Below are 121,896 nucleotides of genomic sequence, written 5' to 3'. Positions count from 1 at the left end.
TAAAAAGTGAAACTACCTCAAGAATATATAAAAAATCTGAATACAAGCTGTAACAAAGAATCTTAATTAGTAATATAAAAATTTCCCTAAAGAAAAGCCCAGTTCCAAAGGTATTTGTGTCAATCTCTACCTAGAACATTCCCACCTCCCCAAATATACCATGTATGTACATGAACGTGAACATAAACATGTACATGAACATAAACACAGAGCATCAATCACTCAGAAGACCAGCAAGGCATCTTACCTTGACTACTCTTTAATTAGAAACAACTATTTTATTCAGAAATGTATAAAGAGCAATTAAGATCTTATATACAGATATAACAACCTGTAAGAAGTTACATTTAAAGAGACCTTTCTAGATAATTTTTGTGGTCCTTTTCAGCTTCATGAGTCCATGACACTGCATAATGGGCAAATGAAAATCAATTATGCACCTGAATGTCTTAAAAGGGAGGTAAAACCTAGTATGAAGGTAACAAAGCGTACAACAAATTATCTGCCATAAGAAATATTTTTTAAAAAACCCTTTTGAAATTTTAATTCCAACTGCAGTGAAATAAATAATTAATTTTAAAAATTCTTTGTTCCCTGCTAGAAAATAAAAAGGAGGCAATTCCTGTGGGACTTAATCTGCTGCAAGCACAAAGATTTTTAAGCTAGTCACACTTTCAAGTCCAATAAGTGGAGCCAGATCATAGACTCATGTTGAAATTCCCTCAGGCAAAGCTGGGAGCCATATTCTGAGATCTTCCACAACATAACCTTCTATTATTTGGCATTTTTAAGATGGCGCCATGCTAAGTTTAGAAGTTCTTTTAAGGAAACAGTAGAAAAGACACCACATTTCAGTTCTAAGTCAATGTTAAAATTAGCTTCTCTCTTTTTTTCCTCTTCCTTTTCTTTTCTTCCAATTGGGTAGTAGCCTCAGCAAAAAACATAACTTCACTTTTTGCCTCACATTCCCTTTTGAGATAATCAAGACCTGCCATATTGAAGCCGATAACATCCTAGAGAGGAACAAAAGAAAGATTAAACAAGCTTTCTGACACTTCAGCAGCATAAGTAAGCTAGGGGAACCACAGCTTTAGATATGGTTACATATCCTTCCTTCCCTGAGGAGTTTTTAGGGATTTTCATTTGTTTCCAATACCAACAAAAACTTTATCTCAAACAGATTTTATATGTGGTTGGTATTGCTAAAGATAAGGCACAACATACTCCACATCTCTAAGTCACATATATGTTGAGATTTGCCTGATTCTTATAATTCTATACAAAAAAACTTACCTGTACTTGTCTGACTTTTGAAATAGTTGTTTCCTTTAATTTCTCTATCACTGGCACAAGCATTTGGTTGCTAGTGATCTGTCCAAAGTGAATTCTAATAGGAAAACAAAAAAGAGTCATGTTGCAAAGAAAAGTTCTGGTCCAATCTTTCTAGAAATAGCAAAAAGATAATATATTAAAGCAACAACAAAATACAGATTCACTTCACCAAATGGGAGTACAGAAATGCTTCTAGCAAAAAAAGCTAAACCAGTTTATTGCTCAGACAGTTTAACTCAATTTGATAACAATTTAAAAAATACTGTACTAAACCTTACCACACTTATTTGCAAGCTATTTCTTTTCCCAGCAATCTACCCAGTGGCCACAGATTATGTTAGTGGTATATTATGAAAAGTTCAGAGACAGAATGTTCCTTCTAAAAAATGTTAACATTACTAATAAAGGCAGAGCAAAAAAGGAGGAGAGTCACTCATCAGACAGTCAAATTCTGATCTAGAGTACCAAGATGCCCTAAATGGTCAGTGCTGCTCTGACAACCCGCCAGGTAGTGCTCACCTACAACTTTCTGAACAGTTATAAGTATTCAGTGTTTCTCATAGAACCAGTTAACTCTGATTTCACTCTGATTCAATAGTATACATGCCATAGCTATAAAAGATTATTAAATATGAGTTTCTCTCTTCAAAACATATCCCAAATCATAACAATCACAAAAGAATAATATAAACAGTAACAGTAACTTCTACGTATGTGTTCTTGGACTGTTTTCTCTTGTTACTATCCTGAATATAATGAATAGAGAGTTAAACATGCCAATTCACCAAATTTGAATCTAGTCAATTACTATCTTTGTTTAACTGTTTGGTATTGCCCGACCAGTTTTTTTTTTTTTTCCTTAGCAGTTATTTTAAGGAATATTCAATTTTTGTCCCTATTCTTGACCTCTGCTAACTGCCTAAGAGTGAGGTTCAGAGAACAGAGGAGCAGAATAACTTAAGAGTGTTAAGTCTTTCAAAATATATTCTTCTCAACTACATATTTGCAGAGAATTCTTCACATTTAAGAATATAGCCTAATGAACATATGCTCTGTATGTTCAAAGTGTCTCTCCATATATGCTCCCACATTTCCATTTTCACATGTATAGATGAGAGATATAAACTATTTAAAACATTATGCGGAAAAAAAAAACCAGCCTAAACTTTAAAAGAAACAACAAATAAATATACTGGCTATTTAGTAACTGACACCAAAGCCACTAAGACTGCACTTTGAAGATCTATCACTGGTTAAGCTTTCCTCAGCACTGCCTTAACACTACAAAAGGCAAAATGATTCCAAAGGGTCAGAAATATGCTATGTCAGAAGACAATTTCTGTAACAGTTTCTGAAACAAAAACATAAGATTTTTAATCCCAAAGTATCAAAGATGTCAGTTAACAGCTGTTCTGCTGAGAGGACATGGTATTTTTTGGAAAAAGATATTACCTGAGGAGAAAGAAGAGGCACCTACATAAAAGTTCAACATCAGAGCCCAGCTGGATGAATTCATTAAAGAGCTTAAGAATGTCTGGAACATAAGAAAAAGGCAGCACAAGTAGGGACTCTTCCAGTTCACTGAAGAAGAAAAAATATTGAAGATATCACATTTTTTAACATGGTCAATTTTTAATTCTCTTCCTTAACTATTTTTCTACTGCTTTTATACCAGAATGGATCGTGCCCATTCTGTGTTTAATTAAATATTCATTTATATTCTGGATGATTCTCTCTTCATTGTTTTGATTTTTATATTTTTTATTCTAGTTGGAATGCATATATGAAGGTGGCATGGTAGGTAGGAAAATCTGAAAGTTTTTTCTAGATGAATGTCCCCAAAGACTTTTGTTGAATATTCTATTTTTATATTTATTTTACCATATATCGAGTTCTTCTATGTGTGTGTTCTAGGACTTTTCAATCTACAATAATGATTAATTCTGACATTATTTTAGTTTTGCTTTTTCAGAGGCTTGCTCCCTCTAATACTAGCTCTAGTATTATATCATCAATTCTAACTAAAAATCTCAAGAATATTTCAATGGGATAAAAAACCTACTAATTAAAGAAAACCAAATCTTCTCATCTTGGTTTGTCTTTTACCTCCATTAATCAATTTTCTTTTACGTTTCTTCAGTAAAGTTTCATCATTATCTTTAGATAGTCCTATTAATGTTTAGTAAGGCTCATATGTAGATATTGTGATTTGTTATGAAAATAACCTTCAGTGGGTCAAACTTAAAACCAAAAGAGAAATCCTGGAAAATATTATTCCAAAAATGTATGACAAAGGAAACTTTATAAAAAGTCTGAAAAACAGTACAAGAACCAACAACAAAAACAAAAAGCAATTAAAAAATTCACAGGAAAAAAATAATGGTCAAGAAACATGATGAAATATTACTTTTGTTAATAATCAAAAGAAATGAATATGTCAGCTTTTGCTTCTCAAACTTGTAAAAAAAAAAAAAACTTTAAAAGCTTGGTAAAAACCAACTCAAAGACTCAGGAAAGTAATTCAACAACAGAAACCTGAAAAAATCTCATGCCGACTGATCAGTTATTAGGCTTATAGAACTCTTTAAGAAAAAATGTTCATAGTTGGCACTTCTGATTGAATTCTAACTACTACCCTTCACTTGTTCTCAAAAGCATCTCCCTTCATACTTTAGGAGAAACCTCCTAGCTCTCACATTTCAAAAAGATTGTAATGAATTATTTTCCATGAAAATTTTTGACATAATCTTATAAGGAAAATAACCAGCAAGTGTAATCTCTATTTCATTTTCAGATAAGCATTCAATAAATTTTGTTACCTGACAATCATTAGTAACTGTACCCTAGGACTCACCTTGATTTGATCCCTTTAAAAATCTCTAATACATATGCTGAAGGCTATAAAAGAAAGATAATACCATTAGTGATATTCTTTATTGGTTCCTACTAAAGCCCAATAATTTCAATTTCCTGAAAACAACAACAATAATAAAACATAGAATCTTCTCTCACTTGATAGTGTTCTATAATGGCAACATGGAATGGGTTTACACTTAGTTGGATTTGGGTTCACAATTAAGCTCTGTTCCTTACCAACCATAAACAAAGTACTCTGACTCACAAGATTTTTGCGATGAATGAAGAATGAAGGTAATATACATAGTAATTCATGATTGCTGGATAAGCATGTTTTCTCATTACCCTCCCTTTCTCTTTCTCTCTGATTTATGTCAATTTCTCTAAAGATTTATTTCAAAATTCATTTAAATAAACACAATCTTTTGAGGATTTCCAACACTGAGATACATAGGACTAGAAAACAGAAGAATGTCAGTCCAGTACAACTGAAGAGGTTGACTTCAGAAGTCACAATAAAATGGTCCTTTTGAAATACAAAATACCCAAGAGGATGCCAACATTCAAAAAAAGATTTTTAAACACGAAACATCTTTGATATAAAGAGAGCAACTAAGAACAAAGCAGGGAGGAAGAGTGTGAGAAGAAGATCACCATTAAACAGGGACGAGAGGAGGGAGGGAAAGGGAGAGAGAAGGAAAATTGCATGGTAAAGGAAGGAGACCCTCATTGTTATACAAAATTACACATAAGAGGAAGTGAGGGGAAAGGGGAAAAAAAACAAGAGAGAGAAATGAATTACAGTAGATGGGGTACAGAGAGAAGATGGGAGGGGAGGGGGGATAGTAGAGGATAGGAAAGGCAGCAGAATACTACTTGGCAGTATGTAAAAAAGTGGATGTGTAACTGATGTGATTCTGCAATATGTATATGGGGTAAAAATGGGAGTTCATAATCCACTTGAATCAAACGTATGAAATATGATACGTCAAGAGCTTTGTAATGTTTTGAACAACTAATAAAAAAAATTAAAAAAAAAAGTTTCTGCACAGCAAAGGAATGAAGAGCATGAAAAGAGGGTCTACAGAATGTACGAAATCTTTTCTAGCAGCTCTTTTAATAAGGGAAATCCAGAATATATAAACAACTAAAAACCTTAACAACAACAAAAAAAAACCCAAATAACCCCCAAATAAACCTGCAAGTGATCTAAGTAGACATTTTCCAAAAGAAGAAATATATATGGCCAAAATATATGAAAAATGGTCAACATGCTTAGCAATAAAGGAAACAGAAATCAGAAAAAAAAAAAAGATTTCCTGTCACATCCATTCTCAAATTATGATGCCTTCTCATTTCCTCTGAAAGCAATGTTTGAATAACCAATGGGAAACTCTTAGACATTCTACTCACTGAAATATTGCCATAAGCCATCAAGATGGGGTTGATGGGAAGAGGAACCTATGAAGAAATTATTAAATCGAGTCATTAATTAAGACTTTGATGGTACTTGCCATATTACAGAGTAATAATAGTATTTTACATTTTCAAGCAGAGAAAAGAGACCCTAAAAATTGAAATTGATGGATAAGCATAAAAGAATTGTCAGGCTTTTTAGTTTCTAAGTACTTTTAAATGAGTTTAGCAAATACATTTCATCTAAAAATGTGAAATGGTTACCCTGCTTTCCAAACAAATGTAGGAACTCAATATGTTTCTGCTCAGTATGTTAATCACCTCAGTCTATAATTTCCTAGCCTCCCCTTCTTATTAAGATTAAGCTTCCTTCCTCCATCAGTTACTCCATTTCTTCTAATTTTTGAATTCAAAAATATCTTATTGCATTTATTTTATATCCTAATGAGTTAATAAATCCCAAAATGATGTTTTTTTTTCAGTAATAGTATTTATAATATTTCTCAGTGCTTAATTTAATGGACTATCTCACCTCTTTGCCTGCAGCTTTACAAATGGCTTGGTGTTCTTTCATTTTTGCAGTTTCTTCTCGGTATAGCTCAATGGCCTCCATGATCCTTTCAGCCTACACAGATGATGACAAAGGAGAGAAACTATCACAACAACTCCACCATCACAGGACAGTGAAACTAGAAAGCCTGACTAATAAAGATGTGCCAATACAGTGCCAAATAGCACTTTTAAGATGTCTTTGATTTTCTTTTTTCTTTAATGTATTAAAGAAGAGGAGAAGTGCCAGGAACTCAGGTAAGATCATGTCTGGACACCATGAGTAGGGCAGTTCCCAGGAGCACCTAAAAGGTGCCACATTCAGAAGATTTCCTTGCTAGAATCCAGGTCCTGACACAGGACTACTCCTGTCCTTGGTTACAAGGAAGAAAACAGAGGTTATGCTCCCCATCTTCAATTTCCTCTTTGCCACAAAAGGGCTACAATGTGGTTGATACAAAAGACTTTTGCTAAGCAGTTGGGATCCTATTAAAAAATAAGATACTACATTCTAGATCAACTTACTGCTTTGACTGTTTCAATAGTTTTCCTTCCAGTAAAATAACTGTTACCTTGAGTCTCTCCTGGAACCTGCCAAAAACAAAAATATATCACTGACAGAAGTTAAAGGGTCAATAAAAACAATAAGGACATTATTTTATAAAAATGTTAACATAGTTATCAGATACTATAGTTGTTTAGTAAGTGCCAGTCACTATGCTCAGTATTATATATGCATTAAAAATAGTTAGTGTTCGATTTCTCAAAGTTCTTTTATTTTTATTTTTGTTCTAAATAATTCTCACCTTCACTTAAAAAAAAGTGACAATTATTCAATACCAAATTTGGTCAATGACTTGTCTCACAAAATTAGGACATAAAATTGAATAAAAAGCACTACACAGATACTTAAATCAGCTAGTGATGACTGTGGCATCTATCCCTAATTCTAATTCCATTTAGGAATTCTTAAAATTATCGAAAATTTCAGGGTTTTGAAAGATTTACTTACTGCTGGTTGGTCTTCCTTAGCCACACTCTCCTCATATTCTGCTTCCCTTTGCTGTCATGAGACAGATATGTTAATTTGAGAGAAAAAACATGGTCTCTACATAAAGAGAAATAAAAACAGGCTGACATTGCTTCTTTCAAAACATAATTCCCCTATGACATCTTTGACTGTCCCTGGTTTCTGAAATGGACGACAACCATCTTGGAAACAAGGTTCTTGAAAGACATATGACTACACTAAAGAGAAAACTTAAGCTGTGTCAGACTGTCAGTTACCCACAAGCATATCTGAATCAAGCCTAAAGTTCTTACCATCTCCCTTTCTTCTTCAAGGATAAGAGGTTCCCTTGTTCTCTCCCAAAGTCTCAGAGATTTGTCATGGGATGATGATACAATATAATCTCCACTGGGGCTCACTGCTAAGCACCATATTTCCTGGTGGTGCCCCTGGAGAAAGAAAACCAGAAGAACTCAAATAAGAATAACTCATCATAGAACACTACATGTTTATACTAGTGGGTGATATAAATATTTGAAAAATAATTCTTAAGTACTGATCAAACAGTATAGGTAAGATTACCTCCAGAGTTTGTATGTGTTCAAATTTGTCTGCATCCCACTGCTTAATCTTATGATCTTTCCCAGCGGTAAAAAAGAGGTGAGACTTAGGTACAAACTGTAGGTACATCACACTGAAAAGGGAGAAAAGTATTCAAGTGTCATAAGAAGAGATTATATATGAGTCCTATATACAAGAATGGCTTCTGACCAGTTAGCTTTAGAGTGTCTGACGACATTAAACTTCCAACTTATCACTATTGGAGAACACTGAATAACAGACACAGATGCTCTAGGGAAAGGACACTTACAGGTGACTCCAAGGGAAGCCTTTGAGAAGATTATACCTACCTGTCATCATGTGCAAAGAGAGACTTGTGGCAGTCCCCAAAATCCAAACCCCAAATCTTCACATTCCTATCAGCAGAGCCAGTTGCTATTAGTGCTCCATCCTATATGAAAGAGAAATATAACATTACTTAGTATTTTAAGTTTGCAAGTTAGATAAAAGCTAACCAGAACATTTAACTCATTTCTTTCAAAACCAAAAAATTAAGGAGAAAGCATGAACTCTGTAGCTTCAATATTTTTGTACTGCCACAGTGGAGTGCTGTGCTTTGATATAGGATTACCTATTTGCTTTGTTAAATAGGAAAAAGAATCTCTTAATTTCTGCAATGGGATTTGGACGAACAGTAGAAGAGGACAGAGGAGAAAAGAGACTGGAAAAGAATCCACTAAAATGTTTATGACCTAGCCTTGAATCCTATAATCCTCTGTCATTTTATCTGTCCTTTCTTGCATATGTAGCATCCTCTTATCTTTCCTTTCTCAGTGCACAAATGTTTCTGTTAATGTACAAATCAGAAAGCTATGAGGTCAATTCCTTCCCCTTTCACACAGAATAGACACTGTTTTTTAAACATATATTCTCACTATTAATCATAACAAGGTACTGGAAAATATGAGATTCTGGCTGAGAGACTAAAATACACATAATGGAAAATTAACTATAATATCCAAATATTAAGCCAAGTTCCTTCTTCACAAAACAAAGGAGAATGGCTTTTTAGTGTTTCATTTTCAGAGTACTCTACCAATTACAGAAATTTAGACAATAATAAGTTAATTTGTTACTGAGACACAAATTAAGCTTTACTTACATAAGAGATGTCCATGCATATAACAGGTAGTTTATGTCCATATAATGAAAGAAAAAACTAAATACAGGAGAAAAAGAACATAAATAATTTATATCTGTCTAAAAACATAGGTATAATTTATTACATATGCATCTGAAATACAAATTTCAAATAACTAAAGGCATTTCTGGATCGTTTACATATATTCTGACACAAGGCACTGAAGACAGCTAGTTATGATTACTTGAGTCTATCAGAGCTTACATGCACTTGCCAGGAGTACTACAACACAGTGAAAGCAAGGAGCCCCCTGAAGCCTACTGCCTCAGATAGAATGTAGCACAGAGATGTTCTTTGGATCTCTTAGCTGAAAAGACTGGAACATTTGTTTCACAAAAATATTTCCCTATTCTGGCCTAACAGCACTCTTGGCATGGGGTCCAGTAATAAATTAATGATGGTAATGTATAGCCAAGTGTGCAGTTACTGACTAGGACACCTAGAAATGCTCTTAAAATTCTACTGGTTATAGTAGAATTTTCTATCTGAAAGATTTCCTGAACATGTGCACCATACATTACTCGATTTACATGAAGTTTATGAATAATAGAACTCTTTAAAAAAAACTCTTCCCTTTGCACTTATAATATTTTGATTCACACACAAGTTTTTAGAAATATACTACTGCTGGGTGTAGTCAAAATTACCTCTTTAGAATCTCAAGCCAAATTGTGAATATCAGAATTAGAAAATATTTCCAGGCATAACCAATGTACCTTTAATGTGTCAACATAGAAAATTTTCACAGTGCAGTCCAGCAAAGACACAGCCAACAGCTTTTGATTGGGAGAGTAACGGACACAGAGAACATCTTCATCTAGTTGTAACATTCGGGTCTGCTTCACAGAAAGTCTAGCACCATAGAAAGCGTCAAGAAAAAAATATACATATATAAGTACTCCACAATCAGAAAATTCCCAGTTTTAGAGTACAACACAGCTACATATGTCAAAAGGTTATTCAATGGCTCCCCGTTTTTCACTCCAAAAAAAATGGACACAAAAAATTTCCACTTACCTCTTTTGGGTGTTTTTCTCATCTTTCACCAACTCAAAATCCCAGAACTTGACAGATTTATCTGCACCACCTGTCACAAAGCCCCGCTGGAAATTAAATGACATTTCAGTTACAGACTATTTTAGCATAGAAACTCTGCAAAGAAGACACAGCAAAATAATGAAAAAGCTTTTTATTTAAAAACACAAGATAAGAATTTAGAAAAATGTGTTTCTCCCAAACCTTTTCTATTGTCTCTTTTGGGACTGCTGCTATATACCTTATTTGAGAAACTCCTAGCACAGACCCACAAAAGACAGAGTTAATAACTAAGGAAAAGTCCTAGTTATATTTTTGTTTGCATTGGGAAGAAAAATCCTTAATGAACATTGTGGGAATTTTTGCTCACACAAGAATGAAATAATCAAAAGAATTTGCTATAAAGAAGTAATTAAAACTAGTTTGACAAATGTAAATAGAATGGCAATCTAACTAATTAAAAGTATTTCACCTGAGAAGGTATAAATTTATCCTTGTAATACATCTGTTTAAAACATGTTTGAAATGTTTTTCCAAGAAACCAGACCCATTATAGCATAAAGTTGGTGTAAAGCACACAAAATAAGGAGTCAGATCACTGAATCTCAGTTGTCTATTGTGCTCTCACAGATTTATAACCCAAGAAACAACATTTCCATGAACCTTCACTTTGTTGTACCAAAAAAATCACATAATTTAAAGGAAAAGAGAATGCTACATACGCAAGTTGCTGTTAATACTTTATCTCAAATGACATTTGTCACTCTAAACTCTAGATTATTTTTTTGAATATTTAAATGACTAGGCCAAAATCTCTTTTTAAGGTATTGTCAAAAAACATGATGCCAAAATCTTTAGGGCAACCAGCACCATCACTAGAATGAATATATAGGTCTCCAGGGTAACTCCAACTTTTATTGACTCATAAAGGCTTAGGATTATAGATTTTCTGAAAACGCTAGACTTATATAGCCAAAGTATTTCTACTAAAAAAGAAACAGAAATCTACCCTCTGCATTGTGCTGTTCAAGAGAACATTTCTTCTCAAGGATTAAAAACTATGGTTTGAAAAATTGTAAGGATAAGTAATTTGATGCCATGTTGCTGATAGTCAAGAGCAACTGAACCAGAATTCATTTCATAATGACAGCTAATCACATTATCAGATATATGAGATGGTATCATACAAGAATTATGAAGATTAGGCACACTTTTCCTTTAAAGTTTTATTCTTTAAAGAAAACTCAAGAGAACAGATATTAAACTTGACATAAAAATTGGGAAATGCAACCATAGAGCTGAAGTCCACAGCTTTAAAATCTAGTTCAATTACCTGATCTGGTGAGAGACACATGGACCACAAAGCTCCATCATGGGCATCTATTGTCTCTAACACATTTCCTGAGGCCAGGTCATAAAGCTGCAGTTTCCCTGTCTGGAAAGACACAAAATGCACACAGTTCTAATGAGCACTTCTACAACCCATGATTCATGCTTTTACAATTTAGAAAAGATTTCACAACCAACCAGGAACAATGTGAAACGCCTAAGGAAATGTATCCCATGCTCTGTATTCCCCATCTGAATAAATGCTTTCAAATACCCTACTGACATGTTGAATTAACCTTGGCACCATACTGCACAACCTTGTGGTAATCCTGTCACTGTCATTGTTGCCACAACTTTCTGTAACTCCATCACAGAGCCAGTATGTAACATACTCACAAAGGCAAAGCCTGGCTATGTGACGAGCTTCTGCACAATGTGGTGGTAAAGGTAAGCTGAAAGACTTGAGTCCCTTATCTGCCTCTTCCTTATTCTGTGACCACCAGAGAATTCATCACCATGAACCTGTTTTTATCATCTGTAAAATGGAGATTATATCCACAATATCTCTCAAATGTCGTGACAGATACCTACCAACCACAGGCACTAGGTCTGGGACTGCATGCTACTTATATACGCAGTGCTCCAACCAATTTACAAAATGCTTTCCCAATAGCAAATATTAGGTGGCCATTTGTTGAAAGAAAGAATAAAAAAATAAGAAACTTTTAATTCAAATGTTAATGCTGTTTCTCTGATATTCAATCTAAAATCTTTCTAATGTATCATATTTTTCACATGGTAAAAATATCCATTTAATAATACACAGATTTTCTTCTAATAAAATTCACACAAATAAGGCACAGGTTTAAGAGAATAATGATGACAAATATTTACAAAGCAGCTTCAAAACACCCCACATACATTATTCAATTTTATTCTCACCACTACTATCACCACCATTACTGCTACTTCTGCTACCAGCTCTATTATCTACTAGTTATTTACTGTGGACCAGTCTCTATGCTAAGTAATACTGCATCCCTGTGAAGTGTGTTGTTAATATCACTGCACCTGTGAAAAATCAAGGCTAATAAAGTTAAGGTTACTTGCTCAAATATCTAGTAGATGACAGAGCCAGGATTTAAATGCAAATGTCACCCTCCTGTTATATAGATGAAGGAATATTCCAAGTTGTGAGACTTGCTTCAAATTACCCATTTTGTATACAGAGAATCTGAAGTCGAATCCACGTCTGCTTAGGCTCAAATTGATTAGCATCTAAGAATGAGTACTTGAGAAGTTTGTTTATATTTTATTGCCTTTATCTGTCAAACATGATACCAGATATTTAATTTAATTTATCATTAATCTTAATACATTTTGTCACCAATTAAAACAATTACATATATGTTCATAAAAAGATGTATGAAAGAATGATTAACAAATATAAATGGCAGCCATCTCAGGATCATGATTTCAATTTTTTTCTTCATAATTTGACATATTTTTATGATAAATCAAGAAAAGATTTTTTATTTTTAAAAATGCCCCCCCAAAAGGACAATAAACATACTTCCATATTATCTAGCTCTAATATATTTACCATTTGCTTAAAAAAAACCACATTTTTCAAACAATTTTAAGATATTGAATAAAAAAGTCCCCAGAAATTCAAAGCAAAGTCCCAGTTTACCTTTGTTCCTATGACCACCTGCCTATCACCAGGTACAAAGAATGAGCAAAGTGCATATTCACAGTTCATTGTGCGAATACACTGCAGTGTAGACCTATGAGAAAGGAAAAAAGAACTCTTAGTAAGGCAACCTGTTCACACTTCTTAACTGTTGGTATACACAATTTGATATACATTTAGCCACACAGAGATCAACATGAGAAAAGACAAGTCTTAATAATCCTGGCTCAAACCCAGTTATACTCAAGAAAAAATATATTACATTATACCATATTTTTATTTTCTTTGCAGAAACCTTATAATCTTAAGGAACAGAGATAATAGAAAAAGCAGGGTAGGGAAAGTATCTGTTGGGCTTCACAGGACCTATTCTATCATTACCAGGAAATAGGTAAGCATAAGTAATATAAGTTGAATTAGCATCCAGACTGTTCACTACAAGAAAAGTTTATTTTATAGGATCATGTTCATCTACCAGTCATATGCCACATTTTGATCAATAAGAGACTGCATATGAGATGATCCTATAAGATTAATGGAAAAAAAATTCCTATTGCTTAGTGATATTGATACTGTTGCAATATTAAGTGTAATGCATTATTCATGTTGTGTTGGTGCTGAGGTATAAAAACCTACTGTGTGCTTTTCTCAGAATGTGTCCCTTTTGTTAAGTGATGCATAGATGTAGAAATCAAATGTGTCACTACATTCAATAGCCATTTACTAAATGATCAAAATGAACCAAACATAAAAAGGCAACTTTTTAGGGGAGGGGAGGGGGGATAGTAGGGGATAGGAAAGGTAGCAGAATACAACAATTACTAATTGGGCATTATGTAAAACTGTGGATGTATAACCGACGTAATTCTGCAATCTGCATTTGGGGTAAAATTGGGAGTTCATAACCCACTTCAATCTAATGTATGAAATATGTCAAGAGCTTTGTAATGTTGTGAACAACCAATAAAAAAAATAAAAAATTAAAAAAATAAAAAAAAAAAACACAAACATTTGCACATAAATCCTTATAACTTTATAATTGTTAAAAACTGGATCCAAAAAAGATGTTGTTGTATAAGTGAAAGGAAAATCATATGATTGTACACATATACAAAGACACATCTGCAGTAACAAAACTAAATTAACTATCATGTCATGAGAGAAACTCTTGTTTTATTATTGTTGGAACCTTAAATGCATATTGCTAATAAATAATGTCAGTCTGGAAAAAAAAAAAAGGCAACTTTTTCTTGTGTAAGCCCCACAGTCCTATGGTCAAGATGCACTGAACATATATTTTAAAAGAAATGTACACAGTGCCTTAAGAAACAAATAATCACTGTCAAGAATACCAAAAAAAAAAAAAAAAAAAAAAAAAAAGAAATTCTACTGAATAAAGATATATGAAAGCTATTTCACAAACCTGTTCCATATCTTAATGGAATCAGCTGCTGCTGAAAGTACAGCAATATTGTCTGAGCTGAATGACAAAGTCCGCACATCACTTCGATGACCCCCGATGGTGATTCTGCTTGTCCTGATGGGCTGAGGAGTAGGCAAAGATGCATTCAGTGAATATAATTCCACCAGATTGTTTTGTAGCAGGAACACAGCCTTTAACTCCCCTTGGGGTGAATGAATCATGTCAAAAGATCTGCATGGGAAAACAATCATAAAAGTTTTAGCTACTTCTTCAGTTCACAAACTTAACTTTGTATAGGGGGAAATCTCTGCAATGTCTTCAGTTTATATGAAGAAATATAAAGAATTTTACAAATAAGATTGCTCAGAGTCTTGAATAGTAGTCAAGTACAGTGTTTTAAATAAAAAATCCTGGGCTCAGGTTGTGGTTCTGAAGTGTATCTTATTTTTGTGTATATATTTTTCACAAGTCATTTAAAATCCTTTCTGAACATGAGACATAATACTTTTTTAAAATTGGAAACACGAAAAGAAAGTTAACAAACAGCTATAATAATGCAAATATGACATGAGTAGGTGGGCCCAAGATGCGGGCAATAGTAACAGAGTTTGACATTTGACAGAGTGATTGATCACGGTCTCAAAAAATATAATTTATATAGACAGCATGCAAACACACACAAAAAACAATAATACTTTGTGGCTTACCGTTCTATAATAACTTCAGATACCATATTTTTACTCACTTGATTTTGGCAGAAGTTTTGATATTAGTCACTCGTTGGATTTCATCTTGCAGAGTCATTTCAACACTGATTTCAAGGTCCTCTTCCTCCCCCTTGCAAGAATTTAACCTAGAGGGGTGAGGAAAAAAAAGAGTATCAACTATCACGTTTCTAGAAGCAGCCCTACTCTACCAGTCCAAAATCCTGCCCACTGGAAAACAAGCTATATAGATTCTGAGCAAGTTACTTAACTACACATGATTACCATGAGTATTAATCAATGTAAACTATTATTCCACTTAATGGGTAACCTCAAAAATACATTCTGGATGCAAGAGCTCATAAAATTTCCTGGGATGATAAAAATTTCCACTGAAGTCTTTCTAATACACTTTTCTAACTTTAAGACTTTAAAAAAAACCAACTCATTGTCCTGTACTCAACAGTCTAATCATGTCATATAAACCAGAAAAGGTCTTAAAAGATGTGCTAAATTTTAACTATCAGAGAATGGATTTCTATGACTATAATGACCTATTTCAAAGTTATATTTCCCTCAAAATTCAATTCTATAAAAGTCCAGTCTTTCTTCTCAGCACATTACACAATCCACCTTCCTTCCTTATAGGCTACTGCCATTAAAAGCAAACTGCTAGCCTTTGAGCTTAAATAGTTTAAAAATTGTTTTAAAAACTCTGTTATCTCTTTCTAGTTCTCTCTCAGTCCAAGACTCAGAAATATGTTCAAGATGCACCCCCCCCAAAAAAAATTCAACATGGACTCAGACTCACAAATTCTTCTCTAGCTTTTAACAGTAATTAGTAATAAAGTTGTTCCTTAAAGAAGCCATGATTTTTCTCAGTAATATGTGGCTTACCCAGGATACTTAAAGGAAGATGGTGGGGAATGAGACTGATCAAATAATGCTATGTGCATGTACAAATATAACATAATAAATCCTACTATTATGTATAATTATAATGCACCAATAAAAATTTAAAAAGTAGAAGAGTGAGTTCTGTTGTTTATAAATGATTTCTCACAAAGCTGTTGAAAAAAACTTAAGAAAACATACTTTGCTTTCTTTCTAGCTTTTTTCATCTTCTTCTCCATTTTCTTCTGAACTTCCTCTTTAGACAGGATACAAAACACTTCTAGCACAGAGTCAGTTCCCTAGAAAGGAAAAAAGGTTGTTGTGAGTCCAGGAGAGGCAGTCTGTAATTTAACTTATTCACAGTAAAATCTAAACAGTAATATTTTTCCCCCTACTAATTATGTTGAACAAAAATCTCTGTGTTGTCTCATCTCTAAAGTGAGAATACCATTTCCTACTTACAGCACTGCTTTGAAGACTAGAAAAAAGGTATGTATTTTAATATTGCTTAGAAAATTCAACATTTAATAAATGATTGCTAACAAAAATAATTATAGTATTGTTATGCAAGTAGAAAATAAGGATTATAGATCCACAAAGTACCACACAATGATTATTAACATTACAAAAAGAAAAAAACCCATCTTTACACCGAACGTGAAAGAACAGAAGTACCTGAAAGGAACAGTATAGCCCTTGTTATTTCTCCTTTAAGCCTGGTACTCACATGGCAAGCAAGAATCCTGCCTGTCTTGTCCACTGCAAGATTCACAACTCTGTCCCTTCCTTCCCGCATTATGGACCCAGCTTTTCTGCATGAAAGGATGCGCTACAGAAGAAACAAGAAATGAAGGTTAAATGTAAGTTCTACTGAACCTCTGAAAAGATATGATTATGACAAATGCAGATGATAAAAATATTCCTTAAAAGATGACAAAAGTTATAGACTTAAAACTCTGCAGTTCTTATTTGTCTCACACTCAATGAAAGAAACAAAAATGAATTACATCTTCAGGAGTTTCATCCAGCTCAAGGGCATCATCCTCTGCTACAAGTGAGTCCTGCATTCTAGGAGAAGACTCTTTGACTTTCTTGGGCTTAGGTTCTTCCAGGTCTTCAACCTGTTTTATAAAATTGGGAGAATAAAAGCTGAAATGTCTTTCAGGTGTGACACTTAGCCTTAATATTGTAGAAGTCTTTCCTATGGTCACTAATAGCTTGACTAATGAACTCTGATCAAACTTCAACAGCAGGACATACACCAGAATTTACTTTAAAGACTGATTACATCATATATAGCAAAATGTTATTCACTGTACCATAGTCAATAACTTCCTATAGTGTAAGGACAACCAGTTAGCAAATAATAGTGCAAAATCACAACACTCCTCATCTACTTCAAAACATTCTCTGTTCTTAGGAGACCATAAACCTTGTATGCTAATGTATGTAGAACCCTAAATGGGTTCTATGGTGGCTATACCACCATATTTCTAACTTCATCTAAACCTAACGTCTATAACCTTTCCCCTTCAAACAAATTCTTTGAGTATTTAAAAAACAGTTATAAACTAGAATATATATATTTATAAACATACATAAAGTTTATAGATTTTTGTTTGAGGGAAAAGGTTCCGATATCCTGAAATACATCCATGGACAACCAAAGGTCCAGGAATATCAGGCTAAGGATGCCATAATCTAAAACTAGCATTATCACAAGCTATAAGTTTAAAGATATTTTTCTTCAGAGCTCAAATAAACAAGGCAAGAACATATATATAATGAAGAAACATCTTTGTTTAGAGGTTGTAGCTTATCAATGTGATAGAATTTCTTAATTACCTGATTCAATGAGCCTATGAAATTGCCCATAATCCCTCCCCCCAAAAAAGAGTAATTAACCTCTTGCAGATAAACGATGTCCCAAGCTCTCAATTCACTGTCTGAAGCGCCAGTGATAAGTCGTTTTTCTTCTGAAACCAGAACCAACCCCCATACCTGTAGGGTATAAGAAGATGCATATGATTTTAAAAAGATTCTAGGTTGTAAAATATGACATTCCAAAATCTAAGAATACTAGAAGTAAAATCTCTTTGGCTTGGCCTTTTGAAAAGGCATACTAAGGCAACTTCTACAGAGAAAAAAAAAAAAAAACAGAGGCCCACTGTAGAACTGTTGCTTACACAATACTAGGTAGTTTCTCTCCAACTTCGTATTTCCAAATTTAAATAATGCTGTTCAACACAAATCTTAACTGTAATCTACTCAAATGATGATTCTAGTCTTAAACGTCTTTGATTTCAGCAGTATCTAGCAAGTAAAAAGTGCCCTATTAATCTTTATTGCAAAATTTTTGACTTCTAAGTCCAAGAATCAAACAGTGAAAATAATAATAGTGTTGCAAAATCTGCTTTTCCTCAGTAATTCAAGGTATTATCGTTTTGAAAGCCTGATATAAACACAGCACTGAAAAGGATGTGAAGATACGTAATTACTGCCTGTACTTGATTGAACAGATCAAGCCACAATAGTTACAATATCTACATGTTGCTGCAGCAGGCACCATACACAGACTATCATTAGAACTCTGTAGAATCAAAAGTGGACTGTTAGTCAGAAATAATGAAACTCAAGATTAAAAACCATTCAAGGTCAATTTTTATTAAATGCCAGAGTTGCTATATCTGCTCCAATGGCTGGCACCGCATATGATTACTACCATCACCACTACCACCGCCACAAAAAAAAAGAAAAAAGAAAAAAAAAGATACCATTCAGCATATGATGATTAGAAAGAATGAGCAGTAAAAAGAAATAAATAGATCCAGAGACAAAACACCTTCTTCCCATTCTTTCTCTGGGTCCATGACCCAACATGTACCTCAGTTCGGTGGCCAACCAATGTTTTGAAACAGTGCTGAGTATCAAGGTCCCACCATTTCACCATGGTATCTTTCCCACTAAAAGAAGAAACAGGAAAAAAAAAATTATTTAGAAAGAATCATTAAACTAACATGGAAATAAAGGACTCACTTACTGCTATAAAAAGAAAATGTATAGCAACTGTGCCTAAAGTTTCTATTCTATCTGACCCTTCTTCTGAAAAGCAAAAAATCCTAACTGTCCCTGTGGTTATTCTTAGAGATTAAGATGTTTCACCTACTGTAAGCACAAAAAATGAATTGAATTCAGAGTATTTAGTACTCTTCTATGTTCTTTAAGAACATAAAAATCAAATCCATCATGACTTCCTCCCACCATTTCCATCACCATAACATTCACATTCTCAGACCGTCTAACACGGAAACAGATATCTTAGACCATCCCTATGTTTTTCTCCTGTTTTTAGTTAGCTACTATGTCCTTAAAACATCTCCTCTGTGAAGTCTCTAGACACCTTCCCATCCATTTTGATATTAAAAAATCTGAATTTCAGTCCTGCTACCTGAATTATTTTTAACAGCCACTCATCTGATGTCTACATCCATTGCTGGTCTCTCATCCCGCCCACTATACCACTGTCAGATAATCTCATTTTTTAAAATTTATACCTACTCAATGATCTCTGCAGAATCAAAATCAGGCTCATTAGCATCACTTTCAAAACCTGTATAACTGGCTCTTAACCTCCTAAAACAATTCTTTCCTACCAAAGAAGTAATACCCAATGGTTCTATTCTTTTGCTTAGATGCCTCTTTCCAATTTCCTCATCAATATAAACCAAATAAAATCCTCCTTCATGAGGAGTGGAAGAACTCCACAAAAAATTCGACTTACATACACAGCATATAATCCTACTTGCTAGTGTCACTCTCTCACAGAACCTCTTATATGAACAAGACATCCTAATACACCTGGATCCTGTCCTATAGCAACAACTTCACCACTGGGGCAGCATTTAGTGCTTTTTTTTTTTTTACTCTTCCTGAGTCATTACTAAAGTTTTTATAGTTACTGCCAGGCAACCTAAGACCTCAGTCTTTCCTGATTGGTCATTTCTTAGGAGTAATAATCATTAGAATATTATTAAATGAGATTGAACCACATATGAAATTGCTATTTGAAAATTTTGACGTACAAAAATGGAAATTTCAAATGGTTCAACCTTGTAGATGTTCAGAAGGCTTATGAAACATTTCTCTCAAAAGGTAGGCTAAATTAAACACCTGGCATTCATATCTGCCCAATGCTTCATATTTTGCTTTTCAGACTTTCTAGAGTTCTAGAAAGTGAACAAAGCTCCCTCCATAAAAGTTGTATCAAAAGATTAAGGAACATAGAAAAATTAATATCAAAGAAATTAATGACAAATCAGAAAAAAGAATTTTAAAGTGCTATAATTTTACATGGCTCCATGATACTATTTGGGAAGGGTGAAGAGAGAGAAAAGCAGAGCATAAAAGAGCCTAGTGAATAAGCATGACCATGGTGCTGAGAAAGTAAGAAAACAAATAAGAAATAAAAACCATTATTTCTTTACCTAGTAACTAGCAGATTCTTTTCTCGTAGGAACAATGCTTGTGTGACAGCATCCTTGTGGCCCTTTAGGCGGTAGAGGCCGCTTTCATTGATCACATCCCACACAATCACATCTGTATCCTAAAGGGATGGAATAGTACAGAAGAAAAATAACTTCTTTTACTCCAACAAAACAATGGTATTTAAGTATTACTAAGCAAAATATAGTCTTTCTAGAAAATTGGAAAAAAACATAGAAAGTACAGAGGAATGAACATCATCCTTAATCCTATCACCCAGGGATAATCAGCAGACACTTCGTTTTATATTGTTCTACTTATTCATTCCTACATGTACATAATATGTATATTTACATTTATGTTTCTGCTATTTTCCTATTATAAAACAGAGACCAGTTTATAACCATTTTTCATTTCCATTTTTCCATATCATTCCAAAGTGTTCTCATTATTTTTATCACATAATAATTACTCCTAAGGATATATACCATATTTAACATTTTTTCTAATTTAGATATTTAGATAGTTTTAAATTTTCTATCACTATACAGATGCAGAAAGAATACTTTTGTACACATCTTTATACATATACCTATTAGGATAAACATTAAATGGGAAATTCTTGGATTAAAACTTACGCTTATTTTTGAAGTTTTTGATTCACACTACTGAAATAATCTCCAGAATGCACTGACCTATAGGACCAATAGTGATACATATGACAAGGCCAGTTCTCATCTGATTAACTCTTGAGTATTATTAATTTTCTCAAAAACCACTGCCAATTTCATAAATAAAAAATGCTCAGTCAAAACATTTATCTTAATTTGCATTTCTGAATACTGAGAATTTTTCTATATGCACCATGGTAGGTAACAAGTCACCATTACATCTCTTTAGAATTGCCAATTCATGTCTTTCATCTAATTTGCTTCGGGTATAATCTTTTACTTGACCATTTGTAAATTATTAATAGATATACATTAATCTTTTAAAAATATTATTTCTCTTTGTCCCTTGTCTTTAAATTTATCAAACTTATCAATCTTCTCCTTTAATTTTTTCTTTACTAATACATTTGAAGCCTTTGCCACCTTGATATCAGATAAATATTTACTTTCTGGTTTACTTAAAATACTACTTTCTCACGTTTAAGTCTTCAATGTACTCATTTTTGTATATGTCATGAGGTAAAGACTTAATTGAAAATCCTCAGTTAATTATCTGAATACAATTTTATAAGTAATCCATTGTCTTTACACTTATCAGAAAATTATCTTGAAAATATACTAATTAGAAATATAAAAGTGATTTGGTCATAGGATTTCCATTTGATGGCAATAACCTATTTTGCATTGGTAACAAATCGATATGACACTTTTGAAATTATGGTTTTTATAAAATATTTTAAAATGTCCCTTTTATTATTCTCCTTTCCACAAATTTTGTTTGTTAACAATTCATTCATTTTTCCACACAAGCTTTTAAACTTTGGTCAAGTTCTAAACAAAAACCTTTGAGATATTTAAATTACTTTATGGAAATTAATTAAAAAAAAACACTAGCATTTTCTCAATATATTCTTTTCCTATTCAAAAATATGAATTGTTTCCCAAAAAAGGATTCTATTATATTCTTCAGTAAAGTTTCATGGTATTTTTATGTTATTCAACATTTTATTGGGAATGAAATCTAAGCTACCAATTTTGCAGAACTCATTGGCAAATAATCATCATAGTCTCTTCTTTTCCAGGCTTTGTTTTCTTTTTCTTGTTTTATGGTTTTGGGTGGTACTCTACCATGATGTTCTGTTATGGTTGCCATGGGTATCTGTCTTATTCCTGAATTTCAGTCTTTTATTAGAAAGTATAACAGGAAAAAAAAAATGAATCTCCCAATTCACATTCATTCTTCTCATTGTATTTCTACCATCTGTATAGGATTTTGAACATTGAAAGTCTATAATTTCAACCAACAATTTTTGTGAAAAACCTGCTTTAGCATAAATTATAAGGCCTTTAATGTATCAAAGTCTGAGCACCTGCTTCAAAGTCTCACCTTGGATCCAGAAACCAGTCTGCCACCTAGCTGATCATACTTCAAGATAGTGATGGCTGCTTTGTGTCCATTAAAGGTCACATTTCCTTCCCCACTCAGGAGACTGAAGATTCTAACAGACCCATCCTCATAGCCAACAGCTAAGTGCAGCCCATCTGGGGAAGGGCACAAGCAAGTGACTTCTTGCTTAAGCCCTTGAAGGATGAGGATCTGAAATCATATAAATGATAAAACTCTGTAATTCATTTAAAGTTATTTAATGTAGAAATTATTATTTGTACTAGGCAATAAAATATTTAAGAAAAAGTAAAATTATTTTGTCTAAAGCTGTGCACTGGTATAACATACAAAAATTACGTGGGCAATGTAATAAATTCATAAGTTTCATCCAAATGATATTTAATAAAGGGTTATAAACTCCTCTTTGCTTTAACTGAGCCCCATTTTATGAGAAATAAATCTGCATGGCCATGTAGTATAACAAACTGTTTATCATGTGGTTTTATCCCAAGAAACCCTGGGTGGCAAGAGTTTCAAAATAATAACCTCTTGGGAGTCAGATAGTGAATGGACAAAATTAAAATACCTATATTTGATTTGGAAGAAGTGGTAAGCTTAGGGAATTTAGTGTTACACAAAGTCAAAGCCTGGTTTAAAATCCCTTGGGCCTCTTCTGTATAACTAACAAAAAGATGGTTATCAACATAACAAAGTAACACACCATTTAAATGTCTAATATTTTATAACTGACTGTAAGAACAAGTAGAACTTGGAAAACAGAGAAACTGGTAGAGAAATGAAAAGAATGCTAGGAATAAATAATGACCACAAATAATGACCTACAAATATCACTACTAGACATCTAAGAAGTAAGATCCTATTTGGTTATGATTTTCAGAATTTGGTGAAGAACACAACAAAATTTGATGGCCAGTTTATCTAGATCCAAAGGTAAAAGATATTTTTACTAAAGACACATAACACACACAAAAAAATCAACAGATGATAAATAAATCAGAGCTCTCCCACTTTTACGTATCCATCTTCAAATATCCACAAATTAGCATCAACCTAGTTGATTTTTGACTCACCTTCTCTCCTTTTCTTAAGTCCCAGATGAAAACATGTTCACAGGCTGGTACTGCCACATAGCGTCCTTTCTCACCACGAAGTGTCACAAAGACAATATTACCTTTTTGGCTTCCGATCAGGCCAAAGACCGCACTAGCAACATAACGTAGGTATTGCTTGGTAAGCCCCATGTTATGATGTCTGATACTGCAGGGGAGGTAATCTGTACATATAAACAAAGAAAACTCAGTTCTTTAGGTTGCTTGGTTCTGTTTACCATGTAGTTAAAAGCATATAACTTGTGGTTTATTAACCTTTATTTAGACTAAATAAATCATTATTTTTAAATCCACTAAGGATATTCGATCTTTCATGCTTTAAGCTTTAAATTGTTTAGACTGTCAGATATATCTGACAAATATCTGACACAATGCCTCAGTGCATCTAAACAATTCACTTCTGCCCCTTGAATTACAAAGTTTTGACACCATGACTGGCAGCTTGAGATTGAATGAGTATTTACTGTAAACCTACTAATTAGACAGGCACTATTCTAGGCACCAGAACTATGGTGCTGAATAAGACAAAAGCCCTGACCCCATGGTACTTACCTTCTAGCATGGCAGTTCTCAAACTAGTATTCACCCAAGTCATCTGGAGGTTTTATAGAAAAACTGCTGAGAACTACTTCACCCCAACTCCTGGCACCTGTTTCTTACTCATTATGTGTGGAGTGGGGTCTAAGATTTCATTTCTAAGAAGTTTCCAAGTACTTCTGCTACTGTGGTCCTGGATCACATTTTTAGAATTACTGTCCTAGTAAATGCAGGTTTGTCCTTGATTTCAAAAATCAGAACAGGCACCTCCCTTGACACAAAAATAGTGGAGCAACTTGGCACACAATTTTTGAAAGATTCCTGCAAATGCATAAAAATGCTGGTTGTGAATAAAAGGTACAAAAAGAAAAGTGGGCAAGTCAATCATGTCTGTTCTCCAATGGAAGATTCAAAAGTGTTCCCCAAACACCCACACAATTTAAAAAAAAAAAAAAAAACAGAGGTTATACTCTTTTTCAGGAGCTGTTTCTTGTTTTTGTTTTTTGTTTGGTTTAACTCTACAAGTATCTCTTTCTGATTAGAATCAATGTATTAGTCTAGTTGAAAAGAAAAATACCCAATTCCAAACTCTACTAATATTTGTTAGTATTCATCTACTGGCCTCAAGGCTCTACTCACAGACACTAAAACAAAGCCAATTAAAAGTCTAGAAAAAGCTGGGTGTGGTGGCCCACTCCAGCAACTTGGGAAGCTGAGGCAGGAGGATCATGAGTTCAAAGCCAGCCTCAACAACTTAGCAAGGCTCTAAGCAACTTAGCAAGAACCTGATTCAAAATAAGAAATATAATAAAAATGGCTGGGAATGAGGCTGGGTTCAATCCCCAGTATCCGTAACCAAAAAAAAAAAAAGTCAAGAAAATATTGATATGGTGATAATGATTTTGGCCTAGCCATTTGATTAATTATTTCCCAATTCCTCTTACTCCTAAAGCCTCTTAACTATAGCTCCTCGGGTTAATCCATCTACCACCTCCTTCTATCATATGGAGAATTCATATAGCATGCCTAGGCCAAGAGATTATTTTTATTTCCAGTCCTGTCTACCTACATGAATACTAATTACAGAGTTCATATTCCAATTCAGCAAGTCTTAACTCCAAAATTTTTGCCTTAAACCACTACACTAAAACACTTTTCTCCTCTCATATCTGTCAACTCAACCAGATAGTTTTCCTGAAGTAAAAATTCTTTTTTCTCTTTCTGGCACTTTCAGTTCCAGTTTTTTATCACTGCACAGTTTTTCAACTAGCACCTCCACTTCCATGTTTTTCATTATTTTCTTTCAAAAGCAATATTACCAGACTAATCTTTTTCAAATGCACTGTCCCTACTTCAAAGCCCTTGAAAGGGCCCCTAAGCCGTTTTCCAGTTTCCAATAACATCCTATTCATCCTCCTTTCTCTCTCAACCTTCTCTCTTGCCCGACTGGTTTCCTTTTGTGACATTGCTTTTTTTCCTATTATCTTCTCACCTACAACAACATGCATTCTCCTGTCTATCCATTTTACCTAGATTATCCCCCAATACCCACTTCTTTCCCGGCAAGTCCTATTCTTGCAGCCTCTTTTATGGAGTCTATATTTAAACAACATTCCATGCAACTTGGCACTGGTCACTTTTGTTTCGCGTACTCAGATCTCGCCTCCTTCTGGAGAGACTTCATGACCTTATCTTCCTCCAAAACTACACCATCACCACTTCCTATCTTACAGCTCTCCCAAACACGCTGTTTCTGTAATGCATTTAAGTCGTGGACTGTGGGAACGGACTCGTCACGTCCCGAAAACCAGGTTTAACGTGTGGGGGTTCCGCACACCGAACCAACAAGGCTCAGCATCTTCGGGCAAGACAGTGCACACGCGTGGCCGGGCAGGTCTACTCTGCTCGCGCCAGCCGCGAATGTAGCTGAGAGGCCTCCAGATACAGCTGTGCGGACCCCGGCAGTAACCCGTTTGCTCCGATCTTTGCGATCCGCCGTCAATTCCCCCGCACAACTCCGCACGAAGGCCTCCTCCAAGTTCCACCCAACAACAGCGCCTAAGAGACGTAAACTGCAGTCCCGGTGCATCTCTAGGACTCACCTCAGCCTCCACGAGGCTCCGGCCACCAGCACCCGCCCACGGGATCCGCCTCTTCCGGGCCGGTCGGGAACCTCTTCCGCCCAACCTTCCCCTCACCTTCTAGGCGGAAGTGACGGGAGAGCGGCACTTGATTGGGCGGCGGTGCTGGGAGCGGAAGCCGGTGTTTCGCAGCCCTGAGCATTTGCAGCTGGTCATTCCAGCTTCGGGAGACTTTGGTGTTAACCACCGCGTTCCTGCCAAGGGTTGTCAGGAGATGGCACTTGGCAGCCTTCTACGAGGAGTTTAACCCGTCCCGCCGCCGCCCGGATGGGACCGCCGGAGTTCTGTGAGAGGCGGGACGGAGGCCGGGAGTGAAGGCGGGGTGGGGAGGGCGGGGGTGCGGCCGGCGGCTCACGGGACCTGGTCCCTGAGGCGAGTGCCGTGCGGAGGGGTTACCTCCTCCGGCTTTGACAAGAATGAGCGTGGTACTTCTTTCCCGACTATTGGTTAGGTTCTCAGCCGAGGCGCTGTCAGGGTCGTTGTGGTGATTAGAAGAGGGTACACAGACCCGGACCGTGCTGCAGTAGCCAAGGAGGTGTGCGTCCTGGGATGCAGACAGAATTGGGCGTCCGGGAGCTCTGCGGGTTGTAGGTCCAAAGTCTAGTCGGTCTCGTCGTCCCTGTGTGCTGGGCGTTCCACCACGTGAGAGCTGCTCAGGTTAAGAGTGGATAGACGCTGAGCCCAGGATGTTGAGTTGTCTAGGTCCACGCAATCCCTAAGTGACATTGGTCTGGCTTTGTGTTTCCGCTCTCTGGCCATTTGAGAGGGAAGTGACCAGGGCTGGCTCCTCCTTGTTTGCTGACTGAGGCTTTGGTGCTCTGTTGCCAGGTGAACATTAGTTTTTCTCTTGGTCAGTTCTGCCCATTTTTATTCCTGTGCTGCATAGAAGTTTTAGAAATCAACTCTGACATCTATAGCTGTGCAAGATGAAACCCAACATATAATATACTAAAGTAAGCCCCTGCCATCGCTTATTGAACAAGAAGACATCTATAATCAACCTGGAAATTGAACTTTTATATGATTGTCTTCGTGTTTTTAAGAAAATTAAAGCAGTAAGAATACATGAGATGTCATTGGATACTGGATCGCCATAGAAATGGGTGTTTTGAAACAAGATTTATGTGAATTATATGAATGAGAAGGCAGGAAATGGTGGCATTAGACTTATTTCAAGAAGTCTGTAAGGAGAGATCAGATGGATGTATATTGTTAATATCTCCTATAGATGCTACACATTCTTATAGGGGCAAAATATGTACTTCAGTAACAAACTACATAGTTTAAATTCTACCTAAAGATACCCCTTGGATTATCTGACTCTGAGGAAGCTATTTTACAACTGTGTAAACTGCAGATAATATTAATGATAAATAATTTATTTTTCTGTAGACATGCAAGTTCTCTCTTGTCTCTTAGAGGTTCATTGGAAATTTTGCCTCCTTTTGCATATTCATTTCAGTATTACTAATTTGTTAATGGATCTAATTCTGATATTCACTTTATCTGCCATCAGTCTAGCTGCCTTTTGAAGCAAATAAAATCTTGAATATGTGTCCATTTTGATATTTAAAAGAGTCATTATTTGGGCTGGGGATGTGGCTCAAGCCATGGCGCACTTGCCTGGCATGAGCAGGGCACTGGGTTCGATCCTTAGCACCACATAAAAATAAAATAAAGATATTGTGTCCACCGAAAACTGAAAAATAAATATTAAAAATTCTCTCTCTCTCTCTCTTAAAAAAAAGTAAGAGTCATTGTGCTGGGCACAATGGTTCATGCCTATAATCCCAACAGCTCTGGAGGCTGAGACAGGAAGATCTCCAGTTGAAAGCCAGCCTCAACAAAAAGCAAGATGCTAAGCAACTCACCAAGACCCTGTCTCTAAATAAAATACAAAATAGGGCTGGGGGTGTGGCTAGGTGGTCAAGTGCCACTGAGTTCAGTCCCTGGTACCAAAAACAAAAAGAAAGAAAGAAAAAAGAAAAAAAGTTCTCTTACTATTAAAAATTAAGGGAAGGGGTAACTACAGAAGAAAGAGTTTTACAAGAATGATATCAGAACAGCTGTGAGTGCTAAGATAACAGATCTTATAAAATTCCCTTACACTATATCCGGGTTATAACCCTACTTTCATATTCAAATTTTGAATTGCTCAATGTATTAATACTTACAATTGAAACATGACATGATTTGTTTGATATGAAAGTGGTGCTGCTAAATCACTAATAGGACATGTGCTTTTGGCATTTTTTTTTAATGATGGTGTTTTGAAATGGGCCCATTGATGGGACTTAGAAATGTTTTGTTGTATTTATTGTTGACACATTTGACTAGTTAGTTTTTATATGAGCAACTTAAAAAATGTTCCTTCTATTTGCATAAAATGATTCTCAAGTACAATAGATTTAGTGCTGGGATAGAGGTGGTCTGTACAAATATCCTAATATACCCTGAATTTGTAAATATTGAAATACAAAAACATAAAGAATGGTAATCTTGTAATTTATGCAAATCCAGTGAAATAAGTCTGGTAATTATTGAAGGTCAGGTGTATGGACCAACTCTCTTTGTTCTTTTTATCCACACTTGTCTAATCAATGTAAGTATTTTGAATGACAAATAAATAGAAGTTCTCATTTTTCTCTTCAATGCCATTTTCTTTTTGTCTAGAAAAATATCAGGTTTTTGAGACAGTGATCAGGATATTCTGCATGATTCTGTCCCATCTTTTTTTTTTTTTTACTCATTCTTTAACTGTAAACTCTTAATTTCTCTAGCCAACTCAGTTATTCATATAAGACAATAATTAGAGAACTTCTTAAACTAAAAGATGATGGGATTTGGGCAGGGGAGAAAGAGCTGCAGTGTATTGAGAACTGTTTACACTAGATCATTTTAAATATAAAGAACAGGTAGTATACATAATGCTCTTTATATTTAAATTCTTTCTGTTCCACTAAGATACAAAGAAAGTATGGCTAGGGAAATAGATTGATCCATTCTGGAATCTTCTGATTTTTGTCTTATGTAGACTTTTTGGTCTGAGGACATTAATATGCTTCAGAAACCTGTTATATTAATGCTTAGTGTTTGCTTATCAACTTGTTCAAACAACAGAATTGATCATTTGATTTTCACCAGAAAATCTTGCTCCCCATTAATGTTATCCAGAATTCTGGCTGTAGCTGGAGATTATTGTGGTCTTTCCCTGCTCCCTCCCTCACCTGAGCACTGTTTGCATTCTTTTCTATCACTGGAATTTTTAATCTGAGAACTCTCTCAAATTTATTTGCGGATCTGTGATTGTATGAGTTCTCGAAAACATATTTTGGGGGTAAAAAGGTCTTCATTTTTCATGTGGTTTGGGGTCTATTGCCTTGAGAATGTTAAGAACTATTGTTCCTAAGTCAGATTTTGCTGCCTACTTTGGGTTTGCTACTCTTTTTGCTTCATTGCTACTGTGTGTGTGGGGGGGGAGGGGAACGGGAAGTTTAAATCTTTTTTTTTTTTAATGAGAAAGATCAATTTCTGCTAGGAGATGGTGCTTCAAAAGAATTCAAACTTTGTTATTGCTGTAGGTATATACGTGACTGCATGATCAATATAATTCTGCTACCTGTACACTCAGAAAAATGAGAAATTATATCCCATCTGATTCAAATGTATGATAGGTCAAGATCATTGTACTGTCATGTGTAACAAATTAAAAAAAATCAATACCCATAAAAAAAGAATTTAAACTTTGTTAAATACTATGACATAAATGTAATGGCCTTTCCATAAATTCCATTAAATTTTGCTCTATAGTGAGAGCTATGAGCATTATATTACTCATTTAAGACTCATTGTCTTGTGGGTCACAAGGACTTTTAAGGACTGAGAGGAAAATCCAACAAATTGTACTAACAAACTATGAGTGGAGATATAAGAGAACTATTAGTGTATATCAAAGAAGATAATAGAATTTCAAGAAGAGAAGTGATCAATTGTAAATGTGACTAAAATTTGATTAACTCTTGGCTTTGACTCTTGTGAAGTTATTGTTGACCTTGAAAGAGCAATTTTAGCATTTCTGGAGAGTGGAAACAAAACTAAAATATGTTGAATAAATAGGAGAAAAGAACACAGTAGTAAAAATTACTCTTAAGAAGTTAATGGGTAGCCTAGGTGGTGGTACACATCTGTGATACCAGTGACTGGGGAGGCTGAGACAGGAGGATAGTAAGTTCAAAGCCAGCTTCATCAACTTTGTGAGACCTTGTCTTAAAAAATATAAAGGGCTGAGGAAGTAGCTCAGTGGTAGAGCACCCCTTGGTTTCTTTCTCAAAACTACACACACACCAGAAAAAAAGAAAGGAAGGAAGGAAAGAAAGAAAAAGTTATACATACACATATTTTTTAAAGTGGCGAAAATAGCACTTTGCTCTGAAAAAGAAATGGAATAGTTTTTGAGAATAAGAGGACGAGAGGAAGGAGAGATGTTATGAAGGAAAGCCAGGTGTGATAGTGCCAGTAATCCCAGTGGCTCAGGAGGCTAAGGCAGGAGGATTGCAAATTCAAAGCCAGCTTTCAGCAATTTAGGGAGACTTTGTCTCTAAATAAAATATGAAAAGGTCTGGAGATGTGGCTCAATGGTTGAATGTTCCTGGGTTCAATCCCCAGTACCACCACCACCACCAATAACAACAATAATAAAAAGAGATATTATGAAGGGAGAATTGATTATTACATTCTTTTAAAGAAGAACTAATCAAGTTAATGGAGTAAATGCTTAAATTAAGGCCATCGGACTGGCTTAAACATGCAGAATATACACTAAAATTACTTAAACTAAAAAGGTTTTTCTCAGCAAGAGAAACAATAAGAGAGGTAAATAGGGAGCCTACATCATGGGAACAAATTTTTACTCCTCACACTTCAGATAGAGCCCTAATATCCAGAGTATACAAAGAACTCAAAAAATTAAACAATAAGATAACAAATAACCCAATCAACAAATGGGCCAAGGACCTGAACAGACACTTCTCAGAGGAGGACATACAATCAATCAACAAGTACATGAAAAAATGCTCACCATCTCTAGCAGTCAGAGAAATGCAAATCAAAACCACCCTAAGATACCATCTCACTCCAGTAAGATTGACAGGTAACTTGAACTATGAACATCAGAAAAAACAAAGAGCATTGAGAATAACATGGATTTTAATATTAATCTGTCCTTCCCTTCAGTCCTCATGTTCTCAAAAATATTTGGATCTCAAGGTCTTGTTATGTTTATGTTTACTAGTTATGTTTTCTGTTTATGTTTCTTGAACCTCTGGGTCTTACTGCCCTCACTGTGAAATACAAATTCTAATTCCTACTTCATGGATTTTCTGCAAGGATTAAAGAACATATTTGTAACATGTCTAATACTCTATGACTTACTGTACCTGTCACAGTGGTCTTTTTGTGCTTCTTTAGTGTCTGTTTTCCACCTTAAGGCTCCTAGGTTTACTTTGACATCTGTGTGTAAAACCCTCCTATTTTTGATATTGTCACTTTCAGGAACACACATTCTTTGCTTCTCCAATCTAAATTAGCTGACTTCTGGGAAGTTATTGTTGAAAGAGCAATTTATCATTTGGGAGGAGCAGAAGCAAAACTGCAATAGCTTGAATAAATAGGAGAAGAAAACGACAGAATGTGTAATTGTTCTTACTATGGCACATTTTCACATACTTTAATTGTGTATTTATTTCTGTGATTATATATTTTTTTTTTATTTTTTTGTGCCTCTGTCTCTTCTACTAACAAAAACCCAGCACCTAAAAGTGCCTGAATAGTGAATGCTGGGACATAGTGTGGGACATAGTAAGTAAATAAGCATTTATTATCCTCTGCTTCACTGTGTAACTCTATGTCAGGAATTCAGAAATGCATAGTTGCATGGTTTTGATTCAGTGTTTTCCTTAAGGTCTAGTGAAAATGACAGCAGGAGTTAAAGTCATTTTAAGTCCAGCTGAGTCTGGAGGATCTACTTCCACCATGGTTCATTTATATGTTTCTCAGTTGATGCTGGTTATTGGCAGGAACTCTCAATTTCTTCCCAGGTTGACACTCCCATGTGCTGCATTGACGTCCTGATGTCATGGGGCCTAGCTTTTTCAGAGCTGACAGTTTAAGAGAACAAGGTAGAAGCTGCAAAATCTTCTGTAACTCATACTTGGAAGTCACACACTGTTGTTTCTGCAGTGTCCTTGTGTTTATGTAGACTAGCCCTGTTGTGGAAGGCAGGAGCACAAGGGCATGAATACCAGGAGCCAGGTTCATTGAAGGACATCCTAGAGACTGTCTACCACTGATGCTGTGTAGAATTACAGGGAGTAGGACCAGGAATGATTAAGACAATTGCTGAATAGTGTTGATGGATGATCTGGCTTATGTAGGAAAACATTTGCTTTGGCAGCAGTCAGTACTGCTGATTACATGATTTCCACCCCCACCCCCCCTTCGTGGCACAGGAACAGAATCAGAGAAAACAGATGTTGGATTTATCTAGGAATTAACAAGTCATTACAATGGAAAGTCATGACATTGAAATATGAAAAAATATGTCTAAATTCAGCAATTTGTGTTTGTTTTGTTTGGTGCCTTGTAGAGTCTTTGTCAAAAGCATGTGCTTTTAGAGATGTAACTTCATCTTAACTCTGGTGCAGGAAACTTATATTGGCTCTGAGAAAGTTATAACCAGTAACTTTTGGTGTGCTTTGCTTTGTGCCTGTTGCTCTGCTGTATGATTTTGACACAGATTATCTCATTTAATCATCACAACCCAAGGAGTTAATTAACCTTATTTTAAGAATAAATTCTGGGTACAATCAAGAATAACACAAATATTAAAGTCCTGGATGCAAACTCAGGCCATCTGATATCAGAACCTGAGCTTTTGCGTTATATTTTCCTACCTCTGCTTCACTATGTAATTGAATGTAGAGACACTCAACTTAAAATACTTCAGAAGCTGGATTTAGATTGTGCATACAATGTTATTTTACCTATCACAGAAACAGAAACTACATCAAAATTTGAGAGATTTCTTCTATCTCTAATATTTTAGTACTTTTCAAATATTCTATAAACAGGTTCTACTTGGAAAGAAAGGTTATTTTAAAGAAGCAATTACATCCTGAAGGTTGATATTCAAGTTTGTAAACTGAAAACTGTGTTTAATGGGATTTTTTAATATTATGGTTACAAACTTTCAGCACATGTCCTGGTCATCAAAAGTTTGCATATTTTTTGTAATTTTGAATTTCAGCAAGGACTCATTCCCTCGAGATTGGAGCAGTTCAACTATGATAAGTGAGTGTAGTCTCCTTTTGTCCAATTTTAATTCAGTTCAGTTTGTGCATATAAAGTTTGAATACTTGTAGCTAGATCAGCAAAATTTGGTTGCCTCTGGCTGAGTAGATGGACTGAACACCAACTTCTAGATAAAATAAGTTTCTTTATATCAAAATAATTTGAAAATAATTTGTATTTAGTATCAAACAAAAATAGTCTCAGATTTACTATAATATAATCTACAAAAATTTCAACTACATAAATGATCACACTTCCTATACCATAATGTTGATATGGAATTAGCATATTGCACTAACTTTCCAGTTTGTATCCCATGTCTCAGCAACAAACACCACCGAATTAACTTGGAAAGGGCACATTTGTTTTCCCAGATTCAGACAACAAACATTGGGATCATACTGAAAAACTTTTTAAAAATGTTGTGCCTTATAAAAAGTCTTTACTTTAAAGGGTAAAAGACACATCACAGACACATCCACTTTTCTCCCCCTCAGTATCTGTGTGCTCTAGTGTATGTTCATGTTACCAGCAACCTCCAACTTGCTAGACCCACTAATCAGTTCTTGGTCCTATTGCTCAACCTTTTAGTAGTATTTAACTCTAGCTGATCTTCCTCCAGTACTCCTCCTTGGAATGCTTGCTTCACTTAGCCTTGGGCTACCAAACTTTTTCTGGTTTTCTTTTTTTTTCTAACTCTTTTTTTTCTCTGTCTCACTTTCTGACTTGTTTTTCTTTTAATTTCTAAATTTTGCTAGATATAATAAGTTTCTTTATATCAAAATAATTTCAAATATGTATTTAGTATCAAACAAAAATAGTCTCAAATTTACCATAGCATAATCTATGGTGTAATTGAATGGAATTAGTCTTAAGAGCTCTTTTTCCCTATTTGAATTTACTCTGTAGACAATCTCATTTAGTTCCTTCAACTTTATATACCATTGCATATGCTTAGGCTTCCAGATTTATACCTTTAGCTCAACCTCTTCTCTGACCTCTAGCCTTATACAGTTAATTGGATGTTTGACATAAACACTTGACCACATAGTGAGAATCTCAAACTTAACAAGTCCAAAAACACTTAAAGTGCCAGGCACAGCAGTGAATGTATGTAATCCCAACAACTCCAGAGGCTGAGGCAGGAGTATCCCAATTTTGAGACAAGCCTTGGCATCTTAGCAAAATCCCATCTTAAAAACAAAAAAGGTGGGCTAGGGATGTGGCTCAAGCTGTAGCGCGCTTGCCTGGCATGCGTGAGGCCCGGGTTCGATCCTCAGCACCACATACAAACAAAGATGTTGTGTCCGCCAATAACTAAAAAATAAATATTCTCTCTCTCTCTCTCTCTCCCTCTCCCTCTCCCTCTCCCTCTCCCTCTCCCTCTCCCTCTCCCTCTCCCCCTCTAATATATATGTATATATTTTATAGAAAAACAAAAAAAGGCTAGGGATGTGGCTTAGTGGTAGAACTCTTCAGATTCAATCCCCAGTATCATCAAAAAGGAGAAAAGAAAAAAGGTAGGGGTTATTGGGGAGTCACTTGATTAGCACTATACTCGGCAACTTTCTCTTGTCTTCTCTGAAAACAGTATTATCATCCACACAGTTGATGCAACAGATAATCTAGGAGTTATCTTTGATTCTGCTCTCCACCCCCTCACTTCTACCTTCATTTAGCAAGTCTTGTTGGCTCTACCTTCAAATGACATTCCAAGTCTAGCATTATTCATGTCTGCCACTTCACCTATATTACTTCAGTTGTTTTCTACTTGGCCTCTACTTCTACTTTCTACTTTCCCCCTCTTATTTCATTGTAACTAGAGTAATCTTTTCAAATATTATTTATTCTTAGTAATTATCTTGATTATCCACCAAAGGCTTCCCCTCATATTTAGAATAAATTTTAAACTTCTTACCACAGTTTATCAGACTATCATCTGATCTTTTCCTCTCCCACCAACCTCTTCACTTACCTCTCATTACCTCTCTTTTCTACACTAGCCAAACTGACCTCCTAGCTCTTCCTGAAATACAGCGCACTCCTACCTGCCCTGTCAGCTTTTGTACTTGCTATTTTCTCTACCTGAGACACTCTGCAGAGCTTCATATGGCTTATTCTCTCACATTAATTCTCTGTTCAGATATCATCTTTTCTTTCACAAAGCTTATTACATCCAGTCATTCTGTTAGATACCTGTTTTTTTTCTTTTTTCTTTCTTTTAATAAATATTTAATGAAATACAAATAGAATATAAGGTACAATAGACCTACTTGTTTCTTTATCATCTCTCATCTCTTTTCCACTGAAACAAGCTCCCTAAGGTTAGGGACTTTTCTCTTATTCACCAGTGTATCCCCAGTGTCTGAAATAGTACCTAACACATAACAGATGTATACAAAGATTATTGCATGAATCAATCAACCGTTTTACTGAAACAGCTGTCAGACTTAATAACGAGTTAAATATCTTTCTCTGGCAGAATCTCCCATGACCTCTCTCCAGTACTGGATACTTTTGTAACCCCCACCTTTAATACTGTATGTCTATACAACCAACCCTCTGTATATCCTATAATTGTCAAATACTGCTCCTTTGCATATTGCCTTTTAAATCCATGCCTCCTCTATCTTCTTTGCTGCCTAGTTGAAACCTTTGTTATCTTACTACTTCATTATAGAAACCTCCCAGCATGTCATTTTAAATATGTCTTCCACATTATTGTCAGGCTGACCTCTTTAAAACTATACATATTATTTATCTTGGTATTTCTTGTAACATCTAGCACTTTTTAAAAAATAGTAAGCACTCAGTGAATGTAGAATGAATAGTTCTGTTTCTGGAAAGTAGAACTTGTAGGCTATATAATTATTTTAATGTCTATAATTCTTTATTTCCTGTTTTTAGAAAAGTGGTAGCAATTCTTTGTTGACCATTAAGTGACTATAATTACATCATGTATTATTACAGCAGTTCATAGTAGAGTTTTGTGTTCTGACTTAGTAGAATTAAAGTAATATCTTCTCTATTAAAATGATTCTTTCTTTTCTCTTAAGCTGAAGTCTCCAGGGAATATTGAATCGCTGAGGAATTTGGGAAACGACAAGCCGAAGTTCCCATTCCATGGATCCTTTGGGAGCACCTTCCCAGTTTGTGGATGTGGATACACTACTAAGTTGGGGCGACTCATATGAAGATGAATTAAATTCTTCTGATATTACAGCTGAAACATTTCAGGAAGATAGTATTAGGTCACCTTTTCTTTATAATAAGAATATCAATGGAAAAGTGATTCTGTGGTAATTCTTTGATTATATCATATTATACTGTGATTAATACTTTCTCATAATTTCTTCTAAACTCCTTTTAAGTAAGCTCTAGAATTAAAGTGGTTGCCTTACATATACATATACAGCTTTATTGATAAAATTGATGTATAATAAACTGCACATATTTAAAGTTTACAGTCAGGCATGGTGGTACACATCTATAATCCCAGTGGCTTGGGAGGCTGAGGCAGAAGGATCATGAGTTCAAAGCCAGCCTCAGCAATATGAAGCACTAAGCAATTCAGTGAGACCCTATCTCTAAATAAAATACAGAACAGGGCTGGGGGTGTGGCTCAGTGGTTAGGTGCCCCCTCAGTTCAATCCCTAGTACCCAAAGATAAATAAACACATAAATAAAGTTTTCAGTTTAATAAGTTTTGACATGTGCATCTGTGAAAATATCACCACAATTAAGATAGCAGATATACCCATCAACTTAAAGAGTTGTTTTTTTGTTCCTTTGTAATCATGCCCATCCCTGTCTGTACACCCTTGCATAGTTAGTGATCTTCCTATCATATTTTAGTTTGCATGTTCTAGAGTTTTGTATAAATGTAACCATGTGTTTTTTGAACTGACTTCTTTCATTCAGCATAATTATTTTTAAGTTTAGGTAGGTCGGCACATATATTAGTATTAGTTAATTGCTTTAAAAACCCTTTATTGAAACACAATTCAATGCCATAAAATTCACCAATTTAAATTACATAATCTAGTGATTTTTAGTATATTTATGGAGTTGTACCACCTTCATCTAGATAGTTTTTTATTAGCCCAAAGCATTCTCTCAGTATCTCAATTTTAAGCAACCACTGATTTACTCTCTACTTATTTTGGACATTTGATAAAGGTGGAATCAATATAATAAGATGTGGGCTTTTTTATGACTTAGCATACTGTTTTCAATGTAGTACAAATGAGTACCTCATTTCTTTTTTTTGTGGCTGAATAATACTGCAGTGTATGGCTATACATTTTTTGATTAATTTTGGTTAAATTTCAGTTAATTTTTTGAGCCATCCATTTCTTTTTTAATACTGTTCAGTTTGTGGGCTAGCAAAAACATTTTTGAAAAGTGAGCAAAGATAGAATGTTTCAAGATAATAAGAAACTAGATCTCTTAAGCTCCCTCTTCTTCCCCCTTTTGCTTTTTTATTTCCTCAGGAAAGGAGATGTAGCATTACTGAACTGTACAGCCATTGTGAATACCAGCAATGAAAGTCTCACAGATAAGAATCCTGTGTCAGAAAGTATCTTCATGCTTGCAGGGCCTGATTTGAAGGAGGACCTACAGAAACTTAAAGGTGAGTGGTGAGTAAATTGTCTAAGGCATAGTATTGCTTATAAGGAAACATTTATTTTTATTTCCCTCTATCTTGAAGCATGTTTTGTGTTTAAATGAGAAAATTTTATAGAACTAAATAAAAAGCTTTTGAAAGTCTCAAAATATATTAAGCAGGACCCAGAGATTTTACTACCAGTCAAATTTCTCTGTCTTGTCAGTGAATTTTTAAATGATGATCACTATAGCTAATTAGATCTTTGGTAGCAGTTTCCTGGTTATATATTTTCTTGCATTGATGGTTCTTATAAAACAACTATCCTGAACTGAAAATTTTTTTATCATTATTTGATATCAATAAAGAAATTCTTTTTTTTCTTTTATACCGGGGATTGAAACAAGGGGTACTTAACCACTGAGTCACATCTCAGCTCTTTGTTATATTTTATTGTGAGACAGTCTCATTAAGTTTCTTAGGGCCTCGCTAAGTTGCTGAAGCTAGCTTTGAACTTAGGATCCTCCTGCTTCAGTCTCCTGAGTCACTGGGATTACAGATGTATGCCACAATGCCCAGCTGAAATTTTCTTACATACATTTTAGATATAGAGCATAGAGCATTACATTTCCAAAATGAAAATTTACTTAGTGATAAAATCAAAGTCTATGGCAAGAGCACATATATCCTCAATTAATTTGTATTTGATGCTTTTGTTTTTACTAAAACATGCTTCTGTAAATATTTCTTTGGAAACAGGAATAGGAGTAGCTGTATTTTTTCAGAAACTCATTTGACCTTGTTTGCATTAATTTCTTTTGGGGTGGGCAAGGGAATACCAGGAATTGAACTCAGGAGCACTCAACCACTAGACCACATCCTCAGCCCTATTTTGTATTTTATTTAGAGAGAGGGTCTCACTGAGTTGCTTAGTGCCTCGCCATTGCTGAAGCTGCCTTAGAACTCACAATCCTCTTGCCTCAACTTCCTGAGCAGCTGGGATTATAGGCATGCTCCACCACACCTGAGCTGCATTAATTTTTTTAATTGCCAACCTAAAAGCCCTTCTTTAAAAAATATTACTTGAGTCCAACTTGAATACTATGAAATTCTGTCTACCCATTTTATAAAAAGTGTTTTTGAAATACAGCAATAATTATTAAAAAGTAAACAGCAAATCCTACCTACATAAAATCTTGCTTTCCTTGATGTCTATCCTTTAACAGTGACAACTGTTTTTTGATACAGCAACAATATTAAAATTTGAACGGGATTTCTTATAATGTTGGTTCCATGAAAAAAGTAATTTTTAAAAAAAGTAATTGTATTATCTGATCAAGAAACTGAATTTTAACTGTGAAAGCAGAGGATGAAAAAAATCTTAATTAAATGATGAAACACAATGTCATAAAGAACATGTAGAAATTAGAAAGGATATTAAAGATAATATGTTCTTTGCTAAAAGTAACAGAAGCTGATCTGGAATAATTCCTAGCAATATGTGTGTGTACACATACACTTAGAACTAGACTTACAGATAATAAAGAAAATGAGAAAAGTTAATATAGTTACAATATTTAATTTATTGTTCAGGTATACCAATAAAGCCTCAATATTCAACTGAGTGCGTTTGGGAGTCTTTAAGCTGACATTCATATGATAACTCTGCCCTTTATTGCATGACTTAAGACCAATTACTTCACTGCTAAGTCTGAATTTTCTCATTTCTAAAATAGGAATAATAATAGTAGTTTCTACCTCATATAGCAAGAGCTTAATTAATATTTGGGAGTGTAAAAATTAACATCATGAAGACTAAATGAAATAATGGATGTTAAATGCTAGGCGTGTACATCCTAAATGTTCAACAAGCATCATTGTTCCTGTTGGCTGTTAGGTCTCAATTGACTTGTTTAATAAATCAGTGCAAACCTGTTGAGAGGTATCAGTAATGCACTGAAGGGTTGAATACTTAATTCTGTTCCCTTTTTACATTTTTATTAATAAATAAGTGATTATAGAATATAACTCAACCAGAATTTGTAGATGAGAGAAAACATCAGTAGATTAACCCATTGATGAAATCAGATCCTCATGATCCAATCACTTCCCAAAAGCCCCATCACTGAACATTAATTACTACACTGGGGACCAAGCTTTCAATACATGAACCGTGGTCCTTACATTTTGATCCTTACATTTGTGCAGTTTGATCCTTACAAATGTGCACTTACCTTTTACCTCAGTAGGACATTCTAGATCCAAACTATAACATATTGTTTCGTATATGAGCTAGAATTTGGAGAGAAACAAGTGAAATTGAAAAGTCACAGCTAATCTTTAATACTCAGATACTCAACTTGTCATTGTACCACTGTTCCTCAGCACTACATGCTGGGCAGAGTTATGGCCCCAGGTAAAGTTATTTAGTGGATTTATATTTATTTTACAAGAATTAAGAATACTTTCAGGACTGTGTTTTAAATGTTTATAGTGATGTTTAAAATTCAAGCTTTAGGATTAGAAAAAATTGGGACTAGAAAGAAAAAGTGAAAGCTGGGGAAGCAGTGTAGCAGGACTTACCATAATTCAGGGTCCAGAGTTTCTGCTAACAATTATTAAAGAAGGAAAAGTGTGATTCCAAGCCAGAATATTCATGACACTTAAAACTTCTCTTGTCTGAGCTCTGATCTGAGATTTCCAGGACTGACTCACCAAACTGAGTGTTCCAGTGTTTCCATGCTTGCTTGCTATTTTTTAAACAAAATAATACATTCCTATTACTTATTTTAATTATAATTTTCTAGTTATGCAAATAGTATTATGTAAATTGTATGCATACAAGCTAAAAATAACTAAAATCTCCACATTTACACCAACAGAGATAACCTCACTAACACTTTAGTGCAGATCCTTCTAGGTTTTTCTACATGTAGGTGTGGGTGTATACATACCTTGTATTTAGTAACCAAAGGAAAATGATTTTATGTATACTGTTCTCAAAATAAGAATTATGTACAATTCATCTTCTTCAGCAAATGAATTCCACCTTTTAATTTCAGAAATTTCTAATTGATCAAAAAATGTCCTCTGCAGCTGCTTTTAATCCAGAGCCAAACTAGTATTCAGTACAGCACCATATATTGCATCTTTTTGTTATGCCCATTAATTTGTATGTGTGTGTTTAATTCAACAGTCCCCTTTTTATGTCACTGACTTGTTGAGTGAACTGGGCCAATTGTTTTCCAAAATATCCTGCCTTTTAGATTTGTCAGATTTACTTGAGGTATCACTTAGTTTGTATATCCTATAAATTGAAATTCATATCTAATGGAGTCAAGCATTTCATAGGTGATGTTGTGTTGTGTACTTAATGTTGGATGATATTAGAAGACATGTAAATCCTGATTGACCTGTTAATGATCCTTCACTAATACTAAAATTGCTATCTGGATTGGGGTGATAGCAGTTTGATCCTTACATTTGTGCACTTACCTTTTACCTGGGTTACTGAAAACTAGTGGACAAAGGACAGTTTAATCTTTCACTTCCACAATAAGAAGTCAACTGGTAATGAAATAAAATCAACACTGTAGTTTCTACATGCACCTGGAAACATAGGTAAATATCATAAGGCACTTAAAAGGTTGAAAGTATTTATCCCTGGAAAATAGGAATTGAGATAGGCAAGAGCAGGGCAGATGTGGCCTTTAGACTCTACGATTGTTCATTTCCCCATCATATAATCACCTGTTGGTTTTAGTACCAAATTGATAATTTTTGTCTGAATCAATACTTCTTATTAAGCCCATGAAGTTTTGTTTTCAATCATTTCATCCATGTTTACTACCTGGTATTCTATAAAGTAGAGCTTTTCCTCACTAACCAGTATTATTTGATTACTCTTGAGTTACAATTTGTGTTAAAGAGGATAAATGCTTGGTTCTTTTAATTATCAATTTGAAAAATAAAGGATTAATTCAATAACTGCTTCAAATGATGACAAATGAGTTTTTCCTGGCTTTATCTTAAATTTTGAGTATCATTTTATGCCAACAGCTTTTCATTGATCAACATATATAGTTTTAAAAGACAGTGAAGTTTGTTTTCTGTGTGAACAAAAGCCACTCATTTGCTCTACCCTTGCCTATCTCAATTTCTATTCCCCAGGGATAAATACTTCCAACCCTTTAAATGCCTTATATTATTTACCTTCTAATTTTCTGTTAAAACCACAGTGTTGATTTATTTCATTATCAGTGGGTTTCTCATTGTGGAAGTGAACGATTAAACTGTCCCTTTTCGTGCCCCCTTTTATGTATACATATAATACAGATTCTCTTCCCCATTACCACCATCTTACCAAATTTTAATGTACACAGTTGTTCAGAACTGATTAGGAAACAGATTAGTATTCTTTTTATACAACTTCTTTTTCCTTTAGGTTATTAATGGATTGATTTTTATGTAAATAATTGTTGATTGTTTATTATTTTAGTTACTTATTATTTATTATTATTGAGCCACTGACTGAACCCCAAATATTCAATACAAGTAGAAACCTCCTCTCAATAAAGTCAAACACTTGAATTTTTCTTTCAGTCCATTTTTGTCTTGACAGGGTCCTTTTTCGAACCCTCCATTCCCTCTCCTCTTTAAACTGCTCTCTATCCCTGCTCCATGCTTACTGTCCTGGAACTGTGTTTACCCTCATCCTAGGAATTCCTTTCTTCTGTTTAATGGATTGAATCCTTCATTTCCTAGATCTCTTGCCCTTTCCTACTTTAATGCACTCCTTCATTTTTGTCAGTAAGTCTGCCAGATTTCTGAGAAGATTGCAATAGAGCAGAATTGCTGAGATCTACCTTCAGACTTAATTGGTAATTTGGCTGGAAATAGAATTCTAATTCGGAAATTATTTTCCTGAATTTTGAAGGCATTTACTCTCTTGTTTTCTATTTTGTCTATTTCTGTTCAGAAATCTTATATGATATTCTTGATTCTTTGTATGTTATCAGTTTCTTTCTGAAAGCTCTGTGATCTCATCTTTATTTTTGACATGCTGAAATTTTACAGTGATGTGCCTTCATTTGGTTTGGGTATTTAGTGGGTTCTTTAAGTTTAAAATGTCATGTCTTTTGGTTCTGAGAAATATCTGCTTTATTTCTGTATTAATTTCTTCTGTGCTCTGTTCTCTGAAGAAATCCTGTTAGATGTTATTTCTTATTTTATCTTCTAGTTTTATTATCCATTATTCCATATTTTCTTTTTGTTAATTCCTGAATAATTCCCTGAACTTCAGTTTTAGCTGTTTCTGTTATCACAGTTTTCACTTGCTATAAAGGTTATATCAATCCTCTCTCATTTTATGATATTCTTTTTTTATAGGATTCTGTTTTTGATTCAGACATACTGTATCTTCCTTTACCTCTCTGAGAGTAGTATTCATGGAACCAAGATTTAGGGGTTGTTTTTTAAGTTTCCTTTCCTGCTTTATGAATATCTTGGGCATTACTTTGTTTTGTACCCCTTCTGTTTTACTTAGAGGCTGTCCTCACTTCTTTGTTGACCTACCAAAGGCTAAAGGCTAACTAAAAGGCTAATGGGAAGTTTTTGTGCAAGAACGTCTTAATGTGTTCAAGCTGGTTTAACAAAGTATCACAGATGGATGACTCATAAACGGCAGATATTTATTTTTCACCATTTCTAGAGGCTGAAGATCTGAGTTCAGGGTGCCAGCAATTCAGGCTCTGGTGGAGAGCTTTTCTGTATTGAGATTGCGGACTTCTCTTTGCATCTTCGTGTGATGAAAAGAGGAAGCAAGATCTCTGAATACTTTTGAAGGATACAAATTTTATTTATGAGGGCTCGATCCTCATGATCACATCTAATTACCTCCCAAAGACTTCATACTATCACATTAGGGGATAGGGTTTCAACATATGAGTTTTGAGGGTATAGTTGCATTGAGTATCACAGTGGACAATGATTATTTTTAAGGAATCTTGAAGCAAATGATAGAGCAGAAGCCATATGGTTTTATTGGGGTACATTCTTCAATTATCACAATCTCTGAGTCCTTTAGGTTAGGCCTCATAATTTCCCAGAAAAGAATGCTCAAGGGATTACAAGCCTGAGTGTTAACTTTTAGAAAACAGGGGCAGAGGCCTTGACGTTTTACTAATAAGTATTACACTTTACATTTCCTCTTTTTAATGTGCTTGAGGTTCTGGAACCTAGAAACTCTCTAGTTTAGCATCTCCAGAGAGTAAACTCTCTCCCTGCTACTATGTTGGTAACAAAATCATTGCCTTGCTGTACTGTTGGAGGAGAGGGTTTGTTGGAGATTTTACTGATTTTATGCAAACCTCCAACCCTATTGTCTTTTTGGTCCCACTTCAATGCATAGTCTATAGAAGTATGTAGGGCCTCCTCCTTCTGAACCTTTCTACTGTTCTCTGGTAATAACAAGACTAGTAATAGCTACTGCATGCATGCACTTGAAATATATTAACTCAATCCTGTGAAATACTACTAATATCTCCCTTAAATAAGAAATGATGAGTCAAGCACCTGCTCACTGTTAACAATAGAAACATCATGGACTCAGGATTTAAATCACAGCAATCTTGAATCCAATACTGGTTTTCTGTAGAGATCTGCTTTGCTTCATATTGGTTACCCCATTATTAGGTTTCTCTATGTTAAGTCAGTCAGTCCTTCTAGTCTATTGACTCGGCCCGTTAAAAAAATTTTTAATTTATATTTTAGACAGCGAAATGCATTACAGTTCTTATTATTAGAGCTCAAATTTTCATATCTCTGGTTGTATACAAAGTATATTCAAACCAATTCGTGTCTTTATACATGTACTTTGGAAAATTATGTCCATCACATTCCACCATCATTTCTAACTCCATGCCCCCTCCCTTTCCCTCCCATGCCTCTGCCTTATCTAGAGTTCATCTGTTCCTCCCTTGCTCCCTGTCCCTATCCCACTATGAATCAGCCTCCTTATATCAGAGAAAACATTTGGTTATTTGGGATTGGCTAATTTCACTTAGTATTGTCTTCTCTAACTCCATCCATTTACCTGCAAATGCCATGATTTTATTCTCTTTTATTGCTAAATAATATTCCATTATGTATATATGCCACATTTTTTAATCCATTCATCTATTGAAGGACATCTAGGTTGGTTCCACAGTTTAGATATTGTGAATTGTGCTGCTATAAACATTGATGTGAGTGTGTCCCTGTAGTATGCTGTTTTTAAGTCCTTTGAGTATAGACCAAGGAGAGGGATAGCTGGGTCAAATGGTGGTTTCATTTCCAGATCTCCAATGGAATCTCCATACTGCTTTCCATATTGGCTGCACCAATTTGCATTCCCACCAGCAGTGTATGAGTGTACCTTTTTCCCCACATCCTCACCAACACTTATTGTTGTTGGTCTTCATAATAGCTGCCATTCTAATTGGAGTGAGATGGTATCTTAGAGTAGTTTTGATTTTTATTTCTCCAATTGCTAGCGATGATGAACATTTTTTTTCATATATTTGTTAATTGATTGTATATCCCCTTCTGAGAAGTGACTCTTCAGGTCCTTGGCCAATTTATTGGTTGGGTTATTTGGTTTTTTGGTGTTTACCTTTTTGAGTTCTTTATATAACCTAGAGATTAGTGCTCTACCTGATGTGTGAGAGATAAAGATTTGCTCACAAGATGTAGCCCCTCTATTCACCTCACAGAATGTCTCTTTTGCTGAGAAGAAACTTTTTAATTTGAGTCCATCCCATTTATTGATTCTTCATTTTCATTCTTGCACCAAAGGAGTCTTATTAAGGAAGTTGGGGCCTAATCCCACATGATGGAGATTAGGGCCTACTTTTTCTTCTATTAGATGCAGGGTCTCTGGTTGTATATCTAAGTCCTTCATCCATTTTGAGTTGAGTTTTGTGCATGGTGAGATTTTATTGCATATGGATTCTCAGTTTTCCCAGCACCATTTGTTGAATAGGCTATCTTTTCTCCAAAAGGTGCATGTTTTTGGCACCTTTGTCTAATATAAGATAATTATAATTTTTTGGGTTAGTCTCTCTGTCCTCTATTCTGTACCATTGGTCTACCAGCCTATTTTGGTGCCAATACCATGCTGTTTTTGTTATTATTGCTTAAAATTTTGATGATGCTTCTCTGCTTCATGTTCTCTCCATTTCCTTAGTGTTTATACTTATTGTATTACTTCACTATCAGAAGGAACAGAGGTAAATGCTTATTTTTGATCCACATTTTTGACTGAAACTTCTCAAAGTTCTTGTTACTTTCTCTGTTTTATGCTTTGGTTTATTGTTTTCCCTAATACCTCCTGACTTAAGTATATTTCCATTGTTCCCAGGTTGCCGAACAGGCGAAGCAAAATTGACAAAAGGATTTAATCTAGCTGCCCGGTTCATCATTCACACAGTGGGACCTAAGTACAAGAGCCGCTATCGCACAGCAGCTGAGAGTTCCCTGTACAGCTGCTACAGAAATGTACTTCAGCTGGCAAAGTATAGTCTACTCATTTCCTGGACATAGCATGCCATGCAGTTTTAAAAGCCGTGGACTTGAAGATGAACCTAATTATCGAAATCAAACTTTGAAGGACTTTGATAATTTAGGAGGACTTGAAGATAGATCTTTTGAAACAGCAGGATAAATGGGACAAATTTGAGTGACTTGGGAATTTAACCTATTCCCATTTTATTCAGTTTGTACTTGAATTGTGTAGCCCCCAAAGAGAGTGATTAACTTATATATTATTGAATAGTACAATTGGGTTAATTATTACAGTAAATTTGTGAGAAGGTAGGAAAGAAGAAATTGATTTGCATTTTGAAATTAGTTATGAATTGTAACATATTATAAATGCTTGTAATGCAACTTTTGTGTTTTCTGTTTGATTGCAGAGAGCAGTCAATGTCTTCTGTCGGATTCTGTGTCATCAATTCTGCAAAACGAGGTTATCCTTTAGAGGATGCAACACACATAGCACTTCGTGAGTAATATTGGATACTCTACATAAATCAAGTCTTAAAATATTTTTATCACTGTTTAACTAGTTACAGCCAAAGAAGTTTAGTTGATTAAATGATCGTGGCACCCTAGAAGGAAGTTTTTATTGACAGGTTATGGAGTTCTCAATTTACTTTCTCAGTAACATTTTTATCCATTTGAATAAAAGCCCAGAAAACTCACTTATTAAATTCAAAAGTGATACCAAATTAGGAAATATGACTGATGCTTTGGGTTTGAATCAGATTCAGAATAATCTTAACAGGTAGGCTGCAACAATGAATTCAAAATACTTCATATTTGTATATCACTTTGCAATTTAAACAGTAGCTTTTGAGTGTGCTTTGAAATATAAAACCTTGCATTTAGATTTAAAAGAGAATGGATCCCACCAGGCATAGTGGTGCATACCTGTAATCCCAGCAGCTTGGGAGGCTGAGACAGGAGGATTATGATTTCAAAGCCAGGTTCAGCAAAAGTGAGGCTCTAAGCAACTCATTGAGACCCTGTCTCTAAATAAAATACAAAATAGGGCTGGGGTTGTGGATCAATGGTTGTGTGCCCCTGAGTTCAATTCCCTGTAAGCCCTACCACCACCACCCAAAAAAGAAAGAAAGAAAGAATGGGTCTAATCAATATGAGCCAAAATGTAATATATATGCTATAAAAATATTGTGTTGGCCTCGGGTATAGCTCCATGGTATTACCAGAGCTTGAGATGAAACTAAATTCTCTGCTTCTGGTAGTGGGTAGGGTCTGCTTATGCTGCATGCAGGCCTGGGCAGCTGAGAAAGTCTGTTTTAGTGTTAGCAGCTCCAAGGGTCACAGCTGGTAAAACCAAATTCTTCTCCACTACTATTGAATGGTGTATACTAGCTCTTTAATGGCAGGCTCTGCCCTTTAGTGTTGTAGCAGATGCCAGGAGCTCACCACCAATTTTTTCTTTCCAGTTTCTTGTGTCACACATTCTAAAAAATCCACAGACAAGGAAGAGTGGATGTAAAATACTAGGATTTATTCAAGTGAGAAGAAAAGACACAGCTCTCACAGATCAAAAAGGAACCCAATAGGGGTTGCAACTTTGGTGTGCTTGCCTAGGGTTTTATATAGCTCTTGGGTCAACACTATTAATCCAAATTTATGCTAATCAGGTTTTGAAAAAGTACCAGTGCTAAAGGTCAAAATTTGTGCTAATCGGGTCTTAGAAAGTATCGACCCTATCTATTAGCCTTTGAGTAACTTTCCTGCAATCTTACTTTGGGTCTACCCCACTTTTGATTTACTGGCATTCATCAAACAGGGTTCATCTGGCCATGCTGACTTGTCAGGCTCCATGTGGCCACAGCCAGTGTGGCTTTTTGGAGGGAATTGGTAGAGAGATGTGCACCTTGGGGAGCATGTTGACTGAGACAAAGACTTGTATTCAGTGGTAGAATGCTTGCTTACTCATGGGATGTAAGACCCTAAGTTTAGTCCATATGCACAAAATACACTGTTTAGCTTCATAGAGTCCATGGTCTTACTGTATTATATGCAGGTTCAGATCACATCTCAAGTTCACTCCTGAATGTCATAGCTCCTGAGACACAGACAAACTAGAGGACAAATAGCTTGAAACCTTAGTGGTATTCTCCTTTTAGGGAATGTGATATCTGTCTTCAAATACCCGAAGAGTTCTCAATGCGCACATATTCTGTGCTATATTTCTTGAGCAATAGTTCTTGGGAGTATGGGGTATATCATAAACTACATTGTGCATCCAGTGAAAGAACTCTGTGGACCTTTTATCCAGAAGAATGTGTATAAGCATAGTATTTACAAGCTATTTCAGGAAGTTTACAGATCCTCATAAGGATTGCACAAGAATGCGTGTGATAGAAAGCAAGATCTAAGACCAAGTTGCAAGGACAGGGGATTTTGGTTCCATTTCAGATAGAACTATCTATAACTGAAGAGTATTTTAGTGACTTTCTTGTCACTGAAAACATGCATGCAGAAGATTCATGATATTTTAGAAAACAATCTTATTTGGGAAAGAAGCTAAATGATCTTTAAGACCCCTTTTATTTCTAGAATTTTAAAATGAGGAGCTCGAAGTCTTATATCCACCACCAAAGCCAAAAAATTATTTATATATATATATATATATATATATATATATATATATATACATACATACACACACACACACACACATATATAAAACACACACATTCACATATGCACACGCGCACACACACACATACATATATATATGCACGCACACACATATATACATACACCTTCAGTATCAAATTATTATTATATGACCTAAACCTATTATTATTATATAACCTAAAACTTGAAGTGAGACTTGTTCAGTCTTAAATAGTTTTATTTAATTACAAGCTGTTTTAAAAATTAAAATCAACACTGCTCAATGATTTTGTGGTAAATCATATTTTATAATTTTATTTTATATACGTTATATTGGAGTATGCTCCTTGAGTGGTAGGGATATTATCTTTTCATCTTTTTATTTCCAGAGTTTATAAATCTTTGTAGCTACAATGCATCTTTCCTGGGAATTTGTCAAGAATGCTTGACATGGTACTTGCTCAAGAAATATGTATTTTTAAGAGGAGCAAATAAAAAGTCTGTTTCATTTTCTTAACAACCAACCCTATGTTTTAAGTAGGTGGTATCATTGTACTAACAAAAGGGACTCAAATTTATCATGTTCTCAGGACCAGGCAGACTTAGAACATATGTCCAGGCTTTCTGACTCCCTCGTCTATTAACCTGCCTGTTTGACTAGACTCTGAGTTAGAATTGCTTCATTGGAAGACCACATGTTACAACCTGCATGTTCTGTAAGTGGTGCCTTGTGAAAGCGAAAATCCCTTTGATATCATTGTTTCTGGCAAGGTTTTTGGCAGGCTTGGTATTCTTTGATTTGACTTAACCCTTGCTTCCTTATTGCATAGTTGATTTTACTTTGCATTTTTAATCAAAGTAATCATAAGGCCAGATTTTAAAGAGGCAGCATCTTTTAGAAAATGCTTTAAATAGGGAATTGAGAATATTGTGGATTTTTTTTTTTTTTTTTTTTTTTTTTTTTGGTTCTGGGGATTGAACTCAGGAGCACTTAACTAGTGAGCCACATCCCAAGCCCTTTTCAATTTTTGATTTTGGAACAGGATCTTGCTAAGTTGCTTAGGGCTCACTAAGTTGCTGAGGCTGGCTTTGAACTTGGGATTCTCCCTCCTCTGCCTCCAGAGCCATTGGGATTACAGGCATGTGCTTTACTTGTTCAACTCTAGCTCTGTGTTCTGAGGTAAATCACTGTTCCAAGCTAACTATAAGAAAGTCAACTTTGAGAGTAACTGGTAATGGCAGATAAGGTCAATAGCAGATATTAAGGGACTTGTATTGAAGCAGTTTTTAGAAATTTAATTGACAAAGAGAAAATGTGCAGCTCTTAAAGTAAGCAAGTTAATTTATATTATAAGGTCCATTTGGCTCGTTACATCTTTAAACCAATAGAATAACGACTGCATCTCTTTTTTTAAAAATCTGTACAAATGGAGATAAGGTGCCCTTTGCTTGAATACTTTCTTAAGCATTTGAAAAGCAAATGATATGTGTACTTTTGTAGCATATATTGGCCAAGAACAAACTTAATAATTTAACTCTTATTTTCTTAGTATAGAAAGCTTTCTTATTTATTAAATTGTTTGCAAAATTTATTTCATCTTAGGTTTCGTCAAACCTAAGTAATATCTTCTTCATAGATAAATGAATACTATCTTTTCTTTTTTTAATTTTTTTTTTTAGTTGTAGATGGACACAATTCCTTTGTTTTATTTATTTATTTTTATGTGGTGCTAAGGATTGAACCCAGTGCCTTATAATGCTAGGCAAGCGCTCTTATCACTGAGCCACAACCTTTTTTTTTTTCATAGTTCATGTGCAGTTCTTCTTTAAAAAAAAAAAAGAAAGAAAGAAAGTAAGAAAGAAAGAAAGAAAAAAACCTAACAAAACATTCACATCGAAATAAAATTATCAGGCTGTTTATTCATTCAACAAAATTGGAGTGCCTACTGCATACTAGGCTCTGTACTTTACACAAGAATGTATAGGGGTAAGAAAAAAGATGGTGTTTCTTCTTATTGTGTTTTTGTGCTGGAAATTTTAATGCCTCAGATGTCATTCTCATCAGTTAAAGGATCTTCACTAAATGCTAAGCTTCACTAAATGATTGGTTGCAGAGAATAGTGCACAGATGAAACTTTGAAAGAAACAATAGACTGACAGTACTAAAAACTGAGAGTCATGAGATCATTCCTTTCTCACCTTTTGAAGGATTACTTTTCTAAATGAACTCTGGAAATTCAGTTTGCTTACTATTTGGTATTATGCTTTGTCTTCCAAAGAAAATACCACAGTTATGTACTGAGGAATTGTTATGTGTGAATATTAAAACTTGGTGTTAAAGTAAATAGGAGAAAAGAAAATCCCTTTTTGCAAGTTCATTTTTTAAGAAAAAAGCATTACAGAAGAATAAAGAAATGAAAAATAAATTTGTTACTTAAAAGATAGCCATAGGACTGGGCTTGTACATAGCTTAGCTTGTGTGAGGCGCTGGGTTTGATTCTCAGCATCAAATACAAATAAATAAAAATAAAGATTCATCAATAACTAAAAAATATTTTTAAAAAGGAGAGCGAGATCCATAAATATTTGTTCAATCTTTTAATAAATGGGCCTGCTCTACTAGATTCTTGAAATGCAACTTTGACCAAGGCAAGTAGCATATGATCTATATCTAACCAGAGCCAAACATTGTTAATTCAGTTACTGGCTAATCTTTTGAATGATTGCACGTCATAGCCCAAGATATGCTAGGCCTTAATTGATATATGTTATTATAAAATACACTTGGCCTCAAAAATCCACAGTACAGCTTAACATGTGTGAGGAGTTCACAGCTAGAAGGCTGTTCAAACCATTACAGATGCTCCTCAACTTAAGATGAGGTTACCGTCCCGTAAACCTATTGTGAAGCTGAAAAGTCATAAGTCAAACTCAAACCATTATAAGTCAAGGACCATCCTACATACGAGCAGCAAGGAGTAGGGGGAGATACTTGGGAGTTAAAGTAAGGAGTGTCATGCTAGGCACTTTGAATCTTAATCCATAAGCAGCACAGACCGATCACAAGTGTTTAATAAGAAGTTAGCATAACTCAGGCAACTGTGAATGTATAGTTTTAGAAATGAAAAACAAAGTGAACATTTAGGAGCTTATTTGCCAAAACATCTGCTGAGCATTAAAAGCCTGAAAGCAGTTAAAATGGAGAAGGTGTAGGTATTAGAAATATTAGAAGTAAATAGAATTTCATGATCATGTGAACCATTTGAAAATGCAGGATGAGGAAAGAAGTGAAGGAAATATCAAAGCAAATTCAGGATTCTAGTTGGTTATTGATTTGTAACTCAGATAAGGAACACGGGGGAAAGGCAGAAGTAGAGATTTGGATACACCAAGTTTGAGATATCTGTGGGTTATTGGGGCAGATATATCTAATAAGCCATAGGTAATTCAGATTCTTTTGTTCAAATAACAGAATGTGAAGATTTGGGAGCCATCAGCACCTGAGGTAAACCTAACCAATAAATAGTGAGTTGAGGAGAATATGTATATCAAGAAAATAAAAATGTTGTAAAAAGTATTCTGTAGGCCATGGGGATTAAAGAATAAAATCTTGTTCTTCAGTAAATGAAGATCTGAAAATGAAGATCATTATGTCTTTTTTTTTATTGCTTGTTCAAAACATTACAAAGCTCTTGACATATCCTATTTCATACATTAGATTCAAGTGGGTTATGAACTCCCATTATTACCCCAAATACAGATTGCAGAATCACATCGGTTACACATCCACATTTTTACATAATGCCATATTAGAACTGTTGTATTCTGCTACCTTTCCTATCCTCTACTATCCCCTCCCATCTTCTCTCTCTACCCCATCTACTGTAATTCATTTCTCTCCTTGTTTATTTTCCCATTCCCCTCACAACCTCTTATATGTAATTTTGTATAACAATGAAGGTCTCCTTTCATTTCCATGCATTTTCCCTTTTCTCTCCGTTTCCCTCCCACCTCATGTCTCTGTTTAATGTTAATGTTTTCCTCCTGCTCTTCCTCCCTGCTCTGTTCTTAGTTGCTCTCATTATATCAAAGAAGACATTTGGCATTTGTTTTTTAGGGATTGGCTAGCTTCACTTAGCATAATCTGCTCTAGTGCCATCCATTTCCCTGCAAATTCCATGATTTTGTCATTTTTTAGTGCTGCGTAATACTCCATGGTAATACTCCATGTGCATAAATGCCACAATTTTTTTTTTAACATTCATCTATTGAAGGGCATCTGGGTTGGTTCCATAGTCTAGCTATTGTGAGTTGTGCTGCTATGAACATCAATGTGGCAGTATCCCTGTAGTACGCTCTTTTAAGGTCTTCAGGGAATAGTCCGAGAAGGGCAATAGCTAGGTCAAATGGTGGTTCCATTCCCAGCTTTCCCAGGAATCTCCATACTGCTTTCCTACCAGCAATGTACAAGAGTACCCTTTTCCCCACATCCTCACCAGCACTTGTTGTTGTTTGACCTCAGAATGGCTGCCAATCTTACTGGAGTGAGATGGTATCTTAGGGTGGTTTTGATTTGCATTTCTCTGACTGCTAGAGATGGTGAGCATTTTTTCATATACTTGTTGATTGATTGTATGTCCTCCTCTGAGAAGTGTCTGTTCAGGTCCTTGGCCCATTTGTTGATTGGGTTATTTGTTATCTTATTGTTTAATTTTTTGAGTTCTTTGTAATCTCTGGATATTAGGGCTCTATCTGAAGTGTGAGGAGTAAAAATTTGTTCCCATGATGTAGGTTCCCTATTTACCTCTCTTATTGTTTCTCTTGCTGAGAAAAAACTTTTTAGTTTAAGTAAGTCCCATTTGTTGATTCTTGTTATTAACTCTTGTGCTATGGGTGTCCTATTAAAGAATTTGGAGCCCCTGACCCCACAATATGTAGATCGGAGCCAACTTTTTCTTCTATCAGATGCAGAGTCTCTGATTTGATATCAAGCTCCTTGATCCATTTTGAGTTAACTTTTGTGCATGGCGAGAGGAGGGGATTCAGTTTCATTTTGTTGCATATGGATTTCCAGTTTTCCCAACACCATTTGTTGAAGATGCTATCCTTCTTCCATTGCATGCTTTTAGCCCCTTTATCAAATATAAGATAGTTGTAACTTTGTGGATTAGTCTCTGTGTCCTCTATTCTGTACCATTGGTCCACCCACCTGTTTTGGTACCAGTACCATGCTGTTTTTGTTACTATTGCTCTGTAATATAGTTTGAAATCTGGTATCGCTATGCCACCTGATTCACACTTCCTGCTTAGAATTGCTTTTGCTATTCTGAGTCTTTTATTTTTCCATATGAATTTCATGATTGCTTTATCTATTTCTACAAGAAATGCCGTTGGGATTTTGATTGGCATTGCATTAAACCTATAGAGAACTTTTGGTAATATCACCATTTTGATGATGTTAGTTCTGCCTATCCATGAACAGGGTATATTTTTCCATCTTCTAAGATCTTCTTCTACTTCTCTCTTTAGAGTTCTGTAGTTTTCATTTTATAAATCTTTCACCTCTTTTGTTAGGTTGATTCCCAAGTATTTTATTTTTTTTGAGGATATTGTGAATGGAATGTTTTTCCTCATTTCCGTTTCAGAAATTTTGTCGCTGATATACAGAAATGCCTTTGATTTATGGGTGTTGATTTTATATCCTGCCACTTTGCTGAATTCATTTATTGGTTCTAGTAGTTTTTTTGTAGACCCTTTTGGGTCTTCTAGGTATAGAATCATGTCTTCTGTAAATGTTGATAATTTAAGTTCTTCTTTTCCTATTTTTATGCCTTTAATTTCTTTCGTCTGTCTAATTGCTCTGGCCAGTGTTTCGAGAACTATATTGAATAGAACTGGTGATAGAGGGCATCCCTGTCTTGTTCCAGATTTTAGAGGGAGTGCCTTCAATTTTTCTCCATTCAGAATGATGCTAGCCTGAGGCTTGGCATAGATAGCTTTTACAATGTTGACGTAAGTTCCTGTTATCTCTAGTTTTTCTAATGTTTTGAACATAAAGGGATGCTGTACTTTGTCGAATGCTTTTTCTGCATCTATCGAGATGATCATATGGTTCTTATCTTTAAGTCTATTGATGTGGTGAATAACATTTATTGATTTCCGTATATTGAACCATCCTTGCATCCCAGGGATGAATCCTACTTGATCTCATGGTGCACAATTTTTTTGATGTGTTTTTGTATCCGATTCGCCAGAATTTTATTGAGGATTTTTGCATCTATGTTCAATAGAGATATTGGTCTGTAGTTTTCTTTCTTTGAGGTGTCTTTGTCTGGTTTCGGAATCAGGGTGATGTTGGTCTCATAGAATGAATTTGGAAGAGCTCCCTCTTTTTCTATTTTCTGAAATAACTTGAAAAGTATTGGTATTAATTTTTCTTTAAAGGTTTTGTAAAACTCCGCTGTATACCCATCCGGTCCTGGGCTTTTCTTGCTTGGTAGTCTTTTGATTGCTTCTTCAATTTCATCCATTGATATTGGTCTGTTCAAATTGTGTGTATCCTCCTGACTCAGTCTGGGCAAATCATATGTCTTAAGAAATTTATCGATGTCTTCACTATCTTCTATTTTATTGGAATATAGATTTTCAAAATAATTTCTAATTGTCTTCTGTATTTCTGTAGCATCTGTAGTGGTATTGCCTTTTTCATCCTGTATGTTAGTAATTTGAGTTCTCTCTCTTCTTCTCTTCGCTAGCATGGCTAAGGGTCTGTCGATCTTATTTATTTTTTCGAAGAACCAACTTTTAGTTTTGTTAATTTTTTCAATAGTTTCTTTTGTTTCAATTTTGTTGATTTCCGCTCTGATTTTAATTATTTCTTGCCTTCTGCTACATTTGCTGTTGTTTTGCTCTTCCTTTTCTAGGGCTTTGAGATGAACTGTGAGCTCATTTATTTGTTTTTTTAATCCATGTTACCAGCCTATGTCGCTTTATTGGAGAGTTTAAGCCATTAACATTTAGAGTTACTATTGATATATGGTTTATACTTCCAGCCATGTTTGATTATGTATTTTTTTTTAAATTTAGTTTGTTTCCTCCATGATTAGCTTTCCCCCACCCTCTGTCTTTACTGAGGCACTTCCCACTGCTGGTTTTGGTTATTGTTTTTCATTTCTTCCTCGTGTAGTGTTTTGCTCAAGATGCTTTGCAGTGCTGGTTTTCTGGCTGCAAATTCTTTTAACTTTTGTTTATCATGAAAGATTTTTATTTCGTTGTCGTACCTGAAGCTTAATTTTGCTGGATACAGAATTCTTGGTTGGCATCCATTGTCTTTCAGTGTTTGAAATACATTGTTCCATGACCTTCTTGCTTTCAGTGTCTATGATGAAAAATCCATTGTTAACCTTATTGGTTTACCCCTGAATGTAATCTGCCTCCTTTCTCTTGTAGCTTTTAATATTTTCTCTTTGTTCTGTATATTGGATATCTTCATAACAATGTGTCTTGGCGTTGGTCTACTGTGATTTTGTATGCTCAGTGTCCTGCATGCATCTACAATTTGTATATCCGTTTCCTTTTTTATTTCTGGAAAGTTTTCTGTAATTATTTCATTCAGCAGGTTACTCATTCCCTTGTTTTGAATCTCTATACTTTCCTTTCCCAGTGACTCTTGTTTTCTTAATGTTATCCCATATCTCTTGGATGTTTTTCTCATGATTTTTTACCAGCCTTTCTGAGTTGGCTAGATTCTTTTCAAGATGATATATTTTGTCTTCATTATCTGATGTTCTGGCTTCTACTTGCTCCACTCTGTTAGTGATACTCTCATTTGAGTTTTTAATTTGGTTTATAGTTTCCTTCATTTGTAGAATTATTGTTTGATTTTTTTTATAATCTCTATCTCCTGATAAAGATGCTTAACTTCTTCTTTTATCTGTTTATGTAATTCATTTTCAATGTGTTCTTACACTGTTTGAATTTGCTGTCTCATATCCTCTTTAAGGTTCCATTCCATCTGTCTAAGGTGTTCCTTAAGTTCTTTATTTGACCATTTTTCTGATGACTCTAGGTCCTCCTGAATATTTAGGCTGTCCTGCATTATTTGTACTCCTTTTCTTCCTTGCTTTTTCATGCTGCTCATGTTACTTCTTGTTCTGTTTGACTGCTGAGTTACTGTTTACTCTTATAAATTTATTTGATGCTTGGGAGGAAAGGTATTAGAAGGGAAGAGAAGAAGTCACTAAAGAGAATGAGAGTAAGCAGGTAGAATTCAAGGAAGGGGGGAATAAGAAAATTGAAAAGAAATGAAAAGACAGAAGAAAAAAATAGAAAATAAAAAAAGAAAATAATTTTAAAAAATAATAAAAATAATAAAAATTTAAATTAAAAAAAATTAAAAAAATTTAAAAAACAACAAAACAAAATGAAAATGAAAAAAAAACCAAATTAAAAAAAATTAATAAATGCAGTCTTAGAGTTTGATTAACTTCTCTTCCAGTAGGTGGAGCTGTGCCCACCGGGCCAAGCTTCTCCTCTCAATATGCGGGAACCAATCACTGTGCAGCAGCTGCTCCTCCCAGACTGGGCGTGTCTCCAATCCTGAGTGCCTAGGGCCTCCTCTTGTGTCTAGTCACTTCCCCACTTTTCCTCAAGCCAGGCCCCGCTCACCGGTGACTCTCACCACAATACTGGCTACATGCCAGGTCTGCTGCTCCCGGGAGCCCTGTTTTCATGAACAACTGGGAACACTCTCCCTGTTTGCCATTCCCTCAGACCCTAAGTTTGTAGAGCTTGAGGCTGAGAACTCTCAGCGAATTTTGCTTGCCCTCCAGTAGCCACGCCCCCGGTAGCTGGTGCAAGAGACCTCAGTTGTCAGCACTGGTGGGAGCAGTAGCTGGGAGTTCTGCGCCGCGGGTCCTGCGCCACTCCTGGTTCCCTCGGTCTGGCTATCGCGCTCATGGGAAAGCTGGGAGGGGCCCTTAAGGTTTCCCCGCTGTATGGAGAGGGAAGGCTAGGGGATTACACACCTGTCGCCGCTGGTTTCAATGAAGTCATCTTCTCCACCGCATTCTGGTGACGTCAGTTCTCTGCCATTGTGGTATCCCACTCAAATGGCAACAGTTCGTTCCCTTTGCCGGGTGACCAATGCAACAGGTGGGTCCTGACTGTCTCTCCCAAGCCCCGTTTCAATCCTGTGGCCGCTGCCTATGAAGGCTCTGTTGGCATTAACCTCCGTAGGATCAGAAGGGCCCATCAGTTGTTTCAGCGGGATCGTTAGTGCTGAGTCACAGCAGTTAGGCTGCGAGAAGCAGGCGAACGGGAGCTTGAATGAAGCCGATCCGGGCTCGGTGTGTGTTCTGAGAGGCCCAGACTGTTCGCCCCAGATCCACGTCAGCTCAGCATTGCCTAGTGATCCTGAGCAAACAGCATTTAGACAGTTTACGACTCCCTATGCCCACGCAGCTGAAGAGGTGAGAGACTTGATCTCTCCGCGCCCACCGCCATATTGGATCCACCAGGCCATTGTGTCTTGTTATTAGAAATTTGATAGAGAAATATCAGTTTAACACAAAATTAAGAAAAAAAATTAGCTTTTATTTTGTGAAGAGATAAAGAACTAAATAGGGCATCTGATACTTTGACTGAATGAATGGAAGGACACTTGTACTTTCCACTTGTGCTAGATCATTCTGATCAAAGAGAGGCCCCAGGGAATAAGAGAACTATGCTGCATAAGGCAGAATTTTTTGGAGTTGGCATCTTCTCTGGCCAGGCACTGTTACAGACACTGCAAGAAGAGCAGTAAGGAGGTATGCTGTTATGGAGCTTTCATCCTGGTGGACAATGATTGAAGGCAGAGAGGATATACAGTAAGCAAGGACTTCCATAAAATGCCTCTGGAAGAAAACAAATCAGAAAAGTTTTTATGAAGGGCAGTCCAGGCAGGCTTCTCTGGTAAGGGCTCACCGAGCAGACTGAATTAAGTGAGGAGAATCCCTTATAAAAATAAAACTTTGAAGAGTTTACTTTTTATTTATGCACAGAGAATTTCTTATTGAATAATCTTTCTTTTTCTCTTCATTAGGCACTGTAAGGCGGTTTCTGGAGATTCATGGAGAAACCATTGAAAAAGTAGTATTCGCTGTCTCTGAACTGGAAGAGGTAGTTTGCTAATTATTTTGCATTGTTTAAATCTTATTTGTACTTGCATTTGCCTTTGTCTTGTCATTGTTTACTTACTGAATTTTCAGCAGATAAATCCTAATTGTGTAGATACTGGTCAATGTTGGAAACTAAAAGTAAGTCAAGAAGAGCTTTTTGTTTGTATTTTTCACTGTGAGGGCAAACTTCACAGCTGGGGCTGTTCTGTTTGCTGCCTCTGTTGGCTTTCAGGACACTGCTTTGTCACCTGAGCATTGGATGCCTAGGCAGCATAGCTGGAAAACTACTGCTGTACTGGTAAGGCTCTGGTGTGTCCTGGCCTGAAAACAGGTTACAGCCTGGTGTGGTGGCTGGCATTAAATTGTAAGGTTTTTAATGTTTATTGAATGTAATTAGATTTAGTGTTTTTCAGTTTAATTCAGAACTGATTGGGAAAATCAAATCTTTGTCATATTAAACTTTATTTAGCTGTCTAATTCAGCTTCTAATATTTCTCAGTTTTGTTTCTTCAGGCAAGTTACTGTGCCTCTCAGTGCTTTGGTAAAATAAGAAAGGAAAAAAATAGGAATACTATTGGTTGGTTTGCAAATACAAGATGTGTTATATACAAGTAAGTTGTTTACTATCTTAGGAATTAGCTTCCCATGGGAGGGGCAGTCTTACCCAGCCAACAAGCTTTTTAAGATGTGAAAACATCATAAAATATAAAAAACAAGAAAAAACAAACAAACATGGTTAATACTCATTTTTCGAAGAAGATGTACAAATTACCAGTAAGTAGTATAAAAATTCTCCGTGACATTAACCTTTAGGCAAGAGCAAATAAAAACCAGAGTGAAATGTAACTTCACACTCACTAATATGGTTATAATTATGAAGACAGATGATAACAAGTGCTGGCAAAGATGTAGAAATTGTAATTCTCAAAGATGGCTACTAGAAATGTAAAAATGGTATCACCACTTTGAAAAAATAGACTGATAGTTCCTTTAAAAGTTAAACATAGATTTACCATATAATGCCACTAATCCTCTCTTTATTATATACAGAAGAGAATTAGAAACACAGATCCAGATAGAAATAGAGGTGTACACCTTTACATTCCGAATTACTTAGGAGGCTGAGTCAGTAGGGTCAATAAGTTTAAGGCCAGCCTCGGCAACTGGGTAAGATCCTATCTCAAAATAAAAAACAAAAAGGGCTAGAAGTATGGCTCAGTGTTAAGAGCATCACTAGATTCAATCTCCAGTACTACAAATATATCCACACAAAATTTTATATACAAATACTCTTAGCACTATTATTTATAATAGCCAAAAAAGTAAAAATTCACATCTTGAGTTAATAAACAAAATGTAGTAAATACATAAAATGTTTTTCTGTCATAAAAAGGAATTAACCTTGAAAATATTGTGCTAAATGAAAGAAACAAGATACAAACAGCCATATACTGTATTCCATTTGTATGAAATGTTCAAAATAGGCAAATCTATACAGACAAAAAGATTAGTAGTTGCTAGGGATTGGGGAAAGGAAGAATGGGAAGTAATTGCTAATGGATTTTGGGTTGATGATACTGTAATGAAATTAAATTTGATGGTAGTAATTATATAACTTTGTGAATATATCAGTGCTGAATTACATATTTTCCAAGGGTTACTTTTATGGTATATCGATTATATCTTTTTTTTTAAATGAAAAGCATATAAAACTGGTATTTCTACTCTACTCTCTTACTTGCTTATTTAAAAGATGATGTAGTCCTATGTGTAGCACAATAAGCAAACCAAAAGATGATTTTTTGAATGATTCCATTGTTCCTTAGGCTATGCCATCATTTATTTTCTTACTACTTGACTTGTTCTTTTTAAATATAGTTAGGAATAATTGATGAATAATACTGAGCAATGATAAAATAATTCCTAGGGTGATAAAAAAGCAAGATGCTTTAAGATATAAGAAAAATAAGAACATCAATGCCTGTAAGGTACTGTGGGTTTAAATTGAGTGCAGTGGACCAACCCATATGGAAATTACAAAGTAGGATGAATTTTATCCCATTTCTTTTTTAAAAAAGAAGTTTTAAAAACTAAAAAAGAATAAAAATCATGAAATAACAGACTTTTACAAATAGTTAGAAGTATTACACAAACACACACACACACACACACACACACACACACACACACAGCCCTCTCAGAAACTATACCTGGGTCCACTGGAGCCTGAGGCATACTGAACTTAAGGAAGTAACATCTCAGCTGAGTTTTGAAAGACACTTATCTCTAGAAATGAAGGTGGAGGTGAGGACAGGAATGGTGGGACTTACACATTGCAGGTTTGTTGGCCTAGAATTGCCCACTAGCTAACAGTTGTTCTATCTAATACAAGTAGTGATTGAGGGTCCTAGACCACATACATTGTGAGCTCAGAAGTTGTAAGGTCTTTATCCGTTTTTTTGTTGTTTTTTAAAGAGAGAGAGTTTTTTTTGTTGTTTTGTTTTGTTTTGTTTTGTTTTGTTTTTGGTAGATGGACAAAACACAATGCCTTTATTTTTATGTGGGGCTGAGAATCGAACCCAGGTTGCGCCCATGATAAGTGAGTGCTCTACCGCTGAGCCACAATCCCAGCCCCAAGGTCTTTATCCTTGATGAAGACTGTCTTCACCACCTACAGACAACACTAAGCATTGCTCAGGTTGCTTTATTACTTCATTATTTTTTACAGAATGCCTTCCTTTTCTGATGCAGGCTACTTACCAAAAGCTGCTACCTCTGTACTTCCCAAGGTCACTAAAGGAAGAGAGTCGATCATTGCCATACCTTCCTGCAGATATTGGAAATGCAGAAGGGGAGCCTGTGGTACCTGAACGGCAAATTAGAATAAGTGAAAAACCTGGTGCTCCAGAAGGTAAGTTCTAGAGTTCTATCTTTTCACTTTCCTTCTTAAGGAAGTTGTGTACTAATAAAGCACCAACCACCAAAGAGGTAGGAAGTCCAGTTTGTCCTTTGGGAAACTCTCTATTAACATGACCCTAAGATCAAGACCAGTTTTGAAGTTTCCAGTCTTATTTTTAGTTAAAGAAATTTATTCTTTAAATTTACCCAAAATGTTCTCAGACTAACAAAGTTTATAGTCTCATTAAGGACATTGGTGAGACAGTGAAGTATATTAACCATTAACATCTAAAAATTTTCAACAGCTTTAATAGTGTCCCTACATTTCATATGTAATGATAAATAATAAGACAGGACTACTATAATCATTTATTTTGTGTTGTCAGGTTTTGTGCTTAAGTAGTAATAGGAAGAGCATGTTGGGATGGGAGCCCTTCCGAATATTCAGTACTGACAGCTCATACGTACTAAAGGTCATAAATGCATTGTATGAAGATATGCTCCACGCATTTCAATGCTGGGACCTGATCTTAAGAAACAGCAGCTTCGGGGATTACTGTAAGATACCTACCATGAACAATTTTGTAAAAAAAAATAAACACCAAGTTAGAATCTGTAGAAAGCTTCTCAGCTCCTTTTTATCATATTATTACATCAAGTGGAGGGAATTACAAGTGGCCTTAAATCACAAGCTTTGCTGGACAAGTAGCTATGCACTTTGGAGAACCCACTAATAAGAGTAGATTTTTGAAGTAAGGCCAGAGTCGTTTAGAAATCCTCATCCACCACTATAGCATATAATTTTTCTTCCATAAAATGCATTTAGTGAGATAAGGAGTAGGGAACAGCAAAACCAATTTGAAATGGCACGTCTGAATAGTAGATTAGAGTAACTCATTAACCAAAAGGTTCCCATCTCAAAGAGGTTTAATTTGCACTTATATCTTAGAAAATATTTTTACTTTATAGAAAAGGCCTTAGTGTTCATAAATATTTTTTAATTACAGTGTTAGATGGGTTTCACACATATATGTATCTAACTTAATACTTGAGGAGTTGAAGAAAGATTAATTTTGGGTAAGTTTTAATTAAAGTAGGCCCTTTCTTCTAAGTTGTTGACCAGTCACAGTTTGAATAGCAGTGAAGGGGAAGTAGAGAAGTCCCAGCTGATAGTCTGCCAAGCTGAGATTCAAGTGGTGGCATTACCTTGGGAAATTTTATTGATCCAAGGTGTATTGATCTGTTTTTGTTTTTGTTATTAACAGGTCTAGTAAGACAGTGGCCACCACACCAAGAGATGATTGTTCTTTAGTGAGTGGCTTCTACTAGCCAAATTCATAAGAATCATATAGATAGATCAGAAAGTTTGCTTCTTAATTTGTAGTAAGAATTATAACTCTTAAAAGCCAAAATCATTATTTTGGTATGACCAGCATACAAATTACAACTGATACTAAATTACAACTGTAATATTTCTTAATGAATATGGATCATATCCTGTGATCCTGTTCATCCATCTTTGTTAGAGTGTTAGCTTACAAAAGGGTGGGGTTTATGTGCCAGTCATTCAAATATGTCTACCTTTTGATGCTTTTCATAAACTATCTTTGAAGCCAAATAGAGTCTAATTATTTCTTTTTGCTTATGATCACTTTCTACACTTTTCTTCTAAGGTTACAACCAAGTCATCTTGATTTGATTTCACATATTCCATTTCATTATTTCAGTTCCACAAATGCCTAAATCTTACTTCAGTTTCATTCTCAAAAACTAACATTAAGCCATTTTTTGAGTTACCTAACAGTTATTCCTATCGCGGCATTCAGTCTGTTTCATTTACTGTCTAGTTTTGTCCTTGGCTCTCTGTTGATAGTAGGATTTTTGTTACAGACAACCAAGAAGAGGAGGATGAAGGCTTGGGAGTTGATCTGTCTTTCATTGGCTCTCATGCTTTTGCTCGAATGGAAGGAGATATTGATAAGCAAAGAAAACTGATCCTTCAGGGACAATTATCTGAAGCAGCCCTGCAGAAGCAGCATCAAAGAAAGTAAGGCAAACCTCTCTGGACTGTTAGACACATGAGGAGATGAGAAACAAGAAAGGGACCTGACATCTGCTGAAAGGTTTATATTTGTATATAATGTGTTCTCCTTATTCTTCCTGACAGTTCAGTGAGGAAGATACTATCCCATTTTGTAGATGCAGAGCTGAGCGTTAAGTAATTTATCATTGGTCACAGTTAACATGTGGTGAAGCCAGTGTTCAATTGCATTTCTGATTTCAGAGCTCCTGCTCCACCTGCACTAATTGTAATGCGTGCATGTGACATTATAGTTTAAAAATAGAAATTAGGAAGAGAAAGGCAGTTGCAAAATTTTTTTACTCTACTTTCTTTTAAATAAAGTTCTGTTGAACTTAAAAAGAGTTTTATTTCTCCCCAGCTTATCCCAAGGATCTTACAAACATGTAGCATATTCCATTTTCCACATATTTCTAAAACTAGATGCAACTTTTGTACTTTTAAGCTTTTTCAAAGATTAATAGTCTTAGTAAAGCCAGCTGCTTTTTTAAAAAATTAAAAGAAAAAAATAATAAAATATAAATAATTACAGTTCATTACCTTATAGGGTAACATTTCACAAACTTAGAGAGCATTAAATAAGATAATATAATGAGTTTAATGCAATACCTAGTATTTGTCAGGCTCTTAAAATTGGTCACTGCTATTCTCTTCAATACTGAACAAGTCATGGTATATTTTTCCTTTGAGCTTTGCTTCTGGACTACTCTCATCCTTCAGAATCCTGTCCATTTGCCAGGCTTCAGTTCAGAAGCAGCTGCCTCTGGAAACTTTAAAGTCTGGAATAGATGTCTCCTCCTGTATGCTTTTTCATAGCTTATACTTACACTTACCCAAAGCATAACATAGTATTTATTATACTGTTTTGTAATGATGTATGGATGTTGTTATCCTCAGTGTATAAAATGAGAGTTGAACTCAATGATTCCTGGAGACCCTTACATAATTAAAATTTTATGTCTCCTTAGTCCCAGGTATTTTTCCAATTTTATCTTTAAAAAACAAAAGCAAATTTGCCACTAGAGGGCAGCAGTGAATAGCTTTTCCAAAGGACACAGTCAGGATCAAATAATTCTATGGTTTCTGAAGTTGGTTCTGTAAGAATTATCTGGCAGATAGTTTTCTTTAAATCCAGAGACTGTGTTTCCCCTCACATGACTGTGACCTATGTATATTTTAAAACATGTTCACGTCAATCATACTTTATGCATTGCTAATGGATCTTTTTTATCTCAGATTCCCTTTGCACTCTTACAAATTGTTGAGGACTCCCACAGAGCTTTTGTCTACATGGGTTGTATCTGTCAATATTTATTGTGTCAGAAATGATTTATTGATTCATTAGAAACTAACCTATAACCTATAATTTTTTGAAAAATAACTTTTTCATCTAGTGAGCATACCACTGTTTTGGATTTTTTTTTTTTAATCTTACAAATATTTTGGTGTTTGACATAATAAAAAACATCTGGATTCTCATATTAGCATTCAAACTATTACAATAAGTTGTTTTAGATAAAAGTATATGAAGATAATCTGATTTCACCTAAGTATATAATTGGAAAAGGACAAAGAGTATTTTAATAATCTTTTCACATAAATGGCAATATATTTCTTTGACACTACACTAGAATTTGACAAATGGTAGTTTCTTAAAGTTCAGTTGTGAGCCCTATCAAGCCCTATCCATGAATATTTGTACTATGATTAAAATATCTTGTTCTATACTGTACTTTGGACAGACTTTAAAGTAGGAATTTATAGCATGACTTTATGACATAATACATAAGTCATTTAGAAAACATTGATTTGCTGAAATATTCAGATCTTCTAATATTGTCACATTTCATTATATAGTTTCAAAATATATTTGCTAGTATCAGCACCAACCTCATTAGAAATTATTGAGGACTTTATTAAGAACTGTCAAGCATGCCAATACAGATTTTCCAGGGTATTTTGTGTGTGTATGTGTGTGTGTCTGTGTATATATGTGTATTTTGTGTAACCATGAGTCTTATCATTGTCATCAAAAACTTTTGGTTATTTTTCTTGAAATAACAGGATTGTTTTATTCATTTTTGAGGCAACAATTCATGTTGTCTGACCAGTTTGTCAGCCGGTCTTTGAAGTCAGGGTTATTCCATGAAAAAAAGTAGCTAGTTCAGTTTGCGGCTCAGATAACCACATAGAGCTTTTCTTCAAGACATCCACATACTTCAGCATCCAGAAGAGCTTTATGTGTTCTTCCCATTCTGTCACACATTAATATTAAAAAGATATGTTCTCTGCAGTTGATATAATAAAATTATTAACTTTTACTTTTTATCAAAGACATTCTTATATGAAAATGGCTTTTCCCCTCAGGAATATTTAGCATTGAAGAATCCAGTGACTGCCACTACAGTTTGGTGCCACTGCCTTGATTTGTGCAAGGTTGTTACTAGCCATTTTTACCCAACAGTTGCTTTTGCATTGACAGTGCTAACATCAGCACAGTGAAAATGGAAATAATGTGTAGTATTGTTATGAACATAGTTTTGACTTTGCAACTTGCTTATGATGTCCTTCAACTTATTCAGACCCATCTGAAACCACACTTTCATGTTCTGTGGTCTCACCAGTACTTTGTAGTTGGGAAGATTTGGGGAAACATCTGGTACAGTTGAGTTCATAGTCAACTGTAAGAATCATCAGAGGTGCTTGTTAAAAGTCCATGGACCCCACACCAAAACTCCTGAATCAGAACCTTTATGAGAAGGACTCAAAAATCTTCCTTTTGCAGCTTCTTATTACCTTGTATTCAAAATCATTGATCTTGTGTGACCCCTTTACATGGGGTAAACTGATCCAACAGATGGCTGACCATTGGTACAGCTGATTGAGGAAGAGCCTTCAAAGTGGCCATTTGTAGCATACCTTCCTTCTCTATTACCTTCTTTAACCTATTTACATAAAGTTCCAGGTTTTAAAAGACTAAAGATTTTTCTGTTTTTGTTATATTGTTTTGTTTTATTTTGTTTTTCTATTCAGAAAGAAAGAACTACATAGTTACCTTTCTCAAATCAGTCAACATATTTTCTCTCTCACATAATTACATATCACATACCTTTTAAATTTATCTTTGAGCTGGTTTCTTATCTCTTTTTTTTTTCTAAAGAGTTGATTTGTTTCACTTAACAACTACTAGTTCAAGCCACTATTAAAGTGCATATATATTTACTGAGCTCACACTTCCTGGAAAGGAGTCCCTAGAAAAGAGATAACTTCTAGGAAGAAATACATATTCTATAAATATGCCCTTTGTACTGGTGGAGGGCCTTGATCTGGAGGGGCAAATGTGTTGCATAGTGACTTTTTCCATTTGGTTCTGGGAGACACTGGCCACTTATTCTTTAAGATAATATTCTAGGTCCGGACTTAAATAAGGTAGTCCCTGATTTCTGAACATTTGAATCACCCACACCTACCTTCAGATGCTAGTGACTTTAAGACACTTTGAAGCAGATGTTCTGAACAGCCGTCAGAGTTGTGCATGTAAGTTAGCACATAGTTGTAGTACAGCCTGTGGATCCAAAAGCCTTAGAGCAGAAAACAAAGACAGAGCACCTTTGCCATTCAGTTCCCTTGAGTGGTATGCAATACCTGAATCAAGCAATTTCTGATTTCATATTTATGTGTGTGATGATTGAAGATGAGGTCTTGTCTTATATCTGTAATGCAGAATACTTATAACTGATGTTAAAATAAAAACTTGAGACAAAATAAATTTGTTCATTCTAGCAAAGAAGGATTCATGACTCAGGCAACACTCAAAACCAGAAGAGGTTCAGAGAGCTTTTCTCTAGCTGTGTGAGCAATGGGCTTTTACAGGCCCAATGCAGAAGCAAAGTCAGTTACTTAACTGTCGCCTTATACGGATATGATCCATCTAGTTGGCAGGTTATGATTGGCTGAAGTTCAATTTGGTGGTAGTGGTGGTGATGGTGGTTGTTGTTGTTGTTTCTCCCAAAATTAATCAGATAAAGGAAGACCTCTTAATTAAGTGTGGGTGTGCCTGTGTAAGGGTTCCTGGTACAGAAACAAACCCAAGGCGATGACCTGCTCATTTTGCTTTAACAGTAAAATAAATAGTCCTTCTCAAAAGTGTGAGGAGGTCTGTGAGTTCAAACTATTTTCTTATTACTAAACTTACGTTCCCTTTTCATTCTGATTCAGTTTCAGTGACATTTTCTGGAGGGTACTTAACCTGTAATGTAGGCAATAAATTAAATGCTGAAACAAATAAGAGAATCTAGCAGAAATTAAAGAGATTTATAAAAATTAAGAATATAGTTCTTTTCCATAAACACAGCTTTTTTCATGATAAAGTTTTCATTACATAATAGGTTTTTTATTGTTGTTAATACTGTAGAGACAAGTAAGATATATTCCTATCTTATGGGAATATATTAGAATGGAAGCAGACATTGTAAAAAGTAAGTAACTCTTGTATTGACAAGCAGAGGAATTTGGGGAATACAAAAAAGGAAGTAGTTATTTCTGCAAAGCTATGAGAGACAGGCCTGTACTCCTTACCCCACCTCCCACCACCCCTGGTTTTTTTCTCAGCATACATATTTGATTGATAGAGTCTAGACTTCTGTTGGGTTGCTTGTCTCATTCTGTCTTATTACACAATTAATTGTCTTTGTAATATGTGTCTCATATATTCGTAATTAAATTCTCTGAAGCCAAGAGTCTTTTTTCATCTCAAGCCTCAAAAATAATTGCATAAGAGTCATGTCTGTTATTTCATTCAGCAAAGATTGAGTCCCTTCTTGTATCCATGAGTTCCACATTTTCAGGTTCAAACAACCACAGATAGAAAATGTTCAAGGAAAAAAAGTTAAAATAACAATACAACAATAAAAAGTAATACAATAAAAAGTATACAATATAATAAAAAGTAATACAAATAAAAATACAGTACAGCAACTACGTACATAGCATTTACATTGTATTATAAGTAATTTAGAGATAATTTAAAGTATACAAGAGGTTATTTATAGGATATATGCACATACTACACCACGTTATACGAGGGTCTTTAGCATCCACCACATTCAACTGTTGAAGTAGGCCCTTGATACCCAAGAATGATTATATACTTTGAACTAGGACCTTTGGTGCCCATAAGATATTTAATAAATGTAGATATATTTTTCTCTTTAGGCTTATGGTGATGATTTAATCATAAACCAACCAGAAAATGGTAGAATTATTCTTTAAAAAAAAAAAAACCTCTATGCTTTTATTCTCTCCCACTCATGTTTTTTGATATCATGATTAACATGTTTTGATATTGTGTATCCCTTAACAGATTAATGTAGCTGCTAGTAATTTTGTTCTTTAACCTTTATATTAAAGATATAAGACATTATATTAAGCAAAATAAGCCAGGCAAAGAAAGACACATACCACATGATCTCACTTATATGTCAATCTAAAAACGTTGTACCCATAAAAGCAGAGAGTAAAAGAGTAGTTACCAGGGGCTGAGGGTGGGGAGTGGAGCTGGGGAGAAATGTTGATCAAAAGTTACAAAATTTCTCTGAGGCAAGAAGAATGAGTTCAAGAGATCTATTGTACTATAGAGTGACTATTACTAAGAGTCATGCATTATATACTTGAAAATTATTGAGAGTATAATTTTATGTGTTCTCGTCACGCACAAAAAAAAGAATAACAAGTATGTGAGGCAGTAGATATGCTACTGAAGAAGGCAGTCAGTAGAACTAATGCAATACTAAGTGTGTTTTTCAAAAATAATATAAAACTAGCAGGCATATTTACTTATTGATTATAATCTATATGTAATAGTCTCCCTGTTAACGATCCATAATTGTGTGATTGTAATTTATAGCTGAAAGGTGTATCACATAAGCAACATTTTTTCAGATGAGGAAATTAAGATCTGTGTTTAGTAACACTGCACTAAAGCAATAGGATTCAAATTAAGGTCTCCTCTCTCCCAGTTGAGCTCTTTTTGTTTGTTATTGGATATTGCCATCTGTGACCCAGACATTTCAAAATTGTTTTGATACATTTTGGTACCTTGAAAGCTACAGTTTGGAGGGGGCGGGGAACTGAGCTTTCTAGAAATCTAGAGACCCAAATTCAACTTCAAATTTAACTGTACCATGAACTGGCCACAATTCTAAGACTGACTTGACCATTAATCTTTTGCAAGTCTTCTCCCTCTGAGACCTTTACTGTTTCTTCTAGCTTTAAAATCCTCCAGGCCAAAACCAAATGTGATCCATATGATCTTGTATCAGTACAATTAGTTTGATTAACCAATCATTAAATAAGTCTTGACTTTCCTACACAAAACTACCTGGCTCTCTTGTGGTCCCACATTACATGTGTAGCACTTGCCTGTTTTTCTCAAAAGTGAACTCCTCAGGGCAGGGATCCTATTATCTCTTAACTATAATATTCTCAGTACCTCTTATAGAGTAGACACTCATAAATCTTTATTGAATGAGTGAACATCAGTTTTAGGGATCTGGCATTGTTTTAGGCTTTCTCTATTTGAATTTTTGTAGTAAAGGAAAATAATAGTATTTTTAAACAGTGTTAGTTCAGGTTCTTGATAGCTTAGCCATTTATCCGTGTAGTCTTTATTTGATCATAAGGATTCTTTCAGTTGTATAGTCTGAACACCTTGTTTTCTCTCTAACTCATGATTAACATACAGTTCTGCATGATACAATGGCCTCTTTAACTCCTTCCTTATTTTAATAAAATATTAATTTGGGGGATGGGGAAATATACTAAAAACTGGTCCCATTTGCAAATCAATTTGCAAAAATTTATTTTAATCATTTTCTCTTTTATTTGTATAGTTATAATCGCTGGTTATGTCAAGCAAGATCTGAGGATCTGTCTGATATTGCTTCTTTGAAAGCCTTATACCAAACAGGTAAGCGTAATTACTTATATGATGACTTATTCTTTTCATGAATTAGGAATCCTACCCAGCATGCTATTTGAGAGTTTATTTTTCTCTATTTCTTTAGTGCTAATGCAGATAGTCTATGGCCTTTATCAAGATCTTAAAAATAATGTACCAACCTATAACATTTTCAACTTATGGTCCTATATTGCCAACTTTATTTCTTCCTTTTGTCCTTTTTCTTTAAAAAAATGCTTTTATAAGTATCTTATACATACTTGCTATTACCAAATTCAGACCTTACATAAATATATAATAACAACAGCAAAAGCTTCCAGATTTCATTTTTTTCTTAATTATTTCTTTTTCTGACAGTACTCATTAATTTTCAGATTTGATCACTATTTAGTTTTTCCTAGATCACTGATGTTTTTAAAGTAGCTTGAACAAAATGTTATTTATAAAAATATCATAGGCTATCCCTGATTTTAAATCTTTAAGAGGTCTTATCTTAAAAGTCAGTGCAGTGATCAAAACCACATAAAGCTAAAGAAGGAAAGAAAGAGAAAAAATTTTGTTTTGTTTACAGTAAGAGAAATCTAAAGATGAAATTTGAGAAACTCAGATTTCTTGGTTGTCATTCTTTTAAATATGTGTGGAATATTTTTTATGTAGTCAAAGCTAGGACAATAAAGAAGTTTCTGGGTGCTGATTACATTGTCTATTTCTAGGTGTGGATAACTGTGGTCGTACAGTGATGGTGGTAGTTGGAAGAAACATTCCTGTAACATTGATAGATATGGACAAGGTAAGCTGAAAAAGAGGTTCTCTTTCATAAATAGTGTTGATTTTTAAAAGAAGTAGGATATGAATTGGGAATCAAGGCTAAAAACATGGTGAAGCTGAACTGTGTATCAGGGAAGCAGCCCTGGTTCTGTGAGTGAGCTATATTAAAGTACTGGAAAGCTGAAATATGATCTCCAAAAGCATGACTGCTCTTGTTTTGGATATAACTGGCAAGTGTTTGGTTGGACCATTCTGTATTGTAAAGGTAAAATCAAATTTAGATTCTTTTGAAAAAAGAAAATTAATACTTGGCTGTCTAAAAGAGAATAAAACAAAAATATAGTTTACCCAAGGTAGCATAATTTCATAATCCCTCATTGGAGGTCAAGGAACAGAAACAGATGATTCCTAAAAGAAAAAATAGCTAACAACTGATAAGATACTTAAACTGATTAGTAGTCCAAAAGAAGTGAGTCAAAATATCTTTTGTCCTTTTCAAAGTTAGCCAGAACTTGTAAATAATAATGTCATTAAAGATGAATCAAAACATAAAAGTGATCACACCTATTGACCCAGTGATTCCATTTATGAGAAATTGTACTAGGAAAATAATCCAAAGTACGGAAGTAAGTGTAAGCCCTAAAATTGCCGGAAGTGGAATATTCAGGTAAAGTATGATTAAATGTATGAGATAAATATATAGATTTTCTTAGAACATCAGTTTTATTAGAAACTACAAAGGAGAAAAATAACTTTAACTGATCAGTAAGTATTAACCACATAAAAATTATATACCTAAAAATACAAAATTATATATAATTGTAAAATAAAATTCACTTTTGCAAAAGCTAATAAGTATTTCAGCTAAGCCCTCAAATTCTTCATCACTGGTGTTTGAAGGGAGAAAAAAATGTGGAAGTATTGAACCTGGAATATTATTCAAAGGTCCATTTATAGCAAAAAGTTATAAATTTGAATGTAAATTATAATTAATTATCTAATGGATTATTGTGACACATTCAGAAATGGAATATTCTATGACCCTTAAACTGAATGATCATAGAGGGGAGTACAATAGAGAAAGGTTTACAACATAATATCAGTAGGAGAGAGTGTGCAGTAAATTGTATCTAAACTGATATTAATTGAGTTTTTGTTTTTGTTTCTTGGGTTTTTTTTAAGCATTAAGGTAAAAACTGGAAGTAAATATCTCAAAATGGATTTTGCTGGGAGAGAATTTATCTTATAGATTTTTTCATCGTACCTTTTTCTAATGACAAAAAAAGCTAAAGATGGGGAATTAGAAAGCAAAGAGGGGTATCCTAATAGTGCTGGTTTGGGAGTAAAAAGTGGACAGAAAGAATACAAAGAGGAAGTCTAGTAAGAGGAGAAGTAGAACTTTAAAAATATATACACACACAGAGAAAAGGCCCAACTGTTGAAAACTACATTATTTAATTTCTATTTACAACTATTTGTTTCATGTACTTATTAAAGAGTATGACACACATTCTTGAAAATAATGTGACTAATACCAATTAAAATTTAAATCCCTCTGTTTGATTTTGGTGTGTACTTGCATGGTAGCCTGGATATTATATAAATATCATATAAATAATAAGATACATTGTGAGGTCCAAACCAGGCAACAACTAGAAAGATACTGTATTTTCTTAATGCCCATCTCTGTCAGCTCTGATAGCAATTGGATCCTATTCCATTTTAAAGCCAAGGTCTCATCTGAGGAGGAATTGGAAACCAGCCTGTTCTATGGTAATCCTTTTAGTTGTTACCTCTTAGCTTCCTCCTTATAATTGTTTACAGTTAAACCACTGTGTCATACCAGCCCTGCTCATATTGGATCTCTGTTTTTGTTTTTAGTGTTTTCTTACATTTCTTGTAGTGGAATACTTTTCTCTTTTCAAACTGCGTCAAACAAAATTTTAGTCTTTTTGAGCACTAGAAATGCTACCCAACCTCTTGCTACCTACCATCGAAACTTGTTCCAATTTCCTCATTTAGATCAGCATTAAAAATGCTAAGAAATTAGCCCTTAAAGTGAGTCACATAAAGCACTAATTATATTCTTTTATAGTAATCCTTTGGTTACATCAAAGCCATGAGTCTATATCTGAGTAGAGACTACAAGGACTTTGATCAAATCCAGGCAGAAAGTTCAAGAATTGTTAAAAGTCTAGAAATTCTACTTCTAAAGATTCTGATATCTTTATTCAAAAGAGAAGAAACCTGGTAGTTGACTCAAAAATTCTTTCCAGGGGTTGTGGTTGTGGCTCAGTGGTAGAGTGCTTGCCTAGCACATGTGAGGCACTGTGTCCATCTACAGCTAAAAGAGAATTAAAAAAATAAAAATAAATTTTTTTCAACATATGGAAAGTTATTTCACAAAACATAGACTGTTTATTCTCTTCTATCATTTAGAATAAAACAGAAAGGGATTGTACCATAGCTTTTGTAAGAATTACTAAATTCTGGGATGATTCACTTTCCTGAAGATATTTTTAAAGAAAATTGATGCTCATCACCCTGGCCTGTTCATCTGCAATGACTGGGGCATAGATTAGTCTTTGGGTTTTTCTCTCTCTCGGCCTCTGTAAATAAACTACTGTGCAAAATGATCATTACTCCTCCTTTTTCTTCCAGGCTCTCTTATATTTCATCCATGTAATGGATCACATTGCTGTGAAAGAATATGTGCTAGTATATTTTCACACACTGACCAGCGAATACAATCACCTGGACTCTGACTTCCTGAAGAAACTCTACGATGTTGTTGATGTCAAGTTAGTTATTTTTGTAAATTATAAAGGGAGATGTAGTTTCTTTATTTTCTAGTTTGAAGCAATAGCAAACATTCTAATGTATTCTAAGAAAGGGTATTTCATATGAAATATTTTTATCATAAATTAGTATTTTAGTTATAGGCCCTCTTTAACAGATTTATTTTGCATTAATTGATTAAATGAATTAAATAAATTAATTAGATTTATATGTATTATTTTCCCACTTTTAAATACCTTAAAGAGGATTGGGGCCATCTTTGTGTAAGTAATAAAAACTTACTGTTTATTTTTATGGTATATCATACTTACCAATATAACCTATGTAAACATTATTTGCTTTGATCTAATGATCCATGAGATTGTTAGGAGAAATGCTTTCTGCATTTGAAAGATAGGAGATATTGACATTCTGAAAGGTGAAGTGTGTTGTCCAAGGACTCACAATAGTAAATGCAGAGTTTGGACTTAACTACCTACTAACATGGAGCTGGAAAATTTATTTATGTTAAACCATATTACCCATGAAATGACAATTGAAAATTTAATGGAAAATATATATCACCCCTCTACAGCAAGATCAAATGTAATGTTTTAAACTTTTCTCATTAATGTATTTCCAAATAAAAATGGCACTTTATGCTCCTAGTAACTATTTTGTTATTTTTAGCATCACAGTGTCTTCATAGATTACATTTTACAACTAGGGTACAAAGAAGGAAAACTACCATAAATTTATAGCTGTTTTGCTCCTCCCATTAAATCTCAGATTAATTAACAAGATTAATGTTTTCATTATCTAATAAATACAGTCTTAACTTCTCTGAATGTGAGGGGTGTGTGTGTGTGCATATATGTATATAAATGGAAACTTAATGCTGCTCTTTTTGTCCTTCTGCCACTAACCAGCTCTTTAACTTGGAATAGGCCTCAGCTATGAAAGGAACAGTTTATACTATTTCTCTGAAGTTCTTACCAATAGCCTCATGTGACTCAATAATAATTGTTGAACTGTTGGGAAAAAAATCTCACGCACACCTTTTAGAAAAGCTAGATGAAATAGTGGATAAGTATGATTCTGGAGCAGTATGGCCTGAGCTTATTTTCTGGCTTTACTGGATGGCTGCATGACTTTAAGAGGGTTAAAACAGGCAATAATAGTCTCACAGAATTATTACCAGTATTAAGAAAGAAAGCCAATATACTATATGTGGGATATCGTAAACTCCGTTGAAATATGACCATGGAAACTTCTAGTTTCTAATTTTTGCTGTAATTTTAAGTGGTTTGAATGTTATTTAATTCTTATATCTGATTCCAAGTGATTCTATCACTATATAAAAACAACACATGATAAATGTGTTAAATAAGTTTATTTAATTTTGTGTTACCTTTAGGTGGTAGGGTCTCTCTCACAGCCCACAGAAACTTAGTGTTTTCTGTAAAACAGACATTTTAAGTGATGAAATATTCTCAAAATTTCACCTAAAATTCAATACACAGAGTTGCTTCTAAAATATTTTTAACCTCCCTGAATATATTTATATATATGAGTTAATTTCTGTAATAGTGACTAGCTTTAGGAATGACTTATTGACCCTTTTGTTTGTTTGTTTTGGTTAGATACAAGAGGAATTTGAAGGCTGTTTATTTTGTTCATCCAACATTTCGTTCAAAGGTATGATATTTTTCTTTTTGGGCTAACTCCTAAATGCACTGCATGCTCTGAATATTAAGGTAAAAGTTTCAGCATTTTAATTATTGCTGTCACCATTGTAACTGCTAATTGTTTGTTTGCCCTTCCTTTTTAATTGATCCCAAGTTGTGGTCCTAATGTTTTGGTTGTGTGTGATGTTTTGGTTGTGTGTGATGATATCTTTTGGAGCAACCTTTTAAGCCTTTAACTTCTCAACCTGTGCCTCTTGTTGCTCTTTGTTCATCTGGACTTTGCTCATGCTGTCAATATGGAATATACTTACTCCTCTGCTTATGGCTGACTCCTGTTTTCCTTAAGATCTTGGTTCAATAGTTATTGTCTACACAGAGCCTTCCCTGATTAATCCTATAGGTAATAAATACTCCTGCATCATATCCCTTAAAGTCCCATAGTCTTCTATCATTGTTATGCTTTTGTTCTGACTATTTAATTCTCTGCCTTATGTTAGCTAGAATATAGCTGTCTTGCTCACAGTTTTATTCCTAGTATCTGATCTGACGCCTTAACTTCATCAAGACATTTAGTCCCTTGGTCCTTTCACTTTTTCTGAAAATGCCATCCTTCTTGCTTTTTATTCTTCCCTATCTATCCTAAAACACCTTGCATCACTTCAGACTCTGTTATCAATGCCTAAACTAACCTTTGACCTCTTACTCTTTTGTCACACCTGCCCATGAAACCTCAGCTTGACCTAATCCATTGCTTTGCTTTCTTCACTTCTCCGCCTGAATTGAAGAACACTGGTGGAGAAATCACACAGCATGAGGAGTTGCAGTCTTGCCAGACTCAGAGTTGCTTTCACTGGTAGAGGTATTTTGATGTTTCACTGGACAGTGTCCCAGAGTGACCTGCTAATCTCCTCAAGTCCCGTCCTACCAGCTTTTCCGTATTCCCAACAGGTAGCTTTGCCTCATTCTCAATCAAGAAATTGAAACCATCATAGATAACTTTCTGCCTTCTTCCTCCCAATTCAAACTCACCTGCCATCTGTTTCTATCATTGCCTCCCTTTTCCCTTTCATTAAAAAAAAAAAAAAAAAAAAAAAGTGCTCCTTCTTAACAATGGATACTGCCTCTACCTGTGCTCTGGCTCCCATAGTAATAACTGTAGCTGGTTTTTTTGAGCACTTACTATCTGCCAATTCTTTCCATGCATTATCTTATTTAAGCCGTACAATGTTTCTAGGAAATAAGAGAGTGGTAGAATTGCCATTTTACACAAAAGGGAATTAATATTTATATTACGAGATTCCCACAAGGTGACCAACAATGAGTAGTAGCAAATACTGGCTGAATTTGAATCTAGGCATTTTAATCTAAGAGCATACACTCTTTTGTTGTTGTTGTTGTTGTTGTTGTACTCAATCACTGAGCCAAATCCCCAGCCCTATATTGTATTTTTATTAGAGACAGGGTCGTGCTGAGTTGCTTAACGCCTCACTGTTGCTGAGGCTGGCTTTGAACTTCCTATCCCACTGCCTCAGCATCCCAGAACCGCTGGGATTACAGGCTGTGCCACCGTGCCCAGCCTCTGCACTCTTAACTACAGAGTGTTTGTTTCCATTTCTTTGGGAATATCTCTTCAGCAATTAACGTCTTTTTCCTCTTTCACTCTGCCAGATCTAAATCACCAACTCTTAAACATGCCACAGCATCTGTTAGTCTGTTCCCCTTGACAGCCAGAACTTGTTAGTTAATCTATGGTTTATAGTCACCATCTCCATTTTTCATACACTTTAAATTACTCTGATCTGTTCTGATCCCATGTGCCAGCTAAAGCTGTTCACACAAAAATCACTGATAATCAGTGTTACTACATCCAGTAAATGCTTTTCTGTCTTTCTGTTACCTGCTTTCCCTACAGCCTTCAATGGTTGATCACTTCTGTAAAACATTTTATCTTGGCTTCTTTGAAACTTACCTTACCTGGTTCTCCCTGCTTCTAGCTGCTCCTTCTCAGTAACTTTTGTGGACCTTCTTTCTCTACTCATCCTTTGAACGCTAGTGTTCCCAAGTCCTCTGCCCTCACCTTTCATTCTGTATCTTTTTTTCATCTCTGTGTTTTCAGAAACCCTTCAAATTATATGCAATCCCCAATTACATGTTGAGGAATCCTAATGTTTAGAAACATGGTTTGAGATGACCTGAGTTCTAATCCTTGCTCTACCAACCACCAGTTTATCATCTTAGCCACATAGTGTAATCTTTCTGTGTTTTACTTTCATCCTCTCTGAAATGGAGTTAATAATAGCGTCATAGGTCATTGGGAAAATGAAGTGAGTTAGTACATGTAAAATGCTTTGAACATTACTTAGCATATCATGGTCCCTCAATAAAGTTAGCTGTTATCATCATTTCTAGGCTCTAGATCTGTGCATTGAACTGCTCGTTAGCTGCCTTCATCTAAGCCTTCATGTAGGTATCACATGAGGGACCATGATATGCTAAGTAATGTTCAAAGTAGCAATTTTTTAAGTCCCTAAGCATCTTATCGAGTCACTGTCTCAAAATAAAAAAGGATTGAGGATTTTTCTCAGTAGTTAAGTGCCCCTAAATTCAATCCTCAGCACACAAATAAAATGTATATATTAGCAACTGATGATCAAATTGAAATTTAAAAAACATATCATTTATATGAGGATAAAATATTAAGTAAGTACATAGAAATAAATTTGACAATGTAAAAGACTTACATTCTGTATAGTTTTATATGCTATAGAACACCAATGGAGAAACTGCAGACCTAAATAAATGAAAACCTATACTGTATTTGTGAATCGGAAAACTTAATATTATTATTTCTTGATAAATATATAAATCTAGTTCCAATCCCAACCAAAATTTAAGTCAGTATATTGGTAGAAATTGACCAATTAACTCTGAAATTCATGGGAAAAGGCTAGGAATTTAAGGTAGTCAACCATTTGGAAAAGAAACACAAAGAGAACTAACACCACCTGCTTTGAAAGCTTATTCTGAAGCTACAGTACATGAGATGGTGATATAATGGCACAAAAATAGACAAATCAATGGAACAGAATAAAGAAAGACCTAACTGTAAAAATTTAAACTTTAAATTGCAGAAGAAATTATAGAAGGAAAATCTTTGTGACCTTGAGTTAGGCAAATATTTCTTACATATAATACCAAAAACATAATCCATTTAAAAAAAAAAAAAAGAACTGGGTGTTTGCCCTCTAATAGACACTGTTCGGAGAATAAAAAAGACAAGTTGCAGCCTAAGAGAAAAATCAGCGTACACCATATACCTAATAAGGATTGTATCTAAGACATAAAGAAGTCTCACAACCAGTAATTAGGAAGACAATGTGGAGAAAAAGGAACACATTCATTGTTGGTAAGGCTGTAAATTTGTGCTAACACTATGGAAATCAATATGGAGGTTCCTCAAAAATCTAGGAATGGAACCACTATACGACCCAACTGTATTACTCCTTGGTATTTATCCTAAAGAATTAAAGCCATTATACTAGAGTAATACATGCATACCCATGTTTATAACAGCATAATTTACAATAGTCAAACTATGGATTCAGGCTAGGTGTCTATCAACAGATTAACTGGTAATTTGCAGGAAAATGGGTAGAACTTGAAAATATTATGTTAAGTGAGAGCTTGGAAGGTCAAGAGTATTATGTTCTCTCTCATTTGTGGAAGCTAGAGAAGAAAAAAAAGGTAGGGAGTGGCTCATGAAAATCAAAGGGAGATCACAGTAGAATAGAGGAAAGAGAGAAGGGGAAGTAAAGGGGAAATACTGGGGAATGATTGGCCAAATTGTATTGTTATATTGCGTGCATGTATGAATATATAACAGCAAATCCCACCATTATTTACAACTATACTGCCCCAATAAAAATATAGAAAAAACTAAACTTAAAATACAAATAATTAGGAAAAAACTCAGTTTAAAAATAGGCAAAGATTGTATAAATACTTCACCAAATAGGATATTCATATAAGCACATAAGCACATGTTCAACCTAATTAGTCATTAAGAAATACAAATTAAACTCCATTGAGGTATCATTACACTCCTATTATTACACTCTCACAGTGCTGATCAAAATTTAAAATGCTATAGGTACTTTGGCAAACAACTTGGAAGTCTGTTTAAAGAACTAAAACATCGTCTACTATGTGATACAGCCATCCTACTTCTAGGCATTTACCCAAGCCAAGTGAAAACATTCATATAAGAACCGACTATACACAAGTACTTAACAACATCTTCATCTGTGATAGTGAAAACTATAACAACTCAAATGCCCTTCACTGGGAGAATTGATAACCAAAGTCTGGTATATCTATACACTAGAATAGTACTCAGCAATAAAAACCACAAACTTGATATGTACAACTACATAGAATCTCAGAAATGTGCTTAGTAAAAGAAGCCAGACCAAAATGGAGTACATACTGTATAGTTCTATATATTTGGGAATGATGGATATGTTCATTTTATTAGTCATAATAATGGTTTCGTGGAAGTGGGGGGTTGTATGTGTTTGTCAAAACTTAAATTGTACATTTTAAATATATGCAGTTATATCTCAGTAAAACTACAATAAAATGCCACTACACTGCCACCAGAATGGCTAAAATTAAGGATTGACAATACCAAACATTACCAGTGTCTTGGAGCAGCTGGAATTCCCTATATCACAAGTGGAAGTGAGAAATTTGTGCAACCACTGCGCAGAAAACTATGGCAGTTTCTTATGAACAAATCATATACCCAGTCTATCCCCTGGCAATTTCAGTGCTAGGTACATGCCCAGGTGAAATACAAACCTATACACACAAAAAACTTCTACAGCAGTGTTTATAGCAGCTTTTTTATAATACCCAAAGTCTAGAAACAACTTTAGTGTTTGTCAATAGGATCATGAATAATTAAACTCTGGTATATTCTTGTAATGGAAAATTACTTAGCAATAAAAAAACATTTACTACTGATAACACACAACAGTATGGATGATGAATCTTATATCTTATATAAACTTAAAGAAATGTTACATAAAAGACAAGCTGTGTGATTGCATTTATGCTTGAGGTTCTAAAGCAGACAAAACTAATCTGTGGTAGAAAAAAAAAATCATGGATTTACTTCTGGGATATGGAGAATGAAGAAAAGGGCCATGCTGGAACTTTCAGGGGTGAGGACAATGTTTTTGACCTTAATAGGAGTTTTGTTTATAGTCTTGTATATCTGCTTGACAGCAAAAGTACACTTTTCATTTCATTGACTGAAAATTTATAGCAAAGAAACTTAACAATATTAAACTATAATTAAAGACATAAGTACTGTATTTGGGGAAAGTTTGCTGATATCTGCAGTTTATACTTGGAAATATAGCAGAAAAATAAGATGAATTGATAGATGGATATAGGGATAGATAAATAATTTTGGGAAATGGAGAAAATAAGAGATTAAGACCATTGTGTAATAAGACCCACCATTATTTTATAGTAAATCAAAGCTAGAAATGGAGTGTTTGCAATTAGGAGATGAAATTAATAGATAATAAAACCATCAAATCACACAATTATGATTTCCATATAGTTCAGATCTTTTCTAGGCCACTCCACCCTAAGAGGTATTAAATTGACAGCTTGTATAAATCACTTCTCTTTTTCTTCTTTGTAGTTTACTAATAGAATTTAAACCCACCATTGATTCTGGCCCTAGCAGATTATCTGAGGACACACATGTGTACTGTCTTTTCATAGCTTATATTGATTGTTTTGTGATCCTACATTTTTGGTTTTGCATTTTTGAATAGTTGAGTGAAAGAATACGTAGAACTCACAAAATATATCAATAATCCTTTCCCAAATTTTAAATTTTCTTGACTTTTAAAGTAGTAGATACTAAGTAGTGAAAGTACTTAAATTAATGTCTGTTAGTTTACATTATAAACATACTGAAAATTTAAAGTCAAGCTATATAAAACTCAAAAACTAAAAAAAAAAAAAAAAAAAAAAAAGGTAAAGACAATGCTATTGGGTCTCCCTGAAAACTTTTAACTGACTTTCCACTTATATTTTTGAGAAATTTTCTCCTACCAATACCTGGAATATGTAAAAGATGTAATGGGAGAAAATGTCAGGGAGAATTGTTCCTCTTTCAAAAACTGTATTCCTAAGAGCAGTGTCTGTTCTTCCCCAACCCAATCTCTCTCTCTCTTCCATCACCACCACCCCACCATATCAGTATAACGTTGTTGTTGTTGTTTAAATATGTAAGAGTCCTCTTAAAGAATTGTATTACTTGAGGGAGACTTTAAAAATCACTATGTGGAACTTCTTCATTTTATAGATGGAGAAACTATGCCCAGACTAAAGTGTAATTTACTCTTGTTGTAAAATGAAGGAACATTATAGCATTCCTAAATAGTAAGGCCAGAGACTCCTATAAATCTATTCTTTGATTCAAAAAACACTAAATTCCTTTAATGTTGTGTATTAGCTATTACGAGTGTATAGGAATATGACATTGAATAAGGCAGTCCCCATATTGGGAAGCTTACAATCTATTTAGAGATTAGCTAATACAATACACAGTGTTCATTATGAGACAGTAATATGAGTAAAAACAGCTTTGTCAGGACACTTAGAATGAAGATTTCTTGCCAGCTTTGGATAGAGGGTGGTCAAAGAAAGCTTCCTCAGGGAGACAAATTTTGTTATGAATTCTCAAGGACAATTAGCCAGGCAAAGAATTGAAGGAAAAAGTATCAAAAACTAAATGGAAAGCATGTAAAAATATCCCAAGGTAAGAAACCGTGACACAGAAATTCCCTGCATAGCTTCTTAGCTCCATATTTTAGATCTTTTCCAAGTAGCAGAGCTATTTGCATATAATAGGTATTCACATGTTTCCTTTGGACCATTCATCACATGTAGCAAGCTTTGCCTTAGGTAGTTAAGATTAGATTGTTAGTTATTAATGATCTACTGCTCTATTAGAATCTTAGCTCTCTTTAAAGGAAAAGACATATGAGTTATCCTGTCACATACAACCCCAGGTCAGTTCTTAGCACACACCTGTGAATATTTATCTCCTTGCACAACAGTACCTCCTAACACATCCTTGAGGTTTCTTCCCTCTTCTACCCCTATGATCTTTGATTTTCTTGCTCTTTCTAGAATCTCAAAACTTGCCATAGTGTCTTCTGTGATGAATTATGGAGCTCCTAATCTGGAATTTTCAACTCATCTAATCTGAAAAAAAATTATAGCAATAAAGTATATAATAGATGTGTTAAAACAAACTGATTTTGGCATGTTATTCAGTGACTTGTTAAACTCACTTGGTTCTGGTGAAGCCAAATACTTCAATTAGCACCTGCCCATTGCCTCCCTTCAAATAAAATAGGTAAAATGGGAGGGGAGAGAGTACAGAGGATACTGCTGGTATTTGAAGCCCTTTATCAATCATTGATGGTATATCTGATGTAGAAAAGTGACCCAGGCCATAGACACCACTGTAAAATAGACCTTATCTTCATTCATTCTTTAACAAATACTTGTGAACTCATGGCTCTTTCTGTACCTTATAAAATTATCCTTCTAGTATCGTCTGCTAGGTACCAGGGAGATTGTAGAAATGATTATAGCCGAGGGAAAATCTCTTTGGATTGGTAAGGGAGAAATAATGGTAGGATGAGATTTGTACTTATTCGGAAGTTCGAATAGGATTCTGATAGCAATAACTAGGTTTAGTGTTTTCTCTGTTATTCTATGCCTCTTCTTACAAGTAAGTATGAAGACATATGTCATGTCAGGGGCCTGGGATATGTAAAAGCTTTGGGAACAACCACTGAAGAATATGATAGAGTACCAAAAAGAAATGAACCAAATGATTGGCATCCGTGGTAAGCACCCAAAGTGACATATATTTTTAATGTACCCAGTTTTTACCTATTCACGGTATGTTTTTCCAGTACCCTGAAAGTTCATATGCATGTTACCAACTTCTTAATAAAATGGGGCTAGCAACTATATCACCTACCTCATAGTACTGTTGTGTAACCTGTTAGTAAATGTGAGCTAATTTATGATTGCTGATTTAAATAGGTAACCAAGAGTAGGTGTTAAGTTCTAGCTATCATGTACCTTATCCTTGCTAGCAGAAGTCTCCCCCCACACCCCCACTTTATTTTTCCTTTTTGGGGAGCATATGTAGACTTATATATTGTACAGTGAAATGAACAAAGTGGCTCTGCTTCTCCAGGTGATTCACTTTGATTTACTTCAAGAAAGAGACCACATGTCAAGTGTCAACCAAAAATATATTTGTCCTAAAATTTTGGCAAAAGTTTCCTTTTCAGTCTCATTTGGAGATATAAAAGGGGTTTGTGAGATTTGGAGATATTAACCATTTTCAGAGTACCAGAGCACCAGTGATTGCAAAAAATGCAGTGGATTTGACAGCCACCCACAGAAGAAGCATACTACACACACAGGAGTGTATATATATATAATGAAACAAAAAGTTATGGAAATAAAACTTATCCTTACTTCAGTCCATAGTAATTGTTATTCTACTTTCTTCTGTTTCTAGTGTTGTTCATAATCTTTTAAAGTGATTGCATATCACACTGATGAATTACAAACTGCACTTTGGAAAATGCCAGTTACTAGAAGATTTTGAAATTTAGTTTTTATCTAGTATAAATTTTCAAAATCATGTTTTATGGCTGTTAGCTTAAAATATTTTTCTCTTCTGTTAATCAGGTATCAACATGGTTTTTCACCACCTTTTCTGTCTCAGGACTGAAGGATAAAATCCACCATGTGGACAGCCTACACCAGCTATTTTCTGCCATATCACCGGAACAAATTGACTTTCCTCCCTTTGTCCTTGAATATGATGCCAGGGTAAGTACGTCTCAATCTCACTCTTTGTGTAGTATAGTAAATATCTATACAGCTGTTTCTGTGATCACAACATTCTACCATTAGAAGATACTGATGTAGCATAGTGTGTTTTAATAAGCTTGATAATATTACTAATATTCTTTTCCTACAATAATTTGAGGAAAAGTCTTTGTCCCAAGAGGGTTTTTTTTCAGATAAACATTTCAATGTGAGATTTTTCTGCTCTGAGTTTGAAGCACCCCTTGGTACTTTAGTACCAATTTCTACCACATTTGAGACAAGTACCTCTGCCTAATTTTCTTTAGATTGAATGACTTTTCAGCTATGTAACCAGTCAGAATTAGTTTTTGTCCACTCTCAGCAATAATATAATCAGCCTATCTTAATAGTCTTTACCCTTGCTAAAACTTTTATTTTCCTACACTTGGTGTAATGTTTTTAAGAGCATCAACCAATTATATTGCCGTTATTTATAGGTACATTTATAGATCTGTTACTCAACCACTAAAGCACTACTCTTGAATTTCACCAAAATTCTATTCCATTGTATTAATTCACAAGATCATCTCAGTAATTAAAAAAAATAAATAAATAACATGCTTGGCCAGAAGCTCAGCAAGCTCATCGTTTAACTATTGCTGATGTCTTTATACATGAACCAAAGAATGTATTTAATAGTTATATTAAGTTTGAAATGAATTATTCTCCCCTAATTATTGTGTAACGTGCATATAGTCAAATAAAAATCCTGTAACACATTTTCTATCCAACATTTCTCTCACTTCAGCTGTGATTTCTGTTCCCCGTATGTGAAGAGCAGAGTGTTTAATATGTTCTAATAGCTAATAAAATTTCATGTTTGGCTGTTGCAAAGAGAGGATTTGTAATTGGAACAGCTGGATCATAAATACAAAGATTGTTGAATATATGGTAGGGAAAAAAACTATCACTTTTTATTTACTGCAGATTGTTGGAGTAAAAAGTGGTCTTATTGTTATGCTTTGAACTGCACTCAGTGTTCTTAATCACAATAAATATGAAAGCACCAAAGAACATTTTAATACCAACAAGTTGGAATGACAATTCAAAGCTAGTGTCTGTATTTATAATTTATTTTCTGGGGTAAAAATATATAAGTTGAGTAATTGGTTAGAAAACCTTAAGGACTGTTTATTTAAGGCCTAAGCATTTTCTTTATTCTTAAGGGTCTGTAAAGTAAGTTTTTATTAAATATTAGTTAAAACTTCACCACACTCAGATTTGGTGTTTTTCTGGTTTGTTTTGGATGTTTGTTTAGCTTTCTTGTTATTTTTTGGTATATGTAATACAGATATAATATAATTAATTAAAATTAAATATAATAACCTCCAAACTATTAATTGACTTATTAGGTCATATGTATATTGAAGCCAGAGAGATGCATAAAATGGGGAAGAAGCCAAACAGGGTATCAGGAGATGATGAGGAAAGGGCAGGCAGATCACTAGATCCTGGAACTTTACACATTATGTTGCAGGTCTTGGCTTAGTCAGTGGATAGTGTTCTGCAAAGAAAAACTGCTGTTGCATTCCTGTTTAGAAAGCTAATTACAGAAACAGCAGAGAGAATGAATCGAGAGGGAGATAGGCAAGGAGATTTGAGTCTATTAGTGAAGCCAGAGGAAAAATAAAACTAAAGACAGTAATAGTGACTGTGGTAAGATGCATTTGATACTGAAGCCACTTCAGAAGAGGAACTAGTCAGTAACTTTATAAATATAGTCAGAGGAGATTCAAATATATTAGAAATATTTAGAAATAGACACTAGGAAATAAAATCTGCAAGATTTGGTAAGTAAGTAGTCACTACAGATGAAGCAGAAAGTAAATGCTTTAGGAGACTTGATGTGTGGTGCTGCCATTATCCCAGAGAATCAATATGAAGGAATAGCATTGGGAGACTGGGTGGAAGGGACAGGCAGTATGTTATTCTATAACACATTAGGTTTGATGTGCTCTGTGGGACATAGAGATGAGATACCAGAATGTGGTTGGATGTTGACTTAAGGAAACATGTTCCTTTAGTGCATGGGAAGAATTAAAAATAGAAGAAAAGAAACAAGTATGGAGTCAATTTATTTTATTACCGTGTTCCATTGTGCCTTGCACATAGTAGGTTTATTGTTGGGTGAAGTGGTGAAGTCATGGTGGATGTAGGTTTAGAAAAATCCCTTGTCTGAGATTTTTATGACTTTGAAGAGTGACATAAATTATATAGGATTGAAAGAAACCTTTCAAGGTATTTAAAAGATAATTTTTATCTAGGTAAAAATGATACTGAAGCCACTTCAGAAAAGGGGGCTAGTCAGTAATTTTATAAATACAGTCAGAGAGTATACAATCTTACCTGGCAACAATTTTTTAAAAATTTCTATGATTATTTCCAGAAATAGAAAAAATATTTGATTGTTTCACAGTCCCTTGTGAGATCAATGTGAGTCCTAATTTGTGGCCTTACATATAAAGTTGACCTTCTTAATTTATGGCAGTTCAACATGGATATGAGAAACCTAAGGAATTATGGGGGTAGAATAGAATAGAGAACTTTTAAAGTCAATCAGTAAACCATTTCTTTTCAGATGAACTTCAGAAAAGATTTCTCTCTTCAGGGAAAGTTTCTTTGTCATAGCTTCCATGTATATTGAAGAATCAGGATTGGCTACTGACAGATCCTGATAGGAAGTGCTAAAATGAAAAAAGTTTTATTTCAAGTTTCTAGATATGTAGCTAGTCCTAGGGTGTTTCTATGTAAGCCGTTTTTTTTAAATATCTTGTTTTCCTGGTTATAGCACCAGTGTCAACTCCTATTCCATAATTATAATGTAATTATAATGTAAATATACTATGAAGCAATCTATTTTCATTTTACTTCTCATTGTTCATTTCTAATTATTGTTATACATTAATGCCAAACATTTTGTTTATGTTTTATTGAAAATAAGTTCATTGTCAAAGAAATACTTTTCTTAAAAATAAGAAACTTTCTTAAAAATGAGAAAACTTAAGTCTCATTAAATCTCATCTAGGATCCTCCTACCATAAAATTAACTTGTCTTGGCTCTTATTAAGATAAAATCAGCCAAAGTATGGGCCAAACATTTTCTCCTTACTCTGATTTGTTGCTTTCTACATTTTGACATTAAAGTTCTGGCATTTAATTTTCCATTTTGGGCTGGAAATAAATTCCCTTATAACTATAATTGTTATAAGCTTTGCCACTTGGGTATGTCATGAAGAAGACTCACTTCTGCCCAGAGTTATAGTTATTACATTCCTCAGAGATAATTTTGTTGTTGTTTCATAACTGTATTAAGATTTGGCACACAGTGAGACAACACATTCTAACAGAAAAGAATCTGCATGTTATATTCAAGTAGATTTGGGTTTAGATCCAGGCTTTGCTGGATACTGGTAGGTGTGATCATTTTCCTCTTGTGTGAAATGAGGATATTGCCTACTGCATGGAATTATATGGGGATTTAAAATGATAGTGAAAAACCATGTCTCGCATACGGAATATTCAATAAGTGGCATTGTCAAACCATCTTATCATTTTATTGCTTCTATTTATTTTACATGAACTCTACTCACTGCCCTGAAACTACTCTAACAGCTGAGGGCTGCTCAGTGCCAGACATGTACTAGACATTTTACACACCCTACCTTGTTGACTATACATTCCTTTCTTTCACATTTCCACTGAAATTGGTCTTGTTATTTATTGTTCTTGTCTGTTTTTCTTTCCACAGGAAAATGGGCCTTACTACACATCTTACCCCCCATCACCAGATTTGTGACCTGCCATCTTCTAGTGCTTCTTGATTCCAAGGATGCCACTTCTTCCACAAATCACTACCTATTAAAGTGATGTTCATTTTTGCTGTACAGATCCAGAGAGCCTTTTGTCCCCACCTCTCTGGTATTTTTTTATTGACTATATTTTCTGGCACATAAGCAATCTAAAAATGGTAGGCCATTCTGAACTGCACACATTTTAAATTTGTATATTTGTATCAAATGGAAATGTTCATTTTTAGAGTGTTGATAATAGGAATTGGGGAGCAACCTTTGAGTATCTTCAGTTTCCTGAAGGACACCGGATTCTCCATTGCATAATCCACCAACAATGTTCATGTCTTCTCTTAAACATTGCACGCTTCCTTTGTGTATTTAAATATTTCTTGAAATATATATAACCAATGTATGCTGACTGGATGCATTGTCTGCTTTAGATCCTGCTGATAATACCATTATATTTTATACATATAACCTAGTTGTAAGAAAATTATCTGGGACCAAAAATGTAGAAATATTTCTGCTGAAAAACATAAACACCATTAGCAAAATGTAGGACTTGCAAATTGACTACATAAGTTGAGACTAGGATTTAAGATCATACAATTTAGTAAGATTGCCACTGTTTTAACAGTGTAGGGAAACAAGAAGACTATATCTTCAGTCTTTTTCTGACAATCGAGGATAATTTGATCTTATTCAAAAGGAGTGCACCTGCTAGCAGTCTTACGAGCATATCCCACGACTTCATCATTCATCCCTCAGGAGCATGCTGTCTTCCAGAGTCATGAGGATTTTGTTTGGCTCCGTGTCTCTTGAGTTGTGTATGTGGACAATGGAGGAAGTACGTTGCAGTAAAAAACTGTCCCGGAACCTAGTCATTGGCTTTTTTACAGACTTCTTTTGCCACTCAAACTTTATTTGTGCCTTAACTTATTAGTAAAAGGATATGCTACCTCCCTCACCTAGGTATGAAAAAGGTAGTATTTAGAAAGAACTTGGAGACTTTGGATGAAAAATGTCTGAGGGAGTTTGTGTGATGGGGTGCCTTCAGCTAGTTTTTAAATGGGAATAAATATACTTGAGCGAATGCTACAAGGCACTCTTGTCTTCATCACCTTTGGAATGATATTTTTTTCATGGGGGGCAAGAACAGTTAGTGCAGCCCTGATGACCACCTTCCTGCTTTTTCCAGAATTTCCTCTGGCCTTCTCCTTCCCCAGTGCTGCACTTTAATTGGAGACATCTGTTAGCCATTGTAAGGATTTCTTCTTGAATTAAGGTCAAACCATTTTCATTTCCATCCGGGTGTCTTCATACTCCTTTTGATTCCTACACCCACCCACCTCATCTCCCTCACCCCATCATGTATGTATATTTGCAGTTCAGAGAAGACAAAGTAGAACCCATCTGTTCTAATGTGTTCAGAATCAGTGCTTCTAAACATTCCATTCCCCTGTGCCCAAACTTACTTCAGTGGAGATAACAGAAACACACTTCATTATGATACGAAAATCCCCTATATTTGTGTTATCCAATCCTGTGTTTTCCCATGTAAACAACAAGGGGCTTCACATTTCTTGGATAAACATTCTTTTGCGTGTACTGGACACATTTGCTTTGTGTCAGACATCAAATCTACTTGTTCCTCATATATACTTTATGTTAAGGACTTCTTAGAATGTTCCCTAGGTCATTAGCTCCAAAACGGCAGTCAGAATTCTGATGTTAAGCTTCCTCTCCAACAGTATTCTTTTAAACTCTTGAGCCTTAAAATCTGGAACTCTTACTTTATATTCCATAGTCAACTATTGGATATATCTGAAGTATCCTTTTCACTGGAAGCAGCTATAAAAAATGCCAACTTTTCTTTCTTAAAACTGTACTTAGCTACCTCAACTGGCCTAGATGATTGTTGCTATAAATAGTACAGATGGCAGCTAATTTGCCATTTGAAAGGAAGCAAATTTATATATACAATTTCTTGTAGGCAGTAATTCTGAAAGAACTTTCCTTTGCTTTATTTATACCAGTGTATTAGTGTTTAGCGACGCAAGATTCTCTGCTGAGATTCTAGTGTAGTTGATATATTAAGCTATAAAGGGACTACATGTATCAACAGTATTTCATAATTTAATGATTATGACTAAAGAAACATAAGGGCCACCTCTTCTCAGTGGAATTATGGTCTCATGGGACCAAGTTCATTCTTTTATAGTTGTCGAAAGTGTTATAACACTTATATATAATGAAATTGTTTCCTAGAGGGTAAACACAGTGACCTTGATACTGAAATGATTAACATTTTGTGTGTGTGTGTATGCTTTTCTCAAAAAGTTGGATAGCCTGGACAACACATGTCATTTTCAAGGACATCTTCAAGAAAAAAGGGGTGACTGAGTGGAGATGACCACTAGCATCTGAGGTTAATCCAAACTACCACCAAAAGCTTAGTTTAATTATGCTTTGGTCATGCCAAAAGCTAGTTGAATTGCTGAAGACACAACTAACAAAATACTAATTTATTAATTATAAGGCATAATACAATTTTTGAAACAAGTATATTTCTTGCTTCAGTATATATTTGAGTTCTTAAGTCACCCACATCCAAATTTCTGGATCTGAAAATGATCTCTTGAGCATAGTCCTTATCAGACTCTTATGGGCAAGTGATTCTGATTTTAAAGATTTTCTTTCCTTTAATATATAACTTATTTTGTTGATACTTTATTACATTTCCTTTTTCAAAGGAATCCATAGTGTTTTGAGAGTAATCAACAGGTATTTATAGAGTATTTTTGGTGGAAAAAGTGGATATAGAGTCTCTCTTTTTTTTTTTTTTTTTTTTAATGGTGCTGGGGATCAAACCCAGAGCTTCAAGCATGACAGACAAGTGTTGTGTGTTTTACCACTGAGTTATTCCCCCCTCTGCATATAGATTTTTTAAATCAAATTTCAGAAGTCTTAAAGGAATAAGATGGGTGTGTATATATATATATATATATATATATATATATATATATATATATATATAGTCACTCTAGTATAAAAACATGGACTGTTTCTTCCCCTTTTTTTTTTCATTTGCTTAGATATTGTTTAATGAATTTGAACTATAGGTAACAGTTTAGTCTTTACCTTGCAACAGTTAATAGAAGAGTAATAAAATAGTATTCAGCATAATGTAAAAATCACATAGTGTTCCCTAATACATTGTCTGTGTTTATATGTTTACAGAATAGAAATTGCTTAATATATGAATAGAAATTACAATTTGAAATACAGGATATAGAAGAAGAGTATAGTTCTAGGAACAGTGGATTAATTATATTAAAGACGTAAAGCACTATAAGATAACCTCTAAATGCCTCTAAAATTGAAGTGGGTCAGGTAAGCTTCCTATTGGAATTCTCTTAATTTTTCATCATTATAACCAATAGGTAATAGAGTGTTTTAGTTGCACGCATTAATGCAGCCTCATAGCTTATGACTAACTCTTGGTTTGTGATTACCTGAGATCTCCTTCAGGAGAAAAGAGATCCTACTTTGTCTTTGTCACTTTGGGTGAATACCATAAACTGGGTGGCTTAAACAACAGACATGTACTTGGAGGTTAGGAAATCTTAGGGTCAGAGTACCATTCAATTTAGCTCCCAAAGAGGGCCCTCTTCCTGGTTTGCAGATAGTCTCCTTCCTGTACCTTTATGTGGCAGAGAAAGAGATCATCACTTGCCTATCTCTTCTTTTAAAGATACTAATTCCATTTATGAGGGCTTTGCCCCATGACATACCAAAGGCCCTACTTCCAGATCCATCACTGGGAATTAGAGCTTCAACAGATGAATGGGACAATGGAGCAGGGCACAAATATTCAGGCCACACCACACCTAGAGTCTGGATCATATTATAAACCCAGAGGTGATAAAGATCATTTAGTAGGCCTGAACATAGATATTTACATATGCACACACATACATATACATGAGCTGCTTTTCTTTACAGTCTTTCTTTGAATATGACATCTGTAGTCAATATGTGAAGATATAGAGCAATAAATAAAACAGTTCAAGCTTTGATTCTTACCAAACTAACTCCTAAACATTATCCAGATTAGTTTAGACATTAGTGGCTCTCATGAAAAATGTTTTCTACATTAGCAAGACTAGCATCTTTGAATCTTTTAAGTCCAACTTGTTTTAAATGTATAGGGCCACTGGATTCAGGAACAAAATCATAGTATTCTCTAGGTGAATTTCACTAACAAAATCATAACTGCTGAATATGATACAATATTTTGTCAAACAAACTAATATTTTGTATACACAATCACACTTTTTATAATATATTTTGTTAATGTAAGCACATAGTTATAAGCTGAGCCACGACTCTGTTAGACCAGATATCATGTACTAAAACATTTAAGAGCTTAACATATATAAATTATTTGAATTGCTGTTGGATAAAGGAAACCTAAATATGTCTTAATTGTCAGGATCCTAAAATTTGTTTATTCAAAATCCAGAAAGCTTTTATGAATACTTTGTATTTTAAAAGAAATTTTGTCTAAATAGATTTGAAATTAGATCCCTTTCAAAGAGAGCTCCACTGTGTGCAAATAAAGCCTATAAAGAGCCAATAGTGGAGCTGGGGATGTGGCTCAAGCGGTAGCGTGCTCGCCTGGCACGTGTGCGGCCCGGGTTCGATCCTCAGCACTACATACAAACAAAGATGTTGTGCCCGCCGAAAACTAAAAAATAAAAAAGATTAAAAAAAAAAAAAGAGCCAATAGTGAAACCAGGGAAGGACATTCTGTTTTGACTATTTACACTAGGCCTTTCTCTAATCACCAAAGTTAACCTAAAGAGTTGTACAGAACACACTGAATTTTATTGTCAACATTCTCCATAGAAATCTACACTAGTGCTCCTCAAAACTTCAATGTGCAGATATTAAGTCAGCTTAGGGGGTTTGTTAAATTGCAGATTCTCGGTTTCTAACAAGCTCTCAGGTAAAATTGATACTCCTCAGCCCACATTTAGAGTAAAAGCCTTTAACTTCCATATTATTTTCCCCATTTCAGAGAAAGGAGACAGAACTATCATTTTAATACCTTCTGTAGGCCAGGCACTTTCACACTCATTTCTTTGAGTACTCCTGCAAGTCCTGAGAGTGAAGTAGTAATGGAAGTAAGTGACCTGCTGAAGACTATGTGTACAAGAAATGCAGCGTAGAGCAGTATTTCTCAATCTTGGATAATGTAATCCCCTTTTAATAAAAGGGAAAATCTCTTAACTCCTCAGTTTTCATTTGTTGTATCTATTATCTTAATTATGTGTATTAACTTAAGTAGGTATAAACTAGGCATAAATGCACAAGTATAAAACCAAAACAAGTTTGCAGATTATAAATAGGCAAAACTATAAAAACTAGTCAAATTTAAGAGTGTTCATTAAATGTGATGGATGGTTTTGTTTTGCCACATCACTCCTAAAATGGTTATAGCACTGAATACTACAGTACCAGTTCACTTGAGCATTCATGTCCTGCCATGTGTTGTGAGTAACTTGGTTGTCTCCCTTTTCTCTCTTTAAAACTACTTCATGTGTTCAGCACATAGTAATGTTATTTGGTCTTCTTCTAGAAGGAGTGCATCATTTCCCTATTATGTCAGGCAATGTTCTCCATATGCTTTTACAAGTAACGCAGAACTACGCTTTCTTTAATGTGGAAATAAATACAAATGCAAGCCTAGGCACTGAAATATTTTGGCAATATTTGGTTTTAAGACAATTATCCAGATAATTCAGGACATGAATATTGATTATTTTAAGTGTTTCATCAACATGAAAAATATATAATTCTCAGAGTCAAATCAGGGTACTCCACCCGCAACATGCACACAAACACACTCTACAAGGATTTTTAATAGCTTTCACTTTAAGAAGCAATAACTTAGTGGTTAGTAGCTTTGGTGCTTTGATTTCTCACATGCCCAAGTTCAGAATTTTGGCATGTTTCTCAACCTCTCTGAACCTCAGCATTTTCATGTATTAAACAGGGGTGGTAATACTTACTGAGTGATTAGGAGAAATAAATGCAATAATGTCCCTTAAGCATAATGTGTATAAATGGCAGTTAGCACTTCTTAGATTAGAAATAATATAAGCTTAACATTGAGGATTTGCTGTTTGCCTCAAATTTTGTTAATCGTTCCCTCTCCCCCTACCTCTCTGCCCCCCACCCACATATGTATGTACATATATATACATATATATGTATATATATACATATATATGTATGTGAATATGTGTGTATATTTCTTAACTATTGAGTTGTAGCATCAGTATTCAAATCCAAATCTGATACCAAATCTCATGCTCTTATAAAAAATATAGAATATCAATGTGAGTTGCTTATTTTAAAAGTTTTTATCTTAAATTATTTTCTTAAAAATATTTATATAAAATCAATATTTCTGTAGAGAGGAAATGATTCCTTCCTTTTAATGATTGTGTGATGTGCTAATACTTATAATAACAAAAAATAAATTTCATTTAAAGACTATCACGCTAGGCCATGGTACACAATTGCTATTATGACGGTTAGGTTCAACTTGTGCATTATTGTGCTCTTGTATTTTTATGGTTATATGAGATTATTTTATGAGATAACATGATATTCTCCCTGACTTGTAAAATAGCTTTTTCATGGAATTTCTCCCACAAGTACTATTCTGATATCCCATGCCAATTCTATGAAATAGTATGCATGCTTCTTAATTTTCATCTCTTAAGCATCTAAAAAAATTGTTCTAACTGTCCTTTAAAGTAGTTTCTGGTAGTATTCTAGTAGTATTCTATCTTTCTTTCTAATTTTCTAAAATAAATTCTGGATTTCTGAAACCTGAACAAACCTACTTACCTGCAGGCTAGGTTGATTTTTTTTTTTTTTTTTTTTTTTTTTTGCTTTTTTCTGGTATTTGGTGATGGTAGAAAATACCAGGAGAGAGTTGTAACAGAAGTTAAATTATTTATCAACAAAGATGACATGTGTCAAATTCAGATTCTTCCCCTACTTACTAAAAACATATTTGCACAAATTGTTAAAGTAGTGGAGGTACATGAAATATAATGCTATCATTGAATTTTGTTAATTCAGGAAGCTTTAAAATATTTCCTGTTTTATTTCCCTATATCTTAAGTAGGGACAACATAATAATATTGCTGTGTAGGTAATTAATTTCTTTTCCTACCCAGCCTCTTTTCCCTCTCTGCCAGGTCTTTAAATTCAGTGAAATCATGCTTTTCCATATGTGTGGTTTATCAAGAGAGAAGACGGATTTTCTATCACATCCTCACTGACTGGCATCATTTTTGTAGATAAGGCTCAGTTCTTGGCTTTCTTCATTTCATCAGTCTGTTATTCAAACTGAGTTGGGAACCCTTCTTCAATTAAAGTTATTTTCCTCTTTTATTTATTGAAAACAAATGAGACTGGATTATTTTTTATAACTTTTCCTTTACTACTTGGATGGAATATTTTTGATCTTTTGCCTCTTTAAACTCCAAATAATTCTTTATTAATAGATATAGAAAGCTTTTGACAATTTCATTATATCTTCTAATTCAAAATATTGGCCTTTATATTTTGAAATGCTTATTATAAATTATTATATATGTTTTTAATCAATGTGTAGATGAGTTATGCTATCCATGAATTATTATTATAATTAAGTAGGTATGAAGAAATATTATGAAAGAAAGGGACATTGGTTCTCAAACTACAGAACCACTGAACCCTCCTATTTTATGGATAAAGAAATAGAGGCCCCCAAAACAGGTTGAACTAATAGCCACATCATATAGATACTAACTAGACTCAGGATGACTGCATCTATAGAGCTGATTGTTATAGCTATGTTTGCACATCTGTTTTTTAAACATGTTGTTTATTTTTTATATACCTTGTGCTTCCTCAGCCAGGTTTCAAGGAAAGAGCAGAATTTAGGAACCAGCCGCAGAGTTGTTCAAGGACTATGAAAGTGTTTTGAGGCTGTGGCTAATGTTAATTTACCTTTAAACATTTGGGATTTTAATTTTACCCAAGTGCTCATTTACTGTCCCACCCCTTAAAGAAAAATATCCCCTTACATCAAATCAGAGGAGAAGGTGGCATCTTAAACCATCTGCTTGGTGATTACTTTTTTAATAATATTTTTTAAATGCTGATCTGAATATGATGAACTTATACCACAAAGAAACCTATGCTACCTTAGGCAAGTGGTGCTCTCTCAAGCACCAAATGTACTTCAGGAGAGGCTCTAAAATGAAATTATGGAAGCTCTTGTTTCCATAGGAGAAACTAAATTATTATTATTAGCCATAAAACTCATCATGGGTTTCTTTATTTTTGGCCTTTATACATGTACTTTGTGTTTTATTTTTTGCATTACAATTCATAATATACATATATACCACAATTTTTAATATCTCCCTGTTTGTATATAAAGTATGTTGACACCCAAATCAAGTCTTCATACATGTACTTTGTATAATGATGCCCATCACATTCCATCATCCATGCTAATCCCCTGCCTCCTCCCTTTTCTTCCCACCCCTCTTCCCTATCCAGAATTAATCTAATTCTCCCATGCTCTCCCTTCCTACCCCACTATGAATCACCCCCTTATATCAGAGAAAACATTCAGCATTTGTTTTGGGGGGGATTGGCTAACTTCACTTAGCATTATCTTCTCCAACGCCATCCTTTTACCTGCAAATGCCATGATTTTGTTCCTTTTTAATGCTGAGTAAAATTCCATTGTGTATATATGCCACATTTTTTATCCATTTATCCACTGAAGAACATTTAGGTTGATTCCACAGTTTATCTATTTTGAATTGTGCTACTATAAACATGATGTGGCTGTGTCCCTGTAGTATGCTGTTTTAAGTCCTTTGGGTATAGTCCGAGGAGAGGAATAGCTGGGTCAAATGGTGGTTCCATTCCCAGATTTCCAAGGAATCTCCATACTACTTTCCAAATTGACTGCACCAATTTGCAGTCCCACCAGCAATGTATGAATGTACCTTTTTCCCCTACATCCTCGCCAACACTCGTTGTTGTTTGTCTTCATTATAGCTACCATTCTGATTGGAGTGAGATGGTATCTTAGAACGTTTTGATTTGCATTTCTCTGATTGCTATAAATGATGAGCATTTTTTCATATATTTGTTGATTGATTGTATTTCCTCTCCTGAGAAGTGTCTGTTCAGGTCCTTGGCCCATTTGTTATTTGTTTTTCTGTTGTTGTTGTTTTTGTTTTTTGTTTTGTTTTGTTTTGTTTTTTGGTGTTTAGCTTTTTGAGTTCTTTATATATCCTAGTATTTGATGTGTGAGGGGTAAAAATTTGCTCCCAGGATGTAGGCTCTCTGTTCACCTCACAGATTGTTTCTTTTGCTGAGAAAAAAAACTTTTTAGTTTAATTCCATCCCATTTATTGATTCTTGATTTTAATTCTTGTGCTATAGGAGTCTTATTAAGGAAGTTGGGGCCTAATCTCACATGATGAAGATTAGGGCCTAGTTTTTCTTATATTAGATGCAGAGTTTCTGGTTTATATCCTAGGTCCTTGATCCATTTTGAGTTAAGTTTTGTGCATGGTTAAAGATAGAGGTTTAATTTCATTTTGTTACATATGGATTTCCAGTTTTCCCAGCACCATTTGTTGAAGATGCTATCTTTTCTCCAATGCATGTTTTTGGCAACTTTGTCTAATATAAGATATTTGTAATCTTGTGGGTTAGTCTCTGTGTCCTCTATTCTGTACCATTGGTCTACCTGCCTGTTTTGGTGCCAATACCATGCTGTTTTTGTTACTATTGTTCTGTAGTATAGTTTAAGGTCTGGTATAGAAATACCACTTGCTTCACTCTTCCTGCTTAGAATTGCTTTAGCTATTCTGGGTCTTTTATTTTTCCAGATGAATTTCATGATTGCTTTTTTTATTTCTATGAGGAATGCCATTGGTATTTTAATCGGAATTGCATTAAACCTGTAGAGTGCTTTTGGAAGTATGGTCATTTTGATAATATTAATTCTGCCTATCCATGAGCAAGGTAGATTTTTCCATCTTCTAAGGTCTTCTTTGACTTCTTTCTTTAGGGTTCTGTAGTTTTCAGGTGTTTTTTTTTTTTTCAGGATATTGTGAACGGGGTAGTTTTCCTCATTTCCTTCACAGAGGATTTGTCACTGATATACAGAAATGCCTTTGAATTATGGGTGTTGATTTTATATCCTGCTACTTTGCTGAATTCATTTACTAGTTCTAGAAGTTTTCTGGTGGAGTTTTTTGTGTCTTCTAGGAATATAATCATATCGTCAGCAAATAGTTCTAATTTAAGTTCTTCTTTTCCTATACTTATCCCTTTAATTTCTTTTGTATGTCTAATTGTTCTGGCCAGTGTTTCAAGAATTATGTTAAATATAAGTGGTGATAGAGGGCATCCCTGTCTTGTTCCATATTTTAGAGGGAATGTCTTCAATTTTTCTTCGTTTAGAATGATATTGGCCTGAGGCTTAGGGTTTCTAACCTTTACAATGTTGAGATATGTTCCTGTTATCCCTAGTTTTTCTAGTGTTTTGAACATAAAGAGGTACTGTATTTTGTCCAGTGCTTTTTCTGTGTCTATCAAGATTATCATATAATTCTTATCTTTAAGTCTGTTGATGTGATGAATTACATTTATTGATTTCCATATGTTAAACCAACCTTGCATCCCTGGGATGAATCCCACTTGATCATGGTGCACAATCTTTTTGATATGTTTTTGTATTTGATTTGCCAGAATTTTATTGAGGTTTTTGCATCTATGTTCATTAGAGATATGGTCTGAAGTTTTCTTTCTTTGAAGTGTCTTTGTCTGGTTTTGGAATCAGGGTGATATTGGCCTTATAGAATGAGTTTGGAAGCGCTCCCTCTTTTTCTATTTCCTGAAATAAATTGAAGAGTATTGGTATTAGTTCTTCTTTAAAGGTCTTGTAGAACTCTGCTGTGTATCCACCCAGTCCTGTGCTTTTCTTGGTTGGTAATCTTTTGATGACTTCTTCTATTTCCTCCCTGGATATTGGTCTGATTAAGTTGTGTATATCTTCCTGACTCAATCTGGGCGGATCATATGACTTAAGGAGTTTATTGATCCCTTCACTGTCTTCTATTTTATTAGAGTATAAGGTTTCAAAATAATTTCTAATTATCTTCTTATTTCTGTAGTGTCTATTGTGATATTGCCCTTGTAATTTGAGTTCTCTCTCTCCTCTTCATTAGCATGGCTAAGGGTCTGTCAATTTTATTTATTTATTCAAAGAACCAACTTTTAGTTTTGTCAGTTTTTTCAGTTGTTTCTTTTGTTTCCATTTCATTGATTTCAGCTCTGATTTTAATTATTTTTTGCCTTCCTGTGCTTTTGCTGCTGATTTGTTCTTTTTCTAGGGCTTTGAGATGTAATGTGAGGTCATTTATTTGTTGATTTTTTCTTCTTTTAAGGAATGAACTATATGCAATGAATTTTCCTCTTGGTACTGCTTTTATAGTGTCCCAGAGATTTCGATATGTCTGTGTTCTCATTCACCTCTAAGAATTTTTTAATCTCCACCTTGATGTCTTCTTTAACCCATTCAGTCTCCATGTGATGCAGAAATTTTTATTCTTTATTTTGTCATTGATTTCCAATTTCATTCCAGTATGATCTGATAAAATGCATGGTAGTATCTCTACTCCTTTGTATTTGCTAAGAGTTGCCCTGTGGCATAGTATATGGTCTGTCTTCAAGAAGGGTCCATATGCTGCTTAGAAGAAAGTGTATCCGCTTGATGCTGGTTGATATATTCTATATATGTCAGTTAAGTCTGAGTTATTAATTGTGTTATTGAGCTCTATAGTTTCTTTATTCAACTTTTGTTTGGAAGATCTGTCCAGTGGTGAGAGAGGTGTGTTAAAGTCACCCAAGATTATTGTGTTGTGGTCAGTTTCACTCTTGAACTTGAAAAGAGTTTAGTGAACATAGCTGCACCATTGTTTGGGGCATATATATTTATGATTGTTATGTCTTGTTTGTGTATGGTTCCCTTGAACAGTAAGTAATGTCCATCTTTATCCCTTTTGATTAACTTTGGCTTGAAGTCTACTTTGGTATAAGTATGGAAACCCCTGCTTGCTTCCGCAGTCCATGTGAATGGTATGATTTTTCACAACCTTTCACCTTCAGTCTGTGTATGCCTTTCCCTATCAAATGAGTCTCCTGTAGGCAGCATATTGTTGGATCTTTTTTTAGTTCAATCTGCTAGCCTATGTCTTTTGATTGGTGAGTTTAAGCCATTAACATTTAGGGTTACACTATTGAGACATGGCTTCTTTTTCCAGCCATATTTGTTTATTTTTGTTATTTAACTTGACTTGGTTTCCTCTTTGATTAGTTTTTCTTTTAGTGTACTACCTCCCTCTGCTGGTTTTCATTGTTGTTTTTCATTTCCTCTTCATGAAATATTTTGCCAAGGATGTTTTGTAGTGCCGGTTTTCTATCTATAAATTCTTTTAACTTTTGTTTATCGTGGAAGGTTTTTATTTCATCTTCAAATCTGAAGCTTAATTTTGCTGGATAGAAGATTCTTCATTGGCACCCATTATCTTTCAGAGTTTCATATATGTTGTTCTAGGATCTTCTATCTTTCAGGGTCTGTGTTGAAAAATCTGCCATTATCTTAATTGGTTTACCCCTATATGTAATCTGATTTCTTTCTCTTGTGGCTTTTAAAATTTTCTCCTTATTCTGTTTGTTGGGTATTATAATGTGTCTTGGTGTGGATCTGTTGTGATTTTGCACATTCGGCGTCCTGTAGCTTCTTGGATTTGGATTTCCATTTCATTCATCATATCTGGAATGTTTTTCTGATATTTTTTCATTGAACAGATTGCTCATTCCTTTGGGTTGGACCTCTATTCCTTCGTGTATTCCAATAACTCTTAAATTTGGTCTTTTTATGCTATGCCATATTTCTTGGATATTCTGCTTGTAGTTTCTTGTCATTTTCACTGTGCTGTCTACGTTCTTTTCAAGATGATATACTTTTTCTTCGTTGTCTGATGTCCTGTCTTCTAAGTGGTCTACTCTGTTGGTGATGCTCTCATTTGAGTTTTTAATTTGGTTTATTATTTCTTTCATTTCAAGGATTTCTGGTTTGTTTTTTTTTTTTTTTTTTTTTGTATAACCTCTATCTCCCTGTAGAGGTAATCTTTTGCTTCTTGGATTTGTTTATGTAGCTCATTATCAAAGTGATCTTTCATTGCCTGTATTTGTTCTCTAATGTCTTCTTTGAGATTCAAAAACATTTTAATCATGTATATCTTGAAATCTTTCTCTGTAATTTTGTCTGCAATAGCTGTTAATTCTTCTAATGATGTGTTGTCTTGAATTGTTTGTGGTACTTTCTTCCCTTGTCTTTTCATGTTGCTTGTGTTTCTTTCTTTCCAGCTCTGTGGAACTGGTGTGTTATTGTTTTTACCCTACAGGTTTGTAGTGCTCTTGTATGGTTCCAAGATCCCTCCTTTGTGGGGAAGGACAATGTTAACAGATCCCAATATCAACAATATATCACCTGTGAACTAATGATTGTTATTAAGACATTTATAGTTAGTCTCAGTGTTCAGAAATGTTGGATTCAATTATTATTTAAAATATAATCAGTAGTCTCATACAAGGTGTACAGTTTCTGGTGGTAGACAGAGACTTGGGGGTCAGTCATGGGACATTATGGTTAGGGGGAAAGATGTGAGGGTATGGGGTTAATATAACTTAGGAAATTTGGAGGAAAACTCTAGTGAAGAGGCTTAGTAGCAGGGGAATAGACAGGAGATAATTTAGGGTAGACAATTACATGGGAGGAGTAGAGTACGTGAAAACAAACACATATATGTATTTAGAAAATTACAAGAAGTAAAAATAGTAAAATTAGGAGTTTGAAAGAGGAAGAAAGGGAGGTAGAAAAAAGGAAAGAGAGAAAAAAGGGAAAAAAGTGGGGGGCTTATGCATTTCGTCTATATTATTCTGGTGACTCAGTTCTCAAAGTTCTATTTCATGCAAAGTTCTTGGTTTCACATGTTGGGGTTGTGAGGACCAGAGGACAGAAGGGTAGAGGAGAAAGAAAAATGATAAAATGGAAGAGAAAAAAAATACTCTTAGAATTCCATTTCCTTCTCTTCTTTTCCAGTAGGTGGAGTTGTCTATTCCAAGCTTGAGTCTCTGCCCTCAGGGTGGTGTAGGTAACCAGTGTGAGAAGACTTGAATTCCTGGTATCCTCTCCCTCTCCTGCCTGGAGCTTCCCTTATCTTGTTCTCTCTGATTTGCTCCAGGTCTTTAGACCCCTCACCTCCCCTCTCTTGCTTATCAGGTCTCAACTGGGGGGACTTCTCAGCCACAGGCTCGCACCAGGTGGGTGTCGCCCTTGTCGCACTGTGCTCCTGTTCAACTGAGAACAGTTTTTGTGTTGGGTAGTCACTGTGCCGAGTTATGGCAGCTGCGGGGAGGGGGAGTTGGAAACCAGGTACCTGTTCAGTGGCAGATCCGCAGATCCGGGCTGATAGCCACACCCACTAAAAAATGGCAATTAAGGTTTTTCAAGATGGAGTCCATCTGTTTCCAGCACCAGGGTGTCCGGTGAGGTGAAGGGAATTGGGATGTCCTTGTGCTGTGGCTATAACGTGGTCTGGTGACCTGCGTGGGAGCAGAGCACAATGTGGAGTTCTGCCGCTCTACAGAGGTACTGGTTTGGTGTTTCTGCTCCGCCACTTGAGAGCTGTGCGCGTCTGCTCAAACTGCAGGCTTTGGGACCAGAGTCTGGAATCTTACCAGAACACAGAAGCTCTGAGTTCTGCTGGGAGTTCGCAGATCTGGTGGATTTTGCAAAAATCCACTGTAGAGGGGTCCTGTCCCACGCTCTGAGATGTTGTATTCCATCTAGGAGAGACCCCCATGGAGAAGCCGCCTGACTGCTTTCTTGGATTCATGCACAGGGCAGCCAGAAATGGTATCTCCTCTACTCCACCATCTTGGATCCGTGGCTCTTATCATGGGTTTTATGCTAGAAAAAAAAGTTCTCTTTTTAAATTGTTCTTAGATGAAATAAATAAGATCACATTACAGACACTAGACTTTTTCCATACATTCAGCAAATAGTTACTAAGATTCTATATATTAGGTAAAAGTAACTCTAGTTATTGTAACAAAGTGAAATTGCACAATGACTTAAACTCAATAGAAATGTATTTCTCACACAGGGTCTAAATACTTGCTTGTGTGAACAAGCAGCTCTTCTCCCAGTCTTTATTCAGAGACCTAAGCTCCTTCAATATCGTGTTCCACCATCTTTCAATGAGAGGCTCCAAAAGAATCTGCTTCAACTGGCAGACAGGGAAGAACATGAAGGACTTGCACTCAAGGGTTTTAAGTGCCAAAACAGGAATTGACACCACTTGCATTCATATTCCATTGCGTTGAACTTGATAACACGGCTATATCTCACTGCAAGGTTGGGAAGTAGGGAATGTGTCTGGGGGCCCAGGAGAATAGAGTTTGGTGCCCAGCTTTCTGCCATAATCCAGGCAATATGCTAGGGGCTAGAAACATAAAACTTTTATGAAAGATATATTCCAGCCAAGTAGAAACAAATTAACAATAAAAGAAACAGTTTATTAGAGACCACATTATTTCCCAGAGAAGGACACTGGCATCTGATCACAGGTTTACCTTGAACAATATTCAATGACATTCCTCAGAATGTCTGTAAATTCATTTTTAGAATTCCTGTCATCAAATGTGCGTATACTCTAAAGCAAACAATAAAGGGTCATTTACATACCCTTTACTGAATCTTGTAACATCTTACTATTTAAGGGCTATGAATCAGGAGCTTTGTGTGAGGCCCTGGGTTTGAGCTTTAGCATGAATTTTATTTTTATAAACAAATCATCTGTCCATCTACATCTACAAAAAAACTGATTTTTTAAAAATATTTATTTTTTAGTTTGCGGCGGACACAACATCTTTGTTTGTATGTGGTGCTGAGGATCGAACCCGTGCCGCACGCATGCCAGGCGAGCACGCTACCCCTTGAGCCACATCCCCAGCCCCAAAAAAACTGATTTTTAATTAAAAAGTAGAGGACTGGAAAACATTAAAAGCTGAAATGAATAAAATTGAAACAAAACAAAATTTAAAAAAATTGACAAAAACAAAAAGTTAATTCTTTAAAAAAAATGATACTGATAAACCCTTAGCCATGCTAATGAAGAGAAATAAAGAGAAATTCTAATAAATTACTAATATTTTTGAGGAAAAGGAAATATCACCACGGACACTACTGAAATACAGAAGATAATTAGAAACTATTTGAAAATTTATATCCCAATAAAAGAAAATATTCCAAAGACATTGACAAATTTCTAGAGACATACCCAAAATGTATCAGGAGGATGTACACAATTTAAACAGATCAATTTTAAGCAGTGAAAAAGAAGATGCCATCAAAACCCTACCAACCTAGAAAAGCCCAGAACCAGATGGATTCTCAGCCAAGTTCTATAAGGACCTTCAAAGAAATAACACCAGTGTTCCTCAAATTATTTCATGAAATAGAAAAGAAAGGAACCTTTCCAAACTGATTTTATGAGGCTAGTATCACCCTGATATCAAAACCAGACAAAGACACATCAAGAAAAGAAAACTTCAGACCAATATCTCTGATAAACATAGATGCAGAAATTCTAAATAAAATTTTGGCACATCCCATACAAAAACATATTAAAATGATAGGATGCGATATTGGTTCAACATACAGAACTAAGTAAATGTAATTCATCACATCAGTAGACTTAAAGAAAATAATTGATCATCTCAATAGACGCTGAAAAAGCATTTGACAATATGTAGCACCCCTGCACGTTCAAAACACCAGAATAACTAGGGTGAATAGGAACATACCTCAACATTATAAAAGCTATGCATGCTAACCCCAAGGCCAGTATCATTCTAAGTGGAGAAAAATTGAAAGCATTCCCTCTAAAAACTGGAACAAGACAAGGATGCCCTCTATCACCACTTATTCAACATGGTCTTAGAAACTCTAGCCAGAGAAATTAGACAGACAAAAGAAATTAAAGGGATACAAATAGGAAAAGAAGAACTCAAACTATCACTATTTGCCCACAACATGATTCTATATTTAGAAGATCCAAAAATTTCTACCAGAAAACTTCTAAAACTAACAATTTAGCAAAGTAGCAGAATACAAAATCAACACCCATAAATCAAATGTGTTCCTATACATCAGTGATGAATCCATGAAAGAGAAATTAGGAAACTATACCATTTACAATAGCCTCCAAAAAAAATACTACTTGGGAATCAATCTAACAAAAGGGGTGAAAGACCTCTACAATGAAAACTACAGACACTAAAGAAAGAAATTGAAAAAGACCTTTGAAGATGGATAAATCTCTCATGCTCTTGGATAGGCAGAATTAACATTGTCAAAATGGCCATACTACCAAAAAGCATTATACAGATTTAATGCAATTCTTATAAAAATTCCAAATGACATTCTTCATAGAAATAAAAAAAGCAATTATGAAATTCATTTGGAAAAATAAGAGACCCAGAATAGACAAATCAATCCTTAGAAAGAAAAGTGAAGTAGGAGGCATCACAATACAGGAACTTAAACTATACTACAGAACCATAGTAACAAAAATGGCATGGTATTGGCACAAAAACAGACATGAACATGGTACAGAATAGAAGATATAGAGACACACCCACATAAATATAGTTATGTCATACTAGACAAAGTCACAAAAAACATTTATTGGGGAAAAGATAGCCTCTTCAACAAACAGTCCTGGGAAAACTGAAAATCCGTATGTAACAAAATGAAATTAAACCCCTGTCTCTCACCCTGCATAAAACTCAACTCAAAGTAGATCAAAGATTAGGCACTAGAACAGAGACCCTGAACCTAATACAAGAAAAAGTAGACCCAAATCTTCACCATGTTGGCTTAGGAACTGACTTCCTTAACAAGACTCCTAAAGTGCAAAAAGTAAAATCAAGAATCAATAAATGAGATGGATTTAAACTAAAAAGCTTCTTCTTAGGAAAGGAAACAATCAATAACATGAAGAGAGAGCCTACAGAACAGGAGAAAATCTTTACCACACGCACCCCCAGATAGAGTATTAATCCCCAGGATATATAAATAACTAAAAAGTGTAACACCAAAATAACAAATAACCCAATCAATAAATGAGCTAAGGAACTAAATAGACTCTTTACAGAAGAAAAAACACTATCAATCAACAAATATATAAAAAAATCTTCAACATCTCTAGCAATAGAGAAATGCAAAACTACTCTAAGATTTCATCTCACTCCTGTCAGAATGGCAATTGTCAAAAATGCAGGCAACTATAAATGTTGGTGAGGATGTGGGGGGAAAGGTACACATTGCTGGTGGGACTGCAAATTGGTGCAACCACTATGGAAAGCAGTATGGAGATTCTTCAGAAAAGTTGGAATGGAACCACCAATTGAACCAGCTATCCCATTCCTTGGTTTATTCCCAAAGGATTTAAAATGTGCATAACTACAGTGACACAGCCACATCAATGTTTATAGCAGCTCAATTCACAATAGCTAGACTATGAAACCAACTAGGTACCCTTTAGCAGATGAATGGATAAAGAAATGTGGTATACATACACAATGGAATATTACTCCGCTTTAAACAAGAATGAAATGTGGCATTTGCAGGTAAATGGAGTTGGAGAATACTATGCTGAGTGAAATAAGCCCATCCCAAAAAGGCTAAATGTTTTCTCTCAGATGAGGATGCTAATTCATAATAAGGAGGGATGGCCAGGGGAAAAAATACAAGCACTTTGGATTAGGCAGAGGGGAGTGAAGAGATGGTAAAGGTATGGGTAGGAAGGATAATAGAATGAATTGGTCATTATTACCCTACGTACATATATGATTAAATGACCATTGTGATTCTACATCATGTACAACCAGAAGAAGGAGAAGTTATACTCCAATTATGGATGATGTGTCAAAATGCATTCTGCTGTCATGTATAACTAATTAGAACAAATTTTTTTTAAAAAAAGTAAACTGTGAAAGTCACTTAAAAATAAGATTAAAGTTTGTTTTATGTAATGCTCTTTCAGCACTTCAGGCTCATCATTTCACACTGTTTCTCTTCCTTCTATGTGGTCAGTGTAGGAAGTTCTCAGAGAGAGGGCTGAATCTTTACTGCTTTACAAAGACAACCTGGGACTCGGAAGAATCTTCCCACCATCAGCTTACTAGGCTTACACCTCTTTCTCTTAAAGTAAATTGCAGTTTTTTAAAGTTCCAGTTTAATTAAGGTATGCTCACAGGTATTTGGGTTGGTTGACTTTAGGCTCATCAGATTCTTTAAACCTGGGAAAGAAAGGGGAAGGCATCCTAATGGCTTTCTCTCAAGGAAAGGAGCAAGGCAGGCACCATTCACATTTGAGTCCACACAGCCACTGGGCACTCAATGGAGTAGAATTGTTGAATTATGCCATGTTAAAATCAATGGCAACTTTACAAATGGAGAGGGAAATCTTTTCTGTACCCAAGTCAAAATGTGTATATATAATCCTATAAAAAATGTGTATGGATACTCCCATGCATTCAGACTTCTCAATGCCTAGAGAAATCAACTTAAAGCTTAGAATTAATCCATTTGCTGGGATAATGATTCGAAAGGATTACCGTACTGCATGGTAACTGTAGGCAAGTGTGGTCTGGCTAGAGGAGATGTGTCACTGGAGGTGTGCCCTTGGGGATTATGTCTTGTCTGCACCCCCCCCACTCCCCTACTCTTCCTCTCTCTCTGCTTCATGGCCACCATTAGGTAAATAGCTTTTCTCCATCATTTGCAAGTAAATGAATGGAGTTGGTATTCTCCAAATCTATTCATTTACCTTCAAATGCCACAATTTATTCTTGTTTAACTAAGTAATATTTCATTGTGTATATATACCACATATTCTTTTTTTTAAGAAAGAGAGAGAGAATTTTAATATATATATATATTATACATATATATGATATATATATATATTATACATATATATATATATATATATATATATATATATATTTTAGTTTTCAGCGGACACATCTTTGTTTGTATGTGGTGCTTAGGATGGAAACCGGGCCACTTGAATGCCAGGCGAGCGCACTACCGCTTGAGACACATCCCCAGCCCTACCACATATTCTTTATCCATTCATCTGCTAAAGGGCACCTAGGTTGGTTCCATAGTCTAGCTATTGTGAATTGAGCTGCTATAAACATTGATGTGGCTGTGTCACTGTAGTATGCACATTTTAAGTCCTTTGGGTATGAACCGAGGAGTAGGATAGCTGGTTCAATTGGTGGTTCCATTCCAACTTTTCTGTGGAATCTCCATACTGCTTTCCATAGTGGTTGCACCAATTTGCAGTCCCACCAGCAATGTGTACCTTTCCGCCCACATCGTCACCAACATTTATAGTTGCCTGCATTTTTGACAATTGCCATTCTGACAGGAGTGAGATGAAATCTTAGAGTAGATTTGCATTTCTCTAATTGCTAGAGATGTTGAACATTTTTTTATATATTTGTTGATTGATAGTGTTTCTTCTGTGAAGTGTCTTTTCAGTTTCTTAACCCATTTATTAATTGGATTATTTGAGGGTTTTTTTAGTTTAAGTTTTTTGAGTTCCTTATATATCCTAGAGATTAAGGCCTAATTTTTCCCTCTATAGTCTGCTTTACAGCTGCTACGCATACTTTTTAAAACTCTCGATTCCCTTAAAAGTCATTTCCTCAAGAATTATTACTGAAAAATGACTTTCATTGAATCCAAGATGCTTCAGAATGAAAAGTGAGGTCCACAGCCCATTCAGATTAGCATGCAATTTTTTGTCTTCAAAAATAGAGCTGTTAGGGAAGCACCCAATCTTCATTGCCTGGAGAACAACCAAGGGTGAATCTAGTGTGCTATGCTGAAGAGACCTACTGCTGCTTCTGCCTCTTGTCAATCACTTAAAGATTTATTTTCTACCCATGACCTCATGGTAAGTCAATGGGAAGGGTTATTAATAACCCGACATTCTTAAGTTCCAATGTTACTGAATTTTATTTTCTCCTATTAAGCATCTGTTATTTTATGCTTTTGTCATTTACATCAGGACCTTGAGATCATGACTCATTCCAAGTCAACAGTGGGATCACAGATGGTGTCAAAACAAAATCTGTTGCTTGAAAACAGGAAGGCACTTCGTACGTCATCCACTGCTTTCCCCTCTTTCACTGTATCTCTTTAAGCTCTATTTCAGAACCTGAGTATTTTCTTTCATTGTTCCTAGGACAAGTCACTGTACTCATAGTTTGGTTATGTTATGCCATTTAATTTTTCTCCATGACATTTATTACCAGCTCATATTCAGCCACATCAATTTTTTTAAATATTTATTTTTTAGTTGTAGTCAAACACAATACCTTTCTTTTTATTTATTTATTTTTATGTGTTGTTGAGGATCAAACCCAGGGCCCCGCACCAGCTAGGCCAGCACTCTACCGCCGAGCCACAACCCCAGCCCCACATCAATTTTTAAAATCATCAAAATACTACTCTGTCAGTTGATAAAGAGTGGCTCTCTGTCCTAAGCCCTCCTGTGCCTTCATGACCCCACTCTTCCTCCAGATTCCATGGATCTCTCTATCTTCCAGCACTGAAAGAGTTAGTACCTCATGTCCTTCGAGGATCCTACTCCAAGACAACTACCAGTATCATTTCTGATAGGTCAGTGCCAGCGCCATACCAGCTTATATTTCACGTTTATCACCACACACACTGAGTGGCAAGGGGCATAGACTTCTTTGTTTTGTTCAGTGCATCATCCCTAATGTCTCCTTGAACTGTGTTTAGCAGACAGTAGACTCTCAAATAATTATTGAAGGAAAAAATGAAGTGCATCTATGCCCATGGTACCAAAAACATGAGATGTGAATCAGGAGAACCACTCAGTCAGGAAAACAGGGAAGACCTAGGAATTAAGTTATGATTTTTTTTTATAGAAGACAAATAAGCTTTTTTCTTTGGTTAGCAGCTTTAACTCACGGCACTAACTCTTAATACTTTAGTTTTTCAGGCAAGGTGTTGTAAGCCAAAATTGGCTTCCAGGTCCCAAATTGGTAACGAAATACTAGACCTGGAAATGAACACTAGTCATATTATACTTTAAGCCAACAAAGCCTGGAGGTGTTTCAGGGGATGAGGCAATCTTGATGAGCACAGGGCATCCTCCTGTGGTGGTAGAGACAGAGTCACCCAGAATAGCTAAGAATAACTAAGCTTTGTCAGACAAGTTTTGTTTGGTCATTAATTATAGAGCTGTTGAGTTGACCGTCAATGCATCAACAAAACATGCAAGGCCACGATTCTACACTCTCTTGTGCGTTTTTCTGCCTTTCCATATGATCTGAAAGGCATCCTTATCCAGAACTTCCCGTGTTGTACTCTGTCATCTTAATACAAATGTTGTCCTTCTGAACTTGTTTTGAGACCATATGCTCATTTTCAAAAGAGGAGACGCCGACTCCTCCTCTGTATTTATGATCATCCAGTCCCGCCTCCCTCAGCCCCTTTCCAGCAGATTGTCACCTTCAGGAGCCTAACACATGATTTATGTGAGCCCAGTTTTTACTTAGATCCTCTCTCTTTCATCTTGCTGGTCTACACCACCCATCTGCTTGTGTGATCCAGATTGATGTGGGAACCCTCAGGTTTGCTGGAGACTGGTATTTGTCCCTGTGAGAGGTTACTAAAAGTTTAGCCTTCAAAGTACAGAATCTTTAGCAACATTATTTCTATTTCTGCAGGCATTTCTCTACCTATTTGCCACTTGGGCGATCCCTGGAGTCATCAGATTGGCCAGTCTTCTCCCAGCCTGGAAATAGGCCTGTGGGTTATACCAAAAATATCTTCTTCCCACTGTTGCAGTAACAGGGGAGTTCTACTAACCTTCCAGGTAGGTTTTGATGAAAGACATCTTCCCACCCACATCCAATTAGGCGAACTATGCAATATCTATTTTGAACACACTGTATCTACAGCACTGAGCACAATGTTGGCACTTAATACATATTTTTTTCACTAGCTGATTGGAAGCCCTGCCCTTTATAGTTACTTCCGATAAAGACATTATAAATATATACTCCTTGTTTACACTACACTTTGTAAATTGGCTTACTTATTGCCTGTGAACGGGTGGATGATATTTAACTGTATCCCACATAATTTTGTTTTTTCTCTGCTTTATAATATAAATTATGAATTTATCATGAAAAATATCTAAGCCGTACATTACAAAGCTATGTTTTACAACATGGGGTGGGTGTTGTTGGGAAAGTAGGAAGAAAGAAGGAAAGGGGTCTGGGGTTGTGGCTCAGTGGTAGTGTGATTGCCTAGCGTGCGTGAGGCACTGGGTTTGATTCTCAGAACCACATACAAATAAATAAAATAAAGGTCCATCAAAAACTAAAAAAAAAATTTTTTAAAAAAGACAAAAAAATTCAATGTCTCCCCTTTGTCTAAATATCAAGAAGAGGCATTAATATAACTTTGGACATTAGATGGGGTTTTTTTTTTTTTTAAAGAGACAAGTGTGGACATTTTCCCTAAAATGCATTATTTGGTTAAGTGAGAGCATTCTTGTCCCAGCTTATTTTTAAAATGCCATAACATTGTGCTCTGTTTTAAGGGTTAAATATTCTTTTTCTTCTGCTGCTGCTTCTTGTTTGTTTATAGTAATCACCTTGGTAGAGTCTCTTCTTTTCGTTGCTGCAGTAGTAAGAGGAGTTTTACCAACCTCTAAGGATGGAGAGAGAACGTGGCATCAGAAGATGCCATCTGCTCAGTGTTCTTGCTTATGTGCCCTTTATCTCCAGGTCCTACTCTTTCCCTGTAATTACAATTCATCCCCCCTCAAAATGTAGCCAAAGGTAAGTGTAAACTACAAAGCACTATTTCCAACTAGTAAAATATCATCCCATCTGTGGTAAATGAAGACCAATCCCTTCACCCTAGACGTTTTAAGGATTAACCAGAATTATATCATTTAGGAATGGCCTCTGTCCGCCCAAATCTAATATAATAAATGCAAGGACGTTGCCAAGGCAAATTCCTTAAAAGAACACAGTGCTGCAGAAGCAGTTCACAAAGTCCTGAGCGTCTTAGTCAATGATTACATCCTGTTGCAGTGTTAGCAAGGATTGGCAGCCAACCTTAGTAGTGGGAGACAGAGAAAAGAAGTGACAATAAAGTCAAGATTCCTCAAGCAGATATGGGATGGAGGGAATGAGACGGAGCAGTCTAGGACAATGTGTTCAGTGATGAAGGCCAGGAGATCTGACTGTCTCTGCACCAGATTGTTGCTTTCTTATTTAAAGAACCTGATTTGACAGTGAAGTGTTGAAAGCAAACACATTCCAGCAGAGAATTGCTAGTCCTGACCTTTGTTCCAATCATAATATTCTGGGTGATCTATGGACAGGAATCCACTTTCTTGTGTTATAACAATTTCCAAGTAAAAATTATGCGCATGTGGCATAATTGAGTTGCAAAGATATTTGAGAAGACTAGAACTTTCTTTGAATTTAAGGCTATGCCAGGTACATTGCCCGTAATCATTCTACATAGGATGTCCTTGTTTGGGCCTGGTTCTAGTGAGGTGGGGCTTTGCGATAATTTTCCTGAAGGAACTCAGATTTGGAGGTATGCTGAACTTGAGTTTATTTTTAACATGTCGAAGAGCATTCCCATGAGTACTCCCGAGTTGAATTTTTAACTACCTTACCTTCAGATGTGAGGAAGGCACACAGGAACCAGAAATGAATATTCCCCATATTTTTCATGGGAAAATATAGCTGACAAAAATCTTCCGAGTTCAGGGAACTGCATGGTTCCGGAAAGCATTTTCTCTGACTGAGTAAACCAAGAGTCTCTGCACTTTTTTTTTTTTTCCTCAACCTGTAATAAGAAAGAGAGATGTTCTAAACCAATTTCTCAGGGTTTGACCTTTGGCACGTTTGACCTGTTGACCTTATAGGCATAAGCACATTTGAAAATGGGCTATCAAGGAAAGAGAAAATAAAAAACCTGAGGTCAATAAGCCAACCAAAGTAAAAAGAAGGGGGAAAGAAAAAGAAATTGAAGAAGGCAGAGGGAATGAGTGACATAGTGGTGTTGGTGGTGGGGGAGTCACCCGGAAGAACATGCTATCAGAGAATGAGTAACACTACTTCAAGCAAGAAATCCAGACAAAATTTCTCTTTTCCTTTCCAGGGGGTCTCTGCTCACAGGATAAACAACAGTGAGTCTGTGAGACGTTATTTCTGAGCATCCTAAATTCTGCAGGGCGGTCCTGTGTGTTTTCCCTGCCTTTCGTGTATCCGATCATTAGTAAGCAGTGAGACCCTCAGGGAGAGGCTGAGTGCGGTGAGAATAATACGAGCCAGTACTTACCATCTCCCAGCATGTTCCAAACATCGCTTAAAATATATAAACACATTTGAGTCTCGCAACAATCCTATGAGACTAGAATTTTTCCCATCCCACTTTATAGAGGAGGATGTAGAGGTACAAAGGGAATTAAGACTGAGAGTCACAAAAGTGGCAGGGTCAAAATTTAAATCAGCTTTGAGGTCTCCAGTTCTTATTTGTCATAGGGATGGCTGTTTACTTCCCTATGGAGACCCTATGAATTTTGCAGGGAAAGCATTGGGAATTCCGGCCTTCAGGCTCCCAAAGGGCTTTGTAGAATTCACCACGGGCTCCCTGCTACAAAGACCCATTGGTTGCTAGGCTTTGAAGTCTTTAATGTTAAGCCTTATACCAAGCAACCAGGAATGTGCTAGCAATTATATGGGAATGTATATTGGATCATAGAACTGAGTATTTTGTTCTATCGTGTCATGTCTGCCCTTTTTAATGACAAAACTCCTTGTGGCCATCGTCCAAACAACTGCATGGCCCTGGATGAAGCAGCCATTCTCTTGTGGCAACTTGGAAAGGAATGTTCTTGATAAGGAGAAACGAGGATTCAGAATTCAATGTGAAAGTCACAGTCAGAAAAACAATATATTTTACAATAACACTTGGGGTTTATTTATTTATTCTCCTCTGATAATTTCCAGATGCAGTTTGACCAAATAAAACAGAAAGATGTCTTTCTGTTTGCTTCATCCCCACTCACTCCTTGAGAGACATGAACCCTTGATTACACAATTTTGTGTGGAAGGTAAAAACAAAAACAAAAACAAAAACAAAAAATACCCTGCAGGGCTCAAGCTTGCATGACAACGCCTATTGATTTCTATCAGCCTGAGTTTGCCCAGTACTGATTTCCACATTTCAACTCCCATCACCTTTTGCACCCTCATCTCCTTCTCATACTTTCTTTTCCTTTACCTCTAAATTGGGGTGAACCTTTCCCACAGTCTCTCTATCCCTTTTAAATTGCACTGTTCCTTGGAGTATCTTTTGAGATCTATCATTAAATATTAGCCTCCAGGAGAACATCCCCAATTCTCCTAATCGCATTGATCTCCCCTTGTCTGAACCGGATCCTTATTTTAGACCTTCATCCTTAATCTCCCTTAAAGAAGAGTCATTTGTGTTTCTGTCTTGGACTCCCTACCATCCCACGGGTGGGAAACTGTGTGTCTTATTCATTTCTTGCTTAGCTTGTCGTTCTTTCCTATGCAGCCTACCTTTGGCTCTGTGCCTTGCCAGATACGGATATTATGACGCAGCATGTCACAGGTAGCAAGTGTTAACCATGAAAGGGACCTTAGAGATTAACAAGTGTCACCTTTTCATTGTATATGTCAGAAAACTAAGAGGAGCAGAGGCCAGCCACCCAAGGTCATTGGGTGAGAGGGGGGCCAGAGTCAGGTCACCTGATTCCCTGCAAATTACCACTTTCTAAAATGTGGAGGTAAATATGATGCCAAGGGAGAATATTTTTAGGTTATGAAATAGTGTGAATTGCATATATGCTGACAGGAGTAATAGAGCAGAGGGAGAAAACCGAGGATGCAGAATCACAGGATGGAGACTGTTGAGTGGGCGAGAGGAGGAAGATCCAGAGACAAACAGAAGACTTGGAAAATTCTCTGAGCAGTTTACCCAGAGTGACAGTGGGAGACTAAGGATGTGGGTGGAGAGGGAGGGAGGTGGGTAGATACCAAGAGCACCTGGAAGTTAGTTTTCTTCTGAACTTCTCTTTTTCTTTTAAATAAGAAATACGGTTTTCAACTGAAAAGGAGCAGGAGGAAAACACCTTAGAGATTTAAAAAGAGGAAGAAGGGCTGGGGTTGTGGCTCAGTGGCAGAGCACTTGCCTAGCACGTGTGAGGAACTGGGTTCGACCCTCAGCACCACATAAAAATGAATAAAATAAAGTTATTGTGCCCACTTGCAACTAAGATATATATTTAAAAAAAGAAGCAGAGAGAAAAATTGTTTAGGAGAGTGGGAAAGGGAATGGTTAAGGGTATGATTACATACAGCCGTGACCACCAGAGGTTCGTGGCCTAGTGTATTTCAGCAGGGATACTACTGTCGGTTGGGGCAGGCCTGTTGCCTGGCATTTAGCATCCCTGGCTCATGGTGGTGCCCCTCTACCCTTGCCATCATCCAAATACCCCTGGGAACTGAGCCGCTTCTGATTGAAAAACCACAGGGACACCAGTTACAAGGGTGCATCATTTTCCTTAGTCACTCTCAGCTGCTCAGATGTTGGCAAGGAGCAGGCAAAACTCTGTGAAGGTGGGGGTGTGACAGACAAGGACCATGTAAGGAGAAAGAGGCAAAGGAACTGAAAGTGTATATAATGGAGTGATTAAAATCTCTGAGTAACAAAATGCCACCAATTGCCTCAGGAACAACATGGCAGAGGATTCCTGGCCACCACTGATGGCCACTTGGATGGTGACCCATTTGAGGCTATTATAAATGAAGCTGCTATGAACACGAATGTATGAATGTACACATTTATTTCTGTTGGTAATATACCCAGGGATGGAGCTTGCTGAATCATAGAGAATAAATATGTTCGGTTTTATATAAATTGCTGCAAGTTCTTTAAAAGTTCCACATATAACTACCTCTGATTCAGCCATCCCATTCCAGATATTTATCCAAGAGAAAATAAATCATATGACCACACAAGGACTTGTATGCTAATATTTGCAGAAGGTTTATTTGGAATAAATGGCAGAAAAAAAAAAAAACAGGAACAACCAAAATGTTGGCATCAACAAGTGAATAGATAAGTTATGGTCATACAATGGAATACTATTCAGCAAAAAACAAAAAAGTCACAAGCAAAAAATACCAACTTCTGATATAAACAGCATGGATGAATCTCAATTGAGTAAAGGAGACTAGATGCAAAAGAACACATACTCTATCACTCTGTGACTCCGGTATATAAAATTCTAGAAAATGCAAATGGACCCCTAGAACTAGAAATTACTTGCCCAGGATCGGGGAGACGGAGTGGGATGGGGTGGAAAAGATGGGATGGATTCCAAAAAGTGTGAGCAAACTTCTGAGGAGGTGGACACTTTGAATTTCTTGATAGGGTAATGTTTTCATGGGTATATACTTATATCCAAACTTACCAAATTGTGAACATTAAAATGTGTAATTTATTATAACTGAATTATACCTCAAAGATATTAAAAATAAGAAAACTGCTGAACAGTTTTCCAAAGTGCTGAACCAATGTCCACTCCTATCAGCAATGTATGAGAAGTCTAGTTACCTACCCCGCCTTTGCCAACATTTGGTTTCGGTGGGTCCTTTTAGTTTTAACCACTGGGTGGTAGTGTAATGATGTCACATTATGATTTTTATTTGCATTTTCCTAATGTCTAATGATGTCAACTACCTTTTCATATACTCATCAACTGTTTTCATATTCTCTTCTGTAAGTGCCTGTTTCAAGTCTTCTCCTCTTTTTTTCTGAATTCTTTTGATTTGTAGTTCATATTGTGAAGTAGAGTCCCATAAAACAGATGAGGAAATTTCTCATTCTGTGCCATGCCTCTTCATTCCTTTGCCCTTTTTTTGAATAGTTCTTAATTTTTACTAATTACTTAATTAATTAATTTAGCACTGGATATGGAACCCAAGTGTGTTCTACCACTGATCCCCAGCCCTTTTTATATTTTATTTTGAGACAGGGTATTGCTAAGTTGCTGAAGTTGGCCTTGAACTTACGATTGTCCTGCCTCGGCCTCCCAAGTAGCTGGGATAACAGGTGTACAAAATTGCACCCAATAGTAGTTCTTAATTTTAAAGAGATCAAATTTATTTAGCATCTCTCTTGTTTGGTGCTTCTAATATCTCATTTAAAAAATTTTTAATCTACCTCACCTAAAGCCTAAAGCAGGTTAAAGCAATGGAGGATACTATCCTGTGTTCTCTTTTCCTAGAAGCCGTATTGCCTTTGTTTTCATATATAAGCCATCACAATTTTTTTGATAACAATGTGAAGCAGAGAATCAATGATTCTTTTCATTTTAATGAACTCTAATTGACTCAACATCATTTATTGAAAAGACCAGTTTTTTTTCTTGCAGTGAATTTCAATGGCACCTTTGCCACAAATCAGGTGACCAAGGAAAATCATTTATTATGCTGTCTTTATAGTTATTTGTCTTGCCAGGCATTACACATTTCATATCCATATTATGTAAATATCATAAAATATGAGTCCTGGGTGTCTCTTTTCCATGCTCTGAAACATATATACTTCAGGAATTATATGTTCTTTTTTTGTTTTTTTAGAGAGAGAGAGAGAGAGAGAGAGAATTTTTTAATAATTATTTTTCAGTTTTCGGTGGACACAACATCTTTTTATTTCATTTTTTTATGTGGTGCTGAGGATTGAACCCAGCACCCTGCACATGCCAGGTGAGCGCGTTACCGCTTGGGCCACATCCCCAGCCCTATATGTTCTTTTTAAAGTTGGAAATACTGAACCTGTGAAGCCACCTGTATCGGTCAGTGTCCAATCTAGAAAACAGAAACAACCTTGTATGTTCAAAATGAGGAAACTTAACATCGGGAATTAATTATACAGGGAATTAACTTAACATAGGGAATTAATTAGTTAATGAAAGGAGCAGAAAAGCCAACCAAATGAAAGTAGCACTAACAGCACGCAGCTCCCACTCCTAACCCGGAGGGAATGGTGGGAGGAGGTGGTGTTACTGTAGTCCAAAGGCAAAGCCATGACATGGAACTAGAATCACGTTCTAGTTCATGCCTAGAAGAAGCTAAAACCACAGAAAAGAGAGAACCAGCGTGGGAGACTCCACCAGCCAGAGCAGACTAGACCAAAAGCCCTTGGCATCTCTCCTGTCCCACCAGCACCCTTCTCCAGGTACCTCTCCCTGCCTGAATCTACTAGAAGCCAGCTGACCCAGGAGCCTGGGGAGCAGGGCCTGCAGAGGGCAGCCTCCCAAGAGTCCTACAGCAGAGGAAGCATGGGGTAGTAAACTGGTTAGCACCCCACCTGAACCAGGACCCTTTCTTCAGAATTTTAATTATCAATTTTCTCGTAATTCTTGGATTAATTTTGGTTATCTGTGTTTTCCAAGAAAATTCTCTACTGAGATTTTCAGACTATTGGCATCAAATCGTGTGCTACATTTTTTTTTTAAATTTCAAATCTCTCCTGTATTTATGGTTACTTCCTCTTTCTTATTCTAATTTTGTGCATTATTGAATTTAAATATTTTTTTCCTGCATCTGTGGCAGTTGCCTAGGGACAGGCAATGTCATTTAACAGTCCCCTCTGATTGCTGTACATTCTTTAATGGATAAATAGATCTAGAAGCTGATCCGATTCAGGATCAGTTATTCTGGCATGAAACCTTTAGAGGCAGTTTTGTGTACTTCCATCGGGGAGCATATAAATATAAATGTATTTTTTGGTGTTACCAGCTTTAGGTGACTATGCCCAGATCCACTGATCCAGACATTGGGGATTGCAAATGCAGAAAAATGAACTCTATTGTTCTTTCTTTGTTTATCAGCTTGAATATTTTTTTTGTAAAAAAGAAACTATCCCTCATCACCATTTATTTCACTCTCTGCTACATTTTGACTTTCATTCTTACCCTTTTATCCTTTCAGATAACAAACTTCCTTCTCTGGAATTGTAATATTTTCTCTAAAGGTCCAGACCCCAGAGTTTTTATAGAGATGTTCATATAATTTTTAAATTTTTTTGTAAATAATGTAAAATTCAAATATTTTAATAGGGCATAGAGTAAAATACCTTCCTCCCCGGTCCCCACCCAGTTCCCCCCCTCCCTTTTTGTTTTTGGTGGTGGGATAACAGGGGATTAAACTCAGAAATGCTTAACTACTAAACCACATCCCCAGCGCATTTTTATATTTTATTTAGAGACAGGGTCTCCCTAAATTGCTTGGGGCCTTGCCAAATTGCTAAGACTGGCCTTCAACTTGTAATCCTCCTGCCTCAGCTTCCCAAATCACTGGGATTACAGTATACACCACCAGGCCTGGCTTCAGTTCCCTTTCTGAGGCAGCCATTGTTATAAGTTTCTTATGAGGTTTCCAGACAGATTGAAACTATTGATCAAGCCAATGGGATAAAATGATAGAAATGAATAAATCTGGGTAAGGGGCATTTTATAACTTTAATACTATTCTAAATCTCTTTAAAGTTAGAATTTATTAATCATGTAATTTAATATACAAAAATAATAGACATACTAAACAGCATGCAATACTTTTTTTTTTAGTAACTCAGTACCAACTGTCTTGATACAATACACACTGTCTTGTTTCTTGCTTTTTAAATCTATATCTTGAAGCTCTGTCCACGTTAAAACATGAAGAGATGTTTCATTCTTTTATTTTTATTTCTATATTTTTATTGGTGCATTATATTCATACATGTACATGATATATTTTTATCAATCTCATTCCCTAGTACATTCTCTGTCCCTCTTCTCACCCCTCCCCATGATCCACTTGCTCTACCCCACTGATATCCCTTTTATCATTGTTATTATTATGTTACTTAGTGCATTATGACTATATATATGGGT

At 35.3% G+C, this 121,896-nt stretch overlaps 2 protein-coding genes across 3 annotated transcripts; one reads left to right on the top strand and one right to left on the bottom strand.

The window, feature by feature from the left end:
• Positions 1–258: 258 nt before the first annotated feature.
• Wdr3 (WD repeat domain 3) lies at positions 259–26,452 on the bottom strand. Its single transcript, XM_005334929.5, has 27 exons — positions 26,312–26,452; positions 23,634–23,836; positions 22,543–22,752; positions 20,487–20,605; positions 18,887–18,965; positions 17,908–18,003; positions 17,010–17,123; positions 16,730–16,831; positions 16,204–16,301; positions 15,150–15,257; positions 14,405–14,635; positions 12,982–13,075; positions 11,293–11,394; positions 9,942–10,027; positions 9,641–9,776; positions 8,886–8,942; positions 8,074–8,174; positions 7,745–7,856; positions 7,477–7,611; positions 7,166–7,216; positions 6,679–6,744; positions 6,137–6,229; positions 5,602–5,649; positions 4,187–4,230; positions 2,785–2,913; positions 1,294–1,387; positions 259–1,013 (listed from the first exon to the last, which is right to left on the bottom strand). Exons 2-27 carry the CDS (start codon positions 23,802–23,804, stop codon positions 858–860), a joined length of 2,832 nt encoding a protein of 943 aa, XP_005334986.2. The 5' UTR covers positions 23,805–23,836; positions 26,312–26,452; the 3' UTR covers positions 259–857.
• Gdap2 (ganglioside induced differentiation associated protein 2) lies at positions 26,432–90,026 on the top strand. Of its 2 annotated transcripts, XM_013362688.4 has the most exons (15): positions 26,432–26,636; positions 33,654–33,697; positions 36,754–36,996; positions 38,191–38,330; positions 46,702–46,855; positions 47,255–47,343; positions 59,581–59,657; positions 62,408–62,567; positions 64,445–64,601; positions 71,525–71,601; positions 72,306–72,382; positions 75,022–75,161; positions 76,782–76,836; positions 85,635–85,778; positions 89,566–90,026. In XM_013362688.4, exons 3-15 carry the CDS (start codon positions 36,821–36,823, stop codon positions 89,611–89,613), a joined length of 1,494 nt encoding a protein of 497 aa, XP_013218142.2. In that variant the 5' UTR covers positions 26,432–26,636; positions 33,654–33,697; positions 36,754–36,820; the 3' UTR covers positions 89,614–90,026. The 2 variants fall into 2 exon arrangements, with proteins under 2 accessions (XP_013218142.2, XP_005334985.2); XM_005334928.5 differs by lacking the exon at positions 33,654–33,697.
• Positions 90,027–121,896: the final 31,870 nt, after the last annotated feature.

This window comes from Ictidomys tridecemlineatus, chromosome 11 (assembly GCF_052094955.1).
Source record: "Ictidomys tridecemlineatus isolate mIctTri1 chromosome 11, mIctTri1.hap1, whole genome shotgun sequence".
Taxonomy (NCBI): Eukaryota; Metazoa; Chordata; class Mammalia; order Rodentia; family Sciuridae; genus Ictidomys; species Ictidomys tridecemlineatus.
This window is presented reverse-complemented; position numbering and strand designations above follow the sequence as displayed.

What these genes read in the sequence shown, in the direction of transcription:
- Wdr3 (XM_005334929.5), bottom strand. Translation starts at nt 23,804, where the DNA reads ATGGGGCTTACCAAGCAATACCTACGTTATGTTGCTAGTGCGGTCTTT. An exon ending in GACTGGTTTCTGGATCCAAG is followed by an intron (nt 20,606 to 22,542) that starts GTGAGACTTTGA and finishes CCATCCCTTTAG; the next exon opens with GATACAGATGTGATTGTGTG. An exon ending in AAAGCTAGAAAGAAAGCAAA is followed by an intron (nt 15,258 to 16,203) that starts GTATGTTTTCTT and finishes TCACCCCTCTAG; the next exon opens with GTTAAATTCTTGCAAGGGGG.
- Gdap2 (XM_005334928.5), top strand. Translation starts at nt 36,821, where the DNA reads ATGGATCCTTTGGGAGCACCTTCCCAGTTTGTGGATGTGGATACACTA. An exon ending in AATGGAAAAGTGATTCTGTG is followed by an intron (nt 36,997 to 38,190) that starts GTAATTCTTTGA and finishes TTATTTCCTCAG; the next exon opens with GAAAGGAGATGTAGCATTAC. An exon ending in GGACCTACAGAAACTTAAAG is followed by an intron (nt 38,331 to 46,701) that starts GTGAGTGGTGAG and finishes CATTGTTCCCAG; the next exon opens with GTTGCCGAACAGGCGAAGCA.